The sequence below is a fragment of the Bos taurus genome, chromosome 4, assembly GCF_002263795.3.
Source record: "Bos taurus isolate L1 Dominette 01449 registration number 42190680 breed Hereford chromosome 4, ARS-UCD2.0, whole genome shotgun sequence".
Taxonomy (NCBI): Eukaryota; Metazoa; Chordata; class Mammalia; order Artiodactyla; family Bovidae; genus Bos; species Bos taurus.
This window is the reverse complement of record NC_037331.1, coordinates 65,256,726-65,378,621: the sequence shown is the minus strand read 5'-3', so window position 1 is coordinate 65,378,621 and position 121,896 is coordinate 65,256,726. Positions and strand designations below refer to the sequence as shown.

The 121,896-nt window shown below is 50.8% G+C and overlaps 1 protein-coding gene and 1 long non-coding RNA gene across 5 annotated transcripts; one reads left to right on the top strand and one right to left on the bottom strand.

Moving 5' to 3' along the window:
* Positions 1-1,523: 1,523 nt before the first annotated feature.
* On the top strand, positions 1,524-108,695 carry ADCYAP1R1 (ADCYAP receptor type I). 4 transcript variants are annotated; one of them, XM_010804297.3, is made up of 18 exons: positions 1,524-1,622; positions 3,879-3,955; positions 58,453-58,591; positions 60,334-60,439; positions 76,099-76,206; positions 78,249-78,269; positions 79,510-79,551; positions 81,984-82,093; positions 82,728-82,825; positions 83,280-83,412; positions 84,319-84,472; positions 84,904-84,964; positions 85,510-85,579; positions 89,743-89,834; positions 97,242-97,322; positions 100,680-100,809; positions 102,240-102,281; positions 103,786-108,695. In XM_010804297.3, exons 3-18 carry the CDS (start codon positions 58,490-58,492, stop codon positions 103,972-103,974), a joined length of 1,539 nt encoding a protein of 512 aa, XP_010802599.1. In that variant the 5' UTR covers positions 1,524-1,622; positions 3,879-3,955; positions 58,453-58,489; the 3' UTR covers positions 103,975-108,695.
* On the bottom strand, positions 65,625-67,151 carry LOC112446389 (uncharacterized). Its single transcript, XR_003034358.2, has 2 exons — positions 66,497-67,151; positions 65,625-65,854 (listed from the first exon to the last, which is right to left on the bottom strand). It is a non-coding gene; the product is annotated as an uncharacterized lncRNA (long non-coding RNA).
* Positions 108,696-121,896: the final 13,201 nt, after the last annotated feature.

The following is a 121,896-nucleotide window of genomic DNA, read 5'->3' as shown; positions in this document are numbered from 1 at the left end:
AACTAGGGGCCTGCCAATTCCTATGTTGAAGTCCTACCCCTCAGTACCTTGGAATGTGCCTGTATCCGGAGACAGGGCTTTTAAAGAGGGAATTCAGTTAAGACAGGGTTTTATGGTTGGTACCTAATCCAATGTGCCTGGTGCCCCTTTAAGAAGAGGAGGTTAGGACACAGAAACACACAGAGGGAAGGCCATGTGAAGACACAAGGAGGGGATGCTCGTCTGCAAATCAAACAGAGAGGCCTCGGGAGAAACCAACGCTGCCAACCCCTGGGTCTTGGACTTCCAGCTTCCAGAAATGTGGGGAAATAAATTTCTGTCCTTTAAGCTCTCGGCCTGTGCTATTTGCTACAGCAACCCCAGAAAACTAACATAGGTGCAAATCTATTTTATTATGACAATGCCTTAAGCATGGTCACTTTCAGCTCCCCTGGAGAACCCCGTGTTCAGATGCTCTGTCAGAAAATAGGCAAATATACCTTTAGGATTATACTCCTGGATTATTATTTCCCATGGATTAGGGTAAAGATTGGAGCAGCTGGAGGAGTCGATATTCTTCAAGGAGACCAGACAGGACATCAGTTCTCAGCAGTGAGCTGTATCTGCCTTTAGGAATGTAGGTGGAAACGAGACACAACATCACCAGTGCAGAGACCAACCAGAAGGTTACCACTGTCTTCCTTTTGGAAGGGATAGAGGTGTTTTCTTCACACCTGGAATCAATAGAAAGCCTATAAAAAGAGGAACTTATGAACATTTAGCAAGTGCCTGAGGCAGCACAATGCATACAACTCCAGGATGTGGTAGGGTGTTGAAACTTCATAATCCAGATGGCAAGGTGTGTGTCCACAAAACAACCAAAACAGCTAATCCTTTTCTATTCAGACATTAATGACAGACCATGTTCTAAGCATGTTACATAAGTCATCTTCATTAATGCTCACAAAGCCCTATGAGACAGGCATTATTTGTGCCCCTGTGTCACATATGAGAAAACCAAGACACAAAGAGATTACACGATTTGGCAAAGATCACACAGCTTGTGAGAAGGAAGAGTAATGACGTTAGATGGAGAAGAGACTTGAAGAAAGGAGGGGTGACGGCGCAGGGTAGCAGACACACGGGCTGCCCTCCGAAGTTTAGTCCCCCAGGTTGCGGTGACTTCAAAACACTTATTGGAACCCATCAGTGAAGAACTACATAACTCACCACTGGGGTCCAAGGAGTATTCAATCTGAAGATAAGCCCTGAGGGACTATTGTTGAGATAATTCAAAATGTCAGTTAAAGTGGAGAGTCATAAACAATGGCACATGGACCTTACATATTTGGGGACAATTTCTAAAATGCATGCCTCTATTAATCACTCTGAATATACGACCAAAGCCTCTTCTTTGAGCAGAAGTTCACTGACTGGAACTCCAGTTTATCTATTTTTTTTTTTTTTTTAATAAGCCACACCCATGTTGCCTCATCTTTGGTTTCCTGTTCTGGTTTTTTAATATGCAGAGTATTGAGGGTGTGGGCTGGTTCACACTCGCTGTGTACAGGGTGGGCAAGACAGCCCTTCTGTATCCACATGAAGTTCATTATGGCCACATAACTTCCTTGGGTCAGCAGAAGGTAAGTGGAAGTGATGGGAGTCATTCCTGGGCAGGAGCTGGCAAAGCCAGCACATGCTTCCCCCACGTGTTCTCTTCCTTCTGCCTTGGTTTCTGGCAAAGGTCCAGATATCGGCTGCACCATCAGTCTGAGGCCTGAAGCAGAGCCCCTGCTTACCAGGAGGAGTCTGCAGCAGGACCAAGGAGAAAACTCTGTGTGGGTTGAACTGCTGAGGTTTGGGGAGTGATTTGTTATTGCAGTCTAGCCTACTACCTCCTCCCAACGGGTATACTCATCAAGTACTACGAGTCCAATCTTGGTCTGGGCACTTTGATGTATTTCTCTATATTTCTCCAGTATTTCTGTAAGGTCTCCTTAGACCTCATTTCACTCTTCTTTCTAGCTTTTTGTTTTTACTGTGGGATACCCAGAGGACCCAGCCCTTATTTATGATGTTACTTCTGTAGTAAACGTGTGCGAGGCCTCCAAGGAGAGGCCCAGTGGGCAAGCACGAGGCAGCACACTGAGTGTGGTCACTTGGGACACCCCAGGGGCAGGAACCGTGCCCACCCTGCTCCTGCATTTCCCTCGTGCGGAGACAGACAGCTCTCTGGCAACCCTGGGCATTTTCCCACATTCCTCCTGGGTACTCCACGAATGCAAGGCCCTGACCTCTCTTCACCTGGGCCACTCCTCAGAGTCATGTTTGCCACAAGCAATCTTGAGAGAAGAGGTAACATCTCAAAGGCAAAGAGCAGTCTTTCTCCCACTTTCTATAAAAGTGGAAAATCTCCCGAGGCCAGTGTTCCTCTCCTGTTACTCTAGCCACTGAGTACCCCACCCATCCTGGGCCTCTCGCAAAGCCTGTGTGGGACTTGAGTGGCAGCAGAGAACCAGAGCCAACCATCAGAGTGCTCTGGGGACTGCTTTTGCCTGAGTAATGAAGTCCTTGGTCTCAGATCTAGGTCTCAGATCTTTGGCTGGCATCTGTGTAACAGTAGCAGGCTAACTTGTGAGCTTATACACAGGATAACGGGGTTTCCCAGGTGGCTCCGTGGTAAAGAACCTGCTTGCCAATGCAGGCAACCCAGGTTCGATCTCTGGGTTGGGAAGATCCCCTGGCGGAGGAAATGGCACCCCACTCCAGTATTCTTGCCTAGAAATCCCCTGGACAGAGGAGCCCGGTGGGCTATAGTCTATGGGGTCGCGAAAGCGTCAGACATGACTCACTGACTAAATGACAACTACAAACAGGGTGATGTATCAGTCTCTGCGCTGCTCTTGACACCCCACCTCAGTTCTGCTCAGGACCGGGCAGGCTGTGCACTGATGGGCAGTCAGTAAGTGTCCTTTTCAGTCACTGACCTGGGGACCAGGGAGTCTCCAGACAGTTCATTCTATACCGGTTCCCTAGGGGCTGCATTACTGATGCTTCCTGGAGCCTCAGTTTTCCCCTCTGCAAGAGGCACAGCACCCAGGACCCAGTTCACATTCAGGGCTATTGGATTCGGGTTTGGAGGAAGATGACTGGCCTTCTCTGGCAATTGCCAGCTGATTTCTGTCTTCCTTTGAGGTGATGCCAGCACACTTGGACTCCAACCAGAGAACTTAGGAAAGAGGAAGGAAGAACTCACTGTGAGTGAGAAAGGGGGAACACAGCCAGCGGAGACGCACTTGGCCGCGGAGTCTTTCCTTCTGGAGGTCTGCGCAAGCAGAACAGGGGCTCAGTATTGTCATGAGGCTGGGCTGTTGTATGTCTCTCCTGGGGTTCTGTTTGGAGAAAGAGATGTGACGTCCACCTTCAGGGAGCTGACAGGAAGGAGTTGCCATAGTTTCCAGCCAAGGATTTGAGGTGGCTTTGTCAGGGAGGCTGTGGCAGCCTGGGGAAGGTAGCACCTGTGTGCTCAGTTGCTCACTTGTGTTCAACAATTTGCGACCCCATGGTCTGCAGCCCACCACGCTCCTAAGTCCATGGGATTTTTCAGGCAAGAATACTTGAGTTGTCATTTCCTCCTCCAGGGGATCTTCTCTACCCAGGGATTGAACCTGTGTCTCCTGGGGGAAGGTAGAAGGTAGTCAGAAACAAGGGGACGGGTGTGTGAGGTCGCTCCCCAGGAAGTGCTGGAATTTGCCCCCAAATCAACTCTTGGCAAAATTAGGATGTGTTCATGCTCTTCCCACTTAATAAATCCAGAGAAACCAACTTAGTGTGACATTGGAAAAAAAAAACCCAAAGGGACAATTACTTAACTAGCATTTTTGCTGCGTCTTCAACAGCTGTCACGGGGGGACACCTGTGCACCTGCATCTCTCTCCTCTGCTTCGTGAAGGAGGCGGCTTAGGGAAGATTGCAGGTGAGGCTGGAAGGGGAGAAGAGAGGCAGTTGGGGGGCCAGGGGCTAAAGCAGCTCTCTTGGGAGGGGCTGCTGCAGGAGGGAGGAGGCATGGAGGAGGGGATGCGATGCGGTTTACTTCTCAGCATGGGAGGTGGTGTCTGACTGGCTCTGGAGGCCTCGGTGTGCCCTCGTCTGCTGCAGCCAGCCCAGGGCTTTCTCTTCACAGAGGATTCTGGCAAAGGTTGTCCCTCGTAGTCTTGGGTCCCAGGGTTTGAGGGGTGGACTCGACCAGTCTCAAGAACACAGCGTCTCCGCCCTCCACGTAGGAAGGGCCTGTCGCCAGAAGAAGGATAACCCTACTGTGTCCGAGTCCTCATTTCACTTGCAGCTGGGCGCTAATCCAATTGCTGGCTCTAACCTAATTCTCCATTGATGCCCGAGTCCTTTGCCTGCCGATATTAAAACTCTTTTCATTTAATTGTGTAGAAGATAGATCCTCCTCAGCCGTCAGGTGGTAAATATAGAAGAGCTGATGTGTAGCTCTAATTTCTTCCTTGGCAGGGCTCCTGTGGCTCTGAATAATTGGGGACTAAGATGCTCTGGAAGGAGGACCAGGAAGGAGGAGAAAGGAGTTGGGTGGGGCACTGGGACGTTAGCGTGGCCCAAAGGTTACAGCTCAGAGGGAGCGGGGCCTGGTCAGTGTGTTCCTGGCCTGGTCGATGAGTCCGTTTCATGAGGACAGTCATCTCTCTCCTGAATCTTTCACATGACTGATGTCCTGAGATGTTGTGGGAGAATCAAATGTTTCTGAATCGAGGATGACCAAGGAGAGGGGGCTGTCCTACCGAAAAGAGTAGGAGGGGTCGTGAGACCCCCAGAGTCAGAGGCAGGGAGCAGTGGTCATGATAAGCCCCTTTGATCTCATCACAGAGAAGACTGTGTGAGTCTAGGCACACAGTCACCTGCAGAGTCAGGGTTTTTAATGGACCAAGACCCTCTAAGACAACTGATTGCAGCTCCCTTGTCCGGTGACCACAAGCAGGCCAATGAAGAGGTGGTGACAGAGGGCACGCCTCTTGGTTTCCAGGTCAGCCTATAACAAGGTGGCCATCCTATTTCCCAGTGGAGGGAGGGACGGAGCATCAGAGTAAGACCCTGGTGGCCATTCGTTAGGAGGCTCATCCACCCAGCAGGGGCCTCCTGAAGTTACTCCTGCCACATGCTGCCTATCCCCACCCTCTTAAAACACCTTATGCAGGGAAAGGTGGTACAGACATAAAGACCACATGGCCCAGGCAGCAGGTCATGGGCAGAGCCTGTTGCTGGCCTCACACCCAGCCTCAAGGAAGCAGGAAGCATCCTAGCAAGAGACCCACTAGTATCTTGGTCACCAAACATGGGCTTCTCTGGCGGCCCATACCAACTGTGGCTTCTCAGGAGCTCACAGCTTCTGGGGCTACCTCGGGCTCTGGAGGGCCTGGCACACACTCCAGCTGTCTTCTCAGGGACGGCCGTCGCCGCCTGTAGGCCACCTGCTCAGCCCCAGCTCAGCCCCCAGCTCCTCAGAGTCCCCTGTGCTTGACCACTGGAGGACCAGAGCTTCCTGGACTGGCCGTGCTTCCTATGCGAGAGGCTTTGCTATATCTTAGCTTCCTGAAACCCCCCTCCCCCTCAGCCTTGTCATGGACTGGGAGGTACCTCAGATGGTCCTTTCCTCTCCTCTTTCCCTTCGTGCCTCAAGACAAGCACATATCCAGCATTTCCTGAGGGCTGTTCTCTCCTGGATACTGGGGGATTCTTAAGGCTCCATCCTCTCCTGGCCTGGCTACCCCAGGCCTCTCTGACTCCACGTGTCCACTTCCAATACCAGCTTCTCCCTTCCCACCTCCAGCCTGGGCTCAGTCTTTACCTCTCCTTCACCTGCTGAGCTAGGAGATCCTGGGGCAAGGAGAGGGCACGCCTGGGGCTTGGAGTAGCTGAATCATCTGACTAGGAGATCCTGGAGAAGGTGACCAGAGCAGTTTGCAAGACCGTGGCCCAGATATCACCACTGTTCTTTCCTTCAGAATCTGAGGCCAAACCTGTGACTTGGGGTCACTCTCCCCCATAGTATTTTCAGAGGAAACACTGCTAGGATAGATGACTGCTAGGAACATGGGCCCAGATGGTCCAGTCACAGGATCTCTGAGTGCCGGGGCTGTAACAGCCAGCGCTGCTGAGCAGAGCAACCTTTGCTCATATGAGGAAATTGAAGATCGAATACAGCACACAGAAGGGTGTGTTTGCCCAGGCTCATGCTGTGTCTCCACTCAGAGACCCTGGCTTCCTAACTCCAGTCTACACTCCAGGCATTTCTGCAAGTACAGTCAGAATGATAGGGATTCTTCCGAGCATGGGGGTCAGGATGATGGCATGCCAATTCCATCTCCACCCTCTGCTGGCTGTGTAACCTCCAGAAAGTTATCTAACCTCTCTGGGCATCAGTTTCTTCATCAATCAGTTGGGGGTGCCAATGCTATCCACTTCATATGAGGCTTGAGAATGCACTGAGATCATTCCTCCAAAGCCCCAGCACAGCATTTGGCACGTAGTGAGTAGTAATTAGCCATCATGCAACATTCAGCTTCTCTGGATTGCAAATATCACTAAAACCAATGTGAACCAGAATGAGCATTAGCTATTCAAGAAACAAGCAGGCATTTAATTTATTCCCTCAACAAATCTAAAGGTTCTGTGTCAGGACACCCTTTGGATGGTTTTCCAGAAAAAGAAGGTGACACAGATGTTGTTCTTCCCTCTGTAGAGGTTTCCCAGCCCAGAACAGGGCAACAGAGACATTCCTCTCACCTTGAAGCTGCTCACAGGAAGCAGATGGAGCCATCCGAGTCAGGATGCTGCCGGTCTCTTCCAGAAGGTCCAGAAGCCCAGGACTGCCCTGACCTGCAGCCCACCCTCAACTGAGCAGTATAACTAGTGCTGTGAGAAGCCCCACTCCCCATCCAAGGAACATCGGAGCAATGATTACACCCTCCACGGTTCAGTTCCTGCCAAGGCCTTAAGTAAAAATGCTACTACTCACTAGGATCAGAAGAACTAGGGTGAGGAGAGTGGGGCACTCCTAAGATGTAAAATTTAAGAGACACCCTCAAACTCAGTGGGGGCTTCCCAGGTGACTCTAGTGGTAAAGAACCCACCTGCCAATGCAGGAGACATAAGAGATGCGGACTCAATCCCTGGGTCAGGAAGATCCCCTGGAGGAAGGCAGGGCAACCTACTCCAGAATCTTTGCCTGCAGAATCCTATGGACAAAAGAGCCTGGCATGGAGTCACAAAGAGTCGGACACAAGTGAAGCGACTTAGCACACATGCATTCCCCAAACTCAGTAGCCAAGATACATAATATTTCAAGACATTAAAGTTAATTTAAAAATCCATGATCGAACAAAACATCACCCATGCTTTTAAGTGAAGATGGACTCTGTCCCTGCTGAACCGGAGAGTAAGTGCCTCCCTTGCCTCACTCTAGTCCCAGCCCCAAAGCTCAGGTCCCTTCTCAGACAGTAGAGTCAGACTCTCTGGGAAGGGTGTTCCAGACAGAGGTACCATCTGTGGGAAGCTCTGCAGGTAGTTCTGCTGTGCAGAGAGTTGAGTTCCCTTGCTCTGAAAGAAGTAACTAATGCAGGCATGTCTGAGGTTTGCAGAAGAGAAAGAGGAGATGCAATGTGATCCCCTAATTGCAGCTGTTTAAGAGTTCTGTGTAGATAGACAGTGCCCCACCCACCAAGGGCGCTGAAATTCTGCTTTTCCAACTTTATTCCTTTGGGGCTTTCTCTGTGGGTTTTCTTTCAGAACCCAGAAACTCCTAGAACAATTAAGCAATGCAATAATTGAACTTGCTGAGTCTTTGCGGACCCTCTGCACCACAGTTTCCACTCCAGATAACTGGGGTCCTTCCCTCTGCTTATTTAAATCCTGTGCAGATTTCCAGCCCCAGTTTATTAAGATTCCATCTGTGGAATCCCTCTCTCTATTCATTCCATACGTACACATTTGAGGACCTACAATGTGCCAGTCTGGATTATGGACAAGGACTGAATTTTAAAAATTGTGCTTGGGGAAGTCAAAATAATGCCAGCATATAACAAAAGTTAAATTACACTAGAAGGTTCAGAATGAAAATCAGCAATCTCTGGTCCGAACTTCTCCAAGTTCAGTATCATTTCTAGGCGCTTATGACCCTTAATTCTTGTAGGTGTGTCGTCTAGTATTTAGTTCCATTTTTCTAAATATATGCATACAAATTTTTTTATTTACCAGCTTTTGGCATTCACTTTTGAACTCTTGCCATGGTAAAAAAAAAAATAAGACAAATCTCCCATCGCCGTCCCGTTTCCTTTCCCTCCATCCTTTGAACATGGTTATTTTTCAGTTTTTTTTTTTTTTTTTACTGAACAATAAAGAAAGCATTGCTGAGCTCAGTTGTACAGTAAAACTGAATTCTTTTTTTTATACAACCTAGAGCTAATAACCTTTTTTATTTATCTGATGTGAGGTATCTATTGTTAACCTTTTCAGTGTCTCTGCCTCTTACCTATCAATATCAATCAAACACGTTGGTTTTATTTTTCCCTCTGTTTTCTTGTTTTAAGCTGGACTTGTTGCTTGCTAAGCCTGGGACTCAAATGTCTTCTTAGGACGCTTGGTCTTCGTCTTCACGCTGAGACATACTTCACTGCACATCTCAGTTCACGTCCTCATTTCTAGAATCTCTTTCTTTTTCTTCCAAAACAGCATTTGTTTCCCTGTTTGGGTGGTACCCATGCTCCAATAGCTTCCTGAGAAAGGGACCTGGGAAGTAAAATTCTCCATCCTTTTATGTCTGAAAATGTCTTTATTCTATCCTCACATTTTGTTGTAAGTTTCCCAGAGCATGAAGTTCTAATTGGAAATACTTTCCACTGTAAAGCATTGCCCATTGACTTTTAAACTCCAGGACTGCTGGTAACCCAAGGCCATTTCTGGTCTCCTGTGACCTGCTCTGTCACTTGGAAGCTCCTAAGATCTCTTCGTAACCATCCTGATTCTCGCTCATGACTTTTTTCACATCCATTATGCTAGGACCCAAGTGAACCCTTTTGTTCTGGAAATTCTTGTCCCTCAACCCTGATGAGGTTTTGTGTGTAATTTCTTTGGTAATTTCTTCTTTTCCATTTTCTCTGTCCTTGCTTTCTTGAATTACCTTTAGCTATATGTTGGACTTCTTAAAATGAAGCTCTAATTCTGTTGTAACATTGTCCCCCTGTATTCTTAAAGAGAATTTTTTTCTGAATTGATTCCTCATATTTCATCTTCTACCCATATATTGGTTTTTAAATTTATCACTCTTTTTATTTTAATTTCTGAGAACTCATTTTTGTTCTCTGTTCCCTGTTACAAACTCCCTTGTGTCTGGATGTGATATTTTTCTTCTCATTAGGAATGTTATAATTAGCGTTGTTAAAGTTTTCTTCTGTTCTCTGCATAGTCTCTATTCTTCTTCCTTCCTTTCCCTCTTTCTTCTTTCCATCCTTCTTGTTTCTTTCTTTGCAGTTTGGATCTTGTATTTTGTTTGGACTGTAGTCTTTAATGTCAGATGTCTGGTCTTTAATGTTGAGTGTCTAGTGACCCTTGGGTACCATTTCTTACTAAGTGCATGCTCAGTAGCTCAGTTATGTTCGACTCTTTGTGACCCACAGACTGTAGCCCGCCAGGCTCCTCTGTCCCTGGGATTCTCCATGCAACAATACTAGAGTGGGTTGCCATGCCCTCCTCCAGGGGATCTTCCCAACACAGGGATCAAACACACATCTCTTGTGGCTCCTGCATTGGCAGATGTGTTCTTTACCACTGAGCCACCTGGGAAGAGCTCCCCAGATGCTGACTAAAGCCCTGTGTGCCTGGCCAGGCTCAGCTATTGATATGCTCCACTGGAGGTGGTCAGATGGCAAGCCTGCTTTTCTGTTGGGGAATACCTATATGTCAGATTTTGTTTATATCTATTTTACGGGCTTGTTCAGATCTCCTGAGAAGACTCCTACATCCTGTGTATGGCTGTTGGCCTCCCAGAATCCAGGAGGACTGGAGGGGTGTTGCGGTCCTTTAATGTACCAGAACCTGTTGGTCTGGGGTCGACGATAAGAAAGTGAAAGAGAGAAAGAAGCTAGTATTCCCTAGTTTATGGAGAGAACCAGTAAAACCCTAGAACAGGGCTTGCACTGCTCACAAAGGCACAGGGCATCCTTTCGAGGAGGTCTTGAAAGCCCAGGCAGGAGAGTGAGCTTGTGGGGTTTCCACTCTGCAGAGTATTAGCTGGAAGGGGAGAGAGAGAGAGAAAGAGAGAGCGAGAGAGAAAGACACGGGGACCCAAGTCTCTGATGGAGCAAGGGTGTTTTAATGATCTTTTTATGAGTATATATAGGCTGTTATACAAGGAATTTCTTTTGACAATGATAAAGACCAGAAAACCAAACGTACAGTAACGTTATCAAGGAAACAAGGAATTAGCAATGGTCATAAGGTCAGAAGACAATCCGTATCTCAAGAAAGAGGGTGGTGACTAAGCAGTTTTGTTGTAAGGAGAATGTTTACTGAAGGAAATCCACGTGTGTGTTTTACCTCACGACCTCAGTCCTGGGAGCAGCATGCTGCTCCACTCGTTCCCATTACCAGGAACTGATAAGGAACAGAGGATTTATGAGAGACAGAAAACAGCACGCAGGAATCCTCCTGTTAAACGTTCCCTGACAGAGGGGAAACGCCTGAGAGAGGTTTCAGAAGTGGAATCCACAGGACTTGTTTTTCCCTGAAGTTACTAATTTTTTGCTGGCTTCTTCCTTAGTTTCCACATACCTACCACAAATTCTTCCTCAAATTTCCAACAAAACATAAAAATGCTCTCGATTCCGTCAACCTCCTTAGATAAGCTAAAAGTGTGATTTTTTTTTTTTTTGAAAGACATGCCCCTTAGAACCTCCTATTCCTGCCTGGAAGTGACGCTCTCCATGTCTCGCCCCCAGCTAAGGAGAATCATTGTAGAGCTGTCCTTCCTTATCATCCTGGGGATTTACTTCTCTCTCTCATGAGCTGACCTCACTGTGTCCTGGATCCGATGCCTTTCTATTTCCTAGCTAACTTCCTTGTTTCAGGGTAGCACATTCTCCAGTAACTATCTAAGAAATGTACACAGGAGATAAATTTTGTGAATCATTGAATGTCTGAATATGTATTTATTTTACCTTTTAGTTGCTCTTTATTTTACTTACATGATGGATAGTTGGGTTAGATATGGAATTCTATGTTGCAAATAAATTTTCTCTAAGTTTTAAAGACATTTCTTCATTGTTTCCTAGTTTCCAGTATTGCTGTTGAGAAGTCTAGTGTTCTTCTAAGTCTTTGTCCTTTGCACATGACTTGTTGTTCTCCTTTTCCCTAAATTTTTCAGGATTTTTTTTCCTTTTGTCTCTGCTGCTCTATGCCTTGAATGAATGAATCTTTTACAATTCTTTGCTGCTAGGTTCTCATGAGTGCTTTCAATGTAGAGACTCATATCCTTCAGTTCTAGAAAAGCTTCTTGTATCATCTTTGAAAATTTTCTCCCCCTTTATTCTCTCTGATTTCTCTTTCTAGAACTCCTGTCACTAAGATAACTTGAACTTCCAATTTCTTATTTTTTATCTCTTACTTTCCAACTTGTCATTTTGCTCTATTTTTTGAAAAAATGTTTTCAAATTCTCTTTTAGCTCTTCCACTGATTTTAGCTAAAATGTTTTTCTCTTTTACTTTCCATGAGCTAGTGGTTATTTTTTGAAAGTTTCCTTTAAAAAAAAATTAGCACTCTTACTTTTTTTCCTCCCGAAGATGCAATATGGTCAGTCTATCACTTTTCAGAGGATATTATCTATACTTTTTGTTTTTTCCTTCTACTTATCTCTGTGTCTCTAAGTTTCTTTCTTTATCTGCCCAATGCCCTTCTCGCTCCGCACTCCTTGTTTAGTGCCTTTAACGTTGAAGGCATTTCTAGTATGTCTGGGGATCCTTGGCAGGAGTTCATTTAACAAAGAGGCACCCACCATCTGATCACAGACTCTGTGGACAGGGCTTGTCCTCAGAGGGGCTTTCCTGGGGGGATCAGGTGCTGAGCTCATGCTACTATCTATCTTTCCTCTTGAGCTGATGGGTTTCTCCAGAGAGGGGCTCTCTCCTATCCAACTGAGAGTCTTTTCAGTGGAGTAGCAGCTGGGACTGGAGATCCACCATTCTGTAGGCAATCCCTCATTTTCAGGATGGCAATTCATCTTCTGCCCCCACTGCTCAGACCCAGTGTCACTAAGAAATTCTCTTTCCATCCTCAACTAGTAGGGAAGAAATTTGCAGAGAGAATGGGGTGGGAGAGGGTGGGTCTAAGTCCTTTCTTAAAGGGACTTTCACTGTGTCTTGCTCATCCTCACGTCTGCTTTCAGAGGCGTCTGGCCCCTCTCTGTCCTGAGGCTTTCCAGGCATTGAGGTAGAATCTGGCTCGCTTTTTGCTGCTTTCTACTGGCGTGTACGTATCCACTTTCTCAACTTTGCCAAGGCAGTTACTGCTGGGCCATCCACTTTCCCCTTTCCCAAACTGTACCGTGTCATACTGCCTCAAGCTGTGCTCTCCACAATCCTTCTGTCCATACCTGTCTCGTTCAGAATCAAGAAATAGAGCTGAGGGAGGGGAAATAGTTGGCTAAAGGACACGTTGCTGACCTTTGCCCTTCTTCCATCACCCATCAAATCCCAACCTTCCCGCCCCCGCATCTCCTCCCTCCACAGGTATTCAGGGCCCTCATGCTATTGACAGCTGCCTTTCACAAGTTGGTCCATCCTAAGGGGATGCCTCCGAGGGTAGATGCCCTAAAGCTTCAATGGTGACCATTCTGGCATCTGGCCACACTCTGGGAAAACAGTGTTGTGTTAACACAACAGTGGCTGCCCTGAGTCTCCCTTGGAGGGAGTATGTGGGTGGCGCCCAGGAGTCCAAGGACTCCCTCCCTCATCTATCCCAGCTCAGATGGAAATCCAATCCCCAGCCTAGACCTTTGAGAAATAAATGCCACTCTCAGGGGTCCACTCCTCAGAGTAAGGCCATGCTAAAATGCTTCAATTCCGGGAAAGACCTGATTGAAGCCTTACCACTCATGTCATCCTCGGTGTGAATGAGAGCCTCCCGCCTTCCCGAGCTCAGCTCTTAATGATGAGGGTGGGAATGCAGGGCACCCGAGAGGAAAATGATTTTGTTGGAGGTCACACAGCAGGAGCGAGGCTGAGACAGGGAGCCTGAACCTACAGTGGTCCTCCGGGCCATGCACCACTCACTCTGTCCTCAGCCTGCTACCCCAGGATGGAGGTGGACTAGGTGGAGACTGTGGAGAAGTGTCTGGGACGGATGTAAGTTGTGGGGGAGGATACGGGAAATGGAGAAAAATTCCGCCCCACCCACTCTGCCTTGAGCTGGTTGCGGATCCCTGGTTCCCACTCTTCTGGGGGGCTGTGGAGAGGGTATGCCTCCACGTGCCTCCCTGGCTGTTGTTCTGACACTGGCTGTTACCTTCTTTCCTTCCAGCTGAGGGTGGAGCCTTTGTTGTTGTTTTTGCGGTGTTTTTGGCATCCAGGGTGAACTCTGGTTGTCATGGCAACCCCAGCAGAGGGAAGCAGGGAGAGGGCTTGAGGGAAGCGAATTTATTCCACCGTCAGCTGGTTCTCCAAGAGGGGATCTGCTGAGGATGGAGACTGAGGGGCCTTTCTTCCTGGCCTGACTCCAAGCTGGCTTCTGCACCACCACTTCTCCACCACATGACATTCTGGGTCTAGAGAAGGATACCCTAGTGGGGGTGGAGAAAGGGGAGGGAGAGCCCCAGAGAAACATCCAGGACCTGGGAACTTGTGCTGACCTCTTAATCCTGTTGGGGCAGTGACCATGGGGTGGGCCAGTGCTAGGAAGTCCTCTGGGTAGCCTGAGAACACAAACTCAATCACTATAGGCCTTGGGCCAGGAAGTCAAATTAGAGCACAGGACCATTGTTTGATGGTTAAATATCTTTCTAAGGAAATCGTCTCCTTTACTATTTTCTTCTTAAAACATATGTCCCTCCCGTTCAATTCTCCACTTCTGACAGTGACACATTGACAGAGTAACAGCTTTCTATGAAAACAACAGCATATGACTGGTGATAAATGGCATCTGGCATTAGGGATGAGGGACGATGGGGAATGGTGGGGACCATGGCCAAATGGAGAGCCCTTTTTCAGGATGATGGGCCCTGTGCCTGCCCACTCCGGTTGACTGCTGCCGTGTGGACATCCTGGGTCAATTGCTCAGACGTCAGAAATCCATTTTATGTGAAGTTTCCTGAATTTTACCTTTTTCCTCACTGTAGTCCTGTGCCCACCTAGATGCAGGACTTCTGAAGATCATAGACAAAGAGGCCCCTGTCATCACTTAAACAGTTGAAGTGGGTCAAACCTCTAGAAATGATCTCATTTGCCTCGTCCTGTTACAGACAGAGGAAACTGGGGCAGGGACCTGCCTGGCTAATGGCACTGAATGGGTTAGTGGCAGGGCTGCAGCTGGAGGTACTCAGGTGGATAAACAGAAAGACAGCCCAGGAATACTTGCGCTGCAGGACCACTCGATGAGGACCTGGCCCCGTCAGGATCAGATTGGCTGAGAAGACCTAGGGATCATATCATTTTAGCTCGTATTTATTAGGATAGGCATCCGTCTTGGTTTTTTACTATACATTGAACGAGCAGGACTTGCCTATTGAAAATAAATGTATTTTCGGATCTCATAGCCTCTTTAAAATGTATTTTTAAGGAGGTCTTCTCTTGCTCCAGTGAAAACTCAGGCTGGTCCTATGTCTTTTCCACTCACTCTTAGGCCACAGAGGAGACATGAATTAAAACTCTGAAACTGATTTAACAGCACTTTCCCCCTGGCCCAACTCAGGTATGGAATGTGCCGTGGGGAAGATAGAATTTGTTCTTCTGCTAGTGCGTCTCCCCTCCTTCAGCCACTGTCCAGCTTGCTAGCCAGTTTCCGACTCCTCCTGGGTGTGGGAGGACAGGAGGGAGGTGGGGCTGACAAGGGGAGGAAAAGTCTTGCTGGAGCTGGCACCACCATGAACTGACCTTGTATTCTCTGAGCTCAGCAGATGGGTAAAGCCAGTTCCTCCTTTGCAGTCCCTGAGTGGGGGCCATCTCTATTCTGTTGCCCAGGGAAGGAGATGGCACCAATCACGGTGGGTAGCAATGCCCACCCCACAGCCCACCACCTAGCCACAGGGGTCCCCCGATCAATTGGACTATCCCCAGTAACTTGGTCTGTGTCAATGTTTTATGCCAGGACCACTTCCCCACTGCATGACCTTGTTAAAGACCTTGGGTAATCTCTTTTGGTCTCAGTTGTCCTCATCTGTAACATAAAGAGGTCCATACCTTGCCTTCCTGCTGGTAAGGAGCAGCCGGGTCCTCTGGAGGGCATGGGCGAGAGAGGAAACCTCTTTTCCTGGCTCCCACCTGGGCATTCCCTTCACAAGGACTCTGAGTTCCAGTCCCCACGAGACTCTCCGCTGCCTGCCTGGGGGGCCCCTCCCAATCTCTGAGGTCTCTCCTGCCCCTCCAAGCACTGGGCTCCTGGGCTCCCCTACACTTCCTCCCCAGCACCAAGAGTGGAGCAAGAGAAGCCGCTGACTGTGGGGTAAGGAAGGGGCAGGAGCTGATGCCTGGTGGGTCTCTGGACTGCTTCTTCTTTCTTGTCCTCCATCTCCTGACCCCACCCTGTCACCAGGCAGAGACCCTGCTCTTGGTAAACTGGCCATGGAGGAAGGTGAGGACCCCAAGGGGCCATATCAGTGTTTGGATGTGGGGTACAGGGGTGTAAGGTTGGGGAGTGGGCTCATCACCAGGAGTTCCTGCTCCTCCCCCAGGACTCAACAGCTGTGTCATTGAGGCCAGGAAGCCACATGGATTCTTAGATGAGATGGGGCAGGTCAGATTAACCCGGAAACTTGGAAGAATCCCCCCGACACCTTTGCCCCAACCCCCTAGGCTCTGGCAGGCCTCCCTCCTGGTGCCTCTGGTCCAGCCCTTCGAGCACTCTGCTGCTGCTGCTGCTGCTGCTAAGTTGCTTCAGTCGTGTCTGATTCTGTGTGACCCCAGAGACGGCAGCCCAGAGAATCCCCGTCCCTGGGATTCTCCAGGCAAGAACACTCGAGCACTCTAGGGACGGTCATCTTCCTTTGAGGCCCAGGGCTGGGCTGTATCCGTTTCCCCTCCTAGACTCCAGCCCTAGGTCTCCTACCTGGCACAGAGTGGCCATTTGACCACTCATTGCTGAATGAGTGAATACATTTGGTAGGATGAGCGGAGGAGAGAGGGGAGGGGCGGGAGCCCTGGAGGAAGGGCTGGGTGTGAGCCCAGTTCAGTCCAGCTGGGTTCATTTCTGCCTGGCGGGAAATATGGGGGTGGTGGTGGTAGGCTCTGAGGATAAGGCTCCCGGCTCTAGTGTGTGAGGCTTGCCCCAGGCTGACAGCTCTGCCGCTAGCATGAGGGCAACAGCTCAGCCCCACTCCTCTCAGTCTGCCCGGGTCTAGGGGTGGGGGGCAGGGGTTGCTCTGGGGAGAAAGGGGGGCAGGTGGAGGAAGCCAGGGGGAGGACCAGGCGGGCATGGAGACCAGAAGAGGAGAGAGACTCAGAAGGAGGGAGACTGAAGCAGGGATGGGGGATCTGGAGAGGTTTCCTCTCCCAGTCCCTCATGCCTTGGCTGACAAAGCACAATTTGCCTATGTGTATCTCTCCTTCAGGAACCACTTCCTGGTTCACTGACCCTGGCCATCTCCTCTGCAGACGGGTGAGGACTACCACAGTGCCTTCTGTAGGCTGTGGGCTCTGAGGAAGGCACTGATCCATGCCTGGGGGGTGGCTGACCAGAGCCATTCAGGCTCACCCTCTTAGTCCTTAGACTCAAGGGGGCCAAGGTAGTGAAGAGCGTGGCATGCTGAGAGATCAGAGGTCCTGGGTTCTAATCCCTGACAGTTGTTCACTGCGTGCCTCTATGGGCCAGTTGCTTAAGCACAATCTGCCTCAGTTTGCCCATCTGTAAACTGGAGATAATAATCAGACTATTTCATGGTGGTGTTGTGAGAATTGAATGAGATAATCCAAGTAGAGCACTGAGCCTGGGACAGCATAAGGTTTCCGTAAATATGTGCTATTTTTACTTGGGGCTCTCTGAATGGACTTGGGACAACAGGCAAACATTTAACATCTGCATGTTGAAGATCATATCCACCAAAAGAGAGAGAATGACCCTGGCTCAGACTGCCTGCCAAAGATGGTGAGAGAACTCAAGCTGATGATGGATGGGAAAACTAATAATTTCCAATAATTCCAATGGCCTCCTCTTTGTTTTTTTATATTATTTCCAATCTTCACTTACTCCTTTGAAGAAGATGTAAATGCCCATTAAACAGATGAGGAGACTGAGGCTTGGGGAAGGTAGGTGGTTTTCCCAGGGTCACAGGCCCTGCTGGGGACAGCAGGGAGGGCTCCTCTAGATTCCCGCTTGGGGAGAGGACTGGGGTGTCTAGCGTGAGAGCAGGAGGAAGAGGAGGGGCTTCTGCTTCATCCCTGCCCAGTAACCCTCTCCATGTGTCCCACACACTGCTCCCTGCTGATTCTGAGCAGCAGGTCTCAGATCTCCCTGCCACAATCACCTGTCTATTGAGGAGAAAATTGGTATAAAATGGTCTGGAGCATTCAGCCTACAGTTTAGGAGAAGCGAGGGTGGGGATGGATGATCAGGATCAGGGAGGAAGAGAGCAGCTTCTGAAGTGATATTTGCACTGCCAGGACCTCAGAAGGTAGCAGTCCCAGGCCCAGGTCCATGTTTGTGGAGGAGGTAAATGCCAGGAGTCAGAGGACTTAGACCCAGGCTCCCAGCTGCAAGACCTGAGCTCCCAAACTGCTCCCCCAAGAAGATGCGGTGTAAAACCCATCCAAGACCACTGGGATCCCAGAGTTTTCCTCTGAGAACAATAAATGTAGTTGTCCAGGCCAAGGAAAGGTGGAGGGCATGAGTGGGCCGTCCGAATGTTGGAGACCCTGCTCTACACTCTGTCCTCTAAATCCTGGTCTTCACTTTATTGGCCTCCTGGAAACATTGGGATGGAGACCTCTGACCTATCCTTCAGGAAGCCCCTGGCTGGTAAGGAGACCAGCCTCACCGCTTGTCAGTCAGAGAAGAGCCCAGGCTGAGGTGAGAGCCAGGCTGCAGGGGAGAGCTCAGCCCTTTGGGACATGGGAGTTCAGAGAAGGGAGGTCCATGGGGGTTGAGGCTGTTGGGAAACTCCTCTAGGAGGGTGGATAGAGCTGGTCTTTCAAGACTTGGACAGAAGAACTGAGGCAGAAGACCCTCATTGGAGGCTATCATTTTGCAACATCAGTTGGGGCAAAAGTTGAGAATAAACTGAGAAAGGATGGACGAAGGTGAAGGAAAACTTCACCTGATTGGATCAAGGAAGTTTGGCATGGAGAGTAAGTCAGGAAAGACAAAACAGACCTGGAAGCTGATGGCAGAGAGAGTTAGGTGTGATGCAATGGGAAATAAGGAGTCACTGAGGATTTTAGAGCAAGGGAATGGCTTGGTCAGATTAACAGGTGGCAAGACTCATTCAATTCCTGATGGAACAGTGGCGGAGAGTAGAGGCCTGGTACCTGTGGGGAAGATGTTGCAACTGGTAGAAGGTAACAGTCCCTGGCTTGCGCAGTTCCTTATAGTCAGAAAAGAGAAACAAAATGCCTTTCTAATGTAAATGAGGGACAGGACTAGTTGGATTAGATCAGAATAGGAGTGATCTATGTAGAAGAGGCTAATTCTTAACTAGGTTTCTGATTTGGGCAATTAGGTCATTTACAAGGACTAAGAATGCAGAGGTAGCTGGATTTTGGACTGGCTGACTGCCAAGTATCTGTGAGGCATCAATGTGGAGATGCCCAATAGATAGTTGGATAGATAGGAGTGGGGCTCAAATGATGGATCTGTTCTCATTGGTAAATAGATTGGGAAACAGGGTGGTGCTCAATGGGGTGGGCTTGGGTGCACAGTAGGAGTATCAGAGTCCATGGGGGACATCTCTACCCCCTCCCACAGGGACCATGCTATGACTAAAAGTGCTGCTGCAGAGTGAGAAGAGGGTGAGGACACAGCCCAGGGCCACCATCGTTTAATGGGGGAGCAGAGGAGGAGTGGCAGTGGGTGGGGTTAAGGAAGTTCAGGGTCAGAGTCATAGGTGTCTGTGTGGCCAAGGGGAGTGCAGTGAGGTGTGGGTTATAGCATGGGGTCAGCTGACGGCAGAGCCCATGTTCCAGAAGCCAAGTCACTTCTGCTGTGGCTGGCTCCCACTGGCTCTGCAAATTGTCCTGGAAGGAATGTGGGGTACACTACTGTGGGCCCCCAAAGCCCCAGGGATGCCCTCCATCTTGTGCTCACGGGAAGAGGCAGCTGACTAGCCAGCATCTCTCCCTCTCCTAGCCCATTTGTCTTTGGTCTCTGCCATCTGTCTTCTCGGCCCTCCTAGTCCCTTTCCTCCCTGCCTCACACTTTCAGAGCCAGAAGACTAGGCCACTGGGCCTGAGTGTGTTACCAGTTCCTGCACCCCATTCCGGGGCCCCAGAGCTCCCCCTTTCCAGGGAGGCAGAAGTACCACGCAGACTGAACTCAAATTTTATGCTGCAGATCTGACCTCCTATGGCATGAACAAGCCATTCCTGGTCTTGTGAGGGAGTGAATAGACTTTGTGGGCAGGTATAGGCTGGGCCCAGTTTTGAGGTGACGAAGTATACTAGTAAGTTGGCCACTGGGACCCTGGCTGGGAAAGCGGATGGTCTCTGCCACCCGCCCGATGGCTGAGGGAGGCAGCCAGCACCAGGGGCGTTGGGCAGCTGAAGGCACAGCTCCTGAGGTCCGCACAGGGGGAGCCTGGCTGTCTGGGCAGCGGCTGAGTCATCTCTGAAGCTGCTGTAGCTGGAACATCCAGTGCCCACTGGTGGACAGGAGCTTATCTGGGCCACCCGCTGCCGGCCTGTGTCTGACGTGATCTCCTGGAGAAGACTGTGTCCCTGGCACTGGTCTGCAGCATGGAGGCCTTGCAGAGCTTGGCGGAGGTGGTGAGGAGGCCCCTGAAACCTGTGGCCCAGGACCAACACACAAGACTCGGGTCTTACAGGCACAGGGTGCGTTCTCATCCAAAGAGATCCAAAGTCACTTTGGTTCTATTTCAGCAACCCCTGCCAGATAGCTCCAAACTATAGCTCCTTCCCTAAGGGACACTCATATCTCCCGCCCTGGGCTAAACAAGATCAGAAATACCTACCTATGCCCGGAATGGAGGCTTGCTGTGGGTAGGTGGTCTGGCAACATGGAGAGAGGTCGAGAGCTTTAAATATGGAGACTTGGAGAATGTCTTGCCTGGTGTGGGTTTTCAAACATTTTTAGCAGTGGCTCAAGTACATGAAAGTAGTCACAGTGACTGCCCTGGGGGGTGAGGGGCTGGGGTCCCTGTTGACCCCACAGCAGCCCCTCGAGTGTCTCTGATTAACACCTGCAACTCCAGGTCTGAAAAGCCGTATGTGTCAGCTTCAATCTCTGCATGATATATTCAGCCTCCCTGGTTTACAGAGAGGCACGCTGAGACTTGAGGAGGAGGAACGATCTACATGAGGTTGTTTGTGGCAAAGCCAAGGACATGAACCCCGGTTCCTGCATCCCAGCCTGGGGCCTCCCAGCTGCCTGAGAGAACTCCATCTTCCTGACTGCTGATTGGATTCCAACAGCTCTGTTTTAAAGAATAATTTTATTGTCCTAATTATGCATCTCAATATTCTAAACCATCTTACATCTGCTTTGGAAGCAGGCAGAGTGAAGGTCGTCAATGCATATGTAAAATCATTATGTTCCTTTTTTTCCCCCTTGGGAAGAAATAAAAGGATGAATCTGGTCCCCGCCCTTGATAAGCTCACAGTCTGGGTGGGGTGTTGGGGGAGAGAGGGTGGCAGACTCTGGGTCCACCCTCAGAAGCTGCAGACAGATGGGGAGGGCGGCAGTATGGCAGACACCACCAGGGCATCTGGCTAGCTGCAGAGAAGAGGCATATTCATAGTTCCTGTGTCTTTGGCCTGAATTCTATTAAGAATGTAGATTCTGCCACTTAATAGCTATGACCTCAGACAAGTTTGCTCACATCTTTGTGCCTCAGTTTCCTCATCTGAGTGTAAAGATGATAAAAGCACAAACCTCAAAGAGCTATTATGAAATTTATCATGTATCGGTTCATGCAAAACACTTAGCACTGCACTTGGCAGGTGGTAAATGCTGCTAACAGTCAGCTGATGATGGTGATATGACTGGCTTCCCACGGGCTCAGGTGGGGTGTCTACCCGGAAGGAGGGGCTATGGGATGAGCTGTCCCAGGGGCAGCACTTCTCGCCCGAGGCTTGGTCATTAGAACCTTGATTGAATATAGAGGAAAGTGTGCTGGCCCCAGAAGCAAGAGGCTTGGAACTCAGATCCTTACTCTGCCACTGGGGCAGGTCTGTTTCTTTCCTGAGCCTCAGTTTTTGCATCTGTAAGATGGGGAGCATCATACCAAACACACCATGGTGCTGTGAGTGTTAGATTAATGTGTGAAATGCTTATCACTTTACCTGGCATGCTGGAAGAGGCATTTGGAAAATATTAGTTCCCCTCCCAAAGAGAACAGGGAGGCGAACCCTGGGTAATGCATCACACAAGGTTCCTCTTCAGAGTTTGGGGAGAAGCTGGCAGTGGCAGCACCAGGAGCTGATAGAGATGGGAGCAAGTGGAGAAATCCGGTGAGACATTGGAAAATTTCATTTTCATTCACTGAGCACCTGGACAAGAACTGTGTCTGGCCCCTGGGCTGGGTCCTGGGCAGATATAATCTCTACCTATGGGAGCTCCCGGCCTGGAGGAAGCCGGGTGAAGATGTCCCCTTAACTGAATATCATGTCAAGTGTAGCTATTAATGGGGGCTGAGGGCCCTTTAAGCTGGAGATGGTGGAGGTTTTTCTTTGTTTTGTTTGGTTGGGGTTTGAGAGACAGCTTTGATAGGAGACATTTTGGTAGGACAGGTAGGTTGGAGGGCATGCCAGGTGCAGGGAGCTCGTGGGCAAGGGGAGGGGTGGGGAATTATGAAGGGTGTTTGGTAGACTGAATGAAGGTCTAAATTGCGAAGTTTTCTTCCTCAAAAGGAGGCAAGCCTGAAACTCTGCTCCATCCCCACCAGTTACTTAGATCACCCTATTTAACCGGATCAGAATTCTTCCTGGAAGAATTTCTTAATATACAGACCAAAGCTGTAGGACTGCACAGGGGAGTATGGACTGCAAGTTCATCACAGGCCTTGGGAGGGTCCAAAGAGCCTGGGTAGAGTCAGCCTAGGCCTGGAAGTCTTCTTGGAGGAGGTACTATATATGGAAACCTGCCCTTGTGTCAGGAGAAAGCCAAGCTAAACAGATGATCATTTACTTCGTACTGCATATCAGAGCTGAGAGTTTCCCTCAGATTACTTCTCACTAAGAAGACAGGCCTCTTTTCAGGCATGGCAGTTCTGTTTTCCCCAGATGAGGATAATCAGCTTGTTTGGGAGTCAGGCTGACAGCTCAGGCAGCAGGCAGGGGCTGGGGGTGGGAGGCCCTGGGCTGCAGGCAGCTCTGAGGGAACCAAATGCTGCTGCTGTCTGGGTGACAGCCCGGGGCAGGAGGGGACTTCTGTCTGCACCATGGAGGAGTAGGCTGCAGGGCAACGAGCTCAGTTATGTGAACCCCAGAGCCTGCCTGGCGTCTCATGCCTGAGTCCTGCCACCCCTTCCTCCAAGAAAAGACATCCATCAAGATCTATGCTTGGAGCTATGCCAGGTCTTTTCAGACCTCCTGCAGGGAAGGACCTGATGCCCTCCTCTCCCTCCCCCTTCTCTGGGAAGACATCCGTTGCTGATGGCCCCACCCATGTGCCCCCACAACCCTGAGAGGCCCAGCCTCAGACTCCAGCCCGGACAGGAACTTTCATGGACCCACAAACTGGGGGGCAAGAGGGGCACCTGCCAGCCTTGGGGTCTCCATGGGCAGGCCACAAATGAGCCACTCTTCTGCTTGAGGGTCAGCTCCACGCCCTTGTCCTGCTCGGCACAGCTAAGCATTTGACTGGAGAGCTTGAGTACTGAACACAGCAGGGCCAAGGATGGCTATCTTAGAATCACCTTCAGCAAAACAACCATATGTACCCTGAGCATGGCGACCTCGACCTCGTCTCTGCAGGTCTGTGGGAGGCCCCATAGCTGCTTCACCAGCTTTAAGGAGGCAAACCTGGACATATAGCCTTTCTCAGAGGCTTGCACTTTTCCCTCCACCCAACATACCCTTTGATTTCCCCCTGTGTGGAAGGAAGGGGGCGAACTTGACTGGCTCCAAGGTCCCGCTGCCCCCATCTCATCACCCCTTCTCTGGCTCCCCTCTTGGGGCCCAGCTTCCATCTCTCAGTGTTTGCGTATTCACTTCCAGGGCATCCAGAGCTGGGAGATTTCCTCAGACTCTGTGGGTGCACATGCCGGCGGTCCCAGGGAGTGAGGTTTAGTGGGGACCTTTAACAAAGCCTAAGGTCTTTCCTGAGGATGCAGATGGGAGACCTGGCCGTGGAAACCACTACGCTCCCTGGCTGTGTGTTGCTGGGTTGCGGCCCCTGGAGGTCTGTAGAGTCCAAGGCTGAGGGGCAGGACCCCTTGCTCTGTCCTGGTTCCCCCACCAGTGAGCCTCAGCGTGTCAACCTGTTAGGTCCTCCACCGTCAGCGCCTCAGTTTCCCCATCTGCCTCCTGCATGTGGAGGAGGGACCTGCATGGCTTCCCTGCTGCCGGGGCCCCCTGGAGAGGTACCTCTGGGACCAGCAGCCATCGGCCCTCGGTAGCCATGTGAAGCAACTCTCCTTCTCCGTGGTCTCCAAGGCAACACCGAGCTGCCTGCCAAGCTCGCTGCCGAGGGTTGGCTCTCTGCACACATCTTTAGTGCCTCACTGAGATGGCTGATGGCAGGAGCCAGGGCGAGGCCCAGCCTCCCCAGCTGTCACAGGAGCAAATCGGACAAAGGCTGAGTGGGGTCGAGAGGGGCGGCGCCGGGCAGGGGGCCTGGGAAAGCAACTCAGAGGCTGGGCTACCCTCCGCCTACCTCATCCTCTTAACACTGCCCTCTCAGTGACCCCTGCTTTCTAGAACACTCCATCTGAAATCTCAGTTTCCCCATATATCAAAGGGGTGGGGGCCAATCTGTAGCCCTTCATACATTAATGGCCTGAGACAAGAGCCCAGTTGGGATATCAGAGGTCTAGGGAATGGGCCCTGAACAGTCTTTGGACAGCTGCCCCAGCAGGACATCAGAGGGTGTATCTCTCCATGGCATTTACTAGACAAAGTTTCCAGGAGCATTTGCTCCAAGGTCCAGAAGCTACCCTCTGCTCCTCACTCAACACTGCTGGTGACGAGCCTTCTCCTAGCTGCCAGTCCAAGGACTGGCAGGCTCTGGGGGCCAGATACCTGTTTCTTAGAGTCACTCCTGCATTAAGGACACTATCCCACTCCCGTTCAGGGAGGAGTGGAAGTTTGAGCTGGCCCAGGGAGTTGGGACCAGAGGGGGATGGACAGAGAGGAGAGAGTCCTGCAGATGGTTGCCTTGGTATATGAATAGCTGGGGCAGCGGGAGCAGCGAACTCCCAGCACCCACAAGACAAGGACAGGGAAAGGAGGTGCCATTCCACCCCCAGCAGATTGCCAGGTTCAGAGCACAGAGGCAGGGATTCCCCACCCAGGCTGAGTTCCCTGGGTCCTGGGCCGGGCTTGGGGCATGAGAAGGGACCATTGCTGTTATGGAGAGTTCCACTGGGACTGGGCAGCTGACAGCATTAGGTCAAGATACTGCCAGCCCCTGTGGCCCCTTTGTGTGAATTAGAGAAAGACTCCTTCTCTGGGCAGACCTAGCCCTGCAGAGCATGGATTTCTCCCTTTGCCACGTGTGCAGGTGGTCATTGCTCAGGGCTGAACCTGAATTGCCATCCAGAGCAGCTGGCCGAGCAGCAACTGGAGAGGCAGTGATGCTTCGACCAACTCCCTGGAGAGTCAAGGGTGGTTCCTGGCACAGCTGTGTGGGGAAGGGTTGGGGACTTGGAGTGAGGCCTGGAGGCTGGGTCAGAAAGGGCATTGGTTCCTTCAGTCCTAGCTGAGAGCACTTACTCTGCCTGGCTCCCCTCAGGATGCTGGGAGGACAGTGGTCATCAAGACAGACAAGGTCCCTGTGGTCCCGAAGCTTACGTTTCAGAGTGAAGAAACAGATGACAGTAACCCAGGAAAACATGAGACAGCTTGCAAAGACTTACACTCCAGGGATGGGGAGTGAGTGAAGAGCAGTGGGAGCTTGGAGGTGGGTAGAGATGTCTGACAGTTTCCATAGAGCCGTACACTGAGGCCTGAGTAACAAGAAGGAAGGTGGGAGTGGGGTTGCTTCTGGCCTCTAGGGAGTAGAGGTCAGAAAAGAAACAAAGTGTAGTGGCTTAGTCATGTCTGACTCTGCGACCCCATGGACTGTAGCCCACCAGGCTCCTCTGTCTATGGGATTTCCCAGGCAAGAATACTGGAGTGGGTTGCCATTCCCTTCTCCAGGGGATCTTCCCCACCCAGGGATTGAACCTGTGTCTCTCGCATTCCAGGCAGATTCTTTATCATTGGAGCCACTGGGGAAGCCCCAGTAGAGGTCAGGGATGCTGTTAAAAATCCCACAAGGCACAGGACAGTCCCCACAACCAAGAATTGTCTGCCCCAAAATTTCAGTAGTGCTGAGCTTGTGCTCCCCAGGGCTGCTGTTCTTTTTGGATAATCCAGGGCCCCTGTACTCACATTTCCAGCACTTTCTATATATACTCTGGGTTCAAATTCTGTCTCCACCACTTGCCCCCCAAAACATCAATGGTGCAGAGGATTAAAAACTCTGCCATGGAGGAAAAGTGGAAACCTTGAGACTATTTAGACCTGCACAGGTCCACGTGGCGGCCACTGGCCATAGGGGCTTTAGAGCATTGAAATGGGATAGTCCCAGCCGATGTGCTGGGGGCGTAAAACACTGGACTTAAGAAATAGTGCAAAAAATGTAAAATATTCATCTTTTAAAATTGATTATATGTTAAAATCATAATATTTTACATAGTGGGTTGAATAAAACATTAAAACTAATTCCACTTCATTTTATCTTTTATAATGTGGCTAGTAGAACATTTTAGATCGTATGTACAACTTCTGTTTGTAGCTCAGGTTACTACGTTTCTGTTGGGTGGTGCTGAGTTGGACAGTGATGATATTAATTGCTTCCTATGTGCCAAGCACTACTCTTTTTACATATACCATTTGACTTAATTTTCATAATGACTTCATCAGGGATATATTGCCATTATTTTCACTTCCATGTGAGAAAGCTGTGGCTCAGATGGGTCAATTAACTTGCCCAAGGGCACACAGGGAGTAAGTGTAGAGCTGACTCACTGGGTTTGCTTTGAACAGCAGGTGGAGGGTGATGCTGATCCCTGAGTTGGGGAAGCTGGGGGAGGAAGCAGACATGTAAGTGGACTCACGTGTTCTGAATGGTCCTGCTAAGCTTGAGATGACTGTGGACATCCAACCAGAGATATCAAGAAGGCAAGGGGTTTACGGGGAGACATTTGGGGTAGAGATACACAACTGGGGGTCAGCAGTAGAAAAATGGAATTTAAAGCCATAGGGAGCAATGTGATCGCATAGAGAGGGTTTCTTAGGACGGAGCCTGAAGCACACCAACATTTGAGGTAGAGACGTGGAGAAGGAGCCCCAACAGGAGGCTGAGAGAGAGAAGCAAGTGAGGCAAGAGGAAAACTAGGCAGCAAAAGAAGATGTCTCAAGAAAGAGTGTGATCAGGCTGACCTGGGAACCTGGGAGCTTCTGGTTGGTTGGAGCAAGACAGGAGGAGAACTCATGGGCCTGAGGTAGGACATCTGGGGGACTGGGCTCACCTGTGAGCTGGAGCCCTGCAGGCTGGCCAGACCCATGGTGAGCTCCAGAGCTAGACATCCCTGGTTCCTGAAAAGATCAGGGAGGGGCCACGCCAAGTACACCCTGCTAAAGTGAGAGGCAGGCCCTGGGGTGTGGGAGTGGGACCCAGACAGCTCATTTTATTTGGCAACCAGGAAGTCCTCCCTTATGCCTGACTATAATCCTAGGGGCTTCAAAGTTAGCCTAACAGTTCTTGGTAGCTAAGCTGAGCAGATGCCCTCATACACATCTTTTAATGGTTGGAGACAGAAGATGCTTCTTTTCCCCTCCACCTTCTCATAAATCCATCAGCCCTTCTCTCCTGGGCTACTCCTGCTTCTTTTGCTCCTCTTTGCAACAGCCCATAAACTCAGCTCAGAGTTTGGAGTTCAGGACACATGGGGATTTATAGGTAGAAACTGATCTGAGCCTCCAGTGTCCTGTCTCTTGTTCTAGAAGCTTCTGGCCCCCAGCCTTATTTCCTACTGTCTCTTTCAGTTGATTTGAAAGTTCTCTGTGTCCAGGAATCTGTTCTCAAGAGCACTTGTTTCTGCTTTGGCAACCTCCTCGCTGGCAGCTGGCTCCTGACCACAGCCCAACCTCGCTTCTGTTCTCAGTGTGCCCACCGTGGACATTTCGGGCAGTCCCCGCCAGGAGCCCATGCCTAGTCTGGGCTCTCCTGCGGTTTCATTAGCTCCATCTCCCCGGTCCTCTAGCCCCTGCATGTCCCCAGTCACTAATCTCTTCATCAGCAGCTTCTCTTCAACCGCATTGCCCACAGAACCAAGTGCTTTGTCGATGAAAAACTCCTTTGGGGGCAAACACAGGAAATTAAAGACTCTGAGTGCAGTAAGAAAATCCATTCTTTTTCATAGATTTCTTCAGTCTGATTGCTTCGGCTTCTGCTGACTGGCTAGGATCTCCTGGTTGGAGCTCACACCCAAGGGGCCTGGCCAGAGGAGGTGCTATCGCCAGGACAGCATGACTCTGTCTGAGATTCCACCATCCATGTCTGTGCCTCTGGGGCTGTAGGGCTGGCCACCTGGTCAGCAGGATGTCCTGGGCAGGAGGGAGCCTTCAGGGTACCATCAGAGCTCATACCTAGAGTGGATCTACCCATGGTCAGCTGGGCAAGAACATGTCCTTCCAGAGGAGAGCTTTGTGACTCTGAGTGTAAAGTGTGAGGGGAACTGCCTTCTCCAGGGATGCGAGGGGACCATGGCCCTACCTCCTAGTCCCAGTGGGTTAGTGCTGCTCTGTGACTCCATGGCTCAGTCTGTAAAATGAGGGAGTTTGGATTGATGGTGTTTAAGGTCCTTTGGGTATATAACTGATGCAACAAATGCTAGCTGAGCTCTGTCCATGTGCCAGAACTTTCAGGAGCCTCAATCAACAGCTCCCAGGGCTTCAAGTCAACCAGGCAGTAGCGGCCTCCCCTAACCTCCTGAGTCTGGCCACCACGGAGACCAGATTCAACCTGCCACTCAGCTCACAAGCTCACTGGCCCAGACCTTTGGAAGTGCCTGCAACACCAGGAGGCCTCAGGGACACTGGGCTCAGGTGGGTATTGGGTGTCTTCTCTGAGAACCCCTGAGATTCCACCAAGGCACTTCACTGTGGCTGGGCTCTGCACCCAGAGGAGGAGACTGGGTCACTGAGAAGGCAGGCCAGGTGCAGAGTGATGGAAGCAGGGGATGCCCTGCAGGGCGGAGGCAGAGGGCAAGGAGACACGACCTACATCTGGGACCCTAACTCACCGTCTCTGGGAGCAGAAAGAGGAGCAAAGAATGGAGAGGGCAGGCAGAGCCGAATCTGGAGTAGGATGCAGGAAGCACTCCTTCAGGCCACTCAGGTCCTGCCACAGGCCTGAGTGTGGGAACTGGGGGCTGGGGTTGCAGCTGGCCCTGGGAGAGCCTCCCAACTCAGGGTTCCAGGGAGTGGCCCAGTCCAGGCACTGGGAGAACAACTCCCACAGGGCAGGACAGGCCACCCTGGCCCCATGGGTGCAGCAACAATCAAAGACGGCGGCTGGACAACCTGTCAGCATCAGGGTAGGGGCTCAGAATCAGCTGTCCAAGCCTGTCAAGTCTTCTAGTCCCAGCCAGACATGGGCTCCATCATCCCATTCATTTGTCCACTGATCATCCAGGGAACATTTCCTAGTTGCCCTGCTTTTGCCACCACCACCCTCACCCCCACTGCCTCTTGCCCAAGGGGCTCCTTCCCCACTCACAAGCTGTCGATGCTATTCCCTGTGGACTCTCCCGTGTGTCAGGCAATACTTCCTGGTCGTGTGTCTGACCTTTCACATTTTCTCTGGAGACCCCAGGTGGGGTAACTGATTTCTCACCTTGGAGATGGTCATTTCAGGTGCTGGATCAGTAAGCCCTCTTCCTGCCAGCCCATAATATTGCCAGAAATCTCCTGGTTACAGGGAACTCATAGTCCTCAGACTTTACATTTGTACCACACTGAACAGTTACTTGATTAATATAAAGGAAAAAGAGGAACTGATAGGCAGCTACTCTGAGTCAGGCCTTTTCCTGATTCACTCACAATTTCCTGACGTTTGTGTAATCTGTCAACAGCAAACATAGCTAATATTTACTCTTGGCTACTGGTCTAAGCTTTATGTGAGGTGATTTGTAGATGAAGCAGCATCTTCAGAAAGATAAGTGCTTCATAACTTGCTTAATGTCACATAATCAAAGGTTGGTAGCACTGATATTCAAATGGGTCTGGTGATCCTTGCCACCTTCCCCCTTGACTTCCCAGGACAGACGTGGGTTGTCACATGCTGTGGGGGACCCAGACGAGGGAAAAACATGTTTGATTCCAAGACAATGCTGCAGCTGGGACATCCTTCTGGGGGACTTCCTATCATGACCTCTGCCCTCCTGACCTGCAGGCTCCTCCTGACCAAATGCTTCATGGTTTTCACTGAAGTCAGGCTCATTCTTCTGTAAGCATCGGGGTCCCCTTCCTCTCTTTGTCTGCCTCCCTCCCTCCCTCTGTCTTCCACCAAACCTGGAGAGCAGCAGAGATGGGGAGATGAAAGGTGTTCATAAATCCTTATAATTTCATTACTGGCCGCTTTGATGCTCTCCAAAAAACTTACCGTCTTGGTAGGAATGAGTAGAACTAGGCTATTTTATAGAAGAGAAATTGGAGGTTCAGGAAAACAAAATGGCTGGAAACAAAGGGAGCAGTAGATACCCGGAGTGCTCCCTGTGTGTGAGGTCACAGGCAGCGAGCCCAGCTCTGGTGACAGCCTTGGTGGAGTTCCTGGGGGCAGGGCCTCCACCCATCAGGGAAGGTGGAATTTCCTCCCTTGCCGCTTCTGGCCAGCTCAGCTGTGAGGACTGGAGCAGCTTCCTGAGTGGCAGCCAGGCAACCCCAGGAGGGAGGGAGGGAGGGAGGGAGGAGGATCCGTTTTGTCACTCCAGAGCCTGGTGACGTCAAGAGGGCTACTGCATCGTCTCTTTGTGTCGTGTAAGAACTGGGGTGGAGACGGCTGGGCAGTTGCTCTGTGTTGTCTGCTCTTTCGCCTCTCCCAGTGGGTCCAGGTGGTGTGAGAGGGCCTGGAATTGATGGGACTGGAAGATGGATTCTTTTGTCATTCTCTACTCCTTCCCTTGGCCATCTCATCCATTCCCACAGCTTCATTACCATCCACACTACTGGTTCTCATCTCTGGCTGCACGTTAGTACCACCAGAGGGGATTTCTAAAGATGCTGATTCCAAGCCCTGCCCCAGACTGAACAAATCAGAATCTCTGGGGTTGGGCCCGGGTATCTGAATTTGTTAAATGCCCTTGTGCAGTAAGGGCTGAGAACCACAAATTCATTCTCTGATCATACTTTCTTCCAACTCCGATCTTCCCCACCTGCTCCCTGGACATCTCTTTTTGTTTCCTTCCAGAAAACAACTTGCCCAAGTTACATTCACAATATGGACAAATCCCACCTCGTGCCACCTTGAAGCCTGTTTTTCCCCCAGGATCCCTGTCCTAGTGAGCTTGACTCACACCATCCAGTGGTGTAAGCCAGTGACTGGATGGCAGCCCTGTCTCTCTCGTCCATATTCTTCATGTCCAACCTGTCATTCTATGAAGATATGATTCAGCAGCTGTAACAGAGAGACCCAAATAGCAGTGCCCAGACAAAATAAAGCTTACATAAAAGGGTGAGCAGAAAATTCAGGGCTGGCATGGCCACTCCGTAATCACCGGAGGCCCCGTCTCCCTCTCAATTGTGTCTTTGCTCTCCAGCATAAGCAGATTTCTTCTCTTTGTCTAAGATGGTTTCTTTAGTTCCCACTGTCATGTCCCAATTCCAGCCGTTGGGAAGGGGCAAGGGGGAAGGGGAGGTCACGGCCCTTTAGGGCACACATTGGATGTCATTCACATCACTCCTGCTCACATCCCATTGACCTGAATCTAGACACAGGTCCACACCTGGCTGCAAGGAAAAGTGGGAAATGTATCTTATTGATTTCATTTGCTCTGATGGTCTCTGGCTCCTCCACTTCCTCTTCCACCATCCCCTTAGTCCAACCCATAATCTCCTACCTCATCGACTGCAAGAGCCTTCTAGTGGTTCTCCCCACATCCTCTAGCCTGGTTTTAAATGCAAATGAGTGATATGGTTTAAAAGCAAACAAGACCAGATCATCTGTTCAGCAGCTTCCCATTGCTCTCAGGATAAGTCCCAGAGGCCCTCATGATCTCACCTGGTCCTCTGGCCTCAGATCAAGCCTCTCTCCCTTGCTGTCTGTCTTCCAGCCATACTGGTCTCAGTCCAGTGGGTTGACAGCAGCTGGCTCAGTCTCTCTGTTCCTGGTTCTTGTTGCTTTCTCTGCTAAAATATTTTCTCCCCACCCTGACCCCCTACCTACCCCCGCCCACAGCCCCATCAGACCTTGTCCTTTAGAACCAAGAGAAGTGGACCATTTCTCTGGAAAGCCTCTTGGACGGCGTGGCTAAGATCAGGCCACCTGTTACTTAGGCTTACTGTACCCTTTTCTTTTATTTCAGTGTTACAGGTTGGATAATGTTACTTGTGTGATCATTGCTTAACTTTGGTGCCCCTCATCTGACCCAAAGCTTCAGGAGGGCAGGGACTGTTGTGACCCCCGTGCCTGGCATGCTGCCTGGCCCACAACGGTCCTCACTAAATGTTGGCTGCCTGGGTGAATTGTGAGGCATGGCAAAGTGTGAAGAATGACTCCCAGGTTTCTGGCTCACACTGAATGCCAAATGTGCAGTCAGGGCCCAGGGAGGTGGGTGCAGATTGGAGTAGGATCCTGTGTGCAGTGTTGGAAATGGCGGGCCAGGGATGTCGACTAGGCTGTTGGATAGTGACCCTGGACTTCCAGGAAGATGCATAACTTGAATCAACTGACACTGGATTCTCCTCTTGGTTCAAGGTTATCATGGGTCAAGGCTGCCACAAAGGCAATCATTTGGCGGGGGCCGGGGGTGGTAAGAATAGGGGTCCTGGTCTTGTGTCCAACTTTAGATGAGAGGAATTGGGAAAGAGGTACCAGAAGAACTCCTTAATGCAATTTTCTCTACTGAATGCTATTCTCAAAAGGGCCTGTTCAAGGCCTTAGATTGTCAGGGAAGCTGAGGGTCTGGGTAGCAAGCACAGTGAGCATGGAGGGGCTGGAATGGTGGTGACAGGGCACACTTCTCACTACGCTCTACACCCATGAGCAGCCTTGTTCAGCAAACACATACGGGATGTCTACTGAATGCCAGAGGCCTGGGGATCAATCATGATGGTGGCAGTGGCAGAATAGTATAGCTGCTATTTATAAAGCCTCACTCATATCAGACATCACCCTAGGCACTAGGCATAGAAACATTTCATCCTTAAAACAACTTCATGTGCCATTATTCACATTTTACAGCTGGGGAAACCGTGCTCAGTTGCTCAGTCGTGTCTGACTCTTCGCAACCCCATGGACTGTAGCCCTCCAGGCTCCTCTGTCCATCAGATTTCCCAGGCCAGAATACAGGAGTGGGTTGCCATTTCCTTCTCCAGGGGGTCTTCTTGACCCAGGGATTGAACCCACAGTCTCTTGCGTCTCCTGCATTGGCAGGTGGATTCTTTAACACTGAGCCACCTGGGAAGCCCAGGGGAAAACAAGGCAATAAAAAAAGTCAAAACAAGATCACAGCTACTTGGTAGCAAAAAGAAGAACAACTATAGCCCCTTTGTTTAAAAGTGCTTAGAGACTTGGGATTATCTTATATAGTGAGGCTAGCTAGTATCACTCCCCTTAGGTAGATGAGGAAGAAGATCTGGGGGCTGTAACACTTTCTAGCTGTATTAATCCTCTCTGCCTTTCTCTTGCCCTTTCCCTTTTGCACCCATTATGACTACTCAAGTTTTCTTTGGAACAGGAAAAAATTAGTTTTAAGAAGACAGTTGGTGGGCTGTCTGCATTTCAGTGAAAGGTGATGGGTGATCATGGCAAAGTTAACTTTCAGCAACCTGCTGGGATAATAATCCTTCACGGAGCTTGGCAGTTTAAAAGGTCCTTTATAGAACTCAATCCTGTGAGATAAATAGTATCGTCTATGAGGCACATATGACTCTAAGAAGTTAGGTGACTTGCCAGGACTGTGGGGCTGCTAAGTTGTGGATCCATTAGAGATGTAAACTCTGTTCCCCAGACTTTCTGTCCAGAGCAGTCTGCATCACCTTCTCCAGATGTACAGCTTCATTTCCACTTGTGTCTTTCATTTTCCTGGTGGTACATTTTTCTTTTGCCTTTCCCTACCAGGTGTTCTTAAAACCTGCTTTTGCTAAATGTCAACAGCTCCATGGATGAATAGCTAATTCATACTAAAGTGTTAATGACTGATAGTGGCACTCAGCTATTCCCTCTCCAGAAAGTTTTATATTTTATGACAATAATGATAACAAAAGCTCCTCTTATGGGTCTTGCCTCTTGGAGTCTTCACAAACAGTTCCTATTGATTTATCTTATTTTTTCTCTCAGATCCACCCCTATCCTTTCACATCTATGTCCACTGTCATAGTCCCTTCAGCCCTTCATCATCTGTCCTCAGGACTACCTCAATAGGTTCTTAACTATTTCCCTGCCTCTCATGCATCCTCTATTGTGCTGTCCAAATGATTCTGTTTAGCATGCCTTGCTTTAAGCCCTTCCCTGGCTCTATATCCTCCATAAATAAGGTCAATCTCCTGGTGTAATTCTCCCTACACATTGGGCTGGGACATGTCTCTGAGGGGCAGTCAGCTGTCAGCCTCTGTGCCACCCAATTTCAGCAAAAACTGCCAAGCTTTCCAAGAGAGTCTTTTCAAGCTCCTTTCATGGGGCTGGGATGAGGGCAAGTGCCCTTTTCTATGTGCCTTCCTTTGGGACACCCCCCCCACAAACACATCCTTAGTAGTTTTAACATGTCTTCCTCATCTTCTCTCTTATAGCTTGGAGGTGGTGGTGGGCTGATGTTGGTTAAATAGGTTTGAGGCTCTTCCCTTTGCAGTTACTGCATAGACGATGTCTCTGAATAGTTCTCAAGCGGGTAGAGAATGGGTAGTGGTGGGTATGCATGGGAGGGCTTTTAATGTCACAGTGACTGGGCAATGCCATTAGCATTTAGAACTAGGGACTGAACTAATGCTTAATGGTGTGCATGGCAAGGGAAAGTCTGGCAATAAAGAAGAAGTAGCCTAACCAGGATGCCCACCATGTGAGGTTATGTGGCAGAGGTATGGTTTAGAAGCAGTACGTGATCCAGATTAGAATGCAAGGCTTCTCCTCATCAGACCAGAGCTCTTTGCACTGTATATTTCCTCTATCTTCCAGAAGAAAATGAGTCTCAGTGGAAAGATTTTTGTGCAGCACTGAACAGGGAAGATTGCCCAGGGGATAGAGGGTTTTTCCTTGTGACCCTCATATCTTGCGGTCATCTGAGCCAAGTGAGGCTGGATCTTAGTAGAGGAACTGCCACAGCCCCTGGAATATGGGGGACAGTTTCTGGCTTCTTCATCCAGGTGATTGCAGCTCCAAGAGGTTGGTGGAGCTTTGTCCTTTGTCCATTTGTCCTTTCACCACCTTACCTTCCTGGGAGTGAGCAGTGTGTGTGTCAGACATTTTAAAGTGCCGAAGGTGGGGAGCCTCCAGTTCTGCTGGGCACCATGTTGATGGGAAGAAGGCAGCTGTCCTTCCACCTTGGAGATGCTAAAAGCAGAAGCAGGGAATACACAAAGACTCCACTTTATTTGTTATTTGGATTATTACAGAGTTCCTCCTTCAAAAGCACTGGGCTCATTAAGGAAGAACAGTGACCTATTCCAAGACACTAACACCAGGCCAATCAAAGCCAAGATGGTGAGTGGCAGAAGGGCAGAAAGGAGTGCAGTTGAGGAAAGAGCAGAGAGGTTGGGAGACCTGCATGAGGCACATGTCTATCACTAGGCTTACAAATGTTCATCGATATCACCAACTTCATTTGTCAAGACCACCCAGGCAAGCATCACCACAGCTATCTCCACCTCCAATACCACCAGGGCCATTTGCCGATGCTCCTCTGGCTCTCATGCTGCAGTTTGCATCTCCATCCCCAGCAGTGTCTTGACAGGGTCTGGTCCACCAACAGCCTTCCAGGTTCTCTTCCAGGTTGGAGCAGGACTACCTCTGAACTGAAGCCCTTCCCACAGCAGGGAGGGGAGAGTCCACTTGCTCTGGGCTTTGAGAGGAGACAACCTGGGTCTTTGTAGCTGTTTCTGGAGCTTTAGAGGTGTGGGGCTATTTTACAGTTTAAGGAATCCTCCTGGCTTTTGGATTCTTTGAGGTGAATTCTATTTTCAGAGATCTGCAGACTCATGAAACATTGTTTGGAGGAAAGTGTAGCTGGGATCAGGCTTCCCAGGTGGCTCTAGTGGTGAAGAACCCGCCTGCCAATGCAGAGACATAAGAGATGCAGGTTCGATCCCTGTGTTGGGAAGATTCCCTGGAGGAGGGCATGGCAACCCACTCCAGTATTCTTGCCTGGAGAACTCCATGGGCAGAGGAGCCTGGAGAACTACAGTCCATATGGTTGCAAAGAATCAGACAAGACTGAAGTGATTTAGCATGCACGCACTTAGCTGGGATCAGGGTTCAATCTAGAGGATAGTCTGTAGCTGGGATAGGGGCTTCCTATGGGACTGGGACTGGGGCCTAATTTGAGAGAAGTTCAGGGTTCAGTGTCTAGCCCAGGTCAAAGGGCTGGCTGGGATTGAGTCAATATTCAGGGTAGAAGTAGTGCTAGGGGCTCATTAACTGAACCTCTGTTTAATATGCAGAATTTCTCAAGTACCATATATTCTACTCTAGGTCTACCATTCTACCCTAGGTCAATCCCATTTTCTTGAGGGATACCTCCATTCTCTGCCCCCTGGCCACCTCCCCCTTTTAGCCGGGTCTCCTGGGGCTCATAACCTAACCACACTTCTGCTCTAGGGTGTGGACTTCAGAACAGGATAGGGCACCTGTCTGAACTCCAAGCACTGTGCAGCCTGAGCCTGCCTTTGGAGGGGAGGGCAGAGCCAGACCTGGGGCCCAGCCGGCCCTGGCAGTTGGATGGCCAGCTGTAATCAGATTAGAGCAGGCCACGCCCATGCCCTGCATGCTGCTCCAATCCCCTCCCTTCCTTTCTCCTCCTGCATCCTCATTAGGATGCAGTCTTAGGCTCCACCTACCTAGCCAGCCTCATTGTCTCAGCCAGTGCCAGCGCCTAGCAACCCTCACAGGGGAGCCCTTTCCCACCACTGTCCTGGCCCCTCTCCATGCCCCTCAGCTCTGAACACCAGCACAACTTATGTTTGTTTTTATCACTGCAAAGAAGTCAACAATGCAGGGCCATCTGGTCTCACCGGGTTCTCTCAAAGACCCGGTTCTGAAATTCTGGTGTCCTCTCTAAGATTCCTAGGTTCTATCAACAAATTGCAGATTACATTCTGAGCTTCCAGAATTCCATTCTGGAATTCTCCAAGGCCTGGAGTCCATTCTAGGAATTCATGAATTCTAGGCTTCCAGGATTTTATGACATAAGTTTCAGACCATTTCATCACAGGGTAGAATTTGGTTATTATGGGACAGACTCAGCTTGTGGTTCCAGAAGTGAAGTCTGTGGTCATGAATCAAGGTGACAGGTTAGAAGATGATGAGGGCATGGAAATTGCATCTTTATTCTCTTTGAGAACTTCTGAAGAGCACAGAGAGAAATGACACCTCTGCCCAAGAAGAGAGAAGGTAGGATTCACTCACTGATTCAACAGGTGGTGGAATAAAGCAATGAGCAAAGAAAAGCCCTGCCCTCAAGCAGCTTCCTTCCTCTTGGGGGAGACAAATATTAAACAAATAGACAAATAACATGCAACGTATTTGTTGCATAGCAGATAGTGATAAGTGTTATAAAGAAAAAGAAGAACAAAGGAATTATTAACACTTTATTGTATTTATTCTATGTTAGAGTCTGTTCTAATGTTCTTCTTATTTATTTTTGGCCACATCATATGGCATGCAAGATCTCAGTTTCAGGAATCTAACCCAGGTCCCCTGCAGTGGAAGTGTGGAGTCCTAACCACTGGACCTCCAGGGAAGTCTAATGATTTACATATATTAACTTATTCACAGTCATAACAATGTGATGCCACTGTTTAGTCCCACTTTAAAAATGAGGGAACTGAGGCACAGAAGGTTAATAATTTGTCCAAGTGGCAGAGCCAGGATGGGAACCCAGCGGTCCGGCTCCAAAATCTGTGCTTACCTACTGTGTTATAACTTGGGGTCAGGAGCCAGACAATGATGAATGCAGTGACATTTGACCAGAGCCTTACAGAAGGAGGGGCTTCTCTTGTGGCTCAGCTGATAAAGAATCCACCTGCAATGCGGGAGACCTGGGTTCAATCCCTGGGTTGGAAAGATCGCCTGGAGAAGGGAAAGGCTACCCACTCCAGTATTCTGGCATGGAGAATTCCAAGGACTGTATAGTCCACAGGGTTGCAAAGAATCAGACATGACTGAGCAACTTTCACTTACAGAAGGAGAGGCAGTGATGCATGAGGATCACTGGGGAAGGATGCTCCCCTGTGGAGTAAGGCAGGTCTTGTCTCCCACGATGGACGACGTGTGTTCTCTGTGCTCTGGATCTGGGGGAAAAAAAAAAAGCTCCCATGGGGATCTGGTGGGAGGGGTAGGCTTGGTGAGATATTTGTCTCTGTGGTCATAAATGACCTGATTGCCCAATCCCAGTCAGATTCCCCTGCATCCTCTTCTCCCTGGTTATGCAGACAGGTCCCCTCCTTTCCAGAGAATGGTCCCCTCCTTTCCAGAGAATTGTCCCCAGAACACAAAGGAGAGTGCTAACAGAGACAGTCCCATGTGACAGCACTAATCAGCTTGCTAATTATGAGTAATTAGAAAGACCTCCCTGCCTTGTCAGGCTCTGGGTGGCCCAATGTGAAACAGTGATGACTTAATCCCCACGGGAAGGCAGAGTCACGGGGGAAGGTGACCAAGCATCCCCAAGCACACACATGGCCTCCTCCTGCTGCTCTCACTCTGTCCCACCTGCAGACACAGACAATTCAGCATGGAGAAGGGAGCCCCAGGGAAGTGGGGATCAAGTTGAGCGAGCTTGAGTCCTGATTTGTGATGGTGCCAGCAGCATCTTTGGAAAAATTACTTCGCCTCCCTGAGACTTGGTCTCTTCATCTGTAAACCTTGGGTATTCATCATCCCTAATCACACAGCTTTATGACAATTCAAGGAGCTGGTACAATAACCAATCGTGATGTCTGGCACACAGTAACTGCTCAATTAATGGCAGTGCTTATTGTTTTCCGACTTAGCCATCGGTTGCCTTGGATGACTTGAAAAAGTACTTTCCTTTCTCTAGTCTTGGCTTCCCCACCTGTATATTGGAGGTAGGAGTTGGTGACTCACTTATTCAACTGAAAAATATTTCCTGAGCACAGGTTTCATGCCAAACACTTGGATGGAACAAGACTAACACGGGTTGTGACCTCAGAGATCTTTGGTCATAGGTTGTTCCCACCCCATCTCTCACATTCAGTCTCTAGATGACAGGGACCTCAGTAGACAGGATTGTAAGGTGCCCTGGGATACAAGCCCACACAAGTCCCTCCTCTCAGATATGGACAGGACATAGAAATATAACGGATTTTACTTTCCTGGTTAGGCTAGTTACGTGGCAAAGGGGAAAGGATTTTGTAGAGGTTGTTGGGCTTCCCTGTGTGGCTCAGATGGTAAAGAATCTGTCTGCAATGCAGGAGACTTGGGTTTGATCCCTGGTTCAGGAAGATCCCCTGGAGAAGGGAATGGCTACCCACTGCAGTATTCTTGCCTGGAGAATTCCCTGGACAGAGGAGCCTGGCAGGCTACAGTCCATGGGGTTGTAGAGAGTCAGACAGGATGGAGTGACTAAGCACACACACATGATGCTTTGACTTTAAATTTGTCAAAAGGAAGATTAGCCCAAGACAGTTTGAGATAATCAAATGAGCCCTTTAAGAGAGAGTCTAGACTTCAAAGACGGAGGCATCAGTCTCTCTCCTGTTGGCCTTCAAGAAGCAAACTGTCATGTTCTAGAGAGGACCAGATGGGGTCCCGGAAGCTGACTGCTCAGCCCCTCAACCATATGGAATAGATTCTATCGACAAGCTTAGAAGAAGACCCTGAGCCTCAGATGAGACCCCAGACCTGACTGACACTTTGCAGTCTTAAGACACCTGAGCAGGGGACTCCACGTGTACTCCTGCCCTAGGGAAACCATGACATAATCAATGTGCATTATTTTAAACTGCCAAGTTGGTGGGAACTTGTTACCCTGCAGTAGAAGCCTGATCTACATATTCCGCCCCTGAGTACCTACAAGGTCTTGGGTCAAGGTCATCCTGCCAGCTCTATCTTCCCAACCCCCACTCAGGGCCCAGAGCCCCAGCACCCCCAGTGAATTCCCAGCAGACAATGCTCCCATCAGCCATGGCAAAGAATTGTTTCATCAGCTGCCAACCTGCTCCCAAAGTTGGTTGTCAAAGAACGTTCTATTTGCCCTACTTTTAATATAATTATCAGCATCGTTTGCACGACACCGAGTCAGGGCTCAGCCCGTCACAGGCCCCCTATTATCCTGAGTTGCTTTTCTGGGAACAGCTGGATCCATGCCTCACGCTTGCTGCCTCCTCCCACATGAATTATCTGTAATTTCCACACCTCCGTGCTTGCTTGCTGGGGTCCCGCGTGAAAGCTAGGACTTGTGCTGGGCCGGGTGCACTGTTATTTTCCAGGCAGACAAGTCAGGCTCTGAGGAAACTGGAACAACAGCAAGCAGGACCAGGCTTTTTCTGTGGGACCTGCAAGGGGTGGGGAGGGCCAGCAAGGGGTGTGGGGGCCCAATCCAGCAGGAGCTGGAGCCAGACTGAGGGCAGTGAGCAACGTGGCTCTTGAACACCTGCAGTGAGGCCCTTTGGAGAGTGCCCAGGAGGGGCCTGTCTCACAGTGGAAAACCTCACATCAACTCCAGAGTGTGCCAGTGAAGATGGGGAAGATGGAGGTGCAGGGAAGAAAAGAAAGTCCGGTGAATAGAGAATTGGAGATGGAATGGAAATACGCATTCTCCTTCCACCAGAGTTCCCGCAGGGTATTTGGCTCTCATGGGTAAACAGCTGAGTCCCTGAGGAGGGGACTACGGAAGGTGAATGGGAAACTCTGCTTTACGAGGAGAACTGCCTGACAGTGATGAAGCTCTGCCTGTGCAGAGTGGCCCACTGCCTGGCTCAATTCTACAAGAGAGAAATGGCCTCTCTTGGTAGAGACGGTGTACTTTTGCCCGGCAGATCTGTGGATAGTGCCCGTGTGCGTGTGTGAGAGCATGTTTGGACCCTAGGCGAATGCACCTCTGGGCATACCTAATGGACAGAGAAGCACATGTGTGCCTGTGTGGCGAACACTCCCATGCAGCAATGCGTGCTAAGTCGCTTCAGTCGTGTCTGTCTCTTTGCAACCCCTATGGACTGTAACCTGCTAGGCTCCTCTATCCATGGGAATCTCCAAGCAAGAATATTGGAGTGGGTTGCTATGTCCTTCTTCAAGGGAGAAGGACCCAAAGATCGAACCCGTGCCTTGGGTGCCTTCCCCACCCAAAGATCGAACCCGTGTTTCATGTCTCTTGTATTGGCAGGCGGGTTCTTTACCACAAGTGCCACCTGGGAACCACGCTCTGAATGCAGCAATAAGTATGTGTATTTGGGTGTGTGGGAGGCTTCCCTTGTAGCTCAGCTAGTAAAGAATCCTTCTCCAGGCCAGAGGCTGCAGTTGGGCACTTATGTACACGGGGGACAGAGATAGGACATTTGGCTCTTCACATGTATCTCTCAATTTTGCCTCTTTTTAAAAAACTTTTTATTTTGTATTGGGATATAGCCAATTAACAAACAATGTTGTGATGATTTCACATGAACAGTGAAGGGTCTCGGCCATACATATACATGGATCCATTCTCCCCCAAACTCCCCTCCCATCCAGGCTGCCGCATAACATTGAACAGAGCTCCATGTGTACACAGTAGGTCCTGGTTGGCTATCCATTTTAAATATGGCAGTGTATCATGTCCACCCCAAACTCCCTAATTATCCCATGCCCCATCCTTCCCTCCCAGCAACCTTAAGTTCATCCTCTGAGAGTCTCTTTCTGTTTTGTAAGTTCACTTGTATCATTTCTTTTTAGATTCTACATATAAGAGAAGTCAAACACTATCTCTCCTTCTCTGTCTGACTTACTTTACTCAGTATGACAATCTCTAGACCCATCCATGTTGCTGCAGATGCATTATTTCATTGTTTTAATGGCCGAGTAATATTCCATTTCACTTTTACCTCTTTTGATGCCTACTCACAGTTACCTACACTTTCCACCTCCCAAGAAGATCCTCTTCCTTTCTAAGAGTTATGGTTCAGGGGACAGAACTCAGGACTTGAAATCCAGAGATCTGGTATGTGGCCCCAGCTCTGATAATAATTAGCTTTTATGACTTTGAGCCAGTCATTCCTGTTGAGCCTCATTTGCTTTCTCTGTGAAATGGGGTGCTTAACCAGTCAAGTCTGCACTTAGAATTTAGGATTCCCAAATCGGTGACCCCTGGTCTCTTTCTCTTCCTCTGACAGTTCTCCCCTTGCTCACCCTCATCCATCACCGTGCCCTGTGGGTATGGAACAGAGAGGATGCAGAACTCCTGAGCTCTGAGGAGCTCCCAGGAGGCTCTGAGAACATGCCTTCCTTCCGTCTGTGCGCCAGGTTTCTGGTGAGGCAGCTTCAAGTATTCTAGAGTTCCTGGAGAACAGTCTGAAAACCATGGGTCTAAGTAGCATGGTGTTTATTGCCTTGGTTTCTTAGAAAATTTCAAGGGTCCCTGGGGTAGCTGAAAAGGCTCTGGAGGGTACTGGTTTATCCGCTGAGGATGCTGCCCCCTGGGTGAGAGGGCAGCAAGCCTGCTTCTGGAATTGTGCTCTCCCCGGGGAGCCCAGGCCTGCTACCTGGATGTCCCTACAGACTGTCTATCTGCTGAAGAGGGGAGCTTTAGAGGCACTGGGCCTGCCCTACGCACCATCATGGGACTGACCTTCCAGAGCCTCCCTGCTCACCCCACTGTGTTTCTGGGCTGACTCCAGCACAGATGCAGGGGGTGACCAGAGGCCCTTCAGAATCAAACTTCCCCTGGAACTGTGCACGGGCTTGCGTGAGAAGTGACCCAGGGTCAGCATTTTGCTCCTTCATAGAAAGAAACCCAGACTCCACAGCCTGCCATGCAAGGCCCAGCATATTCCCCAAATAGGAATTAGATGGGCAAATGTACAGAAGGCAGTTACTTTCCCATCCTTTTCATGGCCGGGAGCATGTAGAAAACAAAAACATATGTATATGAATAGTTCCCAGAGGAGGTAAAAGGGGCTGCTGATGGTTGTGAGGGCACTGAGGGATGGTCCCTTGGCATACCTCTCAGGGTTCCAGACATGTGAGCATGCCACCTTGTGACACGCACAAGGAAGGCATTTAACACAGGGCTATGACAGTGGTTCTGAGCCTTGGCTGCACATTACAATCCACTGGGGAGCTTTTAAAAAAATCCTTTTGCCCAGGCCTTACCACAGACTGTACTGATCTTGGTGGTGAGACTTAGGCATGGGGACATTTTTAAAGCTCCCCAAGGATTCTGTAGCACCGGAAGGTTGGAAACCACTGGCTCAAGATAAGGTGAGCATTCAGCAAATGTCAGCTGTTTATTGTACAATAAAAACGCCTCGGTGTCCTCAAATGTGCTGTTCTCCCCGCCTGCGCAGCTGGACTGGTGTGGCTGGCATGGGGTGGGGTGGGTAGGGGCTGAGAGTCACGGAGGGAACCAGTGCTCAGGAGAGACAAATGCTGGATATGGCAGCCTGGCATCCATCTCCCTCTGCCACATCTCAGAAAATTGAATTAAAATCCATCTTTTTCGGCTGCTGCCCGCCTGGCTGGCTGGCTTGTGGAAGGGAGCTGAGGCAATGAGCACCTCAGGGGAGGGAAAAACTGTTGAGGAGACCCCAGCCTCCCACCCCAGGGGAGAGAAGGAAACTCCAGGGGTCCTCTGGGAGGAGCGGGTGGTCCCATAGGTGGTCCCTTGGCCTCCAGTCTCCCTGAATGAAGCCAGGCAGGCAGGGTGAGGAGGAAAAAGAAAGTCTGGTCCTGTCCTTGGGGAGGCCCAGTCTGGGAGACCAGAATTGGCATAGCTCCTGCTGAAGGAGAACCAGGCTTGTCTGGAGAGACCAGAGCTGTATGTCTGCATGGGTGGAGAACAGTCTGGGGCATGAGAACCCAGCCTGCTCCAGAATGACTGGGGCTGTTAGCTAGGTCAAACAACACCAAACTGGGCACACGGACACAAACTTTAGTCCCCAGACTAAATGCATCCTCGGGCTCATCCTGTGGCCCCTCCAGGCTTGGGTGCTTCATTCATAGAGAAGGGGACGAGTCAGCCTTCCTGGATCCCAGCTCTGATGATGCTCATTCCTGTGGCTCATCTAAACTGATGTCATTAGGTACGGTAGGGATTAGAAGCCACCTATAAGGACTGCAACACCTTGGAGACAGTAGAGAGGTGCCCTGTCCAGAACCAACTATAAGAAGTGTCCCTTATGGTGGACTCTATGTGCCTGGCTTAGTGGGCAGCAGGCAGAGCAGGAGCTGGATTTCCACCCCTACCTGCTCCATGCTGGGCATGGATGGCACAGTGGGACCTGGAGCCCTGGCTGACCCCTAGCTGTGGTCAGCTAGGAGCCTGCCCTCTGGCTAGGAGCCTGACGGCAAAGTGGGAAGAGGTGAAGGAAAGGGATGTGGGTGGAGGACTTCAGGTTAATTCCTGTCCACTGGCTGCCCAGGCAGAGGGGGGAAGGGATGCTCAACCTGCTCACTGCCCACACCAAGCAAGACACACATCTGGGACACAAAACAGAGAGCAGGTGTTCCAGAGCCCAGAGGGGGACCTGAGGTATGGAAAAGAGAGTAAACGTGGAAATGAAGGCTGGCTCTGAGCCAAGGGTCCTCCTCTAGTCGCCTGACCGTGGACATTTCCAGGGACAGCCGGACAGCCGCAGGTGACCTTCGTCACACTTCGTGCCTCCAGTGTCCTGAGTTCCATGCTTCCCTCCTGACTCTGAGACGGCGGTAGCCCCTCCTTTCTCCTCACGTTTCACAGTTTACAGAACACTTTCACACACAACATCTCATTTGATTTTCAAAGAGACGGATGAAAGGAAGCTGCCAGGGGTCAGGCAACAGTCTAGAAAGGGGTCTACTCAGGTCTGGAGGGAAGTCCTGCTGGTCTTGTCTGTCTGACTTGACCAAGGCACCGAGCCCTCTTCTCTCCAGAGGGGTCTCACTCTTTATTGATACAGATAAGAACTAACATCCTCCTCTTCCAGGAAGCTTTCCTGGACTGAAAGAGATGTGATCCATGCAGACCAACACTGTGGTGTACCAGAGGGGGCCAGGGTTCACTGTGTTGTAGAGAGAAACCATCAACTCACTGAGCAGACTTTCTGGACACTCCAATACTTCCTTTGTTTCCCTTATGGAGTCCTGCTCCATCCTCCAGTCCTCTCCTCCTCAGCTGAGCAAGAATTCCCAAGGAAAGGAGCTCAAGTCTCTCTCTTCCTCCTCCTCCTTCTTGAAGCTTCCTTAAGAAGGTGGCATACCCAAAACTCTTGAATAAGGAAAGCCAGAGCCTGGTTGCAGAGCTGTGGGCTGGGGTATGGAGGGAGCTCTTCAGATGCTGACACCTGGGGTGGGACCAAGAAGCCATGAGCAGGGGCAAGTAGGAGCAGTGGTTGGCTGGTGGGGGTGGGCAGAGGGTAAGTGCTTGGCATGGGAGTATGTAACTAACTGTTCTTGGTTGGGCTTTGGCTTTGCCACCAACTGGCTACCTGACCTTGACCTGCTTGGGGCTTCCCAGGTTGACTAGTGGTAAAGAATTCATCTGCCAATGCAGGCGACACAAGAGACTCAGGTTCTATCCCTGGGTTGGGAAGATTCCCTGGAGGAGGGCATGGCAACCTACTCCAGTATTCTTGCCTGGAGGCTGCCATGGAGAGGAGCCTGGAAGGCTGTAGTCCTTACGGTTGCAAAGAGTCAGTCAGTTCCCCTCACTAAGCCTCAGCTTATCCATCTATACCAGGAGGAGGTTGAGCAGTACAATGACAGTTGTTCAGGCTCTAAGTCATGTTCGACTCTTCGTGACCCCACAGACAGCAGCAAGCCAGGCTTTCCTGTTCCTCAGTGTCTCCTGGATTTTGCTCAAACTCATGTCCATTGAGTTCGTGTAGCAATAGTAATTAATTCATTAGTGAGGAAATAAAATCAGTGAAAACCTACTTAGTCCTAGTCTTGTTTAATGCTGTTGACAAGAGGTGGGGGGTTGGGGGGGGAGGTACTGTGATGCCCCTGTACAGGCAAATAGCTGAGGCTCAGAGACACCCAGTCACCTAACCCCAGCGCACAGAGCTACCCCTGGCACAGCCTCGACTGGAGCCAGGCAATCTGAGCCCAGAGCACTGTTGTTTTAAGCTGCTGTAGGGCGCCCCTGTAAGGCACCCCAACCTCCCTTTTCTGGCCATAGAGGCGATCACATTTGAAGACATTCGGACAGGCTCCCAGAAGCTAGCTGACTTTCCCAGTCCAGGGCTGTGGGGGCAAAGAAAAATCCCAAGGGGAGTCTGGCACTTGCCCTGTAAGGAAGGCTTCCTGGAGGAGGAGGAACTGGTTCTGACAGGGAATCAGAAGGACGTGGGAGGGAGAAGACTGATGGTTTCTCGCTCTGGGTATTTCGGGAGGGTTAAAAGGAGGGAGGTGAGCCCCGGGACTGAGTCCCGGAAGCCGGGCGACAGAGGGGGGTTGTCGCCTCCTCATCCTCGCCCCCGGGTCTCCACGCCAAAGCTCCTGCTCTGGTCTGCGGCGGGCGGGGTCCGGCTCCCCTAACCCCTCCCCCGGGCGCCCATTGGCCTGCACCCCACCCCCCAGCCTGCGAAGCACGGGGGGAGGCGGTGGTCGGTCGCCTCCCTCCTGCCCCCGGCCTGGCTTCGCGGTGGAGGCGGTGCCTCTCCGGCAAGGCAGACCAGGCTGGGCGGACGCGCGGCGCGGGGCGGGCTAGGGAAGGCCGGGGGCCTCGCGCTCGGGCCCCGGGCGGCGACTGACAGCGGCGGCGGCGGCGGCAGCGGCTCCAGGCGAGCGTGGTCCCCGCGTGCGCACAAGCTCGCCGCCGCGCAGGGACCCACGGACACCGGCGCCGGGCGGACACACAGACGCGGAGATCGGGCTCTACGCGCGCTACTCAGCGCACGAGCTCCCCATCCCTGGGCGGAGCGGGGCGCGGACTCGCCGCTGCGCGCCCTCCCCGCGGAGTCTGCCCCGGGCAGACCCGCAGCCCGCGGCCCCGCCGCGAGGCCCCTGGGTGAGCAGGTAAGCGCCGCCCCTCCGCCCTTGCCCCTCTGCGCCTCATCCGCCCTCCCCCGACTTCAGAACCTTCGCCCCTCCGGGGCTACGGGACCCCCTCCTCCAGCTCAGCTGTCTCCGCCAGCCGCGTCCTTCACCGACGGAGAGCGGGCCAGGGCCAGAGCGGGGCCAACCTCCCAAAACCGAAATGAAGCCCTCTCCAGCCGCTGCTTCCTTCCTGCGCGACACTCTGCCACCCTCCGTCCCGAACCCACCCCCCCGCCCCCCGCCTCCACCCGGTATCTGGGATCGCGCCCCGGAGATACCGATCCCTGCAGCCCGCAGCGGGTGGGATGGGCTAGCTCCCGGGCGCCCCTCCTCGTGCCATAGGGAGGACCAGGGCAGGAAGGCACTGCGACCGGAGGGACCCAGAGGGACCTGTCTACCTACTCCTGAAGCAGACGGCTACGCGGATCCGATCGGGAAGGCAACGCTGGAGGGTTCCCTGGGGGCTGGGTACCGCAGTCTTCATGGGGTTTTTGAGGGGTGGGCTCGGGACATGCTGTGTAGAGGGTGAAGTACTACAGCGTATATAACGTTCCGGAGTAGTGACACCTTCGCAATGGTTCAAAAGAGCGTTGTCTCTGGGTTTCCCGCGGTGCAGAGGCAGGGGTCGGGATGCCTGGGTTTCTGCGGTTCCGCGGAGGAAACGGCCCACCAGGGCCTGTGGGAGAAACGTGTCGGTCTCCCCTGGCTGAAGTGGGCCCGCCTGAGATGAGACCCCTGCCGGCTTCCTTAAAGGCACAGGCTCCCGTTGCAGCTGTGGGAGGCAGGGGCCGGCAACCTGGGCAGGCAGGACCTTTGCAGGTTTGCAGGAGGGGGCTCGGGGGCCGGAAGCGGGGGTGGTGGGTTAGAAGCGGCCAGAGTGCCACTGGATGGAGCTAGACACTCAGGAGGGAGCCCAGCCACAAACTGATTGTATTTCATGTGGAGCTGGGAGTGGAAGCTCACCCCTGGAAGGTGCTGAGACCCCCTTTGAAAGCTGCTGGGGGAGGGAGGGTGGACCCCTGCCAATTCTCCAGAGGATTTCTATGCTTTTAGTACAGGTGCATCAGTCTCCTTTATCTCCTCTAGCACCCTCCTCCCGACTACCAAAAGAAAAGACATGGCATTTGGCTTTTCCAGTGAGCAGCCCTGCGTGGGGTGGGGGGCAGCTGGGAAGTGAGAGGGGGCTACACAGTCAGAGGGGGGCAGCTTTCCCTGGAGAGAGGCAGAAAAGCATTCTGAAGGTCAGGCTAGAGGCTTCTGAGTGGCTGTGGGCCTCTGGAGGGGTTAAAAAACTATATGAGCCTTGGAGGGGTTGTGAGGAGTGGGGAGGAGCAGCACTCAGATTATCTCAGAAGGCCAGTCTGAGTTGGTGTTGGGTGCAGGTGGGGTTGGCAGAACCCCTAGTCCCTACCCAGATGAATCCTACCCTTCTGACCTTGGGGAGGACAAGCAGAGGTGCCAGTCTGGACACCAGTCAAAATTTGAGTTTATAAATTAGAAATAGAACACACCGGAGCAGGCCCTGGCCAGATCTTCCAAACAGTTCATCAACAAGTGTGTGTGGGTGGCCAGGGAGCTGAACCGGTGCCTTCCCGCCCCTGCCCTGGGTCATTCGTCCGTGATTCTGTGCCTGGAACGGGATGTATGACTCTGTTTGCCCCTGTTTGCAATGAGAGGGAATGTCTATGGGGAGATTCCTGAAGGACTTTTGCCTATGTTCTGGGAACTAATCAGGCTGAAAGATCCATTAAGTCTTGTTTTATGTCAGGTTTGGGTGAGCAGGGAGTTGATTGGAGAAACACTGGAATCCACCCTTTTTATGCGGCCACCCCTCTCTGCCATGCCCCTACTTTGGGAAACTCCCTCGATTCCTGTTGAATAATCCAAATAAAACAAAATGGGGGTTTACAGATCAACATAGATACCTGGAAGGCTAGGAAAGACAAGACTTAAGGCCGCAAAGTGGCGTTCTTCCTGGGGATGTGGCCACAGGTTATGTGTCCCAGGTATCCGGTCTCCCGGATTTCCCTGACCAGGGCTGGCACTAAGGGAGGACACCTTGTGCTGTCTGCTAGAGGGCAGAACCAAGGAGCGCCGAGCACAGAGCACAGGCTCAGCTCGGTGCCAGAGAGGCCTCGCTTCCCCAGGAGCCACCCCAGCGTGGAGCCGACACCTGCGGGTGACAGGTGCTTTCCTGTCTGGGGAGGTATGTGAGCAGAGATCCCGTGCCCCAGACAGGTAGGCCTAGAGCCCCTGGAAGCCTCGATTACCCCTGCATGGAGGCCTATGAGTCTGGGGTCTGAATGGGCTGGGACTAGTGGTCTGGCTGCCTGGCAACATGCAGTCTGGAAACTCATCAGCTGCAGCATGCTTGCACTAAGCCCTGGATGCCGTCAGAGGCACATGGTGACAGCCACCCCCACAGTGACACACAGAGAGGGAGTGACACACCGCTGGGGTGGCATCAAGACTTCCTGTGGCACCTGCCAGAAAGCCAGGGCAAACATACAACAGCAGAGAGCAACATACGTAGGGACATGGGGACACGCACATGGACATGGAGACACACCCTGTCACACAAATCTGGACACGCCTGGGGACTGAGGTGTCTGCTCCATGAAGACCACAAAGTCTGCCTTAGACACTAACGAGTGTCCATGTGCACGACGTTGACACTGAATGGAGAAAGTGTGTGTGTGTTGCGTGAGGCTGGAACGAGGGTTGGCAGGCTTTTTCTGCAAAGGGCCAGATAGTAAATTATTTTAGGCTTTTGCTGGCTGTGCACTCCGTTGCAACTGCTTCATTCTGCTGTCATAACGTAAAAGCAGCCATAGATGCTACTTATGCAAATGAGCAGAGCTGTGTTCTGATGAGCTTTATTTATGGCCACAAATTTGATTTTCACACAGTTTTCCTGTGTCATGAAATATGAGCCTTTTGATTTTTTTCCTGACCATTTGAAAATGTAAAAACCATTTTTGGCTCCCTGACTGTATAAAAATAGGTGACAGGCTGGATCCAATCTGCTAGAAGGGTTTGTGATCTTCTGGGCTATAGGTTAGCAAAGAGAAGTGGTTTAAGAGGTGGAAGAAGGGAGGAGCTTTAGTCCTGGGAGCCCACATTGCTCCAGGGTCCCCTGGATGCCTGTCTTCACCCTGCCTGGAGCTCAGGGTACCTGTCTATTTAATGCCTGACCTCAGCATCCTAGACAAGCTTCTGCTGGGTTCATGTTATACATCTCCCATGCTAAGGACACCTGGAGATGGTGTTCATGCCTGAAAATGAAAGGATATCATGTCACTGGACTCACCAAACAGGTCCTGAGCCCCTCTCCTATTCACCCTGTTGGCCAAGGACATGCCCATCTCCACCAGGAGGAAAACCCACAGGGAAACCAGGACATGCCCCTTGTTTTCAGACAAGACTTCAAACTCGTAAAGACAAGGATGAGACCTGAAACAGCCCCGGCAGGGGTGAGGGGTTTCCTCATCTAGGTCTGGTGGTTGTCAGAGGAGGGTGAGGCCAGTGGAGGTGGGTGCAGCCAGGCTGGGCTTCCTGGAAGTGGTGATAGGAGGTTGTATTGTCCTTGTGGAATACCTGCACTCTCTTATCCCAGCTCCATGCATTGCCTTAGTGCTCACCTTTCTCCCATGACAAATGGGCACCACAGAGGGGTGGCTGGGGAATAAAACATAGAGTCCCTTTGTGGGTACCCCTGAATGTTCCAGCTTCTGATTTAAGGCTGTATGGTGGACCGGGTCCTGCTCAGTTTCTCCTATCCCTCCTGTCCCCTTCTGACATTTCTTTCCTGCCGTTTCCCCAGAGGAGAGGCATGGGAGATCTTTCTCCACTTTCTCAAGTCTCTGGATTCTGTCCTCCACTTCCCATTCCAGCTGCCCTTCCCTGCCCAGACCACCATCTCCTCTACCTGGATCCCAGGGTTTTTGCTTGTGTTTTCTCCTTCCACTGAGCTCACCAGCCTTCTGAGAAATATTCCCTAAATGAGAAGCCTAGCACTTCAGTCCCCTGCCTGAAACTCTTCAGTGCCCCAGCCCTCTCTCCTGTAACTAGGCTGCTGCGTCCCTGGCATTCCAGACTGGCACCAACCTTCCACCATCTCACCACCCCTCACCTTGCTGGGTCCCTCAACACTCTTCAGTCACCTTTCTAAGCTCATCACCAGGCAGCCCTCGAGTTTTAGGGTCCCCACCGAGTGCCCTACTTGTTCCAGGTGCCAGTCAGAGCTGGCCATCCCTTCCGGGGGTCAGCATCCCCTCCAGAGGGACGGTTGGTTAGCAAGAGGGTCAGTGCAGATGGCCACGCTCTCCATCCCACCGGCCTCGAGCCTCAGGACCGGCCTGGGAGGGGCACAGTCACCCATCCGCAAACCAGTGCCTGCTTCCTGTTTCCCCTCCCGCACTATGCCCTCTCCTCCCACCCCTGCCTCCCACTGCCTTCCATCACCTCCTGCCCCTCCTCATGCTCTCCCCTTTCTTTTATCTTCTCTTTCCTGATTTCCATTCTTCTCCCTTCTTCCTCTTCCAGGCCCTTGGGGGGCTGTCCCTGACAGAGCATTCCTAGGACCCTTCAGGGATAGGAGATGCGCCTGGACTAGCTAGTGTGGAAGGGTTTGGCAGCGTGACCTTGAGAAAGACTCTGGGTCACTTTGGGCCTCTAACCCTCACTTATGAAATGAGACATTATTAACAATGGGTGGGCTTCCCTGGTGGCTCAGATGGTAAAGAATCCGCCTGCAATGCAGGAAACCCAGGTTCAATCCCTGAGTTGGGAAGATCCCTTGGAGAAGAAGAGAGAAGTCGCTCAGTCGTGTCCGACTCTTTGCGACGCCATGGACTGTAGCCCACCAGGCTCCTCAGTCCATGGGATTTTCCAGGCATGAATACTGGAGTGGGTTGCCATTTCCTTCTCCAGGGGATCTTCCCGACCCAGGGATAGAACCCAGGTCTCCCGCATTGTAGGCAGACGCTTCAGGCATTCTCTTCTACCCTGGAGAAGGGAATGGCAACCCACTCCAGTATTCTTGCCTAGTGAACCCCATGGACAGAAGAGCCTGGCAGGCTACAGTCCATGGGATTGCAAAGAGTTAGATACAACTGAGTGACGAACACACACACACACACACACACATGCCACCAGTGCCCGTGTGTGCCCAGCCTTTCCTGAGCCTGGATTCCCTATGTGTAAGAATAGTAGGAGACCCTTTCAGGGATATGACTTCTGTCTTCTGCTGTGCATAGGCCTACAGGAACTAGACTTTGAAAGGGGAACATTTGAACATCAAAGAAGAACATTTGCATTCATGATTAATCTGTCCATTGCCAGAACTCCCCTCACTGCAGCGTTGGGCACTGACCTTTATCAGCTCTGACCTTATTGGTGAGAAAAGAGGTTCTTCTTTCCCAGAAACAAGTTAAGTTCCCTCCATTTGAGGGGTGAGTTGGAGGGGCAGTGTTTCATTTTTCAGCCTTCCCTCTCTGGTCCCCTGTACTAGGAGGGAGAGGAGGAAGTCGGGGGTGGGTGCTGCTCAGGTTTCATAAGTAAAAGGGGCATGTGTAGAGTAAGGGAGGTGAATGGTCCACTTTCTCTGGGTCGTCTTCGATCTGGTGTCCAGGCTTGGCACTGCTTCATGATGGGGACGGATGCTGAACGGCCAGAGGAGATGCCAATAGCAGATGCCCCAACCCCATGAGGACAGAGGAGGGACACAGGGCTATGCAGCTCCACGGAGAAGAAGAGTGAGATGCTGCCCTCCTCCAGTGGGCACTCCCAGGAGACAGAGGAACCTGTGCTGCTCAGGGCTGGCCTGGAAGGATGTGGTGGAAAGACATCAAAGCTTCCCCTGGGGGCCGTAGAGAGGGCTGAGCTCCCAAGCCTAGAAACTGGACCATCTCAGCAGGGAGGGCTACAGAGAGGGTCCTGCAGGGTGTGGGGCAGTGTAGGAGATGCTGCAGGGTCTCCAAGTCCCCTCCCACTTCATGCAGAGCCCAGTGAGTCACTGCTGGCTCCGGTGTGCTGACTGATGATGCCATCTTCCTGTGTGCCTGGCGCAGTGGCTCGCTGCAGGACACGGCTGCTCTTGCTGTTCCTGCTCCAGGCCAGTCACTGGGCTTGTAGGTCCTGAGGAGGGCAGGCCCTCCCAAGTCTGGAGGGGGGAGCCGACTCCCCTGTAGTCTGCATATTTGTCACACATCCATTCCTGCCAGGCAAGGCTCCGGAACTCTCTTTTGGGTGACCTTGGGAAGTGTCTCCCCAACTCTGGACTCAGTTTCCCCACAGGAAGCTCAGTACCATGGGGAGGTGGCCTTCAAAGTCCATTTCAGGTCTGAAATGCTATGTCTGTCATGAACTCTTCCATGTAGGGAGCTTCAGACATAGAAATGTGGGTAGAGGGGTAGCAGACGGCCTCACTAGTCCAGGGCATGTGAGAGGGATTGCTATTAGGATACCAATGGATTCTGAGCTGGTCTTCCTTTTAGCAATAACAGAGAGTGGTGGGAGCATAGGGATGGAGTGCACAAGCTTTGAAGCCAGGCTCTTTCGGTTCACTCCCCAGCTCTACCACATGCTTGCTGTGTGACCTTGGGGAAGTTGCCTACCCTCTCTGTGCCTCAGTCTTCTCAGCTGTAGAGTGAGGATAATGCTAGTAAAGACGGCATAGGTTTGGGGCAGGTGAAATGAGATAATGTATATTTATTGTTTGGAAGAGTGCCTGGCACGTACTGACTGTTTAATAAATGTTAGCCATTAGTGAATAAAAGTGCAGACCTGATGTTCTCATTTTGAATGTGACAGAGGGCTTCCCTGGTGGCTCAGATGCTAAAGAATCTGTCTGCATTGCAGGAGACCCAGGTTCAATCCCTGGGTTGGGAAGATCCCCTGGAGAAGGGAATGGCAACCCACTCTAGTATTCTTGACTGGAGGATTCCATGGACAGAGGAGCCTGGTGGGCTACAGTCCATGGGGTCACAAAGAGTCAGACATGACTGAGGGACTAACACTTATGGGGTAGAGATGACAGTAAAAAGAGATGATTAAAAAAAAAAAAGCCTGAACACAAGGTGGTAAGATAATAATAGTTAGCATATGGCTAGTCCTTATTGGGAGCCAGGATGTACTCTACTGTCTATGGCTTATTGTTGTTTGGTTTGGTTTGTATTTTTTTTAAATTGTTTGTTTGTTTGTATTTTTGTATGCTTTATTAATCGCTAAGTCGTGTTCAACTCTTTCGGGACCCCAAGGACTATAGCCCACCAGACTTCTCTGTCCATGGAATTTCCCAGGCAAGAATACTGGAGTGGGTTGCTGTTTCCTTCTCCAGGGCATCTTCCCGATCCAGAGATTGAACGCGGGTCCCCCGTGCAGGTGGATACTTTTTCACTGAGCCACCAGGGAAGCCCTGTCTATAGTTAACTTACATGAATTGGTTGATGCCTCTTAGTAACATCTATGAAGTAGGTATTATTATTCTCATTTCACATATAATTGAATCAAGGCACAGAAAAATTAAGTGGCTTGCCTGAGGTCTTTAGGCTTAAAACTCTAGAAAAATGGTTCTCAAGTCCACCATACTAAATGCCAGTATATAGTTTAATTGCCTTCAGATCAGTTGCAAAAGCTGTTTTACCTCAGCAGAGCCTGGACCCAAGAGACAGAGCCTGGGAATATCGGTGAGCTGGTCATCCTGAGCCACATGTGTGGTGGGGCTGAAAGAGCCCAGCATCCATCCTGAGGGAGGGGAGAGTCCAACCCCAGGCTGTAGTGGCCAGGCTTGACCGTGGCCCTTATGAGGGTCATTGACAGCTTGGGGGAGTCCAGAAAAGGGAGGCAGCCTTGACAGGAAGCAGGGGACAGGGCTGGCAGTGGCAGACCCAGGGGTTACATTTGGAAGGGCTTTCCTGGGACAGAGGACCCCCCCCGCCCCATGTGGTCCAGATGTATATGAGGTTTGGGGCAGGTGGCCTCAGACTGTAAGCTCTAAGGGTTGTACAGTGGTCTTGGGGTGGGGGTCTGGGAAAAGAGGTGGGCCTGGGATTATATCCTGAGACCAGGTTCCCAGCTGAGGTTGGGGAGAGGGATGATCAAGGCCTGGGAGCCCGCAAGTTCCCTCTCTCCATGCCTTGGTGAGAGATGTCTGTGTCCTGTTGGGCAGAGGGTAGACTGTAGTTGGGGAAGGTAAACTAGAGAGAGCAAAAGTGGGAATCAGGAACCCAGCTCTAGTTCCAGAGGAGGCCCTGTATTGAGAGTAACCCCTCTACCATGCGGCACAGGGTGGGGGTGGGGTGGGGGCTTACACTGCTGTCTTGGTTCTCATCATTGTCTGAGCAGCCTGGTGACAAAGCAGAGAGCTGGGGGATGGTTAGGCAGTTAGGCTGGGGCCTCTGCTCCAGCTTGTTTTTAATTCACTGCAGGGATAAGCATCCTGCAAGTCAGGGCATGGTGTGTGTGTGTGCGTGTGCGTGTGTGTGTATGGATGTGTTTGTCTATGTGTCTGTGTGTGCATGCTCATATGCTCATATGCGTGTGTACCTACAGTCCCATCTGAATCCGGATAAATCTGCTGCCTCTAAATATCTGAATGCTTTTGCAGAATGAGTGCGTGTATGGTTACATGCGTTAATAATCCGATAAATGTACCTGAAGATGTAAATCTCTGGGTGATGCATCTGCACATACCTTTGTTCTGTGCTCTGTGAGGGTGCCTTGGCATTTATGTGAACATGTGTGGAGTTGTCTGTTGATCCCCCAAGGAGTTTCCACCTTCATTATTCCACACTTGGGTGTTTGTATTGATGCCTTCAGGTGGGTGCCCTGGGGGTAAAGTCTCTCTCTGTGGAATTGATGTGTTGTCATGCTCTCTCTGTAGACCTGTTTCTGTGTGTGTGTGTGTGTGTGTGTGTGTGTGTGTGAGAGAGAGAGAGAGAGAGAGAGAGAGCACCAGTCCTCAAAAACAAACTCCTGCTTGCCTGCTGCCACCCACTTGCCCCCTAGAACAACCGCAACAGGGCCAGCCACTTGCTCTTCCAGGCTAATGCTCTTGGTTCTGTTAAGTTAAAGTTAAAGCAAAGGCTTAAAGCAAAGGCTTTATAATCCTGTCTCTACATGAGAATCTCCTGTAGAATTTAAACAACACTGGTACCTGGGCCCAGCCTGAGGGATTCTGACTCAGTTGGGTGGGGGTATTTTTAAATGCTCCTCAGCAATTCTGCTGGACAGCCCAAGTTGAGGACTGCCAGGGTGGTCGACAGAGGTATGGGGGGCACCAGCCTTGTCCTGGGTGGAAGCTTCTCTGACCCCAGGCCCCATCAGCCTTTGCTCCTCATTGTAGCACGTGCGGGAGAATTAGCCCAGATATCGGAGGCTTCCTGCCTTAGGAGCTTTTCTGAGCCCTTAGTCTCCAGCATCTGCTGAGGCACTGTGGGCCCAGCATTCCTCTCTTCCAGCCAGGTGTGTAGGGAGCTCCAGTTCTCTGAAGACAGGGCCTTGGGCCTCCCTAGGGTTAGTGGAGATGACAGATTCCCCTGGGGACCACCAGTGCCAAGTTGTGCCAGAGGTAGTGTGGCGCCAGGTGTTTGGAGGATTCTGGGAGGGGATACAGAGGCTGAAGCCTGTGCCTGGGATGCCCAGGGGTACTGGGGCCAGTGTTCCCCCAGCCTGCCCAGTCCTTCTTGACCTGCAGGGGAGAGACTGGGCCAGCATCCCTAAGGCACCCCTGGCCTCAGAGCATCTCTTGGGGATACCCAGGCCCTCCTCAGTATTTCCAAGTGATCCCCAAAAGGCAGAACAGCAGGTAGGTAGAGAAGGTCCCCCTTTCCTTGAACCTTCCTAAAATTGGTTTTCTTTCTTCTCTTTGGGTGCTTATTTGTCACCAGATTGAGCTTGAAGAGGTGAGGAGAGGAGGGAGGTATGAGGAGGCAGAAATTCTGGGGGCACAGAGGGCCCTGGAGTGATGGCTGCTCTGCCCATTGATGGGGGTGTGCAAGGACTCATGGTTGGGATACAGCCCCTTGGGTCTCCCCATGGATGCAACCCCGGCACCTATGGGTTAGTGGTGGCCCTGATATGGGCCTAGTCAATATTTTTAGTAATAATTTAATAGTAATAATAACTTTTAATTACTGTTTAGTACTTCATTGTATGGCTATGCAGGGGTCTATAAACAGTGCCTGTCTGATGGATGGTTGGCTACCCCATTTTTTTTTTGCTGTTGATGCTATTTTAAATGATGCTGCAGTGAACATTCTTACATATGCTTCTTTCTGTACAAGTGCAGATATCTCCCTAGGATAGATACCCAGATGCCAAATTGCTGGCATGTGAGGCATATCAATTACTGATTGATTTTAGAAGCAGACTAAACTCTTCCTCTGGGCAGGTGCTGGGGCTCCCTCAACCTCCTCACTCGACTCCCTTTGCCCTGTCTGGTCCCTGGGAGCTCTGAGGGGGAGATCCTCGAGGTCTGAGCACATCCTCCGTAGCATCACGTTTTGTCTGTTGCATTGGTGATGGTTTTATCCTGGAGGCCGAGTGGGCTGAGGCAGGATGAAAGGATGCTATGTTTGTTGGGGACCAGGCTCGGCTGCTGGAACAAAGCGGCCCTGTATGAGCTAGTGAGTTGGAGAGAAGAGCAGCTCCTTGTCACCTAGTAGCCGGCAGCTAGGTGGTCCTTCAGGCTGGCAGGGAGGCTCAGAGCCCTGGGGCCCACTCCGTCATCCTGGCTGCCCCTGGCGAGTTGTTCCCCATCCCTCAGGTGTTATCCTGACTGCTCCATCCAGACTGGGTCTGGGGAGGGGAAAGAGCAGCAGGGGCAAGCACGTGCTGCCTTAGGGATAGGTGGTATTGGGGTGGCACGTGTCATGTCACCCACATTCCACAGGTAGGAAATTCATCACATGCCTGCACCCGAGAGCAGGAGGGACCTGGAAATGTCCTCTCCGGGTGGGCATGTATGTGCCAGCTAAAACTTTGCCACTGTGGAGGGAGATCCAGGGACACAGTCATCTGCTGCGGAGGACAAAGCCATCCAGACCATTCTCATAGTCCGATGGGCACCCGGGCCAGCGGGTTCCCTGCTGTGGCCTCAGCGCCTGGTACTGAGCAGGTGCTTGGCAGATGCTTGTGTGTTAGAAGAATAAAGAACTGCACATAAAAAGGCATGGACGGGGGTGCCCTTGGAGGCTTTGCTGTGCGTAGGGGAGAGGGAGTGTCCCTGCCCCTCCTGTGCCACCGAACCTGCGGGAGACATGCTTTTCCTTTCTTTCTAGCCTGTAGACACCTGGGGTTGAGCAGTGGCGGCTGTGAATGAGAGGCGGGCGGCACTGGCCCGAGCCGCCTTGCAGGCTGAGAAGCGTCATGGCCAGCATCGCGCAGGTCTCCCTGGCTGCTCTCCTCCTGCTGCCTATGGTAAGGACCCAGGACCCGAGCTGACCTCGCGCCCGCCCCTCCGCCACCCCCGCCATGACCAGCCAGAGCCCCAGTCTCACTCGAGCTCCCACCCGAGATAACCTGTGTCTTTTATGTGGTCTCAGCCAAGCTCAATTCACATGGCTGGTATCTCTGCCTGTACCCCAACTGGACCATCCCGCACCATTGTGTGCATTGAAAAGGGTGCTTCTTCCTGAAGATCTTGTACCGGTTTGACAAGAAATTGCTACATAATTTACAAATTGATTATGATAGTAATATATGTGGGCTTCCCTGGTGACTTAGATGGTAAAGAATCTGCCTGCAATGCAGAAGACCCAGGTTCAGGAAGATTCTCTGGAGAAGAGAATGGCTACCCACTCCAATATTCTTGCCTGGAGAATTCCATGGACAGAGAAGCCTAGCAGGCTAATAGTCCATGGGGTCACAAAGAGTCGGACATGACTGAGTGACTAACACACACACATATGTGGCAGCCTTTAGAGGTGTGCAGTATACAACCTGCTCAGCTGTATTCATGGGCCCTCATTAGGGCTGCATAAGGCAATTTAGATCCTGGTTCCCAGCCTGCTAATCTCTGGCAGGCTAGAGCTCAGAAGCCTCTCCTTGACCAAGAGGGATAGGGTGGGGGGCTCCAAGGCATTGCCCCCCTGCTCCTCTATCTGGGAATTCTGACCAGCATAGATGCAGCTCTCTTCAGAGCCCTGGATGCCAGTCCTGCCTCTGGCTTGCCTTACTGTGTGACTACCGACACGCTCAGCTCTTTCCCTACACAACTGTGAACAGTCAGCGCTAGACTGGATCCCTGAGCCCTGCTCTTGGCAGCCTGTGATGCCTGGCACCTGCCTCCACACTCACCAACATCCCCTTGTGAAACTATCCCTGCCCTGGAGTTTTAAGCAGAAGTGACAGCATAAGTATGCAGCTGTCATGACAGCATTCATGGGCTTTGAAGTTATTTGATCCTACACTTAAATCCAGTATCTGCCACTAACCAGCAGGCAGTATGACCTTGAGCAGCAGTTGTTTTTAACTTCTTTGAGCCTCAGTTTTCCTCTTTTGTAAAATGGGGCAGGAGTAAATGAGCATGGTTAGTAAGCGCCATGCAGTGCTATCACTGTCCTTCACCTGCAGCTCCTGGGCCCCAAGAGGAGAGAAAGGATGAACTCTCTCAACCAACTCCCTCCTCTCTCTCACCTGCTGCTTGCTCCCCTAAAATGCAGTCATAGCCTCGGGGTCTCTGAAGCTGGACTGCATGAATTTGAATTCTGGCTGTTCAGTCTACTAAGCTGTGTGACTCTGAGCAAGTTTCTTAACATCTCTGTGCTTAGGTCTCACATCTGTTGAATGGGAAATGGTAAAAATAGTGCCTTGTTTGTAGTACTCTCGGTATATATGTATGCATGGATAGGACAGAGTAATGCATGCACTTTAGTATGGTGCTATCTATGTATTTGCTAATGTTATGATAAAACGTGGAAACTGAGAGCCAGGGAGGGGGGTGGGATCTGCCCGGGTCCCGCATTGAGCTGGTAAAGTGGAAGAGTCCTCATGGCATTTGTGACAAAGCGGAGGCACTGCTGCTTCTGAAATCTCTCGGTCGCTGTCCTCTTCCTGCTTCTTTTGCTCCCCACCCCCACTGCCCCTGAGGCTTAAGTAGCCGGGCTTGGCAGTGAACCTCCCTGCTCCTCCCCACCATTTATCCCCTGTGTCCCCTGCAGGCCACCGCCATGCATTCCGACTGCATCTTCAAGAAGGAGCAAGCCATGTGCCTGGAGAAGATCCAGAGGGTGAATGACCTGATGGGCTTGAATGACTCCTCCCCAGGTGAGGATGGTGGTGGGGAGGGCCACCACCTCTGGAACATCTAAGGTCAGCCTTAGAACTGATGTTGCCACCTCTGGCCACCTACAGAAAGTGGTGGAGGGTACAGGTCCTTGGGTCCTTCAGAAAGCCCTTTGGGGCGATGGAGCCCTGGATCTGCTCTGGGCAGTGATGCTGGAGTTGCCCTCCTTGGGGATGGCCTGCCTAGATGCCTCCCTCTGAAAGGGGCTATTCCAGGTGACTGCACGTGGCTGCCTTCACTCCCATGGGGGCCGAGAATGAGCTGGTATCTGGGTTGGGCAGCCAGCGGCTGTCAGAGAGCTCATTAGCAGGCAGCCTGGGTCTTGTGGCAGAAGGGACACAGCTGTTGCTGGTGGCCAAGTTAGAGAGCACCTGGTCAGCTCAGAGCATGAGGTATGGGATCATGCCCGTCTCCTCTGCTCACCCCATCAGAGGGCAGAGAACAGGTTGCAGCGGGAAACCCAGCCCTGTGTGTCTGTGCCGCTGTTCTCCTGGGCTGCTATGAGCGTGGAGGGCAGGAGGCTGCTCCCTTAGGTCGGATGCTGCCGCACATGGCAGGACATTTAGCGGCCCTCGCTCTCCCACTAGATGCCTGTGCCACCCCTAATCTCAGTGACAGCCCCCAAACCTCACATTACCAGGTGTCCCAAGGGAGGGGCCTGGCCCCTGGCTGCCAACCAGTGGTCCTGTGTACCCTTTCCTCCTATGGGACACCGAGGCCCATTGAGCAAGGGCACCCTGACCCCAGCAGAGGCAGGAGGGTCTGCATGGGAAGCTGGGGACTTGAGGGTAGGGGGCATCTCTGGAGAACTCCTTAGACTTTCCCATACCTCAGTCGCTGGAAGGTGGGACTCTCTGCCCCCTCTAGAGGGATCTACCTTTCTCTTTGGTCTTCTCCATTCTCAGGGAGCTCTTTTGAGAACCATTTATTTAAATACTTAGTTAGCCTGCAGATCAGTTAATTGTAATGGTCCCTCTGGGCTGAACTCCCTAGCCAGTCAGCTCAGCGAACATCAACTAGTAATGGAGTCCCTCCCAGCCATGCTGGCCTTTCCCTCCAGCCATGCTCTTGTTCAGCCCTACCTGAGGCCAAAAGTGGATCTGAGGCCCCACCAGCCAGGAAAACCAAGGCGGGGGGCCCAGATGGGCACACAGTTGCAAGAGACTCAACGAATAGCCGATCCAGGCCTCTTATCTAGAGGATGGGAACGTGGGACCCAGAAGGAAGTGATTCTTTGCAACCATGGGAAGAGGGAGTGTCAGACTCAGGTGGGCCTGGAACCCAAACACCCTGCCTCCCAGCACGAGGCCATTGTTCCTGAATCACAGGTCTCAGATATACTTGGGACTGAGCAGTAGGAAGCATCAGGTAGGGACAGGTAGAGATGGGAAGTAGGGTGGGGACTGGGCCCACAGGTGTGCAAGTTAATCGCACCCATGGAGCCCTGGGCAGGAGGAGGACAAGAGGCCCTGCCTGCATGGGTATCCTGGTAGAAGTGTGAATGTGGGCGAGGCAGGTGTAATGATGGGTGCCACCCAAGAGGGGCAGGCCAGAACCCCTGGGAGGGGCTCTCCCCTCCAGGTGTTCTCAGGAGAGGACGGATGAAAGGAATTCTCTGTGGAGAAGGATTCATGGAGAAGGTGGCGTTTAAGCCAGATCCTTGGTCCTCACACCTGGCTGTGTGTGCCTCAGACATGGCAGCTTTTAGGAAAACGTAGCCAAGACCCAATCCAAACCAATTCAACCAGAACCTCAGTCTGTCATAGTCGCCATGACTTTTAAAGGCCCCCCAGGCAATTCTGATGAGAAGCTAGGCTGAGAATCCTTGAGTTAGGCCCTGGGGAGGGGCAGCTCTTGACGGTAGGTGAGAGCTGAGGGATGGATGATTGGGGAGAACGTTCTAGGCTGAGGGAACCACAGCAGCAAGAGGCGGGTGGGGAAGGGGAGTGAGTAGGTCCCTATATCTGGAACCCTGGATTGAAGTCGGTGGGGGCGAGCTAGAGGGAGGTATGGCTGAGGGCCAGGGAGCAGGTATGTGTGTATTGTGTGTCCACTGCCCCTGGAGCCGGAGGTAGGAGGGGATGGCACTGGGGGCTTCCTCCCCCAAGCTACTATCTCTCCAGCTTTTCCCAGGATACCACCTGGACCTCTCTCCTCTAACCCTGCCTCGGGGACCCTGTGAGTCAGGTTACCCTCAAACCTGAACTTGAGCAAGGGATCTCAAGCCTATGGAAAAATTCCACTGATCCACCCACTGGCTCATTCATTCACTCACTCACTCATCCCCTCACCCTCTCACTCATTCAACTCCCATGACAAGCTGGCATCTTGGATCCTGCCTGGTGGAGTGCAGGCAAGGTCAGGGGAAGGATGGGGGCCTGCCGAGAGAGAGGTTCACACACTGATAGCCTTACCTGTAGAGTTCTCCTGGGGAGTGTACAGACATCTCTACGGAATAGGTCAGTGAAGTTCAGACCATCTGGGAAGGCTTTCTGGAAGAGCAGAGAGGGATTAGGGACCAGATTTGGGGGAGATGGGGAAGCCAGGGAAGTTCCAGGTGGGGACTGACCCCAGTAAAAGTAGGAAGAGGGCAGTGAGTATGGTCGGAGGAAATTGTGACAGCTGGCACTCAGATACCAGGGGCCAGGTTCTAAATTATTACACATTCACAATTGCATAGCATAGCTCATTTAAACCTCACCAACCTACGAGCCGGGTAGCATTTTCCTCCCATATTCTGGATGAGGTTGTACAGACTCACAAGAGAGTAAGTAGGTCACTACCTGTTACCTAGTAAGTTACACAGCCTGGAAGGGTGGAGCCAGGACACGCCTTTGATCCTTCCAGAGTTCGTGCTCTCTGATCACTAGACTGCATTTCGGTTCAGAAAGGAGGGAAGAGACAGCCCCCCCCCCCACTCCCCTGCATCCCCGCCCCACCCTGCTCCCGCCCCCGGCCACCGAAGGCCTGCAATTTTCTTGGCTACTAAAGGCCAGAGGGTGTTTGTGTTTCTAAGGGCCAGGCTGGCTGGAGGCCTCAGCCTCTAGTGACCTGCTTGGCTAGGTCTCCCAGGCCCCAGCTTCAGCCTTGTGGAAGGAGAGGGGCAGGTAGAGGGGAGGCATGAGTGTCCAGCTCAGCTCACTTCAGGGCTCCTTCCTGCTGGCTGAGGTTGGAGGAGCCCCACCTTGAGGGTCCTTCAGAGCAGGGGGCCTCTGGGCACTCCAGTGCAGATGTCCTGGGAGATACCTGCTATCCTGTCAGCTGCCAGGGCTTGGGCTTGACTCAAGACTCAGGCTGGGTCCTCGGGGCATCCTTGGCTTCAGGTTTAACACATTTATGAACCATGGGTAGCCATTCATCCCATCGTGCCTTGTAGAGCTTCTGGGAGCATTTAAAGATGCTGATGGTCAGGCCCTCCCCAAAGCAATGAGGGGAGCATTTGGGCCCCGTGGCTTGTTGAGAGTGTGTGTTAAAAGCCTCTCAATGATTCTAGAGTGTATCCAAGTTTTAGAACCACTGGTTTGGTCAGAGAAGTCCATCCTCCAGGGTGCTCATGTCAACTCAGGCCAGAGAGCAGTGCTCAGGGTCCAGGCAAACCCGTCTGGGAGACAAGAGTCCAGTCTGACAGTAAGCAAGAGTCAGCAGTTGTGCATTCTGGTATTGAAATCTGTGCCTGGGGTGAATGGAGAGAGACGAGCTCTCCTGCTATAGCCCTTCTCTGCACTTCCCCTGCCCCTTCTGTCCCAAGCACACACGCTATGCATGGAACATTGGTCAAGGGTCAGCCAGCATCACTGAAACACACCTGAACAAGGAAATCTGTCAGCCTGTTCCAGTGACTATGAGTGTGAATTCACGGCAACACTTATATATATATTTTTATGCTGATGGCTCAGCAGTAAAGAATCCGCCTACAATGCAGGAGATGTGGGTTCAATCCTGGATCAGAAAGATCCCCTGAAGGAGGAAATGGCAACCCACTCCAGTATTCTTGCCTGGAGAATCCCATGGACAGAGCAGCCTGGTGGGCTACAGTCCAAAGGGTCACAGAGTTGGACACGACTAAGCAATTGAGCAGGAGCATGTACTAATATTTATATATTTACTACTTGTGGGCTTCCTTGGTAGCTCAGCTGGTAAAGAATCCACCTGCAATGCAGGAGACCCTGGTTCAATTCCTGGTTCAGAAAGATCCCCTGGAGAAGGGATTGGCTACCTCTCCAGCATTCTTGGGCTTCCGTGGTGGCTCAGATGGTACAGAATCTGCCTGCAATGCGGGAGACCTAGGTTCAATCCCTAGGTTGGGAAGATCCCCTGGAGGAGGGCAAGGCAACCCACTCCAGCATTCTTGCCTGGAGAATCCCCATGGACAAAGGAGCCTGGCGGGCTGCAGTCTATGGAGTCTCAAAGAGTTGGACACGACTGAGTGACTAAGCACAGCATAGCATATTACTTGTATGTCCCCATGAAGACTCTTGAGAGTCCCTTGGACTGCAGGGAGATCCAACCAGTCCATTCTGAAGGAGATCAGCCCTGGGATTTCTCTGGAAGGAATGATGCTAAAGCTGAAACTCCAGTACTTTGGCTACCTCATGCGGAGAGTTGACTCATTGGAAAAGACTCTGATGCTGGGAGGGTTTGGGGGCAGGAGGAGAAGGGGACGACAGAGGATGAGATGGCTGGATGGCATCACTGACTCGATGGATGTGAGTCTGAATGAACTCCGGGAATTGGTGATGGACAGGGAGGCCTGGCGTGCTGCGATTCATGGGGTCGCAAAGAGTCGGACACGACTGAGCGACTGAACTGAACTGAACTGACTGAAAGTGAGTGCATTGGAATGAGGACACTGGTCTGTTAGAGACGAGATGCGTCTGTGGCATGTTGTAGCTGTGTAGCTGTAGGTGGGGGGCTCCCAGGAGGGCACCTGCGTCTGCTTAAATCCTTACTCCTCACTGATCCTGGGATACCCACCCCCCACCCCCAAAGAGAATATGGGATGGTAATGTATATAGTGGCCTTCAGAGTGGAAGCCAAGGGACAGTGATAGGCTGGGGAGGGGCACTGGAGCTCGGCGGGGGCTTTAGCGAGTAGAAAATACAGGGAAGATCATGGAGAGTTAAAGCAAGTTTCTGACTGGGTGGTTTCATCCGCACCATCCTTGGCAGGTTTTAAGGATGTTTATTGGGACTGTTGTTGAGGCGATATATTTAGTGGTTTTGTCCCTCGTTCCAAACCCCTGCATGCGAACTAGATCTTGAGACAACACCAAGTCCGGCTTCATCATGACGCACGGAGAGGCCGAGGCCAGAGGTGGCCATCACTGGCCAAGTCACACTGAGGGCTGGAGTCAGCTCTGGGACAGGCCCCAGGTCTGCTGTCCCAGCTGGGGAGCGCTAGGAAACAAGGAGACAAGAGACAAGGAGAAAGGACTCCTGTGCGTGGGAACCGGAGTTGCCTCTCTGAAGCGTCCCCAGGCCCACGCAGGGCACAGGCACCACCCGCTGGGCTGGCCGCTTTGTTCTCTCGGTTCAGCCGAGGCAGCCCTGCCAGCCCCTGTGAGTCCTGCCAGCACCTCTTCTTTGTGGGGCTGCAGGCTGTCATCAGTCTGGAGGCCTTCCCTGCATTTAAGTGGGCTGGTCAGGTGTGGTCCTCCTTGGGGGTCCCCCGCCCCATACTCTGGAGGAGATGGAAGAGGGAGGCCAGCAGTGGCTTTGGCATGAGCAGGAGGAAAGTGACTTGGAGGAGACACAAGCAGCCTGCTCATTGCTATTCTGACCCAGCCGCTGAGGCCTGTCCAGGGTGCAGAGTGCATATCCCAGCCCCCACCTCCACTCTCACCAGGCCAGCAGCCTGAGGGGTTGGGGGCGGGGAACCTCTGCAAGGCTGGGCCCAGGCTCGCCATCCTTGAAGCAAGATCAGCTTCTTGTCTGCACCTCCCAGCAGCTCTGAGAATGAACAGATGGGGGTCTGCAGGGACCCTCCCTCTGAGGAACTCACTTCCCAGATCTGACAAAGGGTTCAGTTTCTGTCCAAACCTGTTTTCCTTTGGTCCTGTAGTTCTCAGACGTAAGCCTGCATCAGAACTTGCTGGAAGGCTTGTTAAAACCCGGATTGCTGGGCCCAGCCCCAGTTTCTGACCCAGTGGATCTGATGGGGCCGGAGTGTCCGTACCTCTGGCAAGGTCCCAGTGGCACTCCTGCTTGGGGGTCTACACTTTGAGGACCACTGACTCCCACAGAGAAGGGCTGCGTCTTTAGTCCTCTCTCCACTCCCCTAGCACCGAATTCACAGCTGGTCTGCATTTTATGGATCAGCAACATTGGCTGTAAAGTAAATTTCAGTATGTTGAATCATTTCTTGCCCTTGAATCATGTGCCGAGATGAGGAACTTGTTCTAACAATACCCGGGCACCCTCGGGCAGCTTCTCAGAAGAGGGGACCGCGCTTTTGTGTGAGTCCCCGGGTCTCACGAGTGTTGAATGCTGTGTGGAACTGGACGGAATCATCGCCATGACAACCCGAGATTAGCTCCTTATTTTGTTCCAGTCGGGGCTAATGGCTCTTGCTTTCTGCCCAAGTGGTCTTTCCCCCTCCTGCCGTCACAAGGCACTGCGTCTCCTTGGCTGCTGTGCGTCTCAGCGTCTCAGTGGGAGCAGCCCCAGGGAGTGTGCCCACCATCACCTCCCACCCCAGCAGAAATCCCCCTGGGCCTGAATTCCTCTCACGGAGTCCCCATCGAGACTTTTAGTGGGATAGACTGAGCCAGGAAGGCGTAGGCAGGTTTCGTGGAGAATTGGGAGGCTTGGGGTGTCAGAGTGGAGAGTTCCCCCAGGGAAGAGCACTGTTCTGACTTCCTCTGCATGGGGAAGAATAGGACCGGAACGCTCTTGACCCTGAAACCACGTCTGATGCACTTTACTAGCTCCTCCTTGAAGCAGAGTTCGCTGCAGCTGCGTCATCAGTATCTTCCAGTTTTCCTTGTGTTTCTGGCCAGCCCTCCAAGTCTTCTTTGCCAACTTTTCTTCTGAGTGGTGACCTTCCTTTTGTTGGGGCCAGGCCCTAGTCTCTTGTCTTTTTTTTTTTTCCTCTCGAATCTACACCCTCTCATTGGACATATTATCTGGGCCCATGGCCCTACATAACTTCCTTGTGCTGACCGCTTCTTGTTCTCTTCCTTCAGTGGCAACTTCCCTTCTGAACACTAGAATTTTATCTAACTGCCTATTTGAAATCTAGTTCTGCTTGGCTCTTTGCATCATCTCAAGCTAAACACACCCCAGATGACACTCTTGAGTTCCAGCTTGCTGATTCCCTCCACCACCTGCTTCTCATCCAGCCCTCCCCACCATGGCCGGTGGCTTAGTCAGCTAGCCATCCAGGCACTCAAACCCAGGTGCCAACCTCGGTGCCTCTTTCCCCTTCGCTGCATAAGTCAGGGTAGCCTAGACCATGGTGCAGTAGCAAATGAACCTTAACATCTCAGAGACTTAATACTGTAACATTTATTGCTTGCACATCACAGGCCAGTGTGGTGGGAAGAGTGGGGAGGTGAGTTTGACTCCACTTAGTCCTTCAGAGATCCATCTCGGGACACTGCCACCCTGGATATGTGGCCTCCAGGGATGCTGCAGGGAGGGGAGAGAGAGAAAGGCTGCGGAGTCTGCAAGGGGTGTTTTTGAGACCCATTTGTTATCCCCCGCCCCACTCACCATGAGTGAGCACTCAGTCCCATGAGATGGATGAGCGTGCATGGTCCCTGGCACACTCACCAGCTGTGTCCAGCCAGTCTGTCACCAAGTCCTGCCTCCAGACCCTCCTACACAGCACTCCATTCTATCTCGGCTGCCATGGCTCTTCATCAAGCCCCACCACCCTCCTCCCAACTGCTGCCACATCCTGGTAGACGTGTCTTCGTGTTTGCTTTCCTGCTCTTGAAATGTATTACCTTCCCACACAGCCAAATCAGTCCACGTGCCTCCTTGTCTTAAAACCCCTCTAGGGGAGGCAGAATAATGTCCCCACCAAAGATGCCTACAGCCTCATCCCCCAAAGCCTGTAGACTGTGTTGCCTTAAAAGACAGAAGGGACTTGGCAGGTATAGTTATATTAAGATGGGTGAGTAGCCTGGATTATTCAGTATATTCACAAGCATCCTTATAAGTGACAGGAGGCAGCAGGAGGGTCAGAGGAGAGACATTTGAAGATGCTATGCTACTGGCTTGGAAGATGGAGGAAGGGCATCTTTGCATCATCCCACCACAGGGCAAGGGATGTGGGTGGGCGCCTGAATCTGGAAAAGATAAGAAAACAGATTCTTCACTAGAGCCTCCAGAAGAAATGCTGACACCTTGACTTTGGCCCCTTTCTGACTTCTGACCTCCAGAACCGTGAGATAAGAAATCAGGTCATTGTAAGCCACTTAGTTCCCTGTGTTACAGCAGCAATGGGAAAGTAATACACCATCCAGGGTCTTCTTCAGCATTTGGCATTAAATCCAGATTTATTCCCGTGGTCACAGACTATAAGCCCTGGGCGAGCCAAGACCAGGGGTGCTCATTCATCCCACTTTTGCTTTTCAGTATCTGACTTTTAACAGACACTTAATATTTCTTGAATATGTGAGTGAAGAACAGGGAGGGAAAGAGAAAATGAGAAGATGAAAAAAAGACAAAAGGAGGAGAGGGAGGAGGAGAAAAGGCCTCTTGAAATCTTCTAGCCCCAACAGCACTAAGCTTTGTTGGGGCTGGAGTCTGGAACAGATGGGGAGAAAGAAGCTGGACGTATTGCGTGGGTGTGGAAGGAAGATGAGTCGTCGTCCTTAGTTAAAAAAAAAAAAATCCAAGGTGCTCTCAGGAGCCCAGACCCAGTTCTCATCTCCCTGGAAAGTGTTCTTGGGAGCACTCGGCTCTAAGGCTCCTGAGGCCAGAGCCTACCCATCGAGAATGGGAGAGAAGACAGACCCCACCTCCCTTCTCATCCGGGTCCAGCTGAGAGGTGATAACTGTAGGAAAAATGTCCGCGAGGCATCCTGGGAAGCCCTGAGGAGACTTGCATCTCCTTTGACCCCAGTGATGCCAGCCAGAGGGGTGGGTGGAGGGCTGAGAGCTCCCTATGGGATCAGGGACATTGTCCCATAAAGCAAAACTGTGTATCTATTCACAACATTTCTGACACCAAATGTGTGCGTTTTCCATACCAAGCAATTCTCCAGTTTTCTATGGACACCCACTGGATGTCCCTACAATTTAATTCAAATCTGACCCCAATTACCTAGAGTTAGCACAGACCCTACAGGTGAAGGGTCAGTTTCAGGAGACTGCTCCCCCATTTCAGATGCCAGTTGCACATCGTGGGTCCTCAGGTAACCCACACTTCAGTCTGACTTGGCTACCGATCAGGGGTTCCCATGGCCTCCTTCTCACACATTTACCAGTTTACTATAAAGGATTTTATAAATGAACAGCCAGATGAAGAGGTCCATAGGTTGAGGTCCAATAGAATCCCAGGTGTCGGAGCTTCTGTCTTTGGGGAATGTGCCACTCTCTGGCATGTGGATATGTTCACCAACCCAGAAACTCTCCAGATCCCACTGTTTAGGGGTTTAGGGATGTTCCACTATGTAGGCACCATAGGTTAAATCATTGGCCTTTGATGATTAACTTGATTTCCGGCCCCAAGGTGAGAGGTGGGGCTGAAAGTTCCAGTTCCTTAACCCCACAGTTGGTTGCCCTGTGGACCAGTCCCTATCCTCCAAGAGCCATGTCATGAGCATACACTCAAGTATGGCTGAAAGGGGCTTATGAATAACGAAAGCTGCTCCTCTGACCCCATCACTCAGGTTGTTCCCAGGATTTTAGGAGCTCTACGCCCTAGTGCCGGAGAATTGACGCTTTCGAACTGCGGTTCTGGAGAAGACTCTTGAGAGTCCCTTGGATGGCAAGGAGATCAAACCAGTCAATGCTAAAGGAAATCAACCCTGAATATTCATTGGAAGGACTAATGCTAAAGCTGAATCTCCAATACTTTGCCACTTGATGCAAATAACTGACTCATTGGAAAAGACCCTGATGCTGGGAAAGATTAAAGGTGAAAAGAGAAAGGGCCAGCAGAGGATAAGATGATTAGATAGTATCACTGACTCAATGGACATGAGTTTGAGCAAACTCCAGGAGATCGTGAAGGACAAAGGAGCCTGGTGTGCTATAGTCCATGGTGTCACAAAGAGTCAGACACAACTTAGTGACTGAACAGCACCAAACAGGAATCTGGGATGAAGACCAGATGTGTAATTCTTATTATATCACAATATCATAGTCTCACAATATCAAAGTCATTATGAGTTATTATATCACGATATCAAATTTATTTTATCACAATATCATAGTCTCCTAAACCCAGACACTAGACTTGGGCCCTAAGGTTTGGGTTCTACTTTTAGGCTTCCTACCTGCTCTGGTGCTATAGGAATTATCCCACTAGGATCTTTAGTCTATGGAGGGGAGGCAGGCCAGGAACCAGGAGGGCTTGTAGAGTGTGGTGGGCCATGGGGCAGGTGAGGGGACCTTGGCAGATGCCCTGTTGAGGATGTCTGTCCTGGCAGTGGGGCCAGGGAAAGCAGCCCCAGCCTACTGGCCATCCTTCCAGATTCCAGCAGGTCCTGAGTGACTCTCTTCCAGATCTGAGCTCTGGTCACTCAAGGAGCTGGGAGACCACTCAGAGTCACCCAGCCCTTGATGTGCTCAATGGGAAACTGAGTCAGGCTGGAGGGTGTGGAGACTTGCCAGAATCATGCTGTGAGCCCTTGGCAAAACTCGAGCCACTGACGTCCTGCCGATGTGGAGGGGGCACCCTGTCCTTTCCCTCCCACTGCCCTCAAATGCGAACTCCTCAAATTTGTTTTCTCCACCACTGTAGCCCTGGGCCTGATGGGCCCTGGCACATGCTAGCTGCTCAGTAAACAGTTGTTGGGAGGATGGATTCCTCACTGCCTCCGTGTCTCTGACCTTCAACCTGGGAACCCTGCCCCATTGTGCCACCTACGCCTGAGCCCCTCGGCCCTTGTGACTATGTTCCCTCACTCATCTAACAAGTTCTGGGCCCCGGGAACGTCAGCTGGCAGAAGCAGCTGGCTGTGCCAGGGCCTAATGTTCCACATTAAGGAACATCTGTTGGTGAGGGCTCCCAGGGCGTGGGCCAGACACAGCCACACTCTATGGCCATTTTGTGGTCAGCACGGGCCATGTCGGCCAAAGATGTACTGTTAGGTCTCTTTCAAGGACATGTTGTCATGACTAGCCATGTGTAGGGGGGAGTCCTGCTGTAATGGGCGGACAAGAGTCATCAGTAACAGGCTTGGTACCCATCTCCCTTCATGTGGCCCCCAGAATCCTCATCATCTTGGTTTGTCATCCTCAGAGCTTTCTGTGATGCTTCTACCTCCCAAATGCAGTCATTCTGGAAGCAGGATACTATGGGTTAATGTGACTGCATGTGAATTCTAAAGTTGTTGTTGTTCAGTCTCTAAGTCGTGTCCGACTCTTTGTGACCCCGTGGACTGCAGCACAACAAGCTCCTCTGTCCTCCACTGTCTCCCGAGGTTTGCTCAGACTCATGTCCATTGAGTCAGTGATGCTATCTAACCATTCTAAAGTAGCCAGGTCTGAATTCTAAGAGATAAGGTTTTTTGCATATGGTAACTTCGGACCCTTTCTGATCTAAACATGACCTGAAACTGTGGGCCCAAACAGAGTGGCTGTGAGCTCAGGAGGCCCACCCCAGGCCCCCACCCCTGCCCAATGCCTGCCGGGCTTCCTCTGTGTCTGCCCAGGGGCCCTCTACCGGCCTTTCTCACCTGCTTGGGCTCTATTTCATCTCTCTGCCTAGGTCTGTCTCAGGGGAATGATTCCCAGGGATACCTCAGTGAAATAATGAGATTAGTGGTAATAACAGTGGTGACCAGGCACTGAGTGAGTCTGCCTTTCTTCCAACAACTTTTCATGTATGAACTCATTGATCCTTCCCACAGCCCTGGGGGTGGGACAGGCACAGGCTGTCTTGCACCTGGCAGAGGAGCCCTCCAAAGTCCTGATTTAGAGCCTGCTCAGCCAGGTGAGGTCCCTTTCCTGGAAGTCTGCACTCTGCCATTGGACACGCCACATACTGCCTCCCGTCTCTGCCTTTGCATGATTGTATCGCTCTATGCACTTTCTCTGCCCACCTGGAACACGTGGAGTTCCTTGCTCCTCTCATGTTGTGTCCTTTCCCTGGATGACCTCTCACCCCATGGCCTCGCCCGTGCCCCTTGTGCTGGAGTATAAAGCAAGGAGCTGTTAAGGAGCTGAGGTGATAGGGCCACTGATTGGTGCTCACTGATAGTGGTGGCCATGTGACTCGGTCACATCTTTCTTTGGAAGAGCTCGCAGTCACAGGTGTGTGGGGATGAGTAAGGAGACCAATGGGGAAGCTGTAACCAGGGTCCTAGGGAAAAGTGGTCTGCCCTTGACCTGGTGGAGGTGCATGGATTCCACAAATATTTGACTGTCAGACCAGCAGGACTTGGGTCTACAGAGCACGAAGAAGGTGACAAAATGAGAATGATTCCAGGATTCCAACTGGGGCTGAGACAGGAAATCAGGTTTTGTAGGAAATGCTCAGATGAGTCTTGGACAGGCTGGGTGTAGGTTGTCTTGGGCCTTTCAAGGTGGGGATATCCAGCAGGCACCTGGCTGTGAGAGGCAGCCCTCAGGTTGTACAGGAGACAGGCTTGGGAGCTGTGTGTATAATTCTGTCAGGAAGCCCTTGAGCCTGGTTCAGTTCAGTTCAGTTTACTGATTGAGGCGTATCTGACTCTGCAACCCCATGGACTGCAGCATGCCAGCCTTCTCTGTCCATCACCAATTCCTGGAGCTTGCTCAAACTCACGTCCATCGAGCCAGTGATGCCATCCAACCATCTCATCCTTTGTTGTCCCCTTCTCCTGCCTTCAATCTTTCCCAGCATCACGGTCTTTTCTAATGAGTCAGTTCTTAGCATCAGGTGGCCAAACTATTGGAGCTTCAGCTTCAGCATCAGTTCTTCCAATGAATATTCAGGACTGATTTCCTTTAGGATGAACTGGTTGGATCTCCTTGCAGTCCAAGGGACTCTCAAGAGTCTTTTCCAACACCACAGTTCAGAAGCATCAATTCTTTGGCACTCAGCTTTATTTATGGTCTCTCACAGCCATATATGACTACTGGAAAAAACATAGCTTTGACTATATAGACCCTTGTCGGTAATGTCTCTGCTTTTTAATATGCTGTCTAGGTTTGTCATAGCTTTTCTTCCAAGAAGCAAATGTCTTTTAATTTTACTTGCTCCTTGGAAGAAAAGTTTTGAGTCTGTTGATCTCATCTAAGATGAGTGGAGCAAAGGGCCGAGGGCAGGGCAGATGCTAGCTCCTGCATTCGGTCAGGTGGGTCCCAGTGATGAGGGCCAGGAAGGTCAAGAGGCATCTCAGTGGAGAGGAGGGATGACGTCAGATGAGGGGTGAAGCATGAAGGAGAGGTGAGGATGGAGTGACAAGGAGTGCAGAGAACACCAGGAGGCTGGTAGGGGCTGGGAGGAGAGTGGGCACAGGGGTTGGAGGATCTACTGAGCGCCCCAAATCTGAAAATCTGGTCTTCAAACTTGACCTCTTCCTCCTCCTGGCAGCTCACGTGCTGTGAGTCACTGTCTTAATGATTCCTAAATAGTTCTCAGTTTGTTCTTACTCCTCTCCATCCCTCGGTGCTCACCTGATCTGGGCGTGCGTCCCCACCATGGTGGCCTCTGAGGTGATCCCTGCCTCCTATCCCTTTGTGCTCCGAGTCCTGTCATAGTCCTGGGGTTGGCTGTGTAGGTCTCTGCCTGGCTGACTCTGCCCTCCTCCCCACCCCCATCTGACCAGTTTGTGCTCCTCCTTCAGGTTCCTCCTTCATTTTCACTCCATCTCTCCACTCCAGGCCTGTCCCAAAAGGCAGTGGGTGGCCGGGGCACAGGGTAGTGGTGGCAATGGAGCATCCTCAGGCCAGCTAGTTCCTGCCTCTCCCTCCATCCAGGAGGTAGATCTGAAGCTGGACCTCACAGTGACGTGGAGCCTGGGGATGTGGAAGAGCTCGTGCAGGGTGCTGTGTGTGTGTGCTGAGTGTGTGCTCCATGTGTGCGCTGTATGTATCTGTGCTCTGTGTGTATGTGTGTCTGTGTTTGTGTGCTGTGTGTGCTGTGTGTGTGTCTGTGCTCTATGTATGTGTGCTCTGTATGTGTGCTCTGTATGTGCTCTGTATGAGACACCATGGTCTCTGTGTGTATGCTCTGTGTGTGCTGTGTGTGCTCTGTGTGTGTTGCATGTGTGCTCTGTGTGTGTGTGTGCTGTGTGTGTATGCACTCTGTGTGTGTTTGCTCTGTGTATGCTGTGTGTACTCTGTGTGTGTGTTGTGTGTGTGTGTGCTGTGTGTGTCTGTGCTCTATGTGTGTATGCTGTGTGTGTGTGCTCTGTATGTGTTCTCTGTGTGTGTGTGTGCTCTGTGTATGTACTCTGTGTGTATATTTGCTCTGTGTGTGTGTGCTCTGTGTGTGCTGTATGTGCTCTGTGTGTGTGTGTGTTGTGTGTGTATGCTCTGTGTGTGTACACACTCTGTGTGTGCTGTGTGTGCTCTGTGTGTGTGTTCTCTGTGTGTGTGTGCTGTGTGTGTACGTGCTCTGTGTGTGCTCTGTGTGCTCTGTGTGTGTGTTGTGTGTGTGTGTGCTGTGTGTATGCACTCTGTGTGCATGCTCTGTGTGTGCTGCATGTGCTCTGTGTGTTTGTGTTGTGTGTATGCACCCTGTGTGTGTGCTGTGTGTGCTCTGTGAGTGTGTGTGCTCTGTGAGTGTGTGTGCTCTGTGTGTGTGTGCTGTGTGTGTATGCACTGTGTGTATGCTCTGTGTGTGTGCTCTGTGTGTGTGTTGTGTGTGTGTGCTCTGTGTGTGTGTGTGTGTGTTGTGTGTGTATGCACTCTGTGTGTATGCTCTGTGTGTGCTGCATGTGCTCTGTGTGTGTGTTGTGTGTATGCACTCTGTGTGTGTGCTGTGTGTGCTCTGTGTGTGTGTGTGCTCTGTGAGTGTGTGTGCTGTGTGTGTGTGCTCTGTGAGTGTGTGTGCTGTGTGTGTGTGTGCTGTGTGTGTACGCACTGTGTGTATGCTCTGTGTGTGTGTGCTCTGTGAGTGTGTGTGGTCTGTGTGTGTGTGCTCTGTGTGTGTGTTGTGCGTGTGTGCTCTGTGTGTGTGTGTGCTGTGTGTGTATGCACTCTGTGTGTGTGTGTGCTGTGTGTGCTCTGTGTGTGTGCTCTGTCAGTGTGTGTGCTCTGTGAGTGTGTGTGCTCTGTGTGTGTGTGCTATATGTATATGCACTCTGTGTGTATGCTCTGTGTGTGCTGTGTGTGCTCTGTGAGTGTGTGTGCTCTGTGTGTGTGTGTGTTGTATGTGTGTGTGTGTGTGTGTATGCACTCTGTGTGTACGCACTCTGTGTGTGTGCTCTGTGGGTGTGTGCTGTGTGTGTGTGCTCTGTGAGTGTGTGTGCTCTGTGTGTGTGTGTGGGGAGGGACTGCTGGACTGCTGGACACCATGGTTTTCATCCCCACAGGGTGCCCTGGGATGTGGGACAACATCACGTGTTGGAAGCCCGCCCACGTGGGTGAGATGGTCCTGGTCAGTTGCCCTGAACTCTTCCGAATCTTCAACCCAGACCAAGGTGGGTTTCCCCCAGGGCCTCTTTAGGCTACACTCGGTCCAGCCTGTTCCCCCAAGTCGGACCCCAGGCATTCCTGGGAGACAAGCACCAAAGACCGGGGTAACCTGCAGGGAGGTGGTTCCCATTTCAGAGCTCTGTGCTGGTGAGATGAAATCAGGGACCCCTGTGCACAGAGGGACACAGAAGCACCCCTCACACATGGCAAAGCCCCGTAGAGGTACGTCAGAGGGGCAAGGCTAGGCTCTCGGATGTGGGCTCCATTGCGTAACCCAGCTGGGGACCTTGAGCAGGGCAGTCACCCCTCTGTCCCCCCATTTCCTAGTCTATCAGATGGGAATGTGGAATGGTGACTGGGAGAATTTAAGTGGAAGATGCTGGTGGAAGTCCCTTAGCAGGACTGGGTGTAGCTTGATGGTCAGCCGAAAGTGTGAGCTGATGTTATGACCACCATCACTCATACAGGGAGGCCCAGATGACTGTTCTCCATGGGGAGGGGCCTGAGGGGAAAGGGTTCCGAGGGATCTCTCCTTTGGATGTGAGTCTGGGGGGCTCTCCAGGCCTATTTCTGCCTTGGCAGAGACTCATGAATCCCAAAAGAAGGTTGGTGTCTGCTTTTAGTGCACATTGACACTGGGAGGGGCCTGGAGCCAGACCGGCCCTCCGCCCCAACTCTGTGGGTGTCCCAGAGTTAGGCTGGGTAGAGGGAGATGGAGGGACTGGGCTCCAGGCAGGTGATGTACTGAGAACCATGCATGGACCACCTAGTCCTGGGTTGGGGTCTTGGTTTGAGGAAGGAGGGTAGGGACTCCTACAGGGACTAGAGGCTCTGAGACACTTGTGTAGCCATGCATGAGTCCCTTGAGACCTGGTCCTCAGCTTCCTCCCTCACGTGCCTAAGGCCTCGGCCAGTGTCCCTCTAGAAGTAGAGAGTCTCCAGGCTGTGCTTCACTCCACTGTCCTCTAGTCCACGTCAGAGGCAGAGGCAAATTTTTTTCACACCTGAAAGTCCAGCAACCTTGTTTCTGCCTGCAGGGGAGTCTGCTTGGAGGAGGTGGTACGGGGAGATAGAGGCAGCGTCCTGGGGATGCCCGGCCCTGTCCCTGGCTCCCCGCCCAGGACTAGAGAAGGCAGGGTCTCGCTATGCTGCCCCCATCTCGCCTCCCCGACTTTCCGTTTGGACCCGTTAGCCATACCTCCCACCTCCAGAATATCAGTCCAGGCCAGTCCAGCAGTTAAACTCTCCCATCCTGACAGTGGCATGAGGACTGGATCCAACCCAGAGCAGAACGGGAAGTGCTGAAAGGAGAGGCACAGTGTGAATGGTGGTTCATCAAGCGGGGTGACAGCCCAGTGATTCAGCTCCAATTTCTAATTCATTCCTATAGAAACCAATTAATCACTTCCTCCATTCACGTACTCCTTTCATTCAGTCATTTATTTAAAGTTGACAGAACATCTACTCTGGGTCAGGTACCGTGGCAGGACTACTTTTCCACCACGCACAGAAAAGGTAAAATGAATCAGCCGTTAAATAAAATTTTCTTAAGATATGCTTTCTTTCAGATTCTATGCCTCCCTCTGGCAATTGCACAATGAATGTGTTATTTACACCTGCCTCTTAATGGTTCATTAAGGCAGGGCCTTTTAGCATCTCCATTCACAAAGTTAGACTTGACTTAAATACTTAGAAAGCTGAGAACCGCAGTTTTCCTTTTATTTCCTGGTTCCCAGGGCCGAATCTCATGCTCATAGTAATAGTTGCTGCTTTGCAGCTGTTGGAGATGCAGGAACGCGATCTCGCTCCTCCTTTGGAATGCCTCACTTTCTCAGTAACTGTGCCCTGTTCTTGCAGGAGAGATAGAAGTCTCTAGTTGAACAGTAGAATCCCAGCTTGTAGTTCTCAGGCCTCTGGGGCCCCAGCACAACCTCTCTTCAGAGTCTGAGAGTGGGAAGGAGGAGGGCACCATCAGCAGGGCTCAGAGAGCAGATTGACTTTAGCCAGCCTTGCTCACCTCTGTGTTTTCTCTCTTGCTCTGTTTCAGTCTGGGAGACGGAAACCATCGGTAAGAGGAACCTTGGAGAGGACAGACTGCTGATCATCTGTCCATCTGTCCATCCAGCAGGAGCCCAGCTCTGACTGTTAGGAGTGGGTGGGGATGGAATGAGAGGTTCATCAGGGGCTGGGCTCATCCTTGCTTTCCCTTCCCTCCACCCTTGGCCATCTGGAGGCTGGGGAGACACAGGGAGATGAAAAATTGCAGCCCTTGGTCTCAGGGTGGTCATGGGCTTGTTTGGGAAGATGGGACTTGCCTATAGAGGGGCAGCAAGCAAGGACACCTGTGTGCTTTGGCATGAGCTTCTGTACACATACAGGCCTGACTGTGTGTGTGAGCCCATGCCGATACTGACATCCCCAGGGCCATGGAGTTGGAATGTATGGCAGGCTCTGGAGCAGAAGAGACCTACCAAGGTGACGTGCAGGCAAACTAATGATGCTGTCAGGGAAGGCTTCCCGGAGGAGGTGACATGTCAGTTGGACCTTGAAAACACAATTTTGAAAAGTAGAGGGAAATGGGGGTTCATTGCTAGCAGAGGATTCAGCCTAAAAAAAGGTGGAGGTGGAAATAAATAATTGGGAGAGAAAGAGAAGAATATGTCTGAGGAGGAAATCTTTGGAGTTCTGGGGTTCCTTTGGTGGGAGCAGTTTGTGGGCTGAGATGGAGGGTTGAACACCAAACAAAAAACCCAAGAGCAGGACCCATATTGCTATTCTATGTCCTTTTTCCTGAAAAGAGCCGGTTAATGAGCTTGTTTACAAAACAGAAATAGACTCAGAGATAGAAAACAAACTTAAGATTATCAAAGAGGATAGCAGAGGTGGAGGTAGAGGTAAATTAGGAGTTTTCCACGAACATATACGCACTATTTTATACAAGTTAGACAAACAACAAGGAAAGACAAAAAAGAGAAAAGGCCAGTCACCCTCTTCCAGTCCTCTCTCACTTCAGAGGCCTTCCCCTTCTCCTGACAATGTCTCATTTCCATACCCTGTTGTCCAGTGGGGAGAACTGAGCCACCATTAGCATCATAGAAATACAAAGCAAATGGGATGGCCCTGGAAGGTACAGTGTGTATGTGGCTGCTGTGTGCGATGCTTCCTCTTGGCTGAGACCCCACCTCCTCCCAGCTCCCCTTCTCTAGACCAGGGGCAGCCTTGACCTTCCAGGGAGCAGAGTAAGCAGTGGATAGCCCTGGCAAGCTGATGGTCAGGTGTCCTGACTCACATCCACGTCTGTTTTGCAGGAGAGTTCGGTTTTGCAGACAGTAAATCCTTGGATCTCTCAGGTAAGGGATGAGCTAAAATTGACCATGGGCTGGCTAGAGGGAGAACATCTAACATATGAGGTCACAGGGAGCTAACCTGTGAGCTTGGGAACCTCCTTCCAGGCTGGGCTATGCCCCTCTGTGGCTCTGTGATCTTTGGTAGCTCACTTTCCTTCTCTGATTAAGTTGTGGGTTTTCTCCATGGAAATTTGCATGCAAGTGCTCAGACAGAACACTGTGCATATAATTTCAGGAAAGGACAGATCTCAGTAAAAGAACTCCTGGATTAAATGGCCTGTGATAGCTTGGAGCTCCCACAAGTAGAACAGTGGTTCTCATACTTTGTGATCACAGTCACGGGCATGCTAAGTCACTTCAATTGTGTCTGACTCTTTGTGACCCCGTGGACTATAGCCCACCAGGCTCACAGAAGTCCATGGGATTCTCCAGGCAGAAATATTGGAGTGGGTTGCCATTCCCTTCTCCAGCACAGTCACCTAGTGGGCTTGTTAAAACAGATTCCTGAACCTCACCCCAAGAGTCTCTGATAGAGCAGTCTGGGTGGGGCCTGAGAGTGTGCATTTTGGCCAGTCTCCCTGGTGATGCTAATGGGCCCGTCTAGGGAGGGCACCCACTTCGAGAACCTCTGGCCTAAGATTCTGTGCTTCTATGAAGTTGCTGGAGCAAAACAGCCTAGTGAAGTAGGCGCAGGCACTGCAGGGTGTGGGCAGTCTGGAGAGTACTCCATCTTCCGGAGATTTCTATCAGAACAATAGACCAGCAGATTCATGGAATAGTTCTAAACAAAAAGGTTTATACTTTTCTGAGCCCACACTATGTTTTGAAAAGGGTAAGAAGGAAAATAAAAGAAAGGAAATGGCTTGTATCTCCAGGATACTTTTAAAAAAAAAATGTTTTTCAGTGCAGCTTCCCTTTCCTCTTCCCACCACCCTGATGTGGGCAGAGCAGAGAGGAGACCCAGGGAAGGGAAGGGCTTGGCCACTGCCATGGTCCCCTAGGACGTGCAGACTTTCTGAAAGAAATGTTCAGAGGGACTTGGAAGGAGGGTGCCAATAGCAGCCTGAAACAGATTTGCTGGAAGAAAAAACCATTTGGCATCAAACTGTGGGACAGAAGTGACCTCGTCTCTCCTGGGCCTGCCAGACGTCCTCCTTGTCCTGGGTCACATACAACTCAGAATCTGAGCTGCAATAAGAGACCAGTCTCCCTGCTCTGGGCAGAGGTCTCTTTATGGCAGGATCACCCACCCTCTGCTGCTCCCCAAAGCCCCAGGAAGTGCATTTCTGACTCTTGGTTGAAAAGAACTGGCCTTGGATCTTCCAACTCAATCAGCAGGACACGAGGTTGGAAAAGTGTTGGCGTCTCCTGTGTTGGCTGCTGCCCTTGTCCCTGTCCGAGCGCCCCAGAGATGGCCTTCTGAGCAGGGCTTCTTCCAGCAGCATGGATGCTGGGGCCCCTTTTATGCAGATGTCTTTTGTTTATGATTTCCTGGCCCCTGAATCCTGTGAAAGGAAGAGCCACCCCCAGGTGTTCTAATACACCAGGTAAACTCCCAGGAAGCCAGTCGGGGAAGGGGGGTCAGCCTAGGGCCACACTTAGGGGCTGGGCTGGAGGCAGAGGGGGCTGCTGCCTTTTCCCCTCCCCTAGACATCGTGGTTCACCGTTAGACAGTCAGGAGCAGAAAGGATAAAATGAACAATCGTTAAAGGCTAAAAGGCCCCAGGCGGGGTGAAAACCAGACTGGACTCCACTCTGCAGACAACAAATGACTCCTGCCTCCTCTGGTGTCCTACAAAATGGCCTTTAAAGTCAAGCTAAAGAAAATTAAAGTACATTAGTGATAGGAAACAGACTTCTAAACTTGAAAGGGCAGAAGTCTTTTTTTTAACCTGAATATGTATCTTAATAAGATCTGATGCTAGGTTAATGGAGGTCTGGTCCTTGTTAATTAAGCAAGCCTCGTGCCCCCTGGACACCATGGAAGTTGCTGGAAGGCCCAGAACTCCCAGTGAAAGCCTCACCTGGAGCTTCTCCAGATATGACGAGAGCTCCTGCCACGCCACTGCCCAAGATGATTCCTGGGCCAGGAGCTCTGGGCCTGGAATCTGCATTTGTGATCCCAGATCATTCTTGCGCTGTTCCAAGGCCTTCAGGAGGGGCTCAGGCCTTTTCCTAGAGGGAAGGAGGCTGGATTCTTCCTGGCTCAGTCCTCTCACTCCTTGTTTAGAAGTCAGCTTTCATTGAGCCCCCCTGCACCCCACGTTCTTAGTATACAGACTAAACAATTATTATTTTCACTTGGACACTGCCATGCTTCTCAGATGGACATGTGGATTTCCAGGAATTTCTACTTAAGGAGTAATTGGCCATTAAGAATTTTAGACCCCTCTTACATCACTTCTGTGCCTCACCGCGTTTTTGTTCTGCTGCAGACATGAGGGTGGTGAGCCGGAATTGCACGGAGGATGGATGGTCAGAGCCATTCCCTCATTATTTCGATGCCTGTGGGTTTGAGGAGTACGAATCTGAGACTGGGGACCAGGTGAGTATCTGCTGCCCTCCTGAAGGTGGAGGGAGGGGCCGAGGAGGCCTGTGGAAGCACGTGTCCCCCAGGGGCCCTGACTCCTGATGAACTGCAGAAATTCGAGTCCCCGGCAGCATTCTGAGTGCCTGCTGTGTAGCCAGATGCATGCAGGGCAGGACTTTCGCGCACTCATTCTAGGCTGAGAAACAACTGTCTTGCTGCCTGAGCTCCTCCAGCCCCCAGCACATGTCCACCACCTCCCTGGTGGCTTTTCCAGGACACCTGCCTTTCTGTGGTCCGGCCATTGTAGGGTTAATGCAGGCCCAGCAGGGGGCCCCCTGGATCCTTCTCCAGGCTAAAGGCTGGCTCTATTCTGGCTGGTCAGTGCTCCTGCACTCTACCAGCATTTAGCTTCTGGCAATGCAGATGGGCAGGAGGAGGTGGCTCAGTGGGAATGGGCTTGGGGAGCTTGGGGTGGTGGAGGAACTGATGGGGGAGGGGAGGAAATGTGATCAACTAGAAAAGAGGGGAAGGAGGAGCTGGGTAGCACGCCCAGAGGTGGGCAGGCCTGGCCTGGGAGACTTGGTGCCATCCCAAGGGGGCCGGAGGCAGGCCCCACACTGAGCCCTGCATGTCCTGTGCTCTGCTCCAGGATTACTACTACCTGTCAGTGAAGGCCCTGTACACAGTTGGCTACAGCACGTCCCTCGTCACCCTCACCACTGCCATGGTCATCCTGTGTCGTTTCCGGTGAGATTCCCGACAGCCTTCGAGTGATTGCAGCCCACCGCCATACAGAGCCCTGGCTCTGTGCCTCCCACCCCCGACTCCTGCCCTGGATGTCAGCCCTGGAGGTCTCTTGAAAGAGACCTACAGTAAGAGATAGGACCCCAGAGAGCACAGCTAACTTGTCCAGGGCCACACACAGCAAGGCAGACCACGGGCAGTAGACCTACGCCCCTCGCATTATCTTCCTGGTCTAGATGGAGAGAGGTCACAGCAGGGAGCAGTATGGCCCCCAGTAGTGGGGCCAGGTGGTGGGAGTGAGTGAGGGTTAGAGAGCTGGGAAGAAGGGGTGGTCTAGGTGGACAACCCCCTTGAGACAAAGCTGTGGAGTCAGCCCAAAGCGAACCCCAGGGTGGAGGGTGGAAGGCTGTGGGGCTCCTTACTTCAAGGCATCTGTCTTCCCCCTCCGTGGGTGTAGGAAGCTGCACTGCACCCGCAACTTCATCCACATGAACCTCTTCGTGTCGTTTATGCTGAGGGCCATCTCCGTCTTCATCAAAGACTGGATCCTCTATGCTGAGCAGGACAGCAATCACTGCTTTGTCTCCACTGTGAGTGCGCTGAGCCCCGCCACAATTGGTCCTCCCTGCAACGCCCCGCTGTCCAGGTGTTTTCCTGCAGGTTGAGATGTTGGCCCCAGTGAACACAGAAACCCAGGGATGACCATGAGGTTACTAGCAGCTGGTGAGACCCCGGCTTGACGTCACTTCCTGTTCCTTGGCCTATGGGTATACTTGGCAGAGCAGTTGAGGCAGGTCAGGTGGAGATGTCAAGTCCCACTTGACTAAGGAGGGAACTTGGCTCAGAGAGAGGACTGGCCTGGTCATTGGTGCTTTAGCCCAAGACAGAGCCAAGGGGCTGACTGACTGGGGTTCCCTCCATACCACCTACCCAGTTCTGATAGCTTTGGAAGTAAGCAGAAAAGACAAGCTTTTGGTGGGGGCAGGATGAGAGAACAGCCCAGAGCACAATGCCTTGACCTGAGAGGGCACACTTGGAGGTGGTGTCTATGAGACTTCTGGGGGGACCAAGGGTATCCTATTTATCTGTGTGATATCTGAACCCTTTATTGTACCAAGGAGGCTCCTTCCTCTTTATTCTCTTTATTCTCCTCTTTGTTTTCCTCTTCTATGGGTGTTGGGGAAGGGGCAGAAAGTGGGGGAGAGTTAGCCTTGGGAGAAGAGAGGGTTCTGTGTGCACCCCCTGACCCCACCCCATCCCCATCCTTTTCTTACACATGCAGAGCTGTCTCCATGGGCAACTTTGATTCAGACTCATAGGATGCTGCAATTTTAGACTCTGAATCCAGGAATGTTGAATCTTTCAGACCCAAGGGGTGTTTAAGCCGGACATGCCTAAGCTAAGGGCCCTCAGGATTCCCCCTGGTCCTGTTGGGCTGGATTTTCAAAGTTTGTTGGGGGCTTGCACCTCCCTCCTCTTCCCCACTCACCCTGCAGGTGGAATGCAAGGCTGTGATGGTTTTCTTCCACTACTGTGTTGTATCCAACTACTTCTGGCTGTTCATCGAGGGCCTGTATCTCTTCACCCTGCTGGTGGAGACCTTCTTCCCCGAGAGGAGATATTTCTACTGGTACATCATCATTGGCTGGGGTAGGTCTCTGATTGTGGCCTGGACAGGTTCAGGCCCCATGAGCAGGACGTCCTTCGTCCCGCCATCCGGGAGTATTAGTCAGAGGAGGGAGGCAGAGGGAGGTGCTGCCCTGCCTCACAGCTATGGCATACTGCTGGATCTTGGATACTGTCTTGCTCTTCTCCTTGTAGAAAGCCTACTGGCTGAGGGAGGGGATATGTGCAGGGAGGCAAGGTAGCCCAGGGTCTGAGGGAGACATGGACCCTTAGAAGGCCTGGGTATGAGGGACAGTTAGGGTCCCCAGGACACCAGGTCTGAGAGGGAGATATGCCCTATGGATCAGAACCCCATGTCTGAGGGGTCCATTGGCCCCCAGAAGCCCCAGGTCTGAGGGGGATACTGGGCCTATTAGTTTTCCTATTATCATGGGGCTCCTTTTCTTTGTATCCAGGGACACCAACTGTGTGTGTGTCTGTGTGGGCTATGCTGAGGCTCTACTTCGATGACACAGGGTGAGTACATGCTCGAGAGCCAGGGCCCAAGCCCCAGGTAGGCTGTCAGTTAACGTCCTGAACTTCATGTTGACTGTCTCAGATAAACCATCCGACGCCGGGCCTGGCTACACCACCAGCCCTGGGAACTGCTTATGCCCTGAACCCACTGTGGGTGGACCCACCCTGCCAGGTCTCAACTGGGACCCAGTGAGGGAGTGCACATTGCCTCTGGGCTCAGCTCTGAGTGACTGCTCTCCTTTCAGGGAGGAGGGGAGGAACAATGAGGCTGAGACAGCATCCCCAAGAACCTGAGTTCTCAAGGGGGAAAGTGGCCTTGCCCAGGAGCCCAGCAGTGCCCTGACTCCTGGGCTCCAGTCGCTGCCTCGACAATGGAGCAGAAGAGAGGCCCAAAGCACTGGGACCAGGATTGGGCTTGGGGGTACAGTCCATCAGCTCTCCTTTCAGCCAGCCCTCCTTCAGAGCCACAGGGGAAGAAGTGGCACCCCGTTGTCTTGCAGGGCTCCCGGCTCCCAAGCATCATCTCTCTTTTTTCTGTGTTACAGCTGCTGGGATATGAATGACAACACGGCTCTGTGGTGGGTGATCAAAGGCCCTGTAGTTGGCTCCATAATGGTGAGTGTGCTTTGGACAAGAAGCAAGAGAGAGAGAGAGGTCTGGGCTGAAAGGTCTGGGAGAGGAGAAATAAAGTGGTCACCACACAAACCAACCTCCTTTTTCACGGCTGTGTTATGTTCTGCAACGTGGATGTCCAAGTTATTTAGCTATTTCAGGAGTGTTGGACATTTGCCTTTATTCCCTTTTACCTCATTATGGAAGATGCTGCTATGAAGAGTTCTGTGCATAGTTTTGAGAATGTGTGAATATTTCTTTAGAATTAATCCCTAGAAGTAGAATTGCCAGGTCAAAAAGGGTATCCCGTATCATTGTCTGCGCTTGTAATTTCAATCATTTAAATTTTTGCACAGCTTTGTGGGAGATAATGTAGCTCATTGTTTTAATTTCTCCACATTGCTTGTGCAACAATTTTTTAACACATTTATTGGCAGTTTACTTTTTTTCTGGTTACTATCTGTTTATGTCTTTGCTTATTTTTTCTAGCCCAGTTATCTTTCTTACTGTTTGATAGATAGTAATGCTTCATTTGTTACATATATTATAAATATAATTCCAACATTGCATGGTTTTATACAGTCAGACCACCAGGCCTTTTCATCATGAATTCTGAGGCTTATTTCCTATTTCTGGAAGTCTTTCCCAACCTGAGAATATAAAAGTAATCTTAATTGTTTTATAATGATTTTATAAATTGGATTATTACACATATGATGGGCTTCCCTGGTGGCTCAGATGGTAAAGAATCTGCCTGCCAATGCTGGAGACCTGGGTTCGATTCCTAGGTTGGCAAGATCCCCTGGAGGAGGGCACAGCAACCCATTCCAGTATTCTTGCCTGGAGAAACCCATGGACAGAGGAGCCTGGCGGACTACAGTCCATGCGGTCACAAAGAGTCGGACACAACTGAGTCACTAACACTTCCACTTCCATTACATGTATGTCTTTAATCCATCTGAAATTTTATTTCTGTGATCTGAAATGATATCTAATCTTATCAAGTTTTTTTTTCCCAAAGGATAGATATCCCACCCTCTAAATATTTTTATTGAATAGGTCATCCTTTCTCCATTATGTAGAAATGGAACTTTATTGTAAACACTCCATGTACTCTACTTGTGTTTCGCTGCAGACTTCCTGCTCCATGTTACTATCTATGCAGCTGTTCTTGTGGCAAGTACCCCGTAGTGCTGGTTACTATACTCTGGCAGCATGTTTTGATATCTGCTGTGGCTAATATTCCTTTCCTTATTTTTTCCCTTCAGAATTTTCTTGCACATTTACTTTTTCACATGGACTCGCACATGTGTGAAGTTGAAGGAAAAAGACCGGTTGAGATTTTTTCATAGGAATGCCACTGAATTTATAAGCAAATTTGGAGGAGAAGTGGTTTTCTTAAAATACTAAGTCTTCCTTTCCAAGATATGGCACGATCCTCTATTTATTTAGTCTTTCTCACAGAGTCATTTTGTATAGTGTTTTGTTAAGTTGTCTTCGTAAGTTTATCTTTATGGTGTCTTTGAGTTTGTGCTCGTCTGGAGGAATTATTCTTTTGTTGGATTTTCTAGTGGGTGTATTTGTGCTGGTGTTTAGGGAACCTATTAGTTTTTGTGTATTTTTTCCTTTCTTGGTTACCTTTGAAGCTCTTTTATTGGTTCTTATCCCTTTTCAGTTGGTTCTCATGGAAAATTATATAACCTGTAAATGAAAATATTCTTTCTCCTTCATTTCCAATATGTGTGCTGTTTATTCCTTGCTTTTGTTGTGGGTGATGTTTGCTACAGTTTTGGGCAGCTACCCTTCACTGAATTAGGAAAGTTTCTATTTCTGACTTGTTTCAGTGTGTATTTTTTCAAATAAGGAATAGATGTCAACTTTTATCAAATGTGTTTTGGAGACATTAATTGCTCATTCCTTTAGTGATGAACATTGTTAATATTCCAGTTTCTCTTCATGATGAACAATGCTGCTGTGGATATATGTGTGCATACCCTTGAGTATGTATGAATGTGTCTTTAGAATGTGTCACCAGGAGTAAAATTTCTGGGACAAAGGATATATACATTTAATATTTTCATGGACATCAATTGCCCTCCACATGTGGAGTATAAAAGTGCTCATTTCTCATGTTTTCATTGATGTTTCGATTACTGAACTGTTCACCAATCTTATGGGGATAAAGATAGCTCATTGTTTTAACCTGTTAATGTAACAAATATTGGGCTTCCCTGATGGCTAAGCAGAAAAGAATCTGCCTGACAGTGCAGGAGATGTGGGTTCAGTCCCTGAGTTGGGAAGATCCCCTGGAGAAAGAAATGGCAACCCACTCCAGTATTCTTGTCTGGGAACTCCATGGACAGAGGAGGCTGGCAGGCTCCGTTGGATGGCAAAGAGTCAGACACGACTTAGTGACTAAACAGCAGCAACAAGTGTTACTGGATTCTTTTTCCTCTTCGCATAAAGCCTCTATGGCCCTGATCTGTTTGTCCTTTTAATGCACTGCTAAATTTTTTGTTTGTTAATATTCAGTTTATAGCTTTTGCACTGTTCTTTGTAAGTTCTCTGGTTTTAGACATGTGTCTGATCATATGTGTGAGCATGGTTTCTGTCCTTGTCTGGGTTTTGTAGCAGGGTTTTGTTCACCTCATAGGTAATTTGGGAGGTTTTCTTTTTATTTGCTTTTAAATAATGATGTAGCATGTAAATTCCATCTTCCCTAAAGGTCTTATGAAACTGGCTGGTCAAAGGATCTGGGCTGGTGCCTTTTCATACATGCATCTTTGATTATTTTTAAACTTTTCCTGAGGTCACTGTTCTATTCTGATTTCTAGATCTTGATTTGACTTGATTAATTTATATTTTACCATGTTGTCTGATCTTTTTCCTTGTGATGATTCAAAATACTCTACACAGCTGTTGTCTTGTCCTCTTTCTCATCCTTGAATTTGTTTAATTGCATTTTCTCCTTTTGGAGGGACTAACTTATGCAGTTAACAGTATTGACTATGCTAAATTCCAAGTACCGATTAGACACTGGGCATGTAGGAGAAGGCAAAACTGACAGAAGCTGCCCTCCAGGAAGGCCCTTTATCATTCTGCTTGATCTGTGAAAGCAAAACAAAACCAAAAAATGTTATATTTATTATCTACTTTTTTTTTCATATTTCTTTAATGAATTTTTATCTTTAACTTCCTTCTTTAAAGGAAGTAGACATTTAATTTGTGGTACACTTTCCCTAAATTTTGATTTGAATGCTTAATTATTTTATCTTCAATATTTCTTATCTTTTAATAAGTTAATGTTTCCCTGAGCCCTGCTTCACTCCAGCCAGGCGTTGCTGTGTGGTCCCCATTGTTATGTGTGTGTTAGTCACTCAGTCATGTCCGACCCTCCTCAACCCCTGGAACTATAGCCGGCCAGGCTCTCCTGTCCAGGGGGATTTTCCAGGCAAGAGTCCTGGAGTGGGTTGCCATTCCTTTCTCCAGGGGATCTTCCCAACCCAGAGACTGAACCCAGGTCTCCCACATTCTTTACCATCTGAGCCACCAGGGAAGCCCATCGTCTCTACTACTCCCCTCCTGCCTTGTCTTTATTTATTTACTCCCCTCCCTCCTGCTGTCTCACCATCCTCACAGCTTCCTAGTTTGTTCAGAGAGCTTTTGTCCCTGACCTTTGTCTGAAGGTAAATGCTATTGCTATTCAAAGGCGGTCCTTTAATTAATAATCCTTATTGTTCTCCATTCTGGTTCTCCGTATTCAGTGACTCTGAACTTGGAGTTTCTCCAGAGGACAGCTCTCACCTCTGCAATAGCCTCTTCTCTGTTTTGTATGGTTGTTTTTCCATCACCCTGACGCTGTTTGTTCCGTCTTTTCCAGAAACTGCTCGCTTTTCCGGCTCACGCATGACAGTTTTTGCTATTTCTCAGTATTCTCCTGGAATCTTTTTATGCCTCTCTTCTGTGGTTTCAGTGATATGGAAGGAGGCTGGAGTGTTCTCATGCTGCCACCCTATGTGTACTTATAATGCTGCCATTAGAAGGCTAGATGGCATCTTGACTGATGGCAAGAGGGCCTTGTTGAGGGAATAACAGCCAGTGTAGTGGCAGGGGTGTGGAAAGTCTTTGCTCAGAACCATTTTCACTGCTTTTTCTTTGCTTCTCAGGTTAATTTTGTGCTCTTCATCGGCATCATTGTCATCCTTGTGCAGAAACTTCAGTCTCCAGACATGGGAGGCAACGAGTCCAGCATCTACTTGTAAGTACCACTGGGTGAATTCCATGGTTAATTCCAACAGCTCGGTGGGGCCTGCACTCAGGACACAGGAGGAGAAGGCCTGGGCATTGCTAACTGGGTACCCTACATGGGCATTGGCAGGACTTCTTTTGGATTAAAGTGACCTGAAAACATAGTTGTCCATCTATCCTTCAGCCAACCCAGGAGCCCCTAATCCACATAGTGACAACATGGAAACGAGAGAGAAAAAGATGGACAGATCCTGTGTCTTGCTAGGAAAATCAAGATGGAAAAGGCAGATTCCTTAAGGTAGTTAGGGTGGGTCTTGTTGGATTAGAAACTGTAGTTCTTTTGGGGGTCTTGGTTCTCAGGGGAGCGCATGACTGCTGCTGGATACAGTGCCTGAAGTCCCCGTTCCCAGACCAGTGGGTACAAGTTGCTCAGTCCCCACTAGTGAGTGAGTCGGGCAGACAGTCTCCCTGGTCTGAGTACTGGAAGAGAAATTCTCTTTGCACCTTCTCTCGGGGCAGCTCTACTTCTAGGTCAGGTCGTCTTCCCGCAACTCCCTCCTCCCTGGGCAGAGGGACATCTAACATGTTTGGGATTGATGGTGTTCGGGGGAAACCTCTTGGTTTCTCCACTTCCACGGCCATTCGGTTTGTTTCTTCCCAGTGTCTCTGCAGCCAGGTCCCTCACAGCTTATCCCTGCTAGCTCTGTCCCACCCCTCTCCCAGCCCTCCACCTATGCTGAATCAGACCAAGCATCTTCCATCTCAGCCTTCTTGCCTTGTCATCATGACCAGCTTGGTGTATGGGCTGTGGGAGGCAGTTTGATCCCCTGTGGTTGGCTGGAGGGGCCAGAGAGGGACAGACTGAGAACAGTCTGTGAGGTGGAAGCTTCTGTGTTGCTTCCTCAGTTTGAGAAGAGAACAGGCGAGAAGGAACTTTGTCAGAGACCCTAACCTGGGGTTCAGAACCTTGATGGCTGCCCAGAGGGCAAGTGGGACAGCAGAGAGACTCCAGCAGAGGGTCCCCTCACCCAGCCATTCTCCTGGAGAGAAGGAGAGGCAGGAATGTTTGGGAACCAGCCCCGGATCCTTCTCTCAGCCTCCTTGAGACTTCCCTGGGTTTGTGGAGCTTGTCCTTGGTCCCTGCGGTCAGTCTGGTACCTCTTCCATGGCAGCCCTTCCTCCGGAGTGGGGATCAGCACAGGGCCTGGCTCGGTCAGGCTTGTTTTCCCTGCATGTAGGATGATTACCCTGACCGCTGCTTCCTCTCCTTTTTCTGGCTATCCATTTATTGTCTTTTATTTTTTCATGCTTTTGTGAACATTTACCAACCTTTGCTTATATGTGCGTGTTACATAGCACATAAAATTGCTCATCCATATAAAGTCCCCTGCACTGAGGGACTGCGGGGGCCAGCTCTCTGCAGATAACTGACCTGGAAAGATCATTCCTGCCTTTGTCTCCTGGAGCCATGAAACAGGGCCCTGCCGCTCCCCCTACCTTCTTGTCCAGCGTCAGAGACCACATCCTTGTGCCTGGCTTGTTTCTCCCACTTGAGGGTGGTTTTGCTCCTGCATTAGCAGTTAGCTGTCGCAAATGTCCTCTGAAGCTGGCAGGTAGCTAACTAAGTCAGCGTCATCTCTCCTTTGAGCATCATCTCTCGTAAGCAACCTTGGCTCCCCTCCCCACCTCCCTGCCACCTTGATTCCTGCTGCTGCTGCTGCTAAGTCACTTCAGTCATGTCCGACTCTGTGCATCCTACATGCAGGCATCCCACCGGATCTATTTCTTCTTCTGAGGTCCCTGGGACTTGTTCTCCTGGGGCTCCCCTAGCTTCCTCTCTGTCTGTGCAGGGACACACAGGGACTCAGCCGCAGCCTGAGTAAGGACACTCTGCTGACCCCAGAACATTCTTTACCAGCTTGGACATCTTGCCCCAGGCAGCAAGAAACCCAGAGTGCAGAGGGAGGGAAGTGTAGGGCCAGGGTTTTGAAGGTGTATTGTAGACTAGGAGCCGTGGAGTCCTATAAGACCTTCCGAATGCATAGATCAGAACTGTCTGTAATTAACACAGGGCTTATACATTTAAGTAAAAATGCTTAAAGAACCAGCTGCAAGCATACCTCATTTTATTGTGCCTCACTTTACTGTGCTTCACAGATACTGCCTTTATTACAGATTAAAGGCCTGTGGCAACCTGGGTCTGTGTTGAACAAGTCTGTCGGCCCCATCTTTCCAATAGCATTTTCTTACTTGGTGTCTCTGTGTTATATTTCGGTAATGCTCGCAGTATTTCAAGCTTTTAAAAAAAATATATTTGTTGTGGTGATCAGTGATCTTTGTTACTGCTGTGATTCACGGGAGGTTCAGATCATTAGTGTTTTTTAGCAATAAGGTGTTTTTAAATTAAGGGATGTACATTTTCTTAGACATTTTGCTATTGTACACTTAACAGGCTGTAGGATAATGTAAACATAACCTTTATATGCACTTGGAAGCCACTAAATTGATGTGAGTTTATTGCAATATTTGCTTTATTGTGGTGGTCTGAACTGAACCCGCAGTATCTCAGGGGTATGCCTATAGTCGGTTTGCTCTTATTGTGTTAAAAATCCCCTTGAAATCTCAGCAAATTCTTTAAAATTTTTTTAGAGACATCTAAGCTTGAGCTCATCTCAAGCCCCAGATTAAACCTCAGGAGGATGTGGTCTGTAAGCCAGGTGGAAGGCCTGACGCAGGACAACGGGGATCGGTTTTAAGTGCAGCTACATGTTTGAGTGTTGCCAGGGTCAAGGAGACTCTATTGGTGAATGTAAGGGGTAATCAAAGCAGCCATGCTGCCAAGCATTTAAAAACACTTGCCACTCATTTAATGCCCACAGACACCCAACAAATCTGGATTAAATATAATCCCCATTTTACAGCTGAGGGAACTAGTTATCAATGAAGTGGGATGAATCCAGTGGGAAAGAATGAAGCTGTAGCTACAGTGCAGGCAGGCAGGCCCTTGACTCCAAGCTTGCTTGCACCATTATTCCTCCCCTCAAGGAATTTACAGGCAAGATGATATTAAACAAGGCTTCCTGGAAGAAAAGGCCCCAGTGGGTTCCAGTCTTGTACAAAACTGCCCTACCTGGAGTGCTTTGAGCTGGGAGGTATCTACTGCTGGGTGGGGAGAGGAGGGGACAATGGGGGAATTCAAAAAGGGGCAGGATGTGATGGGAGAGGGAGATTTCAGAGCTGTGTCTGAATCCCCTTGGTCAGCAGAGTTATGTGTTGGGCTGAGACCCTTTCAGATCTGCCCACAACAATTTTCTGGGTTTTCCCTCTGTTCCCAGAACAAATTTAAGCCTGGGAATCCCCAGGAGAGACGGAGAGGACCTCCTGCCTGTGCCCACAGACCGGCACTCACTCCTTTTCCTGTAGGTTTGTTCCAGCGGCTCAGATGATGACGTTTGCCCTCCTCTGTAGACCAAGATGATGCTCCAGACCCAATCAGAGGACCTGCTGGGGGCTGAGGTTCCTGCAGGGGGCAGCAGCCCTGAGCCACCTCCACTCTCACTGGCTGCTGGGAGAAGGAATGGCTGGGCTCAGAACTTGGGCAGTGGCCAGGCATGGAGTGTGGGCCTGAGTCCGGGTTAAGCTTGTGCTTAGGCTCAACGCTGTTTGAAGCCAGGGCTTAGGGCTCAGCCCCATTCTGGGGTCAGGGTTAACCTTCCTTTTCTCGGGAGCAGAGTTAACCTCTGTGAGAAGCTGACTGGCTCAGAAAAAGGAGGGTGAGGTTTCTGTGCTGAGAGCATCTCAGGCCTGTCTCTGCGGGGAGCTGGCTTTATTCCCAGCGGTCTTCCTGTTGCAAGATGGGCATTGGAGCAGCCTCTTGAGTCTGGGTCAGGGAGGAAAACCTCGTCTTTATTCCCCTCAGGGACCCCACAGAGCAGATCTCCATGGCCCCTTGGGGTAAAGGAAAGAGAACAGATACTGTGATATAGTACATAGCTCAGCAGGGCTGTGACCTACCCAGTGTCAGAGAGACAACATTCGCCTCTGAAGACAGACTCTTCCCTGTCTAGGCAGAAGTCCAGCCAGGAAGCTCTCAGTCCAGGAACTCAGCCCACAGCCTGAGGTTCCCAGTTCACATGGGGCTCTGTCTTCTCCTTCCAAAACACCCTCTCCCCATCCTCTGTCTAGGAGTACCCTATCCTAACAACTCCTATTAGGGATTGTCAATAGGGAATGGTTGCCCCCATTTCGCAGGTGGAGAAACTGAGGTCCAGAGAAGGAAAGTGGCAACACCTAAGATCAGCAAGTCAGTGGCCAAACAAAGCCTTGAACTCAGGTCCCCAAGCCGCAGGTTAGGCACAAGGCACAGGGGGCTGGCAAGTCCTCAGTGGTGGGGGGAAATGAGGGAGGGCAGGGAAACCTCCAAGATCTGCTGAGCTGGGCTTCTGATTGGAGTGCCAGTGTGGTGGGGAGTGCTTCTCTGGGGACTGGGCCAAGCTTTGAAGGGGGACAGCATCTTAGCAGCAGGAGGGACACTATGGAGAACGTTCAATTCAGGTCACGAGGTCACGACATTCTGTGGGTCTGCTGTGTGTCTAGCATTATGCTGATCAGTAGGATCAGGGTGAGATAGACAAGGATCCTGCCTATAAAAGGTTCCCCTGCAGGGGTCTCTGTCTAATATCTGGGGGCTACAGTCCAGGCAGCCATACATACAAAAGGCACTACAACATGCATGGGGTTTATTTAGCTTGAGACCAAAGCAAGGTCTGAAGAACCCATGTGCTGCATCCCTGAGGTATAGATGGCAGTGTTTTTCCTTCCTGCAGACACCCAGCAAAGCTGTGGCAGAACCAGGCCTGGGAGCCAGGGCCCCCTGACTTCCAGATGTGGGTGTCATTCTTGCACCCGCTGTAGGGGTCTGCTGCCTTCTGATTTAGGCTGACGATGCTGCTCTCCATGCAGCCTCCACCCGGTATCCTTGTCTGAGTTGCTTATCCTCCCTTGGATCCAAATCAGAACTGAGCTGATCAGCCCACCCAGGTTAATCTCTTCCTCTTGATTGAATTTCTTTTTTTTTTTTTCACTAACTGTAGTGACTTTTCAGTGATTTGGACATTTTTCTCGTGCCTGTCTCTGGCTTTTCTGCCACCCTCTTTCCTTTCGGTTTCTTTTCATTGGATCCTTTTGAACAGTCACTGGAGGTTTGGGGGAAGGAGGGTGTTTGGGAAGAAGGTCCTTTAACTTCATCCCTTCTCCCGGGAGCCCTCCCAGGCATCAGGTGTCATTTTTGATCCACCCTCCTGCCTCCCCCGAAGAGACACACATCTTTACTGGGGTGTGATTTCCCAGCTTACTTGTTGCTCAATGGCCTTTAGTAATATTTAAAGAAATCAGAAGGGCCTATGTTTACTGTATCCAGGGCCCAGAAAGAATAGGGAAAACTTGGAAACTCAAGGAGAAGAGATCTTGGAGGAGAACAGCTGAAGGTTCTGAGAGGTGAGAGTTTAAGCCTAGTGTGTATGAAGTGACCTGTGAGGTTTGGGCTCTCAGGCTCCCTGACTTGATTTTTGTGGCTCACCCAGACCAAGGTTGAGGGGTGAGGCCACTTGCCTTAGGAGAGAGTAGTCAATCTTTCAATCTGGGCAAGGTAGAGAATAAATTTGAAGACTAGAATGGCTTCCATTTCTGAATATCCAATTAAACTCTTTTAATGATTGAGAAAAACATACTTATGTGTCCATGTGTCTCTTTGTAACGAAACAGACCTTTGGTAATCATTGAGGCACGTGAAGAAACTTCTCAGATACATGACTTCCTCCCAACAGTGTTCTGAAACTTTGATTTGCAGGCAGATCATCTAGGGATTTTGTTGACATGCAGATTCTGAGGCAGTAGGTCTGAAACTCTAAATTTCTGCATTTCTAAGAAGTTCTCAGGTGGTACTGATGTAGCAGTCTGGGTAGCAGAGCCTCATACCATCCCTCATCTGTAGAAGGATCTAGTAGCACCCACCTCAGAGTCTGGCATGAAGTGAAAGATGTTAATTAAAGGAGAACCACACACCTGACTGAGGCAAGGATGCTGTGTGGACCTCAGCTTGCCACATCTATGACATGTGTGATTCAGATGTCTACCTCAGCTAAACGATATGTCACTACATGTCAGGGACCTTCAGACTTACTCTTACAGAGCTGGGGTCACACATTCCGAATCCATGAATGCCGAAGGTCTGGGCTCTTTGGGCAGATCCATTCTCATTTGCTTCAGACCCCCGCAGGGCTGTCAGTTCACCAGCAGCTACTAGGGGCTCTGCCTCACCGTGCCTGACGAGGGTGTGTGAAATGGGCCTCTCCTTTGCAGTCTGACAAGACGACACGGCTCTTCTTCCATCTCTTACATGTTTGTCAGAGATGGGAAAAAAAAATGGGTAGTGTTAGCCAGGGGTAAGCAGGACTGAGAGGGGCTAAAAGAGATGGAAGTTGAGCCTCTCTGAGGAAATGTCTCTGAGGAGACAGAGCTCTGTGTCTCCCCCAGGGACAGGTAGAGCTGGACAGGCATCCTGGACCCACGTGTGGATGGCTCCTTAAGGTGGCTCATTTCTGCAGTCAGTGGAGCAGAGCCCGAAGGGTGTCCCCCTCAGCCCTCAGTCCCTGCCCGCTGAACTTTTATGGAGAAGTCTAGCCAGCGCTGTGCAGTAGAACCTCAGCAATGTTGGCAGAGCCTCCAATCTGGGAACCGCTACCTACCCGTGAGCTGCTGCGGTGTGACTCAGTCCACTGAGAAAGTGGATTTTTCATTTTGTTTCAGCTTGCATGGTGGGTGTGTAGCGTCTATCATCTGCATCCGCTCCACCCATCCTACCTCTTCTCCACTTAGGCCCACGCCACGGTGCTCAGGGTTCTGTCAGAGGAAGGCGCGGGCAGAGGAGGGAGAGGGTGGGAGGATGACCAGTGGATGTTCCAGTTGGTTTTCACAAGCAAGCCCACAGCTGGCCTGATTCCAGGGGTTTCCAGCTGCCCCTCTTGCCTTGGGATCTCTGGCAAGGCCATGCCCCAAGCCTGGAGCTAACTCTGGAGACAGCTCATGGTCCCGTGTTGAGACCCAGCCAGGCCCGGCTTATAAACACACACGTTCTCCCGTGAACCCCACCGCCACCTTTTGGTTTCCCAGTGTGAGTGCTCGTGTATGCCTGTGTGTCTGTGTGCACACGTGTATATGTAGGGGTGTGTATGTTTCTGTGTCCAGAGCTGACCACATCTCGGCCCTCAGCTTCCTCCATGTGACGCCCCCGCTCCATCTCTACACCCCGAGCTGCTCTACCCTCCCCGTGAGCCGTGTCACTCTAAGTCCCCACCTCAGTTTCTCCTGGCCCAATGCCCCCAGCTGACAGAAATGCTGATCTTGTCACACCCAGCAGCTGCGTGCAGAAATGCTACTGCAAGCCACAGCGGGCTCAGCAGCACTCTTGCAAGATGTCAGAACTGTCCACCATTACTCTGTAAGTGTGCGTGGCGTGGCTGTGGCCGGGTGTGCTGGATGGGAGGGGGACGCATGCTGCTGCTGCCTCCACCTGGAGCTCCCGTCTTCCCAGGCTGGAGGAGAGCGGGGAGTGAGCCTGTGCCTCCAGCCCTGAGCCCTTGCCCGGCTGTTGCATGTTGACATCTGTGCGTCTTGTGAGTTCTCTGCAACCCTGTGGCCTGGGGTATGAGGGGAGGTGGCGGGGATGGGGCTATGGACGTCGTGGGAGCAGCCGGGGTGCAGCTGGTTCTGAGGAGGAAACAGCTTGGAAGCCTCTGCAGATGCTGGTTCGACGTGTGGTCTTCCCCCAACCCCCCACTTCTCTGGGTTTCAGCCTTTGCAGCTATTAGATGATTTCTAAGAGCCTTGAGCTTGAATTCACTTAGACTGTCCCCCTGCAAGGGGTGGGAGCCTCACCCAGGTGCCTCGCTCACACTTCACCTGCAGAGTGACTTACTCCCCACACAAGCCTTGAGATGGGTACTTGTATTATCCTCTATTTACAGGTGAGGAAACTGAAGCACAGAGAGGTGAAATGACTCACTCAAGGCCAGAGGTTGGCAGGGTGAGGAATTGAACCCAGGGAGTCCTAAGCACTAGACCCTGAGGCATCTCTAGCTGGAGCTTCAGCCCCTATTTGGAAAGCCCTTTAAGTAGGGGATCCCACCTTCATTTGGTCATCTCGGCTGTAGGAAGCTCTCCCTTGTGTTTCTTTAGGCCCCTTCTGCCCATCAGTGCCTCCTTGGGGCAGGGGGACAAAGGCTAAAGGCTGTGTCATTGTCTCTCTGGCTTAATCAGATCATAGGGTAATTATGTGACTCCCCAAGGAGGGGTTCTAAGGTTCAAACCTTATGTCCCCATTCCAAGGCCTCTGGTCCCTGCTCTGAGGGACAGAGGTCCTCGAACTCTGAGACCCGTGCCTTCCTCATCCACCTCCACTGCTGCATCTATCAGAAGGAGTCATTGGGATGCCTGGGTCCCTGGCAGAAGTCCCTCATTCTTTCTGGGCCATCGCAGGGCTGCGGGGGAGGGAGGGCAGGGCCCTTGGGTTGCACTCTGGGATGCTAGGGGGTGGGAAGTGCTCGAAGGCTTGTGTTTCTCACATACTGAACCCGTCCCATCCTCTGCCACCACAAATGCTGGAGAGGGTTGGCCTTTTGATTTCTAGGGCTTTCCTGGTGGCTCAGATGGTAAAGGATTTGCCTGCAGTGCAGGAGACCAGGTTCAGTTCCTGCATCGGCAAGTTCCCCTGGAGAACAGAATGGCAACCCACTCCAGTACTTTTGCCTGGAGAATCCCATGGACAGAGGAGCCTGGTGGGCTACAGTCCATGGCGTCACAAGAGTCAGATATGACTGAGCGACTAACACTTTCATTTGTCAAACTGCATAGACAGATCCCTGGAAACAGACCCATTTGGGGAGAGGAGAAAGGGACCACAGGAGGCCGGGCTGCCTTCTCTCCTCAACTTCTTAAGCTGCTCTTTAAAGTAACTTCTTTAGTCAGGGTCACAGAGGGGCCCTCAAGATGTCCATGTTCCTGTGTTTCCAGACAACTTTGCTTTTCATTCTTCAGCCAACACTCCCTGCTGTCCTCTGGAGTGAGGCTCTGGGTGCCTGGAGGTGAGCGGGACCCGGGCTCCCAGGTCATGCCCAGTGTTCAGGGCTCTGAGGTGTATCATCCCAGGCCTGTGTGGTTGTACCTTAATGGACACACACTTTTTGAGCATGGGCCCCATGCCTGGTAGGTGCTGGCCAGGGTAGATGACAGATAAGTGAGGCACCACACCTGCCATTAAGGAGCCACTTCTGAGAGAGGACAGACAGAAGAGAGGTGAGAGGCTAGGACACTCCGAGACCACAGCCAGGCTCTGAGTGGGATCCTGTTGGCCCCCACTCTGGTCCAGGCACCCCCAGGTCCTGCAGAACCGGCCACCTGTGAGCATGTGGAAGATTGGTGGGTGCTGGGCAGTCGAGGGGCCTTTTTCCAGTACTGAGCCATGATCCACCTGGAGGTTTCCCTGGGCTATTCCTTCCCCTTTCTTAGTGTACCTCCCCTCTGCTTCTCTTTCTTCCCCTTCCCTATCCTTTCCCTCTGAGTAGGCGTCACTCAGACTCTATGGACTCCGCTTCTCCTGAAAATCTGGAGCCCTCACACTCAGTGGAATAGTCTCTCCCAGAAAGGCTGGGGTCAGGAAGAGGGAGGGGCATCTAGTGTAACTGCCCCAGATTGAAGGCCTGCCCCCATCTTCTGCTGCCCACCTCATGGACTAGCTCTGCCAGGAGAGGGTGAGGCTGAAGCTCAGAGGGCCCCAGGGGGCACATTGCACCTGCAGGGTGGGGCCGGTTCTTCCAGGAGGTCCAAAGAGAACCAGTCTGCTGGGGTAGGCGGAGATGGGGTCCCACTCTTGAAGACCCTCTGGGTGCCCCCCTGCCCTGGGAAGGACCCACAAGAGCACGTGTCACCATGCCTCCTCTTGACATTTTCCCGTGGCTTCTGCGGTCCACCCTCTCAGACTATGGTCCCACCCCACTGGGCCTAGGAGCCAGCTGCAGTCAGAGGAACCCCAGGAGAGCTTGCCACAGGCAGGTAGTGAGGTCCCTAGGGCCGTTTCTCTTCCCGGTTCCACTCCCAGCCCCGCAGACAGCCTTCTTCACCACCTCTGAAGCAGTTTCCCAGGTGGCAGGTTCCTCCTGCTGGATGGTGGCTGTTTACGTTCAGGGTCAGTAAATCCTTCCTAGCATCCCTCCCATGAGTCTCCTGTGCTCTACCCTCTGGGCCCACACCTTCCCAGTGGTCAGCACCTCCCCACCACTCTTCATGAGCATCCCTGGCCAGCCCCAGACTCAGAGAAGCTGACTGTCTCTGTGGTCCCATAGGGCTGCCCTTTCCAGGCACAGAGAGCTTCCTTTCAGTGAAAAACATTTGTTTTGCTTGAAGATGCATCACGTTGTCCGTCCAAATCCCACTGCAGGATTTTGCCCTGACTTCATTTTTCCAGAGGGCTTCATACCTCCCCAGAGAGGTTTCTGTCAATCACATACTCACCTGTGCACGTTCAGTGGTTCCACGGGACACCTGTGTGGCCTAGAGGGATGGGCACCCCACAGACTGAGGGAAGTCTCCCCAGAACTTCCCAGGGAGTTCTGGAAGCTGGGGCTCTGTTGACCATCTTCCCTAGGACCCACGCCCTGGGAGAGAATCCTGAGGGTGTCCATGGGCAGGGGCTCCGGTGCTGGGGGAGAGGAGCGGTTGGGACTGCAGTTCTCTGCCCTGCACGGCTCCGGCCTCAGGCCCTGGTGGCCCCCGGAGTAGACGGCTTGCTCTCTCCCTACAGACGGCTCGCCAGGTCCACCTTGCTGCTCATCCCACTCTTTGGAATCCACTACACTGTCTTTGCTTTCTCCCCGGAGAACGTCAGCAAGAGGGAGAGACTGGTGTTTGAGCTGGGTCTGGGCTCCTTCCAGGTAGGCGTGGTGTGTGTGTGTGTGTGTGTGTGTGTGTGTGTGTGTGTGTGTGTAGGGAAGAGCTTGTGGGGAGCCAGGTCCCTGGCCTCTACCTTGTTGGTGGTCCTAAGTCGTTAACCTAAACTCAGCTCTGAGTTTCCCCTTCTGGAATAACAGTACTAGATTAGAAGACACCTGGGAGGGCCCTTCATACTCTCTGCCCTCTAGGCTTCCATGAGAACACATGCCGGTGCTTTCGTGTTGCTGGTGCATCTGGGAGTCCTGAGCCAGGCCTCCCTTGGGCCATCAGAGACAGCAGACAGCAGCTCCCTGTCCCTCAGCATTAGCCCTGGGGATGGGTGGAGTGTCCTCAAGAGACCTCTCTCTCCACATCTGACTTCCCTCTCTGAGTGCTGGAGCTCTGAGTTACCCAGGTCGAGATCCCCAGCACAGGATCTGATCCCAGGGAGCTGAATGAGCTGAACAGGGGGATGAACAGTTACATAAATAAGTGATCCAGGGAATGAGAAAACTGGAGGACTAGTAAGTCTGTTCTTGAAGGAATCAGCAGACAGGGCTGTAAATGAGTGAGTGAAGCAGAGTGAGTCAGTGCAAGGATGCATAGTGAGTGCATGAACAGATGGGTGCATGAGTGGGTCAGGGAAGGCAAGGTTGGCTCCTTTGAATGTCCCTAGGATACAGTGCCTCTTCCAAGCCCAACTCATTAGAGGAGTATTTGACCTTGATGGTTGAGAAGTTATTCTGTTTATCTGACTTGATTCTCTCCCTCCTCCCATTTTAACTCAGTTGTTTTACCTGATAAGGTTCTTAGCCTGGCAAGGCTGAGGGGTTTATTGGCAAAGCCCCAGACTGGGAGTCAGAGCCTGGGTTCCTATCTCTCAGCACAGGAATTCTAAATGCCCAGACTATAAGTCAAGAATATATGTAGAAGAGCCAAACACCTACTAGGTAGCAGGAACCACGTGGTGTTCCGTACGTTCCATGTACGAAGCTGTCTGGCCAACGGGGTGGGGAGGTGGTGGTGGATAAAGACAGGGCTGTTCTGTCCTGAAGGCGTGCTGCCCTCAGGGGGCCTGCAGGCTGGCTTGGGAGCCTGAACACTTTGGGGTATGTGGGGAAGGCCTCTTCTAGAAAGTGGGACAGAGCTGGCCCTTGGGAATGGGAAGGATTTGACCAAGGGAATGTGAGATCCAAAGCCAGGGTTGTGGGTGGGAGGGAATGCCGCCACCAGCCACTTGGCTTCAGGGGTGTGGCCATCTCAGTGGAGCAGAACTTTGACTGCTTTACTGCAGGCTCCTGGGCAGGTGCTCGCATCTCGGTCACTTATTTCTCTGCTTCCTGGTGTCACTCCCGGCTCCTGCTGCCTCCCACACCCCGAGTGGGAGGTTCCTTGCTAGCATTCTCAGGTTCTGTTTGTTCTCTCTCCTTAGGGCTTTGTGGTGGCTGTTCTCTATTGCTTTCTGAATGGAGAGGTAAGTAAGATCCTGGGTTTCTTAGTGGTGGAGGTGCAGCTTGCTGGGGAGCAGACAGGGGTATGACCAGCTGGCCACACAGGGTTGATCCTCTAGACCAGGGCTCTGCAGACTTACAGTGCCTACAGGAGGAAGATGACAGCCTCCCCCCAACCCTGCCATCTTTCCTGATGCCAGACTCCCTCCCGCTTTGCTGAGGCCCAGTCTCAGGAGCAGAGATCCGCCCATAAAGGCATCAACTTCTGAGTGCAAACCCACCTGGGAGGGCTCACCGTAAGACAAACCTTAGGAAATGGTACCTACAGTACCAGCCACAGGAAATGGTACCTACAGCTCATGAGGCTGCTCTTGGGCAGGGATGCTGAGAAGGGAGCCATCCAATGCTTGACACTGCCCCAGCATGCCAGCCTGCTTGCTCAGACCTGTCCCCTGTAGAGTAGACTTGATTGATCCTGGGGAGAGGCCTGGAATCTTCTAGTAATTCTCCCTTGCCAGGCCTCCTGCTTTAGCCTGTTAGGATGATGTTTTGAGTAGAACCCAGAACAGAGATGCTGAGATGGGAGAGGGCGCTGAGTGGGTGGGTGGCTTTGGAGAGTGGGCAGAAGTCATTGCACCAAGCGCTTGGGTCTTGGCTGCATGACTGTGGCAGGCTTCCCCTGATTTTGTATCTGAGAAATAAGAAGACTTTCTCAGACAACCTACAGAGGGGTTGCTACTGCCAAGTCACTTCAGTTGTGTCTGACTCTGTGCAACCCCATAGACGGCAGCCCACCAGGTTCCCCCATCCCTGGGATTCTCCAGGCAGGAACACTGGAGTGGTTTGCCATTTCCTTCTCCAATGCATGAAAGTGAAAAGTGAAAGTGAAGTCGCTCAGTCGTGTCTGACTCCTAGCGATCCCATGGACTGCAGCCTACCAGGCTCCTTCATCCATGGGATTTTCCAGGCAAGAGTACTGGAGTGGGCTGCCATCACCTTCTCCGACAGAGGGGTTAGATAAGGAGGCAGACAGAGCCCTGCAGGTAGCGGCTGTGAGAAACAAGAAGTAGAAACAAGAAGTAGTCCAAGCAGCTTGTCAGGGCCAACGGTGGAAGTGGGAGCTGGAACTGGAGGCTGTGGGTACTGGTGCCACACAAAGGTGCTGGGTGGAGGAGGTTGGCATGTGGCCTCTGAAACTGGATGTGCCCCGCATGCACCATACTAAGAGCAATGTGTTGGGAGTTCACCCAGAAGGTTGCTTTATTTAGTGATCCTCACCCCTAACAGCATATTGGAATCCCCTAGAAAGCCTTAAAACATGTGGGAGCCCTACCCCAGAGATCTGGGTGTCATGGTTCAGGGGAATGGTCTGGGCATCTGGGTTGTTAAAGCTCTCCAGGAGATCCTCATCCGAAGCTGCTGTTAATGGGCATGCCCTCATGGGAGGGGCCCCAGGGTGCCCAGATGGGCGGGTGAGGTGTGAGAGGGTGTCCACCCGGAAGTGACCGCCTGAGTTGCCACCCGCAGGTGCAGGCGGAGATCAAGAGGAAGTGGCGGAGCTGGAAGGTGAACCGCTACTTCACCATGGACTTCAAGCACCGGCACCCATCCCTGGCCAGCAGCGGGGTGAACGGGGGCACCCAGCTCTCCATCCTGAGCAAGAGCAGCTCCCAGATCCGCATGTCTGGGCTTCCGGCCGACAACCTGGCCACCTGAGCCCACCCTGCCCCCTCCTCTCCTCTGTACGCAGGCTGGGGCTGTGGTGGGGCGCCGGCCCACGCATGTTGTGCCTCTTCTCTCCCTTCGGGCAGGCCCCGGGCTGGGCGCCTGGCCCCCCGAGGTGGGAGAAGGATGCGGGGCACAGGCGGCTGTTTAGCCTCCCTGTTTTGGCGCTGGCCCCACCCACCGTGGGCCCCTGGGCCCTGACCCCAGACATGTAAATACTCCTTAATTTTGGGAAAGTCATCCCATCCCTCCCCCTCTCCCCAAGGTCCCTGCTCATCTCAAGCAGGTCCACAGATCCACCCCACCCCATCCCCACCAGCCTCAGTAACCACCTGACACTGCGTGGGAGGCCTCCCATGGGCTGAGGCTGCTGACTTGGCTTTGGGGGCCTTGGGCTGGGGCCTGCCTGACAGCTCCCCCCTGCAATGTCTGACTCTCAGTGTGGACTCCTTGAGTCTACTCGCCACCCCGTGGCCCTTTGCAGGCCTGGTCCAGTCACCGAGGTTACTGGAAGTCCAGCTTGGATGGCCAGACAGCTTTTTGGCACAGGCAGACCCATGCTCACCCAACATTTTAGTGTCCAGGTGCCCAGGTGCCCAGGTGCCCAGCTCCTGGGCATCAGACAGTGGGAAAGCTCCAGGGATCTACCATTCAGAGACTTCAGTTTGGATGTAGGGCTAAGGCCAGAGAAAAGTTCTGGAGCTTTTCATTTGGCCCAAGAAAAAACTGCCAAGATCCAGAAAAGTGGATCTGAGTGGAATTTAGATGCAAAGAGCTTGGAGGGATCCATGAAAGAAGACATTCCCCACCTTCATTATTTTATCCCTGACTCAAGGTAGGCAAGGGCTCTTCTGGAAGTTTCCCTCTTCCCCCTCCTGTCCCCAGGCATCACTTGCAGAAATTTGAGAGATGGATGCCTCAGAGAAACTGCTCCCCAACAATACCTACCACACAGAGCCCCTAAGCCCTCCCCTTTCCCATTTCTCTTGAAGTCAAAGCCATTACTAGGATGAACCAGCCGCCTTCCTGTGAATCCTGAAGCACCTTACACCTCCATGTGCCCAAGTCCAGGGACTGGGGCTCCCCTTCATGCCCCCTCACCCTCATGGACCATGAGGAGCCCTAGTTAGCCTCTGGCTTGGGTTTAGCTACTGAAATCTGAGACCTCTGCAGAGACTTCCCTCTGGATGTTGAGTCAGCATGGACACCAGTGTGTCCTAGGGCTTGGTGGAGGGAGGTGGGAAACCCCACCCACCATGCCTGTTAGCAGAAGCTGCTGCTGGGAGGAGTGACTGCACCCCGACTCCTGTCCTGACTGTGTAGCTGCAAGTTACTGGACCACGGCCTGGGAATTTAAAACGGGGCAGAGCCAGGTTCAGGGAAGGTGGAGGAAAGTGCTAGAGTGCCATGGCCTCTATGTGGGACCCACTTCATTTGTATCAGCTTGTGGTGTTGCTGTCCAAGTGTTTTGTGGGCTTGTTTTGTGGTTGCGTTCTGGAATGCTTGGAGAGTTCGGGGGGATGGGGAATGTTGCTTTGCTTGGCTTTATGAAGAGGAAGATGGCCCAGGGGGCTTAGTGACCTGTTCCTCAAGGTCTGTGAAGTGACTGGGGAAGGGCTTAGTGCTTGCTTTAGAGATGAGCCCCATGTAAAGAGGGAGAACCGGCCTGCTTGCCCTGCCTGGGCATACTTGGCAACTCAGGCTGGCCATGGGGTATGTGGTGGCCCTTCCATCCTGCGTCTGCCTCATGACGCCTTTCCGTCTGTCTGGGTGCCTCATGTATTACCTGAGGGGCTCTCCTCTGGCCACCTTGCATTTGGGGCCCTGTTGGGAGACCTGTTCCTGGCAGGTTGGAAGGATTCACAGGCTTCAATTCAGAGACACAGCGTCTGTCCCAGTGGGGCTCAGACTGTGGACATGGACATAGCGCTCCCTGTTTTGGGCCTCAGTGTCTGCATTTGTGAGATGAGGCGGCTCCCAGGGCTTCTCCAGGCTCTGTGCCCCAGTAATTCTCCGGTTCAAAGCCAAGGTGGTAGAAGGGCACTCATCACTGTTGTGTGTATCGCTTCTGGTTCTGGAGTGTCCGTGTTTGTGTACATGTGGAGGGAAGGGGGAGTTCTGTATATTTTCCCTTTCTTAGAAAAGGGACACCTGTCCCTTCCATTTGGACCCTGCAGTGGAAGCTGGCGGGCCGGAGGGAAGGCTCAGGCCAGGGACAGTCGGCCAGGTGCCTGCAGCACCATGTGCAGACCCCTCTGTGTCCCGGCCGGGTCAGGGTGCCACGACTGGGTGGGCAACGGCTACCGCCAGATCCTAGGAGCAGTCCCCTGAGTATGGACCCTATTTCTTCATCCTCACACCCACCAGCAGGTCTGTTTCACCATGGAAGAGGAGGCTTTGGTTTTATACATCTATTGTCACAAAACAGCAAAAACAAAATCCATCCCAAATCCCCATGCCATGCTGCCACCTGAGCCTGGAGCCCACATCCTTGTAGAGGCTCCAGGTTTCTGTTGGTTGGTTTTTCTCTCTGAACAAATGATTGCCAGCCCTGTGAGCAGACTCAGTTGATGTATTTTGAATGCTCCAGGAGGATAGGCAGCTGTCCTTCAGGGTCACGGCAGTGGGGGGATAGTGTAAGTCTGGGTATAACCCTTCCCTCTCTGACCTTTTTTTTTTTTTTTTGAATTTGTATAATGGGCCAAAAGACTAGACGGTTTATGTAGCCCACTGGATCTCTGAAATTCTTGTCAGAACACCAGCTATCTACTGGGAATGGCTCCAGGCAAAGACTGCGGTGTTTGCTGAAGGATGAGGGGCTAAAGGGACTTGGGAAGGGCAGGCTGGAGAGGAGCAGAGTTATCCAACTCCATGTCTCTAGAAGGGGGCTGTTTTTGTTCTATGCAATCCTGAAGAACAGAACTCGTCCAGGGGAGGCTGAGTTTTCCTCGGGATAAAGAAATCTCTCATCCTCAGTCATGATTGTCCCATCAAGGAACAGGCAGTGTTAGGAGAGACTCCAGCCCTGGGGGAGATGGGTCACCAAGTAAAGGATGCTGAGCCTGTGAGGGGCTGGAGTGTGGGTATAGGGGTTCAGGGCCTCTCTGGTGTTTCCCAGCATGACAGACTTCATGACTCCCCACCATGCCTGAGGCCAAGCCACCTTCTCTGTCTCCATGGGCAGCTCTGTGACCCTACTCGACACACCCAGTGGGCCACAGTCATTCCATCTCTAACCCCCACCCCTCCCTGAACCGACTTCCCTGGGGGACAGGACCAGAGAGCTGGAGCCAGGCTCAAGGCTTGAAATACTCCCAAGTCCATCATCACCCACCAATAGAGTGCTGACTCACCGCCTTCACCTGACACTCTCCCTTCGCGGGAGGAAAGCTTGAAGAGGCTTTCTTTGTAATTCTCTGAGTACTCTTGACCCACTCAAGGCCACCCTAGAGTCAAAGCAGGGAGTGCTTCATCATAAATTCCTACTTGGGGCCCAGTGACCATGGATGCCTGCTGGAAGAGCTCTGAGCCGGGAACAGGGGACCTGGGCATCTCCTGGCTCTGCCATTGATCTGCTGTTTGGCCTGGACTCCTTCCTCATGTATCTCTGGGGAGACTCACAGAGCACTAGAGCTGGGAGGAAACTTGGCGATCTGCAGGTCAAGCCTCCCCCTTGGGCTGCTGAGAAAACACTGACAGGTGGGCTTAACATGGTGCCTGTGCCATGTGGGGACCCAGGATGCTTTACAAACCTGAGTGGGGAAATGGGCCTGCTGATGTGTGTGCCTGCCCTGCACATGAGCCAGAACAAGACACCCAATAAAGCTTCCGACCAGAAAACATTCAGCCTTGCGCAGGAGAGGGGCTCTGGTTACGGAGGTTGTCAGGACTCCAGACTGCAGGAGGAGCGTGGAGTTGGTGTCATGACGGGAGAACTGTGTTCCAGCCTGGCTTCACCACCTGCTCTGGGCTCCAGCACTGATCCTTTCTGGGCCTCTGCTTCTTGATCTGAGAAATGGGAGGACCTGATTTTCAATCTGACCCACAGGTCAAGAGTGAGATTCAAATGAGATGCCTTGGTGTGTAAAAGGGAAACTGCACAGATGTGAGCTGTTTCTGGGGTGAAGACCTCTGAAAGGGGGACCCCATGCTGTTTGTCAACTGCTTTGAGCCCTCCTGGATTAACCTTTGCCTCATTTGTAAAACCACCAGCACTTGGGCGGGGGGGGGGGGGGGGGGGCGGTAAGGGAAGGCCAGTGGGCTCTGATGGACACAGAATTCCAAGTTTATTCCCATCAGCTGGTTGGTTGTTCTGGAGAGAGAATGAGGAGACTCCCATATGGGTGATGTCAGTGTTTCCATGCCACCCCATGAGAATCCTTCAAGGATCTGGGACATCCTTCAAGTAAGCTGTGTGCCTGCCTTTTTCCTTCCCCTGAACTCGATGTCCTGGGATGTGTCTATGCTTGGCCTTGTGCGTCTTGTCTTATGTCTGTCTTCTGTAGCTTTGCCCCCGTGAGGGCTGGAGTGGGGACGCCACTGGCACCCCAGACTTCAGGCTCGCTGTGGGAGTTGCACCCGCCTGGGTCTCATCTCCCACAATAAAGATAAGCCCCACAGACCTCACTGCTACCGCTGTGCTCACAACCTTGTCCGGGATTTTAAGGATGTCAAACTGCTGTAGATGACTCAATAAACATCTTATCATTTTTCCTGTTGGCTGTAATTGGCAGATGTGGAGGTCCGAAAGGAGGGGAGATGGAAGGGGAGGAAGTCTGATCCCCCAGAGGAATCCAGTCTTCAAGGTCCTGTGGCCTTTTCCAGTGAGCTTAGAGTGTACTTGGAAAGTAAAGTCCTGGCCTCAAAAGGACCTGCAAGGATCATGCAACCTGAGCGGAATTGAGGTCACTTGGATGTTTTGGGGGCTCCTGGAAATGGAAGCAGCTCACCTCACAGTCCTTCTTGCCTCATGGCCTTTATATGTATTTTTTTTATGAAAGTGGCCCCCGAATATCCCCAAAGATTGCCTGCACTGAGCGCTTCATTAGTGCTATAGGTAATCAGAAGTTGCCAGAGTCCCAACCCTTAATGTTTCTGGGCTCTTCAAATCATCAGCCCGACCAGAACAGATAAGCAATTCATTTCCGTGAGCTTCTATTGATTTTCACGACTTCCAATGCCCATAGTTATATTACACTTTTTAGTTTCTAACAACAGGATATCATTTTGGCTGATATATAAGAAAAAATAGTTTAGGGTAAAAAATACTGGGCAGCTCATAGAATTCTTTTGAGGCTGGAGAAACCAGAAAAGGTGTCTCAAGCCTTACTGTCTTCTGGAACTGATGACAGAGCTGTTGACTGCTGCTCTCAACCCAGGCATGGCTCTTCCGTGCTAGGGAGCCAAACTCACAGTGACCAGCAGCCCCCTTGCCTCCAGCTGCTCACGTCTGAATCAAAGTCTCACATGAGTCCATCAGACTGGCTGTGTTCTCTCCACAGTGAGGCTGGAAATTTGACTTTTCTGGGTTCTACCTTGGGGAGGTCAGCCTCATGTATCTGGAGAATTTCTAGATTTAAAAATAGTGTTTAAAAGTCCTGAAATAATAAATGCCTACCACCACAGGCCTGAGATCTATGGCAATTGCAGAGCCAGCTCCCTCCAGTGTTCCGGTGGGCCACTCTGAGGAAGTCAAGTCAATGGAAGGATGAATCCCAACCCACCTGCATGTGGTCTCTACAACCAGACAGACTACTTGCCAAAAGCTCCCAGGTCTCCCAGCTGGGGTACGCCCCAGCTGGGGTGCAGGCTGGTTCTGCTGTTTGGGGTCACCCCTGCTGTTTCCTTCTCCAGGTCCACACAGATGATTCTCCTAGAGCTTAGAAAATATTCTTACCGATGTGACCATGATACTTTGAGACTCTACATGTTTCGTTCTCAGAGAGAGGTCACACTCAAGAAGTAAAGATAAAGTCTTGAATTCCATCTTAGACTTGAATTTCTTGGCAATTGTGAAGATCACCCAAAGACTTAGTACAGATGAACACTGATTAAATCCCATTTCCTCTATCCATTCCCCCCAACATATCAACTATTCCAGCTCTCTTTTCTCCCAAACCCAGTAAAATGTACCTTCAACCCTAGTTATTCCTGTTGATGCTCTCTGCTCCTGGTAGTATGAGCAATTCCTTTTGGGAATTCAGTGGTTCTCAAGTTTTAGCATGCATCAGAATCATCCAGGAGGTTAATAAAATACAGATTGCTGGGCCCACCTCCAGAATTTCTGATCCAAGTCTGAGGCAGGGCATGATAATTTGCAATTGTAAGAAGTTCCTAGACGTTCTACCTGTTAAGGTATAACATCTAAAAAAAAATGTATAACATCTTAGCCCCTTTTAGGAAACCTTGAAGCTTGACAGTGATTAACTTCCCCCTATGGGGAGGACAAGCAGGAACATCCACAACATGAACTTTAATTGACTTTTTCTTTCCAGGTCACTGTTTTAGGGATGAAAAGCAGAAAGCTCCAAGAGAAAATCAACCCATGGATGTCCATTTATTTTCTTTTTTTTTTTATTTTTTTTTAATTTTTTTTATTTTTATTTTTTTTCCATTTATTTTCAATTAAGTATAAAACCATCTTTGTCTCAACTAGGATCGAGTTCAGTATGCCATAGATGAAAAACTCCAATGAAAAGTGACTTCGAGAAGATAGAATTTAATTTTTCTCACATCAAAGAAGTCCAGAAGAGGCATTCCAGAATTGTATGGTGGCTGTGTGGTCTCTCCAAGGACTCAAGCTTCTCCCTTTCTGCTCCTCTAATCTTAGCATAAGACTTCCAGGCTCAAGGTCACCTCATGATCCAAGAATGTCTCCTGGAGATCTGGATGTCTCCAGACTCAAGGGAGAGTGGAATAAGGCAAAAGGTCCTTCCTTCTTGTTTTTAAAATTTTCTTTTTGGAAGAAGCCTCACATCTGCTTACATCTCGTTGGCTCACAGTTAACCACAGGGCCACATTTCAACACGGGTGATGGTATGCCCCCCTAGGAAAACGGGGAGAGAGAATGGATATTGGCTGGTGAACAGTGGTTTGTGCCATAGTCTCAAAACCCCAGGTTTTTCAGAATTTAGGTGGTGGTCACTGAGCTCATCCACACTTGGTAGAAACTGGAGGCTGACTGATGACATTGATATCTCACTGAGAGCAAACTGGAGGATGCAGTCTCCAACCTGGACCAAAGAATACCTCGAGAGGGTCCCCAGTCAGCACTGAGGGAGCCGCTTGCACCCACTCACCGGAACCTACTCTGATGTGAAGTGTGAGGTGTGAGGGTATGTTTGGGTCACTTCTGGTTTCCTCCATCCTTCTTTCTCTCCCACGGCTGCATTTCCTAGTGGATTCTGCGCCCTTGTGGCTTCTGCGTTATTTCGTCTCTTTTTAATTTGGAGAATCATCAGAGTGGTGATGTAGTTCAGGTTTTTTTTTTTTTTTTTTTACTTTTTTCAGTTTTTTAATTTTTGTCAGTTGTCCTCAAGTGAACCCAACTTAGGAGCTTCTGAACTTCTCAACTATCTTAGACTGCCCTCTGGTGGATGCCTGTCATAGCCATTCTTCTGATCAGCGTCCCCTTCCCCCCTCCCCAGCCCAATCCTAGATAAAAGATTAAGAATTTAATGTGTGAAACTCAGTCACTAAAAGTTCTTCTAACTTTTAGGATGTGGTCTTGTAAATGCTCATATGAAGATAGTTTTTCTTGGCCTCTTGAAATTGTTCCCTAAATTTCTCTAAAGCATAGGCTTTGGGTGTCAATATTTTTAGAAGGAGGACGGTGGCAATAAAGCTTGTACCTTTCATTTATTCAACAAAAACCTGTTGAGCATCTAACGTTCCATTCACCAATTACTCTGTGACAGTCTACCATGTGCCAGGAGCTGTTCTGTCACTGGTGAGCATCACCGGTGAGATGAGGGCCCTGTTTTCAGGAGCTTACATTCTAAGTAGAGAAGAAAAGAAAACAGTTTCAGATAGAGGAAAATGTTATGAAGAAAATAAAGCAGCTAGGACCCGCCCTAATACAGTATGACCTCGTGTTAACTCATTACATCTTCAAAATCCCTATTTCCAAATAATGCCACATTGATAGGTACCTAGAGTTAGGACTTCAGTGTGTCTTTGGGGGGTGGGGGTGGAGACACAGTTCAGTGCCCAGTGAAGGGAAAGAGTCTGAAGCTTCACAAACTTCACGATGCTTTGACTGAGATGATATGGAAGAGATGGGAGTTGATGATGGATATGTGGGGTAAGATAGAGAGACAGCCTCCTCTCACCCACCATCACCTCCTGGCACCACCGATGGGTTTCAATAATAATAATAATTTAAAAAAGGAAAAACATATATCAGCCCTAACTCACCCTGGCCCTGATTTTGTCCCTTTTTGAGTATTTCTCATGGAAATTGACTGGCTCCTAATATTCCATTGCCTGCTAGATCACAAGCCACACAGCAGCATTCAGATCCTTAGAGGGCTCAGTCTCAGCTGGTGAAGCTGGAAGAAGTTCATTCAAGCAGGCTGAACACTGACCTCTCACTGTTCAAACAACCCCAACTGTCAAAGAAACTGAGAGCCCATTTCCAAGCAGAAACAAAAGCAAAACAATGGCCTGAGAGCCACATACACTCGTGGATGCCAGAAGACGTGTATAAAATCATCACTCACATCTTTTATTCTGACTCACATAGACTCTCTTAGGGATTGGGAGTGATGCCTCAGCTTTAGCTGGCTTATCCCCCACAAACTTGGTGGGAAGCATCTTTGTTCTGGAGCTCAGGACTTTCTCCCAGGCCACCCCACTAAGTCACTCTCTTCTCTCTTCCCCTTACAGACATCCCTTCCTCCCTCATCCCGGGTCCCTCCTCTCTGCACTTGATCTAGACGCAGGCATGGCTGGGTGGTCAATGTTTTCCTTGCGCTGATATTTTTTGGACCTCCTGTCTTTTGAGTTTCCCTGACACTTGGGAATTTTCTGTGGTTTTATCCTCAACCTTATTCTCTTTAGACACTCTCCCCATGGGCAGAAACATCCATTCCTATGCATTAACCTTGATCTCAGTTGGTAATCCTGACTCTGCTTTCCAGCACAAGCAACTGGCACAGGCAGGGCCAGTGCAGTTAGTACCATGGAGAGAGCTGAGTGAACTTGGCTCTAGCACCACAGACAGTTCCAGGACACTGTACCTACTTGAGAGCAGATTGTGGCCAACTTATCTTGTGTGAACAAAGACACATCTAAGTTTTATGGGGCCTGAAACATGTAATTTGGGGAGGTCCTCTTTAATAAAAAATGTAGAATTTAAAATTCAGGATTAGGTGTAAAGATGAATTTTTTTAGAAAGAGAAAAGTTGACAGCTATCATAAATATTACAAAATCAGAAAAAATAACATATTTGTATTAATTATAATAGTTTTAACCTACTTTCTGGCAATATATTCTTTGACTCCATCCTTATTGGACAAAAGTTTTTATATTGTTTTCTAGACAGATAATTTCGGAGAAGGCAATGGCACCCCCCTCCAGTACTCTTGCCTGGAAAATCCCCTGGATGGAGGAGCCTGGTCCATGAATGGGGTCACTGAGGGTCGGACACAACTGACCGACTTCATTTTCACTTTTCACTTTCTTGCATTGGAGAAGGAAATGGCAACCCACTCCAGTGTTCTTGCCTGGAGAATCCCAGGGACCGTGGAGCCTGGTGGGCTGCCATCTATGGGGTCGCACAGAGTCGGACACCACTGAAGTGACTTAGCAGCAGCAGCAGATTATTGAAATATAATTCAGTCATATGATTAATCAAAATATGTGTTTTATTTATGTGTTCATAGCTTTGACTCAGCATCAAGAACAGAATCCTTCAGTTCAGTTCAGTTCAGTTCAGTCGCTCAGTCGTGTCCGACTCTTTGTGACCCCATGAATCGCAGCACGCCAGGCCTCCCTGTCCATCACAAACTCCTGGAGTTCACTCAGACTCACATCCATCGAGTCAGCAATGCCATCCAGCCATCTCATCCTCTGTCGTCCCCTTCTCCTCCTGCCCCCAATCCCTCCCAGCATCAGAGTCTTTTCCAATGAGTCAACTCTTTGCATGAGGTGGCCAAAGTACTGGAGTTTCAGCTTCAGCATTATTGCCTCCAAAGTAATCCCAGGGCTGATCTCCTTCACAATGGACTGGACTTGTTGGATCTCCTTGCAGTCCAAGAGACTCTCAAGAGTCTTCTCCAACACCACAGTTCAAAAGCATCAATTCTTCGGTGCTCAGCCTTCTTCATAATCCAACTCTCACATCCATACATGACCACAGGAAAAAACATAGCTTTGACTAGACGGACCTTTGTTGGCAAAGTAATGTCTCTGCTTTTGAATATGCTATCTAGGTTGGTCATAATTTCATGGCTGCAGTCACCATCTGCAGTGATTTTGGAGCCCTGAAAAATAAAGTCTGACACTGTTTCTACTGTTTCCCCATCTATTTCCCATGAATTGATGGGATGATGCCATGATCTTCGTTTTCCGAATGTTGAGCTTTAAGCCAACTTTTTCACTCTCCACTTTCACTTTTATCAATAGACTTTTGAGTTCCTCTTCACTTTCTGCCATAAGGGTGGTGTCATCTGCATATCTGAGGTTATTGATATTTCTCCCGGCAGTCTTGATTCCAGCTTGTGTTTCTTCCAGTCCAGCGTTTCTCATGATGTACTCTGCATAGAAGTTAAATAAACAGGGTGACAATACACAGCCTTGACGTACTCCTTTTCCTATTTGGAACCAGTGTGTTGTTCCATGTCCAGTTCTAACTGTTGCTTCCTGACCGGCATACAGATTTCTCAAGAGGCAGGTCAGGTGGTCTTGTATTCCCATCTCTTGAAGAATTTTCCACAGTTTATTGTGATCCACACAGTCAAAGGCTTTGGCATAGCCAATAAAGCAGAAATAGATGTTTTTCTGGAACTCTCTTGCTTTTTCCATGATCCAGCAGATGTTGGCAATTTGATCTCTGGTTCCTCTGCCTTTTCTAAAACCAGCTTGAACATCAGGAAGTTCACGGTTCACGTATTGATAAAGCCTGGCTTGGAGAATTTTGAGCATTACTTTACTAGCGTGTGAGATGAGTGCAATTGTGCAGTAGTTTGAGCATTCTTTGGCATTGCCTTTCTTTGGGATTGGAATGAAAACTGACCTTTTCCAGTCCTGTGGCCACTGCTGAGTTTTCCAAATTTGCTTACATATCTGATGACTGGAAAAATTTTCCAAAGCCTGGCTCTATATATGTCAATATTTGTGTCTCTACCATTACTCAGAGTGCCATACACTGTAGAATATTCCATGTTATGATGTGATCTCTGACCTGTCTTTGTATGTAATGCTAAGTGGAATATAGGATATTAATAGTCTATATGATGAAGTAATAGTATACTACTTAATTGTAACCCAAACTAAAGTTGACCTCCACATAACTTCCCCGTAGCAGATCTCCCGTCAGTGGTCAGTTCAACACTACCACACGTGTGAGATGGTGTTCAGTGTTCAGTGTTTGGTCTCTTGTCTCGTATTATGTCTTGACTGTTAGAGTCATCTGATGCAGCTTCAGGAGGGGTTTGGCAGGCAAACTTTTCCATGAGACTTTGCTCTTAGGCTTGAGTATTAATGATGGGGGGAAAAAAGAGAGAAAAGGAAAAAAAAATTAGAGGCAGAGAAATTATAGCAAAGACTTTTTCACTTTTTTCCAAACAGCTTTTCATGAGCTCAAATCTTTGATGTTTTCCCATAAAATTCTGTACTGAAGCCACATTGAATTCTGAGCATGTATACAAGAAATGTTAATGGGACATCTACTAGTGTCTATGTGTTTTAGATGCCTGGGACTAAAACTGAGTTAGAGGTAAGAATTTTTTTCTTACAGGGAATACATTCTAATCAAGAAAGCAGAAAATACATAGGCAAACAAATATGTCCCTAAACTGTTACTATGTATGATGGGATTTAGAACAGATGCCAAAGGCCGACTGGGAGGAGGAGGGGTCTGTTCGGAAGCACCCCTCACCCCACGCTCCACAGGGCAGGTGGCAAGTGGTCTCTTCACATGAGAGCTTATCCCAGCCTCCCAGGGGTTTGTGACCTAAGTCACCTGATGGAGGCAGGACAGGCAGCTGATCACTTTGCAGTCCTTATTGACCCCGGTTATTATGGGCAGTTTCCAGTACCTTTAGGAACCATGAGCCTCTGTCACCAAAATCCAGGACTTGTCCTAGCCTGCCCTCTTGTTAGAGAGCTGAGTCCAGGCAGCAGAAAGGGCTGGGCAGGAAGAATTGGCAGCTGGCTCAGGGAAGGGGCTCAGTTAGGAGTTCTATCTTCCTCCAGGATGGGTTGGGTCAGGCCCAGTATTGGTAGAAGCCATGGAGAGTCCAGTCCGCATGCCTGCCTCTTGAAGGAAGGAGGGGAGACTGCTAGGTTGAGAACCAAGCTCTGGATGAACCAGTGGGGATGGTGGTGGAAAGGCCCTGCTGGCAAAGGGACTGGTCCTTTATCAGTCCTTTTTCTCTCCCAGGAAGGAACTTTGCTGGAAAGCAATCCTTTTGCTGGAGTGAAAGGGATGCAGGGTAATAGATGAGTTGAAGATTCGATGGGTTTTGTCTTTAGGCAAGTGCAAGGAAATGCTGCCTTATGTGGCCCACTCAAGCACCCAGAACACTGGATCCAGCCCTGGCCCCAGAATGTCTGCCTCTTTAGCTTCGACCAGTATCCCAGGACCAGCCTGGGACCAGAGCCCCATCCCTGAATGCAACCACACACCAAGGTTTCTGCTCTGAGAGCCTATGTGATATGCAGGCTGCACCAGGCCTCCCAGCAACCCACGACTTGAGGCTGGGCCCTGGTCCACAGGTAGGCCACACGGAGGGGAGAAGATAGGCATCGTGGGCTCTACAGACAGCCAGTGGTCCTGCCTTGCCGTTCATTTGCATCACAAGCACAGAAAAACTGAAAACAGGTCCTGACACAACCAGTCATTTAACCTAAATTAGGCGAGGCAGCAGCAAATATAAAAGGTCTGGGAACCAAGAGCCAATCCTTCCCCACGCCAACCAAAATGTCTGCGGGCGAGATATCTTGATTTGTCCTGGTCAAAAAATCGGTGCATAGGTCTGTGCTGCCCTCTGTCGGTCACTTGGTTATTGGCATGGGCAGTCTTGCCCTAACCTGGAAAAGGCAGGAACGCTTCCCAGCACCGAGTGAAGTTCTGCTTACCAGGCTTGTTGGCATACGGTGACTCATAAATGAGATCATGTGGGCAAGAGCAAGTTAAAATATTTACTATAATTAACATTGGGTGGGAAAACTTATATCTTAAATCTCCTGTGGAAAGACTGTGGCCTAGAGAGATTTCTGAAATGGGTTTAACCCTCTGCATTCCCTGTAGATAAAGCATGTGGCTGCTGCTTAGTTGCTTCAGCCATGTCTGACTCTTTGCAACGCTATGGACTGTAGCCCCCTAGGCTCCTCTGTCCGTGTAATTCTCCAAGAATACTGGAGTGAGTTGCCATGCTCTCTTCCATGGGATCTTCCTGACCTGGGTTCGAACCCGGGTCTCCTGTATTGCAGTCAGATTCTTTACCACTGAGTCACCAGGGAAGTAGATGAAGCATACCCTTACATTTTTTTTTTTTTCCTGATCATACAGAAAATTTATTATTTATTTCTGAAGGTCACATAAATATAAGAAATATATGTTTGGTGTCATTTAGGAAGTGAATATATGTCTAAGATTTTTCACATTTCATTGTAAGCATGAGTGGTCACATATATCCATTCATTCCTTCCTCAGATTTTCAATGAGATGTTTGACATGCCCTCCCCATGTGCTCTGGGGAGCACAAAAGTGAAAAAGATAAAGATGCTGGTGTCGAGGAGCACGTTGTTTGCAGGGAAGTTAAGAAATATCTAAAAGAAGGCAAGAGACATCTGTCCAGGCGCTATCGGTGCCCGGCCGGGCTCCTGGCCAGTCCAGCTGCTGCAGGTGTGGGCTTTTAATGGCATGCATCTGTCCCCTCTCCAGATGCTCACTGGGGGATGCCTGAGGGGTAACACTAACCCCAGGCCATACTTCTTATCCCTGGTTGCCTGCAGCGGGAAACTGATTAATGTAGGGGTTCCATGGCCCAGGCCCCTGGGTGGAGCAGCCTCTGTGGTGGTGTACACTGCAGGGCAGGAGGAGGCTGATGCTCCTAAAATGACATCCTTGCCTGCCTCCTTCCTCTTCCCTTCCCTGCTTTCCTCACCCCTCTCTAGTTTCTCCCCAGGCCATCCTTCCATGAATCACTTGCTGAAGAATCTGTTTCAGGCTCGACTTCTTGGGAATCCAGACAAAGACATGTGCTCTCAAAGAGGCCCAGAGAAGACGATGTCTAGTGTCAGGATCAGGGAAAATGTGCCATGAAGATTAGTTGAGATTTGAGCACATTTGAGCTATTCATTCATTCCACAAACACATATTGACAAGTGCCTTCCATGATCTGGGCTCTCTTCCAGGCCTTGGGGACACAACAGCAAACACGACAGTCTTGTTATCACTGGCACTTACCTTCTGTGATGGGGAAGGAAAGAAATAAGAACACAAATAATGGACGATTAGATGAATTCAGGTAAGTCCTGTAGTAAAAATCAAACATGATAATGTCTCCAGCTCTCTTTCCTAGCATTCTGCAAACACTTACCCATGAGAACAGGTAATTCAACCTTTCTCTTAGCAGTTCTAATTCTTTACATCCAGTGGTTCAGATTTCAGTCAATGCCAACTCCCACTGAGTTCCTATTGTAGATAATTATTTTAAACCTTAGCATTGACCCCAAACATTTTCTCAAACACTTTCAAAGCCTGAATTTGGGGTCTGGGAGCATTCTTTAGGCTTTCCACAATCGAAACCTTCAAGAGTTTCACTCAGTCTGATTTCAGAGCAGAGAGTCCCTCTAGAGGACTGGGAATGCCGTAAACTGTAGGAGGCAAGCCCCTGGTGTTGCTGGAGATGAATACATGTAACTGCCTGACAGATGGTTCGGGGGATGAGAAGTTGGCTTTCCTGGGAGCTCAGACTTGACTTGTCCTGCATGACTCAGGTCCGTTCTCTGCACCACTGTTCCAGGACCACCTTTGATCCAGTGTGCCTTCCCAAGGCCTGTAGCCTTAGGCGCTAACATCGCCTCTTTCTGGCCTGCGGGGTCTCCCCAGGCAGAGAGTGTTTGATTCATCTTTCTGTGTCCCAAGGGCACAAACAAAGCCTGGTGCACAGCTTAACCAGTGACATTTGTGGAAATTCGTGAATTCCAGGCCCCTTTTAAATTCATGCCTTACTATCCATGGTCTCCTAAAGCCAGGCCATCATCCCTTCTCCATTCGACAAATCTCAAGCCCTTTCTAGCCACCGTGCCTTTGTGCAGCCTGCTCTCCTGAGCAGTGGCTAACTGGGTCACTGAAAGACACCTCTGGGCTCTTAGGGCTGCCAGGCCTGCACTGGAATCCCAAAGTGTGTGACTTAGAGCAGAGGACTCCCACAGACACCTTACCCACAGTGTCCACTCCTGCCTGTAAGTAGGCACTCAATATATGTCTTTCTCCAGCTCTCCCATCTTCTACCCAGTCTGCTTTTGAAATGTCCTCTATTTTCATAACCAAACAGCATCTACCTTTCAAATTTCACCCCCTTCACAAAGGCTCCTATGATTGCTGTGACATAGACTGACCTTAGAACCAGTTATTTTTCTCTAATTTGCATGGGACAGGCTCTTCCCAATGCTACGGCAAACACGCCTATGAAATTCAGTTTTCCTTTTACATAACGCCATGGGTGTTAGGCTTTCCTGGGTATCCTGATCCTTCTGTTTCTGAGAACAGAGTTGCATGGCAACTCCAAAGTCCTTGAAGTCAGGCATAGGCATGTGACACACACTGGCCAATGAACTGTAGCAGAAGGGAGCTCGGCCACTTTGCCACTGAGGTATTAAAGAGTCCTGTAAGCTTTGTCATCTTTGTGTTCCCTCTGCTGGAGCAAACAATATGGACCTACAATTTGCACTGGAAATAAACTTGGGCTGTTTTAAGTCACAGGGATTAACCCAGAGTTGCTCATTTCTGCCACAGAATGTAGCTCATAATGACGGAAGCACCCATTTTAGTCTCCTAAAATGAAATTAATAGTATACATGTGTGTCTGTGTGTATATATGCTGTACTTTGCTTAGTTTCTCAGTTGTGCCTAACTCTTTGGGACACCATGGACAGTAGCCCACCACACTCCTCTGTCCATGGGATTGTCCAGGCAAGAATACTGGAGTGGGTTGCCATGCCCTCCACCAGGGCATCTTCCCAACCCAGGGATCAAACCCAGGTCTCCCGCGTTGCAGGCGGATTCTTTACCATCTGAGCCACCAGGGAAGCCCCTATATGTATGTATCCACAAGTCCCATAAGCGTTCATGGCTCAGTCACGTCTGACTCTTTGTGACCCCATGGACAAGACCACTGGGCTCCTCTGTCCATGTTCTCCAAGCAAGAATACTGAAGTGGGTTGCCAGTTCCTTCTCCAGGGGATCTTCCCAAACCAGGGATCAAACCCGGGTCTCCTGCATTGCAGGTGGTCTCTTTATTGACTGAGCTACCAGGGAAGCCCTACATGCCTATGTACATATACATACACATATACATATAGTATGCACATATATGTATTTAATTTAAAGGAATTATATAATGGTCTAACTGCAACATGAGGGTGAAATAAAGGGGCATTAAACTGTAATGACGGAAAAGGCACTTGCAACCCACTCCAGTACTCTCGCCTGGAAAATCCCATGGACGGAGGAGCCTGGTAGGCTGCAGTCCATGGGGTCTCCAAGACTGGGACACGACTGCACGACTTCACTTTCACTTTTCACTTTCATGCATTGGAGAAGGAAGTGGCAACCCACTCCAGTGTTCTTGCCTGGAGAATCCCAGGGACAGCGGAGCCTGGTGGGCTGCCGTCTATGGGGTTGCACAGAGTCGGACACGATTTAAGCGACTTAACAGCAGCAGCAGCAAACTGTAATGATATATGTTCAATAGGAAATGCTCTCAGATGACACTCGCTGACAGAAAGAGGCAGATGCTTGTCCTTATCCATCCTAGCACTAGGAATACAGCAGCTGCGAATGCAGGCTCTTAGAGCTATGCCAATGACTCAGACACCACTGGCAGTACTATTGCCATTGACATGATTATCTAAAAATAGGAACACATCTCAGTAAGGTTTTTGATGAGACTTTAATCCACCCTTGATTAACAAAGCAGTTGGTTTCCTGAGAAAATGCAACGCATTTTGAAATTGCAGTCCAAATACTTTGTGTTTAAGTATAAACAGGAGTTGTGTTCCCGGTCCAGGTTTAAATGTAACCTACAGTCGGCCCAGGTTTTAAGTAAAAACCTACATGTTTTGCCTACATAACAGAAGGCAAAAGGTCTGTTAGGATGTTGGAAAGTTGTGCAGGATATGGGACAATTCATTTTTAGTGTGCACCTGCCCTGTGTATTACAGGATGTCTACTGTCCCTGGCCCCTGCCCAGTAAATGCCAGTTGCACCCCAACTCCAATTGCTATGATGATAAAATATCCATCCCCGCTCACCCACCTAAAATTTCCAAAGTAGCCCACAGACGCTGGTTTTTCCCTCCGTGTTTCTGAAGAAGGACTTTGTTTTATACTTTTTCAGAATCCCTACCACCCAGCATCGATTTATTAATAGTTAAAAGTAGCTTTCTTTTAAAAATCTGTTGAGCTGGTTTTTAAAGCTGATTCTGTTAAGCTGATTTATTTCTTAACACCAGCTGCAT

What these genes read in the sequence shown, in the direction of transcription:
- ADCYAP1R1 (XM_010804296.3), top strand. Translation starts at nt 58,490, where the DNA reads ATGAGAGGCGGGCGGCACTGGCCCGAGCCGCCTTGCAGGCTGAGAAGC. An exon ending in CTGGGAGACGGAAACCATCG is followed by an intron (nt 78,270 to 79,509) that starts GTAAGAGGAACC and finishes TCTGTTTTGCAG; the next exon opens with GAGAGTTCGGTTTTGCAGAC. An exon ending in TGGGTCTGGGCTCCTTCCAG is followed by an intron (nt 100,810 to 102,239) that starts GTAGGCGTGGTG and finishes CTCTCTCCTTAG; the next exon opens with GGCTTTGTGGTGGCTGTTCT.